At 40.1% G+C, this 126,470-nt stretch overlaps 5 protein-coding genes and 1 non-coding gene across 8 annotated transcripts; 1 reads left to right on the forward strand and 5 right to left on the reverse strand.

The window, feature by feature from the left end:
• Positions 1–1,396: 1,396 nt before the first annotated feature.
• On the reverse strand, positions 1,397–19,191 carry tgfbr1b (transforming growth factor, beta receptor 1 b). The gene is made up of 9 exons (XM_061265632.1): positions 19,090–19,191; positions 10,877–11,128; positions 10,221–10,487; positions 9,433–9,663; positions 8,546–8,713; positions 7,387–7,543; positions 6,593–6,717; positions 6,252–6,382; positions 1,397–6,103 (listed from the first exon to the last, which is right to left on the reverse strand). Exons 1-9 carry the CDS (start codon positions 19,151–19,153, stop codon positions 5,978–5,980), a joined length of 1,521 nt encoding a protein of 506 aa, XP_061121616.1. The 5' UTR covers positions 19,154–19,191; the 3' UTR covers positions 1,397–5,977.
• Positions 19,192–26,497: 7,306 nt separating this feature from the next.
• Positions 26,498–28,360, reverse strand: LOC133143785 (cytochrome c oxidase subunit 7A-related protein, mitochondrial-like). The gene is made up of 3 exons (XM_061265943.1): positions 27,556–28,360; positions 27,355–27,489; positions 26,498–27,038 (listed from the first exon to the last, which is right to left on the reverse strand). The coding sequence occupies exons 1-3, from the start codon at positions 27,622–27,624 to the stop codon at positions 26,898–26,900; spliced, it is 345 nt and encodes a 114-aa protein (XP_061121927.1). The 5' UTR covers positions 27,625–28,360; the 3' UTR covers positions 26,498–26,897.
• LOC133144053 (U5 spliceosomal RNA) lies at positions 28,079–28,192 on the reverse strand. The gene has a single exon (XR_009710536.1). It is a non-coding gene; the product is annotated as a U5 spliceosomal RNA (small nuclear RNA).
• Positions 28,361–29,334: 974 nt separating the features above from the next.
• Positions 29,335–33,383, reverse strand: LOC133143782 (potassium voltage-gated channel subfamily G member 3-like). The gene is made up of 3 exons (XM_061265940.1): positions 33,195–33,383; positions 31,926–32,550; positions 29,335–31,841 (listed from the first exon to the last, which is right to left on the reverse strand). The coding sequence occupies exons 2-3, from the start codon at positions 32,498–32,500 to the stop codon at positions 31,214–31,216; spliced, it is 1,203 nt and encodes a 400-aa protein (XP_061121924.1). The 5' UTR covers positions 32,501–32,550; positions 33,195–33,383; the 3' UTR covers positions 29,335–31,213.
• A 2,395-nt stretch (positions 33,384–35,778) lies between these two features.
• ubr2 (ubiquitin protein ligase E3 component n-recognin 2) lies at positions 35,779–46,953 on the forward strand. Of its 2 annotated transcripts, none has more exons than XM_061265719.1 (45): positions 35,779–35,897; positions 36,578–36,861; positions 37,006–37,084; positions 37,226–37,336; positions 37,429–37,559; positions 37,660–37,798; positions 37,986–38,048; positions 38,131–38,251; positions 38,327–38,434; positions 38,546–38,733; positions 38,856–39,019; positions 39,111–39,210; positions 39,276–39,404; positions 39,481–39,664; positions 39,764–39,843; positions 39,971–40,081; positions 40,195–40,260; positions 40,343–40,459; positions 40,544–40,607; positions 40,682–40,806; positions 40,887–40,939; positions 41,028–41,130; positions 41,205–41,253; positions 41,353–41,507; positions 41,672–41,774; positions 41,848–41,957; positions 42,051–42,134; positions 42,209–42,390; positions 42,591–42,802; positions 42,880–42,973; positions 43,080–43,241; positions 43,349–43,437; positions 43,506–43,566; positions 43,646–43,794; positions 43,874–43,929; positions 44,044–44,140; positions 44,226–44,293; positions 44,492–44,630; positions 44,709–44,799; positions 44,857–44,984; positions 45,092–45,200; positions 45,332–45,463; positions 45,536–45,706; positions 45,770–45,871; positions 45,984–46,953. In XM_061265719.1, exons 1-45 carry the CDS (start codon positions 35,811–35,813, stop codon positions 46,123–46,125), a joined length of 5,292 nt encoding a protein of 1,763 aa, XP_061121703.1. In that variant the 5' UTR covers positions 35,779–35,810; the 3' UTR covers positions 46,126–46,953. The 2 variants fall into 2 exon arrangements, with proteins under 2 accessions (XP_061121703.1, XP_061121704.1); XM_061265720.1 differs by having other exon boundaries at positions 39,764–39,825.
• Positions 46,954–47,328: 375 nt separating this feature from the next.
• Positions 47,329–63,512, reverse strand: LOC133143654 (E3 ubiquitin-protein ligase HECW1). Of its 2 annotated transcripts, XM_061265722.1 has the most exons (30): positions 63,359–63,489; positions 61,088–61,177; positions 60,054–60,363; positions 59,778–59,885; positions 59,483–59,577; positions 57,795–57,870; positions 57,509–57,678; positions 56,682–56,824; positions 56,504–56,604; positions 55,235–56,103; positions 54,531–55,101; positions 53,751–53,849; positions 53,334–53,487; positions 53,073–53,182; positions 52,890–52,996; positions 52,627–52,812; positions 52,424–52,558; positions 52,233–52,347; positions 52,052–52,148; positions 51,884–51,967; positions 51,690–51,796; positions 51,394–51,508; positions 51,204–51,317; positions 50,977–51,129; positions 50,796–50,894; positions 50,591–50,720; positions 50,363–50,509; positions 50,191–50,305; positions 49,912–50,110; positions 47,329–49,835 (listed from the first exon to the last, which is right to left on the reverse strand). In XM_061265722.1, exons 2-30 carry the CDS (start codon positions 61,112–61,114, stop codon positions 49,724–49,726), a joined length of 4,848 nt encoding a protein of 1,615 aa, XP_061121706.1. In that variant the 5' UTR covers positions 61,115–61,177; positions 63,359–63,489; the 3' UTR covers positions 47,329–49,723. The 2 variants fall into 2 exon arrangements, with proteins under 2 accessions (XP_061121706.1, XP_061121705.1); XM_061265721.1 differs by lacking the exon at positions 61,088–61,177 and having other exon boundaries at positions 63,359–63,512.
• Between the last annotated feature and the right edge of the window lie 62,958 nt (positions 63,513–126,470).

Here is a 126,470-nt window from a genome sequence, read left to right on the forward strand (position 1 = left end):
ATGTAATTAATTTAGATCCATTTTACTTAAAATATGAATAATGATAATTTTAAAAAAGCCATACTGTCACAATATGCAGTTCAACGCCTAAGATCGGTGATTCACCACTAGAGGGAGCCTCCATACCACAAATAATTCTTTAATGTTTGTGCAATTTCAACCCCATGTATTTGACTGAACTAACTCAAGAATGCCCTTTGTGGAATTTGCTTTTAACATCCCTACCTACAAAGCTGGAGGTAAACAGCTGAATAACTATTTCCTCATTTTTTAACCGATTGTGTTTTATTATAGTGTCCAGTCAATTTGGGTTATCACCATTTTACTAGTTTACTACTTCCAAAAGTAACTCAGCAGTCTGGTAACACCCTTAAGTGAAAATGTCCAAAGTGTTAATATTTAGTAAACTTACCATGATTATTTTTTTCCCTCTCCAATGTGACTAAACTCATCAAATTGCAAGACCACTTTTTTTTTTTTTGCACAAATCTTGCATTTCATTCTCATTTGTGAATAATAACATGCCGTGGGAATTCCGAGTCGATAACGAATGAGGGAAATGGATGCAGTGGATCATTCAAGAAGCTCTTTGCACATTGCAGGGCCTGCATACTGCTGCATTACCCCGCAAGGGAGGCCGTGAAGTTACACCGCCTTCTAATGTATAAGATCCTCCACCATGCTGAAAATTATTCAGTGTCTTCTTGTGCTGCAACGGGTGGACAGATTTCCCCTGGGGAAAGTCAAAAGGAACCAAGTTTTTTTTTTTAACATCTGCAGTCCCGATGAATAATGGCGTCCCCCCCACCCCCACGGTTGCTAGGCCTAACATTTTGAATTCTGCCCTGTGTTTGTGGGTAATGATGATAATGCACTGCATGCTAACTATGCTTCTGGGAGCTGGGAGACAGGGAGGGGCACTGTTTGGTCCTGACGTAAAGAATTGCTTGTCAAGGCTGCAGAGACCATGCCGGTGATGGATGGCGGCGTATGGATGTTGGCCCCGATGCCGCTCTGCTCCGCTGAGGGCCGTACGGAGGAAGTGGAGCACATAAATGCATAACTATAAGCGTGATAATAAAGCTTCAAAAGGGGACACGGGATGGGAAACTGACTTTTTAAGTGATCGTACAGTGAACCATCGACTAGACACACTCGCTCAAAATCCGTGCGCTATAGGCAGACCATATCGCTATAGGCAGACCATATCAAAACTTTTTAAAAAAGTTTTGCACCAATCAGATGTTTTAACTACATTTAAATGGATTAAAATACAGTTTTAAAGCATTGCTTAGCGAAAATGTGTTTAAATGTTTGGCTGTATAAACGCATTTTCAAAAAATTTGTAAAAATTGTACATATGCTATACAGTGGTGACAAAAGAAACCATCAAAGATGTAGTGAAACATTCTTTATTCACACCATTTTCTATTCCAGCTATGTTAAAAGTTAACATGTTTCAGTCCTCTAGTTCCTATGGTCTCTCATTCACCTGTACACACTATATAAAAAAGTCAAGATATTATGTTTAGAAATCCAAGAGGGGTCACGTGGCGACACCAACACCACTTTTTTTTTTTTAATCCCCCTCTTGTTTAGTTTTAAGACAAAGAGCATATTGAACAAGGCATTTGTAGCAGAGCTCAGAATGGGGCTTGACATCTGTAAAGCACTTTTTGACTGTACAGCAGACGTACAACAACACTACCAAAACAGAGCATGAATGGCAACGTTCCATCAATGTTTGGACTCACAAAATACAATACGATGCCGCGTGATGAAAAAAAACGTACCACAGAAGAAAGAAAACAAAATTTCTCTTTAATTTCTTCAACATTTCATAGAAATAAAACAAATGGGAGTAAACAAATAGACTATATGTACAGTGAGGTAAAACACATTGCTCTTTAAAATGGAGGTATTTTCTCTTAGAATTTTTTTATTTTTTATTAAAAGGTTGATTATGATTATGATGATGTTTAGCTTCCGGATGACTTCTGCACACTGGCGGAGCTAGAGTGTTTCTCCTCTGAGAGGGGGGGCAAGTATATGTCAGGGGGTCCACAAAACATTATTTTAAAACATTTATTTTTATTTAACATATTTTTTACCCCCTCAAATTTTTTTTTAGTATTTTGTGAAAATGTTGAAAAATGAAAGTCGATGATCTGTCGTGGCACCTGGGAGGGGCAGTGCCCCCGCGCCCCCCTCTAGCTCCACCTGTGTTTCTAAAAAAGCGAATGGACACTCGTGTGCAGTCTTGGCATTTAAAAACGTCATGAATAAAAATAAAGCTTTCTGCTACTTTGCCACAACAACTTAACTGCAGCCTTTCCAATCACTTTCTGACCCAAGCCTTCTCAGAGTCATATTGAAATCCCTGTTGGTGAGCGGTGGGCTACAACTTGCTCATTTCCTGAACCGCTTTCTGATGCTCTGGCGGTTTTTTGCATAAAAAAAGAGAGGACGACCAGTGTCGCGGATATTTGCATGCTCACCAACTGCCGCCTCGACCTTTGGGTCGTGACGCAGGTTGAGCTCCGACTGGTCGTACATGCTCGGATGCTGGCTCGATACATTCACAGCTGTTTATGGTCTGAGGTGGTAGCGCTGCTGGCATAGTTTTCGGTGTCCCTCTTTTTAGAGCAGGAAAATAGATCTTTTTTCAAGAAAAGGCATACAGTACACCTGACAGGCTTGGGAGACACAAAGTGGCTCAGAGATTGCAGCTCACATCTGCTAGATAAAATTGCAAACGCAATTTGCAGCCATTTTAAGAGACCTGAATTGGTTTGAATTCAAAGAAGCATATAGAAGTGCTGTAAAAAGTCACTTCTAATATATCGTAAAAAATTGCAGTAGGGACTGACTAATATTGATCATATTTTACAGTGAAAAATCAACCAGCTTTTGCGGCTTACATAGGCCGATTAATCGGCCAAAAGTGAAGTTTTGAAATGTACAATCCCTGTTTGTGCCTGCGTATCCGTTTCAAATGTTAACTCGGAATGAAATAGAAATGCGCCGTTTCAGTCAAGTGAAACCTGAGCTGAGCTGCAAACTGCAGTGAAGTGGTGGCCTTTTGTAGCGACGACGTTTCGAGCGCATGGAATGCATGACAAGACAGAAAAACAACAAAGAATCGAGCTCGTACAGATTTGCTGGGTGAAGACCAAAAAGATCACGTCAAATGTGTTCTGTACACTTAAGTCACCTTTGAAAAGAAAAGAAAGAAAAAGTACAAGGCTGCTGGTGACATTTAAGACAAGATGACAGTTATCCGAGTTGACACATACCAGAGGTGCTGCAGTTTTTTTTTTTTTTTATAATCCCAGAGAAATGACATTGCTAACGGAACACACAAACCACCCTAAATGATGCTCTCATCCCACCATCACCGCCAATCCTCCAGAGCCTAGACACAGATCGGTCCATCATTCCAGTCAGTAACCTTATTCAATTTGATAGCACAAATAAAAGCCACTTGAGCGTGAGACTACTTTCAGTCCCGTTCCTTCTTAATCAACCAGGCCAGGTATGAAGTGCACAAGTGAGAAGACAGCACCAAAAAAAGCCTTGCCGATCTCCAAACCAAGTAACAATATGAAATCACCAAGCCTGAGGAAAAACAACCAATCACAGACTGTTTGATTACCTTGAATTTATGTCGGGAAAAAATGAATTTCAACTAAGAATGACAACCTTGATGGAACGGAATAACTCGATTTGAACCTATGTGAGGATATTTACATCCAACGGCAGCGCGGGACAAATAGGCAACATGTCGATACGTCACAAAGCTATTAGAATAAACGTTGGAAACAAACACGGAGGGCGAGGGAGGTCAAAGTGAACATGAGGGATTTCTATTGGCTATGTAAAAAGCTGCATTGAAATCAATCTTTTGGTCTCTGTATTACAATGGCTTTTGACATAAAGAGCAAATGCAAACAATGTACATTAGAGGAATCTTGGCAGCAAAACAAATACGACTCCAAAGAGTGACACCGGTTGCTACATGTGATTTTGGCTGTACAGTAGACTGAGATCCCCTTGCAAAATTACATTGGGCTTATTTTAATCGGAGATGGCGGCGTTGGGGAGCCAATTTTTTCAAGCACGTCACGTTTTTAAGATATTTGGAGGGCAGAGTCCGAATCAATGGGAAAAAAACCCTACATGGACCTAATTAAATTTCCAATTCTTAGTTGTGCTAGTTAAAAGGATGATTTGATGTGACTAGTGAACAACATATTGATCAATTCTAGTTTTTTTTACTTGACCTCTTGCATATGTACATAAAGGATCCTGTCGTTGGTCCCTAAAGTCTCACAAGGATAATTCTTCTTTTCATCGATGTTGTAACGTACCCCGAAAATATATTTACATTTCCAACCTATGGCTTGTCCTACTATGAAACGTAAATGTTGTTGCACAATATTTTCCAAGAAGACCTTTTACATGAAATCCAACAGATTATATTCAGAGTTTGTTTTTTTTTTAAAGTTTTTCTTACGCTGTTTGCCTCCAGAACATGCGGCCACCGGGCATAGAGTTGTTTGCTGAGGTGTTTGTGTGTTCAGAGTCGTGAAATGGCACCAGAGGGTCGAGGCTGGGTGGTGTTGTGCGTTGTGACGTATCATTTCCTTCAGAACTTTTCGGGTGTGCATAGTTCGAGCTACTGTATGCTCGGCCTCCTCTCTCTCTCACACACACACACATATACACAAACAGCAGCTGCATACACAACAAAAACAAATGCTTTGCACAGCAGCTGGCATGAGTTGTATTTTTTTTTTCTTTTTTTTAAGCACTGGCACTTTCCGGTAACAGCTGGACTGGAAGGCATGGCGGCAACTGATTGTTGTTGTTGTTTGTGATTTTAGCAGAGTATATAGAAAATATACGTTTATCTTCTACTGTTAATTGCATATGGTGCAGCATGTTTGCCAAAACTGAATGAGGTCATCATGTCCAGTATTCAAAAGGGGAGGAAAAAGAAGATGCCCTGCCACTCAAAAAGAAAAGGAAAAAAAAAATCAATAAATTAAACTGACCTTTCCATCTCGTTGATAATACAGGAGGAGATGGGGAAATAACATATCAACAAGAAAATGAAAACCAGGTGCAACTTTTGCACCAAATTCTAATACTTAATTCTGGTCCGTGCTTCAGTCCTCAGTATACTCGCATCCAACATCTACGATGAGTAAAAATCCCGATTGAAGCAACTTTCCAAATAGTCCTGGCAGACAACAACTTCCCTTTGCTGCTCCCAGTACAACAAAACTGCATTTTCATATGAATGTAGAGTTCACAAGCATCGCTTTGCTTGAACTAGGCCGATTAGAAATGATTACCCCGTGCTGTGTCGTATTTCTCACTGCAGTCAAACTAATGACGGTTGACCCAGTACTAGAATTCATTAGTGTTGCGGGAGCACTTTGCATCACATCACGACATTCTTTAAAGAAAGTTTTTGTTTGTAAATCGTCTTTGTGGACCGTGACGGATCATATTAGAGGCAAGTATTGAATGAACGCGGGTAGCTTACAGTGAAAAATGAAAGGCTAATATACAAATGAGGCGATCAATATGTAAGGCAGCTCAGTGGTCTCTCGGGTGGTACCAGCTGACCGTCTGGATGTCTTCCCGTTGCCCTAATGGCTCTTGAAAAGTTTTCCTTTAATGAGTCAAAGGAGCATGGAGGAAAATGGGCCAAGGCTTCCTTTAATGCAGACAGACGTCCCTCGTCAGTTTATCCATCCGTCAGTGGATTCAGGTCTTGGGTTTTAAATGGCCGAACTCACGTTTAGGTGAGTTCAGGGTGAGAAACAGACACCACTAATGATGTCTGAGCTTTCCTTCCAATCCGGAGGGGAGGAAAACTGAATGAATGGCAATGTCGAAACGATGTAATGCGAATGATATGGCTGCCAGTCAGAAATGTGTTTTGCGTGTTTTGGTAGTGTGCGGTCTACATCTTAATTCCTTCTTGTTGGCTTAGCTGGGATAGGGTCTTCTTGATCCGTAGCGCCGTGAGCCGGGCGGCGCCGTTGGCGTACCAGCACTCTCTCATGATCTTGGCCATGACGCGCAACGCCTGCGGAGAGATCAGACGACAAAGTTGAAGTTTGTTGCATCAGCTACGGCCATTTTTTTTTATTATTATTTAAGATGGGTGCAAACATTTGAGTTGAGTTTAACATAAAATAAAAATAAACAAATATTAGGGGGGGGGGGGTTTATACCTCGCAACTTTGCCAGCGGTTGGGAATGTTAGGGCGAAGCTTCTGCTCACAAACCACCTTCCTCATCTCCTCTACCGATGGATCTGACTGAACCAGGTCATAGTACGGGAGCTGGTAGTCCTCATGGATTCCTGAAAAAAAACGATATTTAAAAACAGGTCAAATCCCATGTTGTTTCTTCTTGTGTTTTGCCTGCTATGCTTTTTCGCCCCGTCCCTAATAACGGAGGTGTCAAAAATGACAAATCACCGTATTCTTATGTTCCGTTCAGCCGTCATTCATGCGGCCAATTTGTCAATCTTCCAGTTAGTATAAGAGTAACCCGCACACCGCAATCTCACCTCCCATGGAGCAGCGACTGGCAATCTCCCAGAAGACCAATCCCATGGCGTAGATGTCAGCTCGCTTGAAAGATTCAAAGTGTTTCATGTTTATGGAGTCATCCAGTACTTCTGGTGCCATGTACCTGGAAAGAAAAGAAACACGGGCGTGCGTGTTATGAATGTCATGTCCAATCTATTATTTGAAAACGGCATTGTTGTTGGGACTTAATGAAATGATTCGGGACTTATCCAGACAGAGCAATAAAACTGTTAAGTCTGCAAAATGCCCCGAAAAAAGACAAGTCGACATCTCGACTTGCCAGCCTGGCTGCGCAACTCAAACTACTGCAGAGTCTAAATTGAATTTCCCCTTAAGGGATTGCAATCAGTATAATAAATTATGAATACAATTAAACAGATTGTTTGTTGGGCTTTTCAAATAAACAGCGTTAGAACAAGCTTTATTAGTTCCCAAGAGGAACTTGCTTCTTTTTAATCACAGTGTATGAAGATGGAATGCACGTGTGCAAATTGGATGATAAAGTAAATATTATCCTATTATGCAAAAAAAAACAAACAAAAAAAAAAAACTATAGAGCATCACAGCTGCCTAATTCTGCTGAAATTATTTATCTAGATTGGGAGGACTGTCAACAGTCATGGATGGTTGACATGTGGCAATATTGATTAGGACAAAATGACAAAAGTTGTCTCTTCAAGTTTGATTTGAGCTAGTATTAAAAGTTCCGACGATTCCCAAATTGACATTCGTGTCGTGTATCAGCGCATCTTAAGTGATTGCCCCTACTTACCTTTTGGTTCCCACTCTGTGATTTGGAGCAATGTCAATCGTGTCAGTGGCCGAGTCGTGGCGGACCGCTAGACCTAAATCTGCAATGCAGCCGGTTCCGTTCTTCTTCACCAGAATGTTCTTTGATTTCAGGTCTCGGTGAGCAATCGCTGGTTTACCTGGGGGGGGGGGGGGGGGGGGGGGCGGAAATTGTAGAGCCGACACGTAGCGTTTACTCGCTGATACCTAATCAATTGATCATTTGGAATGCTAAAGAAAAGTCCAAGTCTATCTTGACAATACCGACAATCAGGCTAATTTTTGACGGGATAAATACAATGTGGTTTGTTGCGGTACTTCCTTTTGACCCTGGAGTTAATTTTCCGCGTGTTTAACATTCCGAATGCCACGCGGACTTCTTAATTTAAGTGCTTTCGACCTTGGAGTGAACAGAAATTGCTCAGACAACCACGACTGGAAAGATCGGCGAGAATGCTTTTCTGTGAGTAAGTGATCTTTCTGGGGGTCGAGCGATGGAGTCCCAGATAGTTTGTAAACGGCCTTAAAAAGCTTCAAAGTGATGAGGGAGCAACAACACAGCAGCCAAATTGCTTGTGTCAGTTCTTCGCTGCGTCCTATTAAACGAGCTGGACGAGCAATCGGAATATGGTCGAATCAAATGATCGGCACATTTTTCATGGACTCCTGCGGGTAAGGGAAATAAGTATATATATTTTATTCACTTTAGCTCATTTAAAGAAATGCTTTGAAGCACTTCACACTTAAACCCTTGCATTGAAAAATATATTTTCGCTTTCACATCGTTTAGATTATTGCACTCGCTCCCCAGATGCTTGACTGGGTGAAACACAAAACAGGTTTATGACAGTTTGGAGAGGCTCTTTTAGTTTGGAGCTTTTAGCCTCTGGCAAGTTCAAGTTTCTCCATTTTGTGCGCGTCGAAGCTCGGGCAGTTTTTCAACATGGGATACGAGTAAAAAACGATGCTATTTTCTGTGACTTTTATTTTCTCTCGCCGGACTTGATGCAAAGCGTGCAAGAGCATTCAACAGCCTTGCGTTATGGAGAAACTTTCATCCAATTCAGCACATCCTATTAATGAACTCGTCATTTCCACGGTCGAGGAAGACGACTTGAATTGGTACTAGCGGCTACGCTCACCTTGTGTGCCAACGATTTCCATATGGAGGTGGGCCAGGCCACTCGCTGTGGACAGAGACAGCTTGATCATGCCTTCCACGGTGACCGTGTAGCGGTTAAGGTAGTCGAACAGAGAGCCGTGCTCATGGTAGTCAGACACCAGCCACAGTTGAGTCCACGTCCCGTTATCTACAGAGAGGAATACATTTATTGAACAAAAACAATAATTGTGTACTGTAGTACACAATAGTAATCCTCAACTCAAATGTGCATGCAGAGGACTGTATACATTTAACTCAGGTCCCGTGTGGCAACCTTGAAGCCATAAAATGTTTTCTCTCGGTCTCAAAAGGCCCATTTAAATGGGCAGTCAGTGGAGGGAATAATAAGCCGCCGTTACTTGGCACTGCACTGCGACAGTCTTGATGAAGACCCGCGTTTCTGCGTTCCCTCTCATCTCGGTTCCAGAATTCCTCCAATCGGAAAATAACGCGCAGGAGAGGACGTGTGTATGTTAGTCCGCGTGTACGCTCGTGTGTTTCCGTCGATGTTAACGTCTGCCGCGTCTTCACTGGGGAGCTTGACGCCTCCACACCGTCTAGCAGCCTGCCCGTTCCCGCCGAGCAACCGCCTGCACGTCTTCACCTTAAGCAAGTTCCCTTTGTACGCTGAAATCTCAAGGCTCACCTGTATTCAAGCAGCCAACGCATCATCAGAAAAAATTATTTTAAGGCTCCTTGAATTCATCGCTAAGCTTTGAGTTGCCCTATCAGACTTTCCACATTGATTTTTTTTTATTCATCTCTGAAATATATTTCTTATACAGCTCTACCGGATGTTGAACTTAATCTTCCACATAGTATAAGCGCCTCCGAATAGGATATAAGAATAATCTTGGACTCACTCACCTTTATTGTCTGCGGCGATGAAGCCCAAAATGTTCTCATGTCTCAGCATGACGGTTTGGTAGATCTCAGCCTCTCGGAACCAAGACCTCTCCTCCCGGGAGGAGAAAATCTTGACAGCCACTTCCTCGCCACGCCATTTACCCCGCCACACCTCCCCAAAACGCCCTTTCCCTATGCTCTCCTGGAGGATGATGGTCCTAGCAATGGTTCTCTGGACAAGAAGTGGCAGGCCTGTCGGGAAAAAAAAAAACGTCTATTTAAAATCTTCAATCAAAATTAAACAGCCGAAAGGTTTATCTAGTTTACACGCTTCAATCAAAAATTTGGCAAACAAGAATTCATTTCAACTCCTCTGGTGATAATAAGAGACGGCAACACACAGTCTGAGAAAAGTAATTTAAAAAAAAAAAAAAAAAAGCCCACAGAGTTACGCCACACCTCACATTTTTACACATTGCGCCAGTCACATGCTCAATTGCACATTGTGCAATATGGTGTAAATAGCTAGAAGGACTGGCACCAAGCGCTCTCTTGGCAGCATACAAGAGGTGCCACACTCTCCACGGAGAGATGACTGGTGCCAGAACCGATGAGTATGTGAGCCTTGCCTACATCGAGAAAAGTGTCAATATTGAAACTATGCTCTTAATGACTTTGTTGTTGATCCTCCGCTCAAGTATGAGTCAATGTATATTATACATATTTCATGTGATTATGAAAGCGGCGGAACGGCATGACTCCAAAGATCCTTTTCAGGTTACATAATGAGTAAATCAGTAGGAGCATACCTGATCCTGAACCCGAGGTGGTCATATCATAGATGAGGTCCTTCAGTGTTGTTCCGACAGAGATGAAGGGGTGGTCCATGGAGGGATCCTCCTCATTGGGCACACGGTGGTGGTGGTGATGGTGGGCCCCTGCCCCCCCAGCGCCCAGCCCCCGCCAGTGGCAGATGTAGAATGCCAAAGCCAGCAGCAAGCAGAATATACACACTGGCCCAGCAATCACTGCAGCCAGAGCCACGGGTCCCAGAGACGGCGTTTTTGCAGTCGGGACTGCGGGAACAAAAGAGGCATTTTGCGTTTGTTTTTTTTCTTTGAATGTTGTTTTTCAGGACTTCAAATGATTTAACCTCAAAGATGTCCTCGAAAAAAATACAACAGCACCGACAGGAATTTCAGATAGTTCAGGAAATTGAATAGCCTTTGATAGCTCACTGCCACATCATGTCTACTTTTCAAACAAACCAAAAAATATCAGGATTTAGGTGGAGCTGATCTGTGAGCAAATATTGTACAATCATCCAAATCATTGCATTTGTTCGTATTTTGTTCACTGTAAACTGTTTCGTTTGACATTCTCCTGATAAAATGGCGTTTTATGCTTAAGCCATTTCTTGTGGGAACCATATGAAAATATTCAAAGAATTAAGTACGGGGCTCACTAGGGAAACCGGTGAGGTCAGGGTCCTTGTTGCAATAATCGGTGGTACAGCAAATGGGATGAAGGACTGTGTCATGCTTGAAGGATGGGGCGCAGATGAAGGGTCGATCCCTCGGGAACAGTTCTTTTTCGGAAACACACTGGCGCAGCTCCGTCGTTAACCGGTTGCCCGTCTTGCGGATATTGACGAAACAGACGCCATCTGTTGTGCAGCTCGAGTTGGCACTGCAGCGCTCACAGTGACACTGGAGGGCTGGAGGGAAAAGAAAGAAGAAGAAGAAACGGCCGCTGAGTTGCAAATGATGTCAAACTATCCAAACGCATTGTCACTTTGTTCCGCGAAATCGATAGTTTGGGAAAAGAAAGTCTCTGCAAAACACTTCAAACTACTACTACTACAGCAACAAAAATAAATAATACAAATGTGAATGTTTATATATATATATATATATATCGTGGCTTCCACCAAGAACAAGTAGTAGTGGGAAGATTGGGAGCCTGCCAATATTTTGACCTACAAAATTTAAGAGCTGTAGTAACATCCTCCTCTTGTCTTACTGCTACTATTCATTCATTCCGTTTTTTAAACATAAACAAAAGTGCTTCATATTTTTTTACAATTAAACATTTTGTACCCAAAACAATCGTTTGAATTACCGGGATTTCAGTTATTACTAAAATAATCGTGATTAATATTATTTTCATAATAAAGCAGCCCTACTTCAGACAAGTAGTTAAAACATTTTTTGAACTTTCCGGCATGGAAACTCCTTGACGGAATGAGACGATACGTCACTTAAATTATACTTGTACCACACTGTTGCTCTTTGGAGTGCACTAAAACTCATTTTCTTTACTCATAGTGTGTGACGGGAATGGCTATGGAATGCTAACTCGTATCTGAGACGGAACTGGAACCCCCAAGATATTAGCACACCATCAAAGGGCACCTCCAGAATGTGGAAGTGGAGAAGATGGAATGGTCTGATGTGAATCCAGACCTCAGTCCAAATGAACACTTGCTTAACGTGGAGCCTTCGGCTTTGCGCTGTTTGCGTGCCTTGCCCATGACTCAACGATTGACATTGGAGCTGCGGAGCAAAACTGCTGACTGGCAAGATGTAATTATCTCCCCGACCGACTGCAGTTCAACCCCATCTTGAGAAGCTTTACGGTAGTCAAAGTTGGGTTTCTACTTTCTGGACCTAGATTTGACACCTCCGCCTACTCCGACCACCAACGATGAAAACACCAAACTGTGTGTAAATCACTTCTCTACCATTATCACAAGGACTCTCAGCTCTTGGGGAAATGAATGATGGTACTCCAAAGTCAATTTTTCAAGCCATGAGAAAGGGAATGACGTGCATTCATAAGCTGCAATGAATAAATCGTCAAATGCTAATGGCCCTTTCCAATGATACTTACAGTGAGATAAATGAGACATTGTTCTCATGATTGTTTCATTCTGACTGTGTTTGAGGTGGCGTCGTTTTAACACTTCCCCTTAGTGGAAAATCAACTGATCCATACTGTTCATGCGAAAGCATTTTTTTAATACTTTTTTTTTTTTTGCTTTTGTCATGCACAGTCCCACCAACCAGTCTCGTACTGCGAGTCCTGAATTCACGTCGGCCTGTCCTCCTTTTTTCATTATCATTAAAATGTCCTTTCCTCTAGGACAAAGTAGACATTAGCTCAATGATAGATCAGTCACAACTGATTAGACAAAAGCAAAACAACACATCAGTTAACGCGAGATCTTCACATAAATAATCAGACAGGCACGTATATAGTCGCTGAGTCAAGGAATGATTTCCTCTACCGGCAGACTTCCTTATCCTGGACTTGTGTTGAGGGTAAAGTCTAGACAGGCAGTTTCAAAGTATTTGCGTGATGTTTTGGGCGGTTTGTTGGAAAAAGACTCAAGACACCAGACAGCTCAATAAAAGCCAGATGACACAGATGTACTGTGACTCAAACTCCGTGTCAAATCGGGAGAGCAACACACCCAGAAAGTCGTCTAGACAACGAAATAACTTCCCCATAATGTCAAGTAAGAATTACCTGTGAATTCTCCCAGTTTATACAAGACTGCGGAAAACAAACATGGCAGCAGTCGTTTGGAACATTCCTTCAATATCTTCTACCAGTAATTTATTTGTACGCAGCTCTCAAATATTATTTTTTCGCAGAGGGACTTGAACGGATCCAAAGTTCAATCCCTTTGAGAAATATGAAACGGCAGACAGACAAGGCCAGTTTCAGTTACGATACAGTTGACTTAATCTAAAACAGGGCTTTGAATGACGCCAGTTGGAGAGGAAGACTAAACAAACAAAACATGGACCGAAAAGCCTGCTCCACTGGCTTCCAAGGCTTCTTCTATTTCGGAGGAATTGTGTTTTAGTTCTTCTTAAAGTCTCTTTGCCGTAAACTCGAGTTAATAAAGCTTTGAATTCACCACCGATTGTTACAGTTCGACACCAGTTGAATGGTAATCTTGTTTATTATTAGCTAAGGAAAATGGCTTCACCGGCCTATGGGAAATATGGCCAACTTTAATATAAATCACAAATATCATAACATCTGCCTTCTGATTTCTTACTACCGTATTTCTTCACTGACCGCTCACTTATTTTATTCAAGGCCATTTTACTACTATTATGTCACGTGAGCAATTGAACCGTGTGAACATTGCGGCAGCCAGGCAACAATGGAACCTAAAGCTATCGTCAGCGGCTGAACCACATTCATCTCGACACCCTCTCGTAGTAAAAGCTAAATGGAGCTTCTCCTGAAATCTCTCCCTTCTGCCGCATGAAGCTTCCATCTCGGCTTTTCTCCGCCTGTCTGAAAGTGCCTCATGCTACATCGCCTTTTGCCAACAATGGACACACTTAAGCAGGCACAAATGATTATCCCGCGGCAGTGGAGGTTCACTAAAAAAAAAAAAGTGGCAGTAGATTGTAGGTGTGAATACTGACAGTTTCTTACTGTATATAGCTCACGATTAGAAGTTGGAAGCCACTACGACAACATACGGTAGGCCATCTGAATAAATCCCTCATTTATAGAAAAATAATTAGGATTAAATGATGTCATGAAAGTCACCTGGCATAAAACCAGAGGTCTTCTCCCTCTCGTTGTTCCTCTCTGGCACAAACCTCACGTAATTAACTCGTGCAGCAGATCGACAAAATATGTCAACATTCGTCGGAAGTTTGGTGTCTCCGTTTTGGCTTTTTTCGAAGGTGACCAATTCACAAGTCGCTAGTTGACATGCAAATTTGTTTGTGTGCATAATCAGACTGTGATACAACGCAAATATTCGCCACTTTAGTTGGAATGTTTTCATTCTAACCAATACAACTCTTGCAAGTGATTTTTTTGGGGGTGCTTGGCTCGTTACAAATATTCTTACTGTGTGACAGCTGAGTCGCTGAGGCGAGATGCATCGAAGAAATAAAAATGCCAAACACCTCTGTTATATAAATTCAGGCAGCTCAGATTTCTCTGCTACGTCCGTCTCTAGAGAAAAAGACTGAAAATTTGACTGAACAGAATTTGTATCGTAAAATACAATTCATCCATGCAAGCTACCAGGAAGGATAAATTGAATATCTATTCATAGCTTAAAAGTAAAATTTTAATGCATTTCTGATGTGACTTGCGCTGTTCTACTGATGGCTTGCTGTTTTTTGTTTGTTTGCATGCCATACAAATCATGTTTCCTCTTGAGTTACTCATTTAGTGAGTCATGGGAATCATTCACAGTGCATTTGGCAAGAAACGTTTCCGGCTCAGGCTTCCAGTGGCGATTTCTGTTTTTCCTGCTTTTTGGTTTTTGAAATCAAACCAATAAAATGCAACATTTCGTTTTCTTTATTTGCTTTATCTTTAGGTACTACGTTTGAACAGAATGTCCAAAGTGTTTATCCTGCTGAACGGAACCATTAAGACTCAGGGGGAAATAAAATGTCTGGCACAAACGCTTGAACATTTATTTTCGACAATGCGGTGTATCTCAATAATTTTGTCCTCGCATCGATAAACCACTTTGACCAACCGTTGTCTCCAGCATCCCCTCAAGGCTCTTGAAATTAAAAGCCAAAGCCTCTTGGTAAATAGAAGGGAGGAAAAAAGTGGTTTCATATTTCACGAATCAATATGAATTTAATTTTACCAACCCTTAACAATATTGTTACGCTCGTGGTTCGAAGGCCAACACGGACACAAAGGCTTTAAGTAACCGAAGCAGTAATCGAATTACCGCCGAATAAATGTGCTCTGTCCAGTCATTGTTTAAGAAGTCACAAGAGTTTTATCTTGAAGCTCACAAGTACCAAACGGTACATGGAAAGGGAAAGACTTAGATTAAATCTTTTTCTCGGCTTTTGCATGTTAAGTAACTCTTGAAATATAGATGCCCTGTCTTTTTTAGTTTCTCGTTTCTTTTGAAGACTTGACAAGGAGAAATGTGTCAGAGGAACTTTGTCCTCTTAAAAGAACTTAAAAGCCCAATTTTGACAGGAGGAGCTTGAAAAGAATTCTAAATGTTCACTGCTTTGGGATCTGCAAGAAGTGACATTTCAAAACACCTTATCCTAAATTTAACACTGCAGCTCACGTACGTTGTGTATTTTAGTAGTTCCTGCCAGCTTGTTGCCCTGCCCCCCATCTCATTCCTGAGCTCATTCACGGGAGTTGACCAGTGTGTGAGCAAGACCTTTCACCTTTGAGAGTCATTTCCATAGGTTAAGGCCCCACAAAGCGTAGCCTCCCCGCCCCCCAGCAACCATTCCACCGTTTCATTACGGCCCGGCCGGTTCTTTTGTCTACACCAGATGTGCTCTTGCAAAATCTGTGCTCTTGGGCAAGAAGAGGAGACCAGCTAGCTATCTGTCCGCTGAATTATTTGTCCTTGCGAGAGCGGCGTGATGTAAACTAAATTGTGTCTCACACTATAACAGGGTCAGAGGACCAGATTGTGTCCTTGATATCCGGTAACTGGAAATCAATTGTAAGTTCTAAACGTGATTTACCTCCCGGTTATTCCTGACGTTACATCATCATTAGGTGAATGCAATGAAGGCCTGAGAGCTTTGAATACCTTATAAGGTAAAAAAAAAAACATTTGCAAGGACGCCTTTTAACATGTGTGGTTTTGCAACTACATCAGTGTTATGTGAGGTTTTTTTGGGGGGGTTAACCCAACAAAGAAATTGAGAATGGGAGGAGAATCAGGCTGTACATCTGTCTGAAGCGCTTCTCTGATGAATACGGAGCAGTTCGATCAAAAGGTTAAAAGGCCAACATCCCGACAGCTGCAGGAACCAGTCAAAAACATTTCCATAACAAATCTTACAATTCCAAATGTTCTTTCCCCGCTCCATCAGATTTGACAATGCTAGACATACACATAAAAAAAAAAATTAAGCTACGTCGAATATCTTATCAAAATTTTGGTAACAACAAAGAGAGTGGCTTAATTTTTTTTTTTTTTCCCCGATACAGTCCTCTGGTCAGTCGAGTCAGACAAAATTGGTTCGAACAAAAGACCCTTCGTGGCCACTGTGCCTCAATTAGCTACAGAGTGAATTATCCACAGACAAAGAAATGTTTCCCTGAAATAGCCAACACCTTAAGAGGAAAAAAAAAACAAGGCAGTTGCTATAGCTATCTGCATGTTTGGACCGAACAGATTTACAAATGGCTCTTTCATGAGCGTCTGCCAATGAGATACATTGACTCATCAGTCTCTGCAACTGTCTTTTACAGACAGCCTTTGTGGTGTCTGTGAGCTTGTCTGCAAGCTGTGGACGATCGGCAAAATGACAAGAAACAACTCGGATTTTGGGGGGGAAAAAAGTGGATTTTTTTTTTCTCGATAAATCAGGAAGACCTCAATTTGCGGTGAATTAAGCAGGGAGTCGGAGGCTGGAGAATCATGGGGGACACCTGAAAAGTCTTTTGGTGACAAACCACTCTTTTAAATATCACGACGATAGCATATTGCTTCAGTAATTCTGTATCCTATCCGACAAAGAGAATGTTCACGCTTTCCAAATAAAACTCGAGAGTCTTCGTTAAAGCAGAGCGAGGTTGTGACTCATTAACGCTTTGCTGCATCTCAAATCCAATGGCACAGCTACAACCTCTCAAATTAGTTGTGGTTCCTTGGGCCACGTGCTTTGCATTTCTCTGCTGCTCGGTGTGTAGTCAACTTTGCAAAGTGTGTGTTGGATCTCCTGTCTCTGCTTTTGTTTACACGCTGGAAGGTGAAACATTCGGATCATTGTCTGGGGGAACACCTGGCCGGTGGCCTGGACATCACTTAAGATCATGTCAATTTCTTGATACAACCACCAAATATTGTGAGAACACACTGGAGAAAACTCAAATTCACAGATTCAGTTCAAATTAGGTTTCCGCCTTAACTACAACTACCCAGATAACCTCCCATAAGGATCTCCAACATCCTCACTGTTGTTTATTATTCCGAAAAGGGGGCGAGGGGAGGATCAGGTGATGTTGAGAAGACAAATGAGCCTGGGGATGGGGAGAAGAGGGTGACAGAAAACAAGGACACAGCCCATTACGTGGGAACGACTCGGATGCCATTCGCAATAGTGACACCACCTAATTTAACCCGCTGCCGGTGTTTGGATGGCTGTTTTTCACGTGTGTAAAACCCCACACAGGTTTTTTTTTTCTTTTGCTAACTTATATTCTCTACATATTATATTCCTGACTAACGCCAAGGCTGCAACCCCCCTTTACGGTGGAGCCGTAGCGTGACAATCCAATCGCAGGACAAAGAATGTGCTTTCCACGTGTCCTAAAGCCAACGTATCAAATCGATAACCTCCCCTAATTCTGAGGCAGCGGGGTGTTATGTGAGGACACCGCTCTGATTTTAGCATGGGGAGGATGCCATCAGCCCCCCATGGATGCTGTGCGTGAAAAGCGTGCACCCTCCACTCATGATCAGGCTCCCATGCTTTCTACACAAAGGGAAGACACACAAAGAAAACGCTTGAGTCAATAGAAAAGCTCACAATGGGATATTCCGAAGATAGAACGCCTTTTTGGGGGGAATGCACAGTAACTAATGCAACGAGCCAACTAGCAATATACTGCAAATGGGTGTGTTAGACGGTGCAACATTTGTGAACGCGGATGAATCGATGATGCGATGCGTTTAAAACTGTTGAATATTTCATTGTAGTTACAACTCGAGCTTATCAGGGTTTTTTTGTTTTTGTTTTTTGCTGCATACTGCACAAGGTTTGCACTGTTCAATTGAAACCGCAGCGCGTTTCTATTCAAAAGCAACACGCGCTGAAATGCAAAATTCCACAGCAGCAAAAAGGGTGGTAGGCGTAATAAGCACGTTACTAAGCAGATCTATATAAACAGGGCGGATTAAGTGAGGTTAATAATGACATGACTACTAGAAATCTTCCACATCATGCAAATGGCACGTCCGTGCAATCAAATCGTTATTACAACAACGTAATGAAGTTTAATAAACAGTCAACGATGCACGGCGGTTAGGGAGCATTCACAGAAGCATCAAACTTCCAACTGTTATAACAAAACTGATCGGTAAACGTAATTGAGGAAACTAGTCAGGAATGTCAACAAGTGTATTCCCATTCCACTAAATGTGAACTCGACAATGTCGCCTCGGACTATAACGGTACATTTCAAGTGGATGAAGGGCGAAGCGATGACATTCTTCCCTGCGGAAATTTGTTCAAATATTTGCCATAAGCACTAACACGTTCCTCCACAACGTAAATGAACAACTAAAGCTTGACAAATAAGCAAACATCCAGCACAGTGATGCAGCCAACTTTGCCTTTGGAGGAACTGGACACAGTCCGGATGTACTTCTGAAACCCCAAAAGTGGCAGCGAGAAAATCTTACAACTTACACCGTGAGCTTTTCTCATCACCCCCCTAACCCCTAGAGTGTTTTTTTCTTTTTTATCACTTCGTTGCTTTTTCCGCCTGGACAATAAACATTCCACAGACAGGCAGCAGCAGGCTAGCCACCGACACTGCGCCATCTTAGTTTGACACAATCCGCTTCTTGGGGTTTCTTAACAAAGAGATTTTCCGTCCAAACTCGCAACAGTGTAACTAAGTAGAAACATATGGAACACAGCAAAAACAACTATTTATGGGATCTTAAGAGTTAGTTACCGTTATTTTCCTGGATCCTTGTTAAAGAAAGCAGGACGAGCAAAATGCACGGTATTGTATCCATCGTGGCTACGGACCAGACTGGCACCCGAGCGCTAACTTCTCCACGCGCTGCGAATGGTGAGTGCTGATTGGTTGATGAAGATGCAGGTCCCGCCTATGAAATCGGAAGACTGCACCTGATTGGTAGATAGACCTGAACACCGCGCCCATTAAAAAAATCACTTTTCAATCATTGTAAACAAATACAATACTGAAAGAATTCAACTGTACTGTAAGATTCTGCATTGTATTGTGATAAATACATTAAATTATAAAACAATATAGTATGTAATTGTCTATATATATTGTTTATAATTGTATGTAATTGTAATATATGAAATGTAACAATACACTGCATAGTCCACAATTAACCGAGACATAGCAGGTATTATGTAACTAATTCCCATGTTGTTTGTTGAGTTATTAAAATGTTGACTTTTAGAACAACAAATATCACGTGCACCTGCAAGTTGTGGTGTCATTTCAGACAATTAAGAAAAAGCATGAACCAAAACTGAAATCTAAAAAAAAAAATGTGCATGCTGTTGACAGAAATAGGTGACATTCACCTCATTTTGAAGACAGTGTCACAGTGGCTTTGAACGAAGGAACATATCGTAAGGACAACGTCAACAAACATGGATAATATTCTTCCTGCTGCTCTCATTTGATTAGATTCCGTCAATGACATGCTGTGACTGCACCCGTGTGCGTCCTGCATATGCTAGTCTTTCAAAAAATGCACACACACACTCTTCATAGCTGATAGAATCCTCAAACAAAGACATCCTTCATATTGTCCTTAAGGTTGTAACCCCTCCTTTTGTTCACTCGCATATACTCCCATCCCATCTGTAGTCTGGAGCTGTCACAGAACAGAACCTCTGCCCCCATCCCCCACATCAGCACCTTCTGTGGACAACGTGACAGAGATTGATGGTGCACCATTATTTGATGTCCAGCTGAACCTTGCACAGCAAACTGCCCATGCACACACACACACACACATGTTCACAAACTAATGGAGGCTTTCTGCATCCATCTAGGCTCAAAATGAGTCAAGACCATCATAAAATAAATGCGAGGTTTGGAATACTGACCAATCCAAGCCAAACTACCTATTTTTGTATTTTTAACAAGCAGCACTGCACTATTGCGTTGCACAACTAGCGAGCTAGCACAGCTTTTAAAATATCCCTGTTTTTTGCACTTAGGCTTGTCTGATTTAAGTGCTCGCTGAGCCTGCAGATATGATTGTATCCTAAAATGTTGGACATTATTGATTGGGCAAGTAGCAAGGTAATGCATATCTCATTCAAACTCTTCCAACGTCCTGCATAAGCACATATTTAAGTGCTAAAATTGAAGTTTCTGTGTTACATTAGGGCCATCCTATTTTTCTTGTTAATGATTATCATGTAGAGCTGGAAAGATATCTTGCAACGGAAAAGTCACTTCTCTGGAGAAGAGAAATCTCTTTCCTGCCACATTTTCACTCCAAAAGGCAACAAGGGCTGTGATGGTAGTCTTCACAGCTTCCCAGAGATAAGAAGAGGCCAGAGCAGTGGGAAAATGCTTGAGGACAGAAACAACTGTTTGGCAAAGCCAGTGGGAGATTTGGCACGTTCACTGGCTTGTCACACGCTCAGTTATGCTGCTCATCCACAAATGTATGTTCCTTACAAATGCAGCATGATTAAACCCGTGGGTTTATGTTTTTGTCCATTTCCCATTGTGGAAAAAAAGATGTTCCATTACTTTTGTGACTTCTCTTTGTTTCACATCTCCTGTCAGGTCTGACCTCTAGGACTAGGAGTTTGATTTTTTTCGTAGAATTGGTTTATAAAGGATGACTTCTTGCTTAGATTAGATTTATGGATCTGTCTAAGTAAAAAGAACAAACTGAGCTAGATGAAAATTGACCTGAAATAACCCCTGCTCTGTTTTGCCGTATTATAAAAGCAATTTCCCTTTGAAAAATTGCTCGGAAAAAAAGAAAATGCCATCAACAAACTTTCGCTTGAACTAAATTCTAAGAACCTTTGAAAATTAGAACGTTTACCTTGAATAAATTCTGTATTTATCAATGCCAATTATATGCCTGCTATGGTGATGTTTGTGTTTGTTGACTTAAATGTTTTTAAAAAGTCGTGTTCGCTTTCTGAATCTCACTATAGCACAAAAGTACTTAGTTCCGCATTTAATGGTGAAAAGAATAAAATATATACAGTCAGCTTTATAAATCTAATTGCCTTGTAGAAACTGTGGAGTGCATATTGAACCTTCTATGAACCAAGCGCAGTTATACACAACGCATAGCTGCGAGCACTCTTTTATGCAAATGAATCACGTTTGAAATTACCCATGATATGTAACCTATATAATTCTCTGACTCCTTTATTCTGTATTCCCTTGCTTGTTAAGAGGAGTGAAAGTGTCAGGTTTAATGGTGTGGAGGATGGTGAGCTCGATTGCATGAACCTTGGACTGAAGAGCTGGAAGATAAACTGAAACTGAAGCCAAACAACAGATAACCTAACCCACAGAGGTCCAAAGAATAAAATTGGGATTGCATTATAGACCACATTTTTTAAGACAGTGGGAGCAAAGGAAATATTATCGGACGTGTTTTGGTATTTTCTTGCATGTGGTCAATTAGGCCCCATCTAACTCTTTGCTCAGGTATCATAAATCTATCCCAGTCTTGCCTCCTTCTCCCCCCAAAAACATATTTTGTGATATATTTTAAATAATTAAACAGCTTTGACCACATTTCTTGCTTTGATTCAATGCACATTGTGCTACTCCTGCACCTTGGCCACCGGAGGGCAGTATAATACATTCATGATCAATTCTTGATAATCCACCACACTCAAAATTCAACCCGCACACACAAACACACGCACACACGTAGTGTGTGGTTGCAAATACATTTGCAGAATGTACTCGATTCAAGGTTCTCCCCCCCCCCCCCCCCCCCGGTATCTGGTGGTGTGACCGGCGCTCGGCATATTATCACTTTTTCAATGCGATTATTTAATTCTGTAACCTTGACATGAAGAGAGCACATCCTTTATATAAACACAGAGATAAAAGTTGATTAAAACCCTCTTTTGATAAAGTCGCAGACAATGCGGCGCTGCACCATACCATGTGTTGTTTGGCCCTCGTTTTTCCAGCCACGTGTTTTTTTTTAGTTTTGAGCCCTCGGAAAATGACTTGACCGTTCATTAATTGATCATTCCTAGCAAACGTCTGTTGAACTGAACGTGAAAAAAGAAAACTCGCCCAGACAGAGCTGAGCAAATGAGAACGAGTACTTTGGGTAACTAACAGTGAGGTTCCATAAAGCAGGCATTTGTCAGAGGGTAAATGTGGAGTGACAGGAAAAATGGCCAATTTTCTAGCCTTGTTGAATTAATTTTCAATGTCAAACCGACATCTCCTTTTGTACAATGTTTTCAGCTAGCTCAATAAAATGTCTCGGCTCAGGTTGTAGAGTGCACTGCACGTCTATCAAATGGAGGATTGTTAAATGGGTGACTGACTGAGGCAATCATGTAAAAGTGCTTTGTGTGCTTCCGGGGCCATGCAGGCACAATCTGACGTATTATTTGAAGAATGCTTGAAACTCAACATAACTTTGTTTCATCGTATATCTTTGCAGTCTATACAAATGCAAATCCTTGTATTCTGTTATACATTTGACGCAACTTCATTGGAATTTATGTTTGTTTTATTAGTATCGTTTTTATTCCCCTCCCCTGACAAGATTGACAAGAGAATCGAATCGATAAGCAATAATCCATGCAGTGATCATCTGCAATTGTTATTTCGTCTCACACTGTGTTGTGTAATAATTTTGTAAAGCAGTGAATCCCGACCCCCCTCATGGTACTGGATCCAAGCATCAGATCCTTTCCTCCACTGATATGGAATTTTCTCATAGCAAATAACATGTTTGAAAGTGAAAGTAGTTCCTTGGCCTAAGAGAAGAAAAAAAAGCAGAACAGAGTCATACGCTGAATTCAGAGATTCATTTTAATAGGAATAGAGGTCAAGGGGATTGAAGAATGAAGCAGACCAATCGCCTCCGGATGTAATTCTCCTCTAAAGCTGAAAGTGCAGCTTCACGCGATGAGACGACAGCGAAGAAAAAAATCAGTCGGCCTTCATCGGAAAATCTATCCTTTTAAATTATGCACGGCTTTCCGATATTGCTGCAATTTTAAAAAGTATATAGTGAAGAAGCACGGTTAGGAAATGCAGATGAGTTCCGCTTTGATTCCGACCTAGTCTTTCTTTAGGCTACATGTCAGTATGTACTATACACTTGGATTTGCCTCATTAAACTTTAAATGAGTGTAATGAAAGTACATTTTTCTGTTAAAGTACCGGAATCATCGGAACAAATGGTTGCGGGTTTTCATTTCCATCTGTGCAAGATAGCAGCTGTGCCTCTTGACAAATCATCTCTATGCTTATTCATTTTTAAAAGTACTTTTCCTGCAGAGTCTTATTAGAGAAGTAGACTTGTTAGATTTACATCTGCTGCCATTATACTGTAAATACAAGTGATACTTATGAGTGAATGAATTGAGACCCCAAAAAAACGACAGCGCAGTGCTGTTATCTGCAAACGACGTATTTCAATCTTGTCTTCTTTTGTTCAACCTTCACACTCACCAAAAGGCCGTACTTAAAAGTTAGTTACTTACTTGACTTATATATATTTTTCAATTTTGTCAACCCATGTGCTGATCTTAAAGCATCTTTTCAAAATCTCCTTCAAATAGACTCTTGTAGTGGAATAAATTAAAACCTCTGATCACCACTTCAGATAAACATTAAAAATAACATTCACGCCTACTAGCAATTTAAAGCCTGTAATGATCCCACTAAGCACGTTTTGGCCTGTGGGAGGGAAGTGCCAAAAGGAAGCAAAAGCTAAGACTAATGAGGTTGCCTTTTTTTGGGATCTTTATTACAGTAGGGTGGGCTCGCTCCATTTCTGGTTGGGACCGAAGTTGTTTTGATGTTCACAGCGGCATGCAAAGAGTTGGTGGTGGTGGGGGGGGTCGATTGTGCCCCAGGCATTCACCTGACATCCAGGTCAAATGAAAAAAAAAAACAACAACAATCGTTCAGATATGCAAAAGCAGTGCTGCAAAAGAATAAATAAATTTAAAAAAATTGACGGCAATCCTATGGGCAATAGTTTTTTTTTTAGACTCATAAATTTTATTTGGCTTAAGCATCTTTTATGAAAATTATTAATGATCCTCAGAGGGAGTTTCTTGATTTGCTCAATTTTATTGCCTTCAACAAGCCAGATCAAGCACTTACACTTATTTATGTTTCAAGCGTTGGCAAGTGTGCCAATTTGTTTGGCTTCATAAGATCTGAATGATTGATAGGATTTTTTTGAGTTGGAGACAGTTTTTTTTGGGGGAGATTCCATCTCAATAAGAAGCTCCATTTGAATACCCGATAGCAGCTGGAAGTATGAATGCTTTAATTCTTCCATACGACTTATTTTTGATGCACTCGTTAAGGCAATTAAGTTCCGGGTGGATTTTTATCCCGGCCAAGAACGCTCTCGTAATATTTGTCTACGATAAATGATGAATTACAGATTGAAAAATATGTTAATTTGTCAAATTTTAGGATTAAAGAACGACTTTGTGGGTATTTTTATTTCAGTCAAATGGATGTGACCTATGTATTAAAACAAAGCATGTGTTAATTTCTCAATGAATATTTGAGTGTGTTATCATATAAAGCGCAGTTCGGACTCGATACTTATCTGAGAACATGATCATATATAAATATATTTATATAAATATAAATACATGCCATCCCTGATTGTTAAATATGTTCAGAATTAGCTAGCTCTGCCCAATCAACTAGAAAAATAATGTTATTTCTTCCCTTCTGGAAAAGAAAATAATAGTGCTCATGGGTGGCTGTAAATTGTAATTACCAAGACCGATGTTTTGGTCGGCATGTATTTTTCCCCCCTTTTTCTTTTTACATCTTTTGTTTTCTTCTGTTCCCCAGTTTGCCGTAGCAAATTAAAACCTAGGAAGCAATTATTAATAACACCATTTTCAATTTCATACCCCTCACCGTATACTATACATGCTTCATTACACCAGTGGGGCTACGTGAGCATTCTCTCGTAGGGAATTGAGAATATATTTTATTGACTAGCAGTAGTTGGTAGGTTTACATACATTCTTTTCTTTACAACACTTTAGCTTGACATGACATTATTGCATGTCTAGATAATTGCTATTTTCCGCTGCACAAGGTGTTACCATGACTGAAAAACGGAATTATACCATTTATTTCGAGAAGACATTAGGGAGTGACTACACCATCCAAAATAAGCCCAAGGTGAATAATAAAATTACTTAAATATTGTGATGGAGTGAACCAAGCTGAACTTCTTAGCCATAAAAGTACTGGTAGGATTGTTTATTTGTCACAAATTATTTTTGATGATCACAAGAGATGGTTTAAGAGTGGATGTTTTTTGTTGTTGTTGTTTTTTATACACCTTTTCCAGCAAGTGCCAGTCCAGTTAAAATGATTTCTTTGGCGGTACTTTATTGCCATCTAGTGTAAATAAATGAGTATTGGACAAATTGTATTGCATTTTACACTAAGGTACATTTACTAAAATTATATTTAAATCCTGTTTAAGTCTGCTGCATTTCTACTACATTTCCATAGCACTTATTCTGTACAGGACTTAGGACAGTCCCCCACAGTGTTGACTCAATTTTACTTAGGAGGGGAAATTATTACTTTTTGACACATTTTTATTTTAATGTAGTTCAAAAAACACATTTCAATCTTTTTAGTGTGAAAAAAAAAGTACTTAAAATTCAATTTTCCAGCATCCTGCCGCATCTCCCTAACATTAGCAGTGGATGCTCTGTTGCCATGGTGACTGCTTCATTGTCATGTGTCCTGTGTAGAACTCAAGGTGAATGTACATAAATGTTCCTCTCCCTTGAATGATAGCTGATCATTAAGACCGATGGCTAAATGGAGATCATTTTGTTTATACTAAACCAATTATGAGATTTTGTGTCATAAGTCTGAAGCCTGGATTCTCCTTGTACGTGTCAATTGACATTGATGGACCGAGTAATTAAATGGACTGACTAATAAGTGGAGCTGTTTATTGACTTGAAGTTTCATACATCACGTTTAGTATTAACATTTTTGTCATCAGTTAAAACAAGGTACGGTGGGCTCCAACATTGTTTTCACTACCATGGCAACTGGGAGAAGGAAATAAATGGATACAATTTAACAAAAATAATCATTTTATTAAGAATATCAATGACCATGTGATTTTGAATGAAAGTATGGTGGCCCTAAAGGCCCAAAATGTACTGGATTGGTGGACCTATAGGGAATGCTATAAATCCACTATACCTCAAACAAGTGAGAGAACAGCAAATCCTAAATAATCCATCAGTATGAACTTGTTGAGAAACATTAATAAGGAGGTTCCAATTTCATAAAGAGAGGATCAATTGGGCTCAGTAAAAGCAGGGGTAGATTTGATTTCTGTTCGATTCGTTGACAATATAAATCCAAATGCTCTTTTTCTATATCCAATAAATAATGATGACAGCGACACTTGAACAAAATAAAACTTCATCTTTGAATATAATGATTTTATTATGCCGCCACACATCTTGAATGTTAATCCCAAAGTGTCCTTGAAAGCATCAATTAATGCGGAATCACTTGTTCCCAGGCTGAGCAGCAAAGTAGAGCGTTACAAGACAGTAAAGCGCCCCTCCAATGGTGAATCCCATGGTGGTCCTGTAGAGCAGCTTGTCTATCAGACCCCCCTTGAGGTAGACCGGGACCCCATCAGACCGCTGAAATAAAAATATATTTATAAAGGTGAGGTCACTAGTGTCATTGGGGAGAAAAATACACCCGTTTATCGTGGGGCAGCATTAATCCCACTTGACTATTCTGCATTGGTGAGTTCTTAAATCAAAGTACTCGGTCTGTAAAAAGGTGCATCAAGACGAAACCATAGCAACATGCTCGATTCAAGAGCTCAAGGCCGATGTTGAAGAACAAACACTGTGAGGAAATAGGAAATAGCACCTTTTAAAATGATTTGGCAGGTTAACAATAAACGTGCCGGCGTAGAGAACAGAAAGCAATCAAGGTCATCAGAATTACCTGGAAGCGTCTCTGCAAGTCAGGGACTTTGTTGGCTCCCAAATATTTCACTTGGCTTCCTGTTTCAGACTCCAACTTGATAGGAGACGCAAAGATCATTGGAGAACGAACAGGAGGGACAGCTGGACGCAGACCCTAAATAAAACATTAAAAGCACCAAACTTAAAAGTCATGTTAAATATACTTTCGTATGACTCTTACTTGCGGGGTGTATGCGTTGGCAGTTGCTCCAGTCAGCCGTTGTGTCACGGCATTAAATTTATAGTACATAGTTCACAGGGGTCAGCTGCAATTCACCTTGAACTGGCTGCAGAATGACTAACTGCAAAGCATAGAACTGAGGAAGTGAGAGTAGACATAAGCCTTCAAAGCAAAAAAGACAAGATGATGAACAAAAGATCATAAAGCAGGCCCTGCTGTTAAGGGGTGAGAGGCAAACGCCATCTTGAATGTGTTAAAAGTTGCACTAGTATGGCAGAAAAACATTCAAACTAACCTAATTAATTCTATAATTTTTCGGTTATAATTCCAAGTGCGTTCGTTAAAATGTGGCAATGTTAATCTGCTCTGTGCTTGCATTACTTTTAGTGTACTAATCACATGCAGATCACCAAGTCTAGCGTTAAATCCCGTGACTTGCTCTACAATTTTTAGCATAATGGAAGTTTGCAGCCTCATAATGATTTCAATGCATGTGTATTATTTTGTTTTTCACAGAAGAGGAAGCCCCGCTTTCGCAGGGCATCAAAAAATTAGTTAAGACTCTTGTTGTTCCTCCCCACGGAAATCTTTAGTAAAAGGCGAAAGATTTATGCGATCTGAAGAGAAACAAGAGTGTACTGAAGTTTGAAGCGTGTTACACAGCCAGGTCATTGTTACCAATACAATTGAAACTAACGGTGTCAAAGTAACGCACATCTAAAACTCATGCAAAGCATCACAATCGAAGTATGAACTTTCATACTACATAAATATACCATACGTATAATATAATAGTGCCGACAAACAACTACAAATGTTTAAAATAAGGTTTTTACAGCGCAAAGGCTTCTGGGAGATTGTCGCATTTCCTGGTTGGCTAGTGACGTACTGTTACCTTCGCTTCCTGTTACACGCTACTTCAAATCATTAAAAAAACTGCAAAATTGTGACATTTTGGGATTCGTATAGATTTGGAGTGTTAGAAGATCCTTGAACACGCAGTCCAGTGATAAAAGCACGTACTCAAGCAGAAATGCATTTCTGTTATTTCCTGTTATATGTTTGAGCCTATTTGCCATTGTTTGCATTCAAGACGAGAAGGTTCACTAATTTAATCATTGCATAGAGAATCAGACAAAAAGCAAACGATTTGTAATGGCTAACATGCTTTTTGGTGCATTTTAGTAATACACTGTGCTGTCTTTCTTCCTCCTTGTTGCAACACGTTGACAGCCGGCAGATTAACAGACACAGGAGGGGGAGGGGGGTGACATAATGAAGCTGTGAAGAATGAATGTGAGTGAGTTTTCAAGTTTTTTCACATAAAATATCAAATGTAAATGAAATGCAAAGAACAGAAAAGCAAATGTAGGTCATGTTGTTATATCCCCTTCAGGCCAAACATGCACCAGTCTGCAAAGATATTGAAATAAAACTATGACTAAAATATCCCCAGATTACTCGTAACAGACATTTGTGACTCATATGTGAAAAGAAGCTTTGTCAATGTGATCCTTCGCACCTTTGCTGTCTGTTGTCATGCCTAAGGAATAGTTTGCACCTTGTGACAGTGTTGCTATGATAACTTCACAGCCTCTAATGATTTACATAAAAGATCACATTCTCAGTTGCTTTCATTCATCATCTTCAGCATGAAATTAACTCACAAGCAATATTTTAGCTGGACAAATTCAAACTTCAGATAAAGACAGACAGACAATAAACAAACAGCTGTTGTTTAATTTCATACTTGATGGGTGGGTTGGTACAACAGTCCCATTTGCATACAAAGAATTTAAAAGTCATTTTGAAGAACAAGCTGCTCCAAGATGTCCATGTCACACTTGTCCCAATAGTAATAATAATAATAATGCTGATAATTCTCCTCCTAGAATGAATATAAAATATTGGATCTAATAGTTCCACCAGCAATCTGTTCAGCTTTAGTCAACGTCCTATAGATGTCTCAGACAAAATATTTTCCTGTGATCACCATCCCAGTTTCAAAGAAAGCCCCCTTTCAGAAAACAGTCTCAGTTATTTTCCCTGATGGCTATTTGGGAAGCGGACCATCTGGCGAGTCGGATTACAATCGGTGTGTCTACTGATGAAGTTTACTTTCCCAGAAAGAGGCACTGCTTGTTTCTTTGGACTTAAATAATTACTGTAATAATAACATTAATAATAAACGAATCAGAGGACTGGGCACACTGTGAGGACAAATATGAAATCTGATTGGATCAAGAAAGTCATGTTGCTTATTTAATTTATAGAAATTACATCAACCAGCACTAATGATTCTGAAGGCCTTGGGCAGATTAGATTAACAAGACAACACGTAAAAGGTGAACACAAAATGTATTCTTGCTGAAAACTGTCTTGAATCCAATATATCAAGAAATTTATCAAATTACGAGAACTTTTATTGAAACTTAAACTGCGTAGCTGGAATTTGATTTAAACCCCGCGATCCTTTTTTTTTTTTTGAAGGATGAGTGAGATACGACATTCACACTCTAGCAGCTCGAGGAGCCTGACATCTCCACCGCTTCAATTTCCTCTCTCTGGGTCTCCTGTCTCCATGGCAACTGTCTATACTACCCAAACTGTCCACCATATTCAGTTGCAGACTCATCTGCTTAACTCCTGATGCTCCAGAGACTTCTGTGTTGAATCGCCGCTGACTCAATCTAAAATGCAGCAATTTCATAATTCCCTCCAAATGTATTTATGGGGCCGGAATAAGAAACAGCACAAGAAACAGCACAAGAAACAGTGAGTGAAGTTTTTGTACGTTATTCGGAGAGATTATGAAACGAGTCGGAATCGGATTCAGTGAGGAGCAAACGAGGTGAGCATATTTTGGTACCTGAGCGAGTGAGCAAGATGTTCTTCTCCTCTGTTGTGTCGCCTTTTTTTTAAATTTGTGCAGAGTGATGCAAGGCAGTTCAAAGACTGTGGCAGATTTATGATTTGTTATACAACAGCAATGTGCTGCAATGTGAATTGCCAAAGTCTTACTAGTCAAATGTTTCTCTACTAGTTGCATTTTTAGCCTTTTAGTACAAACTTAAGAGGCATACCAAGGACATTGAATAAGTGAGGCTAAACTACTGACTACTTAGGCTACCAAGAGTAGCATCATTAAATTCCATAAAGAGGTCTTTAAACTCCACGTATAACAAATTAGCAATGCTCCTTTCTTTGCTAATTGCTGTAAAAACATTTTGACACAAGGTTTTTAAAATGCGGAAAAGATGACCTCCTAAAAATGACTGTATATAGCTGGAACTACAATCTAATAAAATATCATAAACAAAAACTAGAAACAGTACAACTGCTTGCACTTGCAATAGCATATTTTGAGTACTGTCCATCTGCATGCATAGCTTTACAATTTGATGCCTGAAATAGTAAAGAGCAACAATTACATTCATTTGATGACGCCCATTTTTCGGAACTTTGATAACCGTTACGTAACGTTTTTTGCCTCTGAAGTTGCAGTTCAAAACAAATGTTCGCCGGCCCTTATTGTAATCCTACCACATTTATTAACCTGTGAGGGACTGAAAATGATCACAGACATGGCAGTTGACGAAAATGTCCATAGTCTTTGACTTCTAAAATCCTCTGGATATTCCTCGCTCTATCGTGTCTTTCAATCAATAAAATCAGTCGATGAACTGCGGATGCAGCGTGCCGAACGGATCTTCAGTTCATGGTAGCACTGCACAAAACTATGGTAAATAAAAGTGATGGGCAGGGCTAGAAGGACTATTCCACTCACCACGCAGAACCCGCCCAGTACGCGACCGGCCATAGTCACCGGGTACATGTCCCCGTAGCCGACTGTAGTCATGGAGATAATGACCCACCAGCTGGCAGCAGGGATGCTAGTATAGTCCTGGTTACCTCCTTCTAAAAGCTGAGCCAGCGCACTGAAGATGGCCATGGCGACAAAAATGAACACCAGAAGCATAACCATTTCACGATAGCATCGTCTCAGCGTCAGGCCGAGAGTTTGTAGGCCCAGGAAGTGACGAGCCAGCTTGATCACCCAGAAGATTCTCATGATGCGCAACACCCGTAGTGTCACGCCGGCTCGCTGAAGCTGAGAATTCTCTCCCGTCAGGACCGTGGCGGTAATGGAAATATAATACGGAGTGATGGCCAGCAGGTCAATGATGTTCAGAGGACGACGCACAAACTCGCATTTGTCTCGAGACACGATGAAGCGGACGATGCACTCGGCGGTGAACCAACCAATGCACACCGCCTCGATGATCCTGGGAATGATCAATCAGAGACAAAGAATAAAAATGTTGAAATCAAATATTCAAATTGCAAATTGTCAGTGCCCATCTCACTACCTGTGTTCATCCAGTGTCTCCGCGTTCTTCCACTCTGGTAAGGTGCTGGCACACATCATCACCATAGAAATAAGAACAAACAGCACAGACACAGAGGCCAGGATTTGCGCCGCCACTGAGGATGTGGGTTCCTCAAATGTCCGCCTCATCCTCTCCAACCAATGATCGGACGGTTCCTCTGGGCCTTGCGGTTCCTCTTCAGGGAAAAAGTGCACAAAGCAGTCAGAGAGACGTTCATCCAGCCGCCGCTGGCAGCAAAGTTGCAGGTCAGCACTCTCCAGGCCCCAGTAGAGCATCTCATTATAGAAGGATAGTTCACACATGTGTGGGACAAAACGTAACTTGCCATGCTGCAGATACAGCATGATGAAGCTGAAGGCCTCGGAGTGGCGGTCGAAAAAAAACTCGTTTCTGTCACGGTCGTAGTCATCGCACAGCTCTAGCAACTCGCTCTCTGACACGCAGCGATACAGACGGCTGAGTCTGCTCAGTGGGAGGTGCTTCATCAGTTCCACCGTGAAGGGAAATCGGCGACCGGCAACGTTCAGGGTGCAAAAGCTACTTCCAAACTTCATCTTCTGTCAGTCCAAACTCTGGTCCGATGTTGTCCTATGTTCTTATAAAACTATAAAAACAGGAATGATTTAGTTGCGCTGGGACTGTTCTCCATCATTGCTTGATCAGCATTCTTATTTTTTTGCTTAAATAAAAAGAAAAACTTGCATGAGTCACCAAAAGCAAGTATAATACATTGCATGTTTTTTTTTTTTTAGTTAGCTATTATTTAAACTATAATTATTCTTAACCCACTTAGGAATAAACGAGTAAAGTAAGAGATGGGGCAGTATATTTTACCAATGAGGTGTGATCATCTCTGAATATTCCAAAAAAAAAAAAAAAGCTTCCCAGAGGAGTTAGCAATAGCAGATGTCTCATATAATTATGCAAACTAGATGACACAGAATCAACAGTGGTTGGAGCCAAGTCGTGCACTCTATTTTGCCTCCATTGCGTTAGGGGGAAAAAAATAAATCTCTTCCTCACAATCACGCACTTGTTATTCTATTATTGCCTTTATAAAAGTAAAAAATAAAACGGAAATACAACCATAATACTGGTACTGTTACTGCATCAACTTCAAGTTCCAATAAAAATGAGGTCAGTCCTAATAAACGGAACTGAATGACAATCAATGAGATCTCATACAATGTTCCAAACGCATACGATCACATTTTTCATGATGATCATCATTCCGTCTTTCAAGCTTACCTCCAAACATCTTCCCAAAAGTGCATCAGGGATTTTGTTTTGTTTGTCTTACTCCTCCAGCATCCAACTTCTGTTGAATCTATCAGACTGAATCCCTGCAAGCTTCTCCTATCGCCTCCTCCCACTCCTCGTGTGAGTGTCCTATGATTTCGAAGGGGGTGGGAAAAAAAAGGTCGATCTGAGCAGATGAATTGCTGCTCAGTGACTGATGTGAAGAAGACACTTGCCCTCCTACACGTCCCTCATCCACTTCCTTGTCCTTCTTGGGCTTCTCCTGTTCCTCTTCAATCCTGCCTCTCCTGAGCTTCCCTACTCATATTTCACTCTCTCCACCCTCCTCCTTCATCAGACCTCACAATCCATCGAATTCACGATTGATGGAATCGATGTCATTATTTCATGATATTACATCAAATCATAGCAAAGATGAATCATTGACTTAATTCATTAATAAGGAGAGCAGTTGATTCTAGTGAAGTAGCGCCCTCTTGTGGATATTTCTCGTTTTTTACACTTTGATTTGACAACATGCATGTTTGTGGGTTACATATTACTGTCTGGCTTTGTTTTTGCAAATCATACAGTACATTTAAGCATCTTGGCCACTCCCCCAGAATTTCAAAGCTTCTGTCCTCCTCCTTGTGCTTTGTGATTTTACATCTTTAATCTTTTGTGGCTTTATTTCCCAATTGCTGCATGACCCTTCAGTGTCAGGTTCCATGCACTGAAGTGCAAAGCTGAGACACTCAGACATTGGAAGAAATCCAATAAGAGACCATTAAGAGCCATTTTCATCCTGAGAATTTACAGCAATCATTAACATGGAGAAAAATTCCTCAGGAAACACAAAGAAAAGGAGCTTTGGAAACAATTATAAAAAGCAATTTTCACATTTCTCGAGAGGGAGCTACTCAAACAGGGTGAGTTTATATCTTAGTGCGGTAAGGTGTCATTATTTTAATTTCTGCCATTAATCCTATTTGAACAAAATTCAATTTTCAGTTACTTGTTAAATGAAGTCAAATGAAAATGAACAATTATTCAAAATGTATCGTCGGGTAGTTATTCTTTTTTTGATTCAACCCAAATAAATTTCAGATATTCTATTAGGCTTTTCATTACTTTTTAGCTTTTATCTTGGATGTACTTATGGAATGGAAAGAATCATTTTCTTGGTTTGTATTAAGTGTTTCATCTCATGTGTTATGTAAAGCGCTTTGTTGCTTTGTTTTGCTGTTGCCAAAGCACAAAACTAGGAGCGCTAGCTAACACTAACATGCTATTTTGGACTGTTCATATGGTGTGTTGACACTCATTTAACAAGTTAGAATGTCATTTGCTAATTCTAAATACAGCCAGAACAACACAAAGTTCTGAAATAATTTCTCCTGGTCCCATGTTGGTCTCTCAATGTTCTCCAAAGTATTAACAGTTTTATATATTCCCCCCCCACCAGCCATATCATCAATTGCACCCTGGAATGAACGCAGGGGGAAGTTACCGCCACCCCTCGGAGAATGGCCTCCTCCTTTGCCAGTACTCAAACGGCGAGCTGGCTGCAGAAAATGCAGCCCTAAGAGAGCAGCTGGTGCTGCAGCACCACCGACATGATCATGAAAGGCAGCGGCTCCTGAGGGCCCTGAAGAAGCCTCACGAGTCCAACCCGGAAAACCTCATTGCCGTCGTAAATGAACAATGGCAACAGTGGTGGGCGATCCGAGAGCAAGAAACCGCTACCCAAGTTCAAACCCAGTTGGTGGGCATGCAATTGTACATGGATGAAATGGCCGCTCATTTTTACGCCGAGTTCGAAAGTATGCACGAGCACAATGTGGATACCGTTTGCTATTTTCAAAGCGAGATGCAGTACATGCATTGGCATATGGAGCAGGCCCTATCGGAAAAGGATGACATCATTAAACACCTGAAAAAAGTCAATTCCTCCCTCATGGCACAGAATAAAGATCTGTCCTCCTATCTTAGCAAATTCAAAGCGGAGAACCCGGAGACACGAGATACTCGAAAAGCTCTGGAGGATCAGTTGCAAGCAGAGCAGGAGGTGAAGATGAGCCCCACCATTGAGGAGCTCCTTGAACAAGTGGAAAAGTTGGATCTTTAAGACCCTCACAGTGCAGAAAGAGATTGAAATACACCAGTTTGGCTAATGATGTGGTTAACAGTTAGAGTGGGACTGGCTGACCCCCCCAAAAATTGAAACTTGAATGTGTGAGAGTGCTGATTTTCTTTTATAGCAAGATGTTCGACAACCACTAAAGTATTGTTTCCAGCTGTCACAACTGTGTTTGTAGTGTGTCAAAAATAAATGCACTCATGTCAAGTTTGAAAATAAAAACACACAACCCAGCAGATCCTGTGTTTATTCATTGCCATGCAGAAAAAGGGGTACCACCCAGTCAGGATAACTAACATAATTAAAATATTTTTAATTTCTAAAATAATATTTAAAATATATTAATTTCTATCAGTTATTTTCTGGTCAGAATTAATTTCTAAATTTATTTTCTACTTTATTCGACGACATGGCTCCGCCCCACGCCTACGAAATATTTCCGCTTCCGGGTTCTTCGTCTTCGCCACAGAACCGTGGGAGGAAAGATGGCTGAGGCAGAGCCCGACAGAAGAGCCCTAATGTCCGATCTATGCTCGGAATTCTTGAATTTCTCAGCTAAAGACACCGCGTCGGTAAGCGTCTATAGCAGCTGTCAGCTGTCCTGACTGTCAGCCTTTCCCCTGTTGCGTCACTCTCAATCGATTGACCCGCCTAATGTGTTGTTTGCGGGATTAATTTGCCGATCACTAGGTTACCGATTGCTAATGCTAATTGTAGCTTCTCGCTGTATACAACAACATCTGGATGTCAGGTGAAGCCTGTCAAAACAACACGTCAGTGTGTCAACCTAAACGTATAACAGAAACACAAACTGTCCATAGATCACTTGCGTCTAAACCGTTTCAAACAACACCATTGTACGTATTTTAACTACTTTAACCACAGTGACTGTTTTTTTTAATCGTCTTAATTGACACTATGTGTCTCTTGATGGAAAAGCCTTTCCAGGTCAAATCCCTGCTAATATTTTTTTTTTTGATGAGTCAGTGTAAATTGAGTGGATGTATGCCAATAATATAGTAGAAAGGAAGATCACCTACATTGCTGCTTCCCAACTTTTTATCTATTTAGTGGTTAGTCAAAAAAGAAACTAAAAGTTCTTGTTGTTTTCCTTTCATACTCATTGCAGGTGAGTAGTGTGACATTGGTATTAAGACAGCATATATGCTTTGCAATACGATATAATTTCCAAATTTTATGTTGTTTGGACACTAAATTAGCACTTTCTAAAATCTTTTTGTTATTTTTTCAGCGGTGGTTGGCAGAAGGAAATCTACAGGTGGAAATCTATCGCCACTTGGCAGAAAATGTACCCAGAATCCTTTGCTTGGGCCCCAGTGGCTGCAGTAGTCGTGAGGAGCAGAGAGAGGAGCAGAGGGAAGAACTGGCATGTCAGCTGCTTCTCTTGGCTCCCTTGGAGTGGCTGCTTCTGGGTGAGGATCCAGCTGTAGGCCTTCCTCAACTGCAGGAAAACAATCAGCCATCACCACTGTGCGGGCACGTCTTCAAGGTTGGAGAGCCCACCTATTCCTGCAGGTAAAATCCAGACAGTTACGCTTTGAGGCAACAAACATGCACACGCCACCGACGAGTTCCGAATGTGCAAGACTTCTTGACGTGCTGCACTTTTGCACAAAGGTGACAATTCTGTTAACAATTTTGTGTGTGTGTTTACTTCAGGGACTGTGCAGCCGACCCCACCTGTGTTTTGTGCATGCAGTGTTTCTTGGGCAGCGTTCATAAAGATCACCGATACAGAGTGAGTATACAAGTCTGTGAGTCTGTCTTCCTGTCATCGGAGCACCAGTTAATGTCAATATAGGTCAGGGACCTTTCTTTGGATAACCGACAGCAGCTTGTCATCTGGAGGTGACACACCCGATTGTATGTGTGTATTCAGATGACCACGTCCGGCGGCGGGGGCTTCTGTGACTGCGGGGACACTGAAGCCTGGAAGAAGGGTCCTTACTGCCAGAAACACACACCGACCACCAACAAAGACTCAGAGGAGGTGTGTCTAAGCTACCGTACCAACCCCCCCCACACACACTACGGAAGCTTTACATGAAATTATTTAAATTGACACGAGACCAATACCCACAGGACCCTTCAGCTCAACTTCCGGCGAACATGGTCGTCCGCAGTTACAACATTTTTTCCGTCATCCTCAAATATGCTGTGGACATGCTTACTTGGACACAAGAAGATCAACTTCCCGCAGGACTCGAACCACCGTATGTCATTTACACAAGCGCCCCCCCTGTAAACTGTTTTGAAATCCAATCCTACAAAGTGCAGTGTCATTTTTACCCTTTGTTTTTTTTTTTTGTCCAGTGAAAGAGGAGACAACTACTACTGCATGCTATTCAATGACGAAGTCCACACCTACGAACAAGTGATCTACACCCTGCAGAAGGCTGTCAACTGCAGCCAGAAAGAAGCCGTCAGCTTTGCCACCACTGTGGACAGAGATGTCAGTATTGCTTTCCTTTCGCTTGCCTCGAACTTCCTGTTTTCCGGTAACGCACTCTCGCAACTGAAATTAACTTTTAAAAATAGGTTAGCATGACAGAGTAACTTAAATAATTGTGTGTACTGGTTATTCATGGAGATAAAAAGATCAGCCAATTGGTGGTAAATTGGACTTTGTTCTTTTACAGGGCAGGAAGTCCGTTCGATATGGGGACTTTCAGTTTTGTGAACAAGCCAAGACTGTTATAGTGGTGGGTTTTTTATCCATTTGGCTTCTTATTTCTCCCCTGCAAATAGACCTCCAACTGCTTACGCTTGATTATTTGTCCACAGAGGAACACCAGCCGCCAGTCGAAGCCTCTCAGAGTTGAGGTGATGCACTCATCTGTCGTTGCCCATCAGTGTTTTGCTCTGAAAGCTCTGAGCTGGTTGGGACAAATTATTCAATACTCGGGTACGTTTTCATTTGTACTGCGTCTTTACATTTGTTGGAAGTAAGCATATTTATTGCTTTGTGTCCTTCTTTCAGATGGCTTGAGGAGGATATTGTGTCAGGTGGGACTTGAGGACGGTCCAGAAGGAGAAAACTCGTCACTCGTTGACCGCTTAATGCTCAACGACTCCAAGATGTGGAAAGGTGTTATTTTTATTTTCCACAACGATATTGAACCATTTCTCATTTGCTCCAGTCATTGATTCTCTCCCACGTACAATTTTGTTAACTGTTGTTTTTCCACCCACTGTGAAGGAGCAAGGAACATCTACCACCAGCTGTTGATGAACAGCCTCCTCATGGATTTAAAGTACAAGAAGGTCTTTGCTATCCAGTTTGCCAAGAACTACAGACGCCTCCAGACAGATTTCATGGAAGATGACCACGAGAGGGTGGTGTCAGTGACCTCACTGTCTGTACAGCTCTTCACCGTGCCAACAATGGTGAGTTCTCCTTTTTTGCCGCCACACGCCCTATTGCCTCATCAGGTCAAGTATGTTCTCATATGTCAAGAAAAGGTCAAAGGGTGAAAAGTTGCGTCATGTATCCCTGTGATTTATTTCAGGCTCGGATGTTGATGGTGAAGGAGAACCTGATGACGACCATCATCAGGACGTTTGTCGATCATCTCCGTCACAGAGATCTGCAGGGACGCTTTCAATTTGACCGCTACACCGCCCAGCAGGCCTTCAAGTTTGGACGAGTCCAGAGCCTCATTGGAGACCTCAAGTAGCCAACTCAATATAATATATGCCATTGACTGTATGTGATAAAAATGGATGACTGGATGATTTTCTGTCAAAATTTTGCGTGTCTCCAGGTATGTCTTAATCAGTCGACCCTCCGAATGGAGCGACGAGCTCAGAGAGAAGTTTCTCGAAGGTTTGGACGCTTTTCTGGAGCTCCTTAAGTGTATGCAGGTAGGCACAAGTATGCAGACACATGCACAGAATACAGAACCTTATAAATAATCTCCGTCTTTCAGGGCATGGACCCGGTGGTTCGGCAAGTTGGCCAACACATCGAGATGGAACCTGAGTGGGAGGCGGCATTCACCCTACAGATGAAATTAACGCACATCATATCCATGATCCAGGAGTGGTGCTCCACCGATGTGAGACATTTGAATATTTTTGGTCTTGTCATCGCAATGTGAAAATATTCCGTATTGATCTTTCTTTCCTTATCAGGAGCGTGTGCTGATCGAAGCCTACAGGAAGTGTTTGAGTGCAGTCAGCCAGTGCCACAGTGGCCTTCCAGATGGTGAACAGCCAATAAGCTTGAGTCTGGCTGCTCACTGCGTGGAGACATTTATGTACCAGGTGTCTCAAGACAAAGTCTCCATCCACCTGCCTGTCTGCAGACTACTTGCAGGTAAATAAATGCACACGTGATGTTTTTTTTTATTTTTTTTAACAGAATATTTTGTCCTTCAATATAAGATTGTGGTTCTGATGCACTATTCTTCCCTAGGTCTCCATGTTCTGCTCAGCAGAACGGATGTTGCAGCTCGCCTACCTGAACAACTCCCATTGGTTGGTAACAATTTTTGTGTGCGTTACCATTGCATATGTGAGCATTTTTTGATATAGAGAGACCAGAACTTCCTTTTTTTTTTTCTTTTTTTTTTTCTTTTTTTTTTAAATTTGATCTCACTGTTGGTTGTCTTCTTACCTGCAGGGGGAACTCAGCCCTCCACTTCTGATTGAACTCCCACTCCGATGCCTGGTGCTCTGTGCTCAAGTACTCGCTGGGATGTGGAGAAGGAACGGCTTCTCTCTAATAAACCAGGTCAGCTGAAATTTTGTCTTCGGTATTGGTTTGACTGTCTATGCGTTGATGTGAATCTGGTGGCGAGAAAATGCAACATGTAGAATGTAATGTCTATTTTTTGTTTGTTTCAGATTTATTATTACCACAATGTTAAGTGCAGAGTGGAGATGTTCGACAAAGATATTATAATGCTTCAGGTACGAACCAAATCTAATGATTCCACTGACAGATGCAGAATTTGTTTTTTTGCAGTTTCTTAGTCGCTGTCTCTTTTCACAGGTCGGTGCCTCAATGATGGATCCAAACCACTTCCTGATGATCGTTCTTAGCCGTTTTGAACTTTTCCACATTTTTAGGTTCGCAGACTGCCGAAAGAGATACAAACCGACCAATAAGGTTAGTTTTAGATTCGGACGCTCTATTTTGCTTGTTTTTGCCTTGCTTATTCACCCCCCCCCTTTTTTTCTTTTTTTTACCCAGGATTTGGTCCAGCAGAACAATACCTTGATCGAAGAGATGCTACACTTAATCATCACCGTGATTGGTACGTTTTTCTTTAATGTTTGTAACTCAGAAGAGCAATTGAAAATTCGGTCTCATGTGATTTGTGTTGGTCAGGTGAACGTTACGTGGCAGGCGTGGGCCAGGTGGAGCCATTTGACGAGGTTCGAAGAGAGATCATCCACCAGTTGTCAATCAAACCTATGGCTCATAGTGAGCTGGTGAAGGCTCTTCCAGAGAATGTAAGACACTCGCAAGCTCAAGTTGTCATGGCACCGCCATCCATATTGGATCTTTATGAAGTTTGCTGCTTGTTCCTCAGGGAAACAAGGAGACTGGTCTAGAGCGCGTCATTGACAGCGTCGCTTCGTTCAAGTTAGTGTCTTCATTTGATTTCATTTTCAGGAGGAGGGATGGAGGATTAAAATAGGCTGCAGTGTTTCAAAATCATCTCGATTTACAGGAAGCCAGGTGTGACAGGGCGCGGTCTTTATGAACTGCGGCCCGAGTGGAACAAGCACTTCAACCTTTACTTCTACCACTACAGCAGAGCCGACCAGTCCAAGGTAAACAAATACCTACCGTTATTGTCGATTTTAATTTTTGTGGGTGTGTATAATATTACATATTATGTGTGCAGGCAGAAGAGGCTCAGAGGAAGCAGAGGAGACAGAGTGGAGAGGACCCAGGTGAAAACTAGCAGGGAATAAACTTGTTTTGGTGTCTCACAGATGGACCAAATCGAATTGGCAAACCAAAGTACTAATATGTATTTATGTTCCACACAGCCCTTGTCCCACCAGTCCCTCCATCGCTTTGCCCCCTCTTCGCTAGCCTGGTGAACCTTCTGCAGTGTGACGTGCTGGTGGCTGTGGAGGGGGCTGTGCTGCAGTGGGCGATGGAGGCACGAGGAGGAGGCTGGACAGAGTCCATGCTGCAGAGGGTGAGACACCCATCGACTGTGGTAGCAGGATCGTTGGGGTTGTCAAATCGAGAAGATACATTTAAGAAGAAAACAGGGAACGTATCGTATGGGTTTCATACAGGGATCGTCAAGAAACATCTCAACCTGAGGAACTAAAGATGTTGTGTGTGGCCCCTTTATAGGTGCTCCATTTGGTAGGCATGGCTCTGCTGGAAGAACAGCAACAGCTGGAAAATAGCAACGGCGAGGATGACGTCACCTTCTTATATACCGCCAAAATCACACGTCAGTGCCGATAACCATAGCAACATATTGATTTCTTATTGGCGTGTACGAAATATAATGTGTTTATTTTCAGGTCCAGGCGATGCTCCTAGTAATTCAGGAAGTGTTCTTGCTTTATTGGAGAGTCTACAGAATGCTCCTCATCTAGAGGTCCATAAAGACATGATCACCTGGATTCTAAAGGTACAATAATTGAGCTTGATCATCAATACGTTACACCCCGGACCTGCCTTGCTATCGTTTTCTTTGACACACTTGTTTCAAATTTGTGTACAGATGGTGGCGAACATCAAAACCATTAGAGAGCGTTCCTCCTCAGCCTCCACTGTTACCATCAGCCAAGGACATGGACCGGAAGAGGTCAACCTCAAACTGCTTTGACAGTTTAAAATACGCTTGATAATTGATGGCCGTGTTTGCTGTCTTCCCTGCAGACGATACGGGACAAAGACAAGGCAGAGCGGAAGAGGAAAGCTGAGATGGCTCGGCTACGGAGGGAAAAAATCATGGCTCAGATGTCGGAGATGCAGAAACACTTCATCAATGAGAACAAAGAACTTTTCCAGCAAAGTCTAGAAGAGCTCGAGGCGTCCACGTCTGCCGGTGCAGACCACAGGTACTCTAATGAAGCTTCAAATGTGCTTCATAAAGCAGCTATTGTATTTTTTGAGTATTCTAGACCCATTTAATAAACCAACAGTGTCATCTAAAAGAGTCAAAAAAATACATCATGAAGCAAATTTGACACTTAATTTTGCCATCACTAGATGGTGCTGTTGGCTAAATCTAAATTCCATCACCTCTCCCTTTTTGCAGTCCCTCCACTTTGGAGCCATTCTGCGTCTCTCAGGTCTGCGTTGGCCCCACTAGGGTGGCAAGAGGAGCCGAGCGGCGTCAGCTTGTCACCTGCATCTTGTGTCAGGAGGAGCAGGAGGTCAAATGTCACGGCCGAGCCATGGTGCTGGCCGCTTTTGTCCAGCGCTCCACCGTTTTGGCCAAGAAACGCTACTGCGCTTTGCCCAATGCAGGTGCAATTACCTGCCGTTTTTTTATTTAGACATAAGCATAATCAATTAGTATTTATTAATTGTTTTTTCTTTTCTAGAACAACATGACCCTTTGTTCAGTCATCCTGACCTTTCAATGGGTATTCACACTACCAGCTGTGGACACATCATGCATGCCACCTGCTGGCAGAGGTGAGAGCCTGGAGGAGATGGACTCGGTCCTTTTGCAACAATTGAACATCGACTCCAGGTTCAATTGTGGGAAAGATTCTCCTTGACAGTCCTTTTTTGCGTTCAGGTACTTCGAAGCGGTGCAGTTGAAAGAGCAGAGACGGCAGCAGCGTCTGCGAGGGCACACCAGCTATGACGTGGAGAACGGAGAGTTCCTTTGTCCTCTGTGCGAGTGCCTTAGCAACACCGTCATCCCTCTGCTGCCACATACACAAACACCTGACCGAAGGTGTGTGTAGGCACCATGCGTGATAATTGTGTAGTGTATTTTCACAGTCTGATTAATGATAGTGAGGATTTAGAAGATCGATCATATTCTTCCATTTGTCTTTGAAGTGTCAATCACCCCAATCTGACCGTTTGGCTAAAGACCACCAAAGAGGAGATTGCCGCTCTTCACCATGCCCATCAAAACCCTTCAAGAGGTCAGTCCTACGTCATGTGCAGTCGATTGGTCCGCGCATTTACGTCTGGTGTTTTTTTTTTTTCTCAGACGCAGAAGAAGAAGTGGCACCTCCAGTACCCGAAGGATTCAGAATTGATTTCACCCCACTGTGAGTTAGCGTCAAAATCGAAGAATTTAGTTCCGTTATTGAATTGGCAGCTGCTAATGTCATTCCTTCTCTCCGTCAGAAACCCCTTCTCCAGCAGCATCATCGAGATGATAACCACGTTTAGTATGTCAACCTACAAGGTGGGACTAAAAGCCAACCCGAACGAGCAGGACCACAGAGTCCCTGTGTTGAGTTGGTCCACTTGCGCCTACACCATCCAAGCGATTGGTACACACGCACACACTCACTAAATCAGTTCCACGTTCTGCGCTCACCAACGTCATCCCAACTATGCTTCTGCTTCCAGAGCGTCTCCTGATGGATGAAGAGAAGCCTTTATTTGGAAGTTTACCCTGCAGACAGGTAATGGTATCTTGTCTTTTATATTGCGCTCTCCTGACAGTGCCAAGTGGGAATTAATAAATTCCTTTTAGACCATGTTTTGAGAGTCATTGACGTCGTCGCGTACTGTTACAGGACGACTGCTTAAGCTCCATCACCAGGTTCAGTTGGGCTTGCTGGACATCGGCGTCATTGCATGCAGTCCACAAACACTTCATCAGACTGTTTGCAGGTAGACATTTTTAACGTCACTGGCAGAAATCAAAGGTGACGACAAAAGAGCCATCGTTTTGAATGTCTACTTGTCTCTTTTGTAGCTCTCATTCCAGACCCTCAGGTTGAAAACACTCCATGCATCCTGGATATTGACATGTTCCACCTTTTGGTGAGTTAGTCCACTTTAATATTCCAGAGCATCTTGAAATATGTTTTTCTGTAGTCTCAAAAGAATCTGACGTTTAAAAAGAAAAAAAAACAAATTGCAGATACTTTTTCAGCTTAGTCATCTCTCACTTAATAGCAAGGCCCTCTGAAAGTATTGATTGTTTGGTTACTTCCTGATCCAAATCAATATCCTTTACAGGTTTACAGCGTTTTGTCCTACACGTCCGTTCACAGTCTGGACCAGTCGGGACGACATGCCATGGACTCTGCTCATGTCCACCTCCTTCACCTAATCACTGTCGCTCACCTGGTTCAGGTTCTGCTCACTTCCAACACGGGTACTCGCAAAAACAACACGTTTTTTTAATCCCGTTTTATTTTTACATATCCATATTTACCTGGTGGTCTGTTTGCAGAGGAGTTGTGTATGGAGCAGGACGGCACGGGGTCAGAGGAGGAGGAGCTCACCTGTCAGCTATATAACACACTCAAGAAACACCTGGGCAGGTGAGGTCAAGTCACAACTGAAATTTGCCAGCTCTAAATGTCGCTCTGCGTCTCTAGTCTTTTACCCGACGTAGCTCCCTGGCAGCTGTGGCGTTGTGTGAAAGCTGGCGTCTCACCGTTCCTGCGATGCGCCGCTCTCTTCTTTCACCACCTCAACTCTACGGCGCCACCGACTGACCTTCTGGGTAATTACACGATAAGACTTCATAACGTGTGTGTGGCGGCGAATCAGAGCGGAACTTTTAACACAAACAAGCAGCAACATCATATGTACTGTGTGTGTGTGTTGTAGGTACAGGACTTGGCCAATGGGAGGCGCTGTGTAGCTACCTCAGTCTGCCCTCCAACCTGCTGCAGCTCTACCAGAGCCAACAAACTCTGCTCGAGCCACTTATACACAGGTAGATATTTTTTGGAATAAAACAACTTCAGCCCCCACAATTGTTTTTTTTTTTTTTTTACCCCCCCTAAACCTGCAAACGAAGTCGCACACACAATATTGATTTTAATCCGTGTGTTTGTGTGCGCGCAGTTGGTGTTGCCAGGCATCGGTCAGACAGACGTTGCAAGGGGGCGGCGTTATCAGCTTCCCGCGAGAGTCGAATCGACTGATCGACCTGCCCGAAGATTACAGCGTCCTGATTAACCAGGCGTCGAGCTTTACGTGAGTACACAGGGTGTCCATATTCATTGATGCGAATATCGAAGTAACATCCTCTTGTGCGTTGTGGTTCAGGTGCCCTCGGTCAGGGGGAGACAAGTCACGCGCTCCCACTCTGTGTCTGGTGTGCGGCGCCATGCTGTGCTCGCAGAGTTATTGCTGTCAAACCGAAGTGGACGGTGAGGATGTCGGCGCCTGCACTGCTCACACCTTCACCTGTGGGGCAGGCCTCGGGCTCTTCCTCAGGTAATGAGTCTTGACCTTTTGGCCTAAATTGAGCAAGTGAACAACAGCTCTTTGTCTTTTCAGGGTTCGAGAGAGTCAGGTCTTGTTTGTGGCAGGTAAAACAAAGGGATGCTTCTATCCGCCGCCGTACCTGGACGACTACGGCGAGACAGATCAGGGCCTCAAGTAAGCTTTAATAGTTCTTTTGGAAAGCACTGAGCTAAAAAAAAAAAATCCCTAACTTTTATAACACTGTCCAATTTAATTTCCTTACGATTTCTGTGCCGATTTATTACAGGCGGGGAAACCCACTCCATCTCTGCATCGAGCGTTACAGGAAGATTGAGCGTCTGTGGCGTCAGCACGGCATTGCCGAGGTCATAGGTCACGCTCAAGAGGCCAATCAGACGCTGGTGGCCATCGACTGGCAACACCTGTGATGTTGAGTCGAAACCAGGTGATTGGATAGCAGAATTTTTTTTTTTTTTTTTTTTTTTATAATAATATCCACCCGCTTTGTGGCCAGTCAGCTTTCTGCTGCTCAGCATTCACTTAAAATCAGGTTTAAGGGATTTTCTTTTGTCCCCACCTATCAACGAGGCAAAAAAGTGTCAGCAAAAAAAAAAAATATCTCACACATCGACCTGTGATGGTTTTTGGTCTGTATTTGATTGGCTCTCAGATTGATCAATGTTGATGACGTCTGACTTTAAAAGCCTTTCAATCTCAGACTGAAAATGTGAACAAACTAGTAGCAGCACATTCATGTTTTGTTTTTTTCAGACTGAGTTGAGAGAAGCGCTATGAGACACTTTTACAACATATCAAGTCACATATCAGATTTTTTTTATCATCTGATGCTCATGATGCACTTTTTATGAGGTTTTTTTTTTGGTGTGCTTGCTTGCTTGCTGAGAGAATTGTGTGGTGTGACCTCTTAACAGTGCTGAATGCTTCATTTTTTTTTTTTTTCAAGGCTTTGATTTTTGAGATTTTCCATTAGAGTTTTTTTTTTTAAAGAGAAAAACAGAGTTTGATTTATTTTTCTCTCATTTATTGTCACATAGCAAATTTGAGATGGAATGTGACAATATTTATTTTTGGGGGCTAATTTCTTTGCATCTGCACACAGCATGCTGTCTGCCTCGTCGGCGAGGCTTCATTATTGAAATATGACTTGTCAATATGTGAATTCTTGTATAAATTAGTATATTATGTACAAAATTGTATAAGAATAGCTAACAATAAAAAAACTTGAAAGCAGACAAGGTTGTAGGTACTATTGTGAGTTCATGAGATTTTATGTGTATTTAACACACAATTTAAAATGACTTAAATGCTAGTGCAGAATGATGTCTTAACACTGTTTGTCCACTAAGTGGCGCTGTGACTTCATTTACCAAAGACAACTACAGCCAGGACTGCATTCCAGGAGGTAAGTGAAATTAAGTCACTCAATTTGTTTTAGTTTAACTTTGTCATGTGCGTTTTTAAAGTTGTAGAATAACCCACCTCCGATATACAGCAAGTACAAGACCAGAGGTAGGCCTATTTCTAAACTCAGGACCTAGTTTTAAATTTTAATGAGGTATAGTTTCATGACAACTCAATTCCAGCCGTAAAATAAATACATTTTCCCATCTTTTTATTTTAGACAACAGTGGCAAACACTGCCTTCACTTCATACAACATCGTCAATGTCAGCAAATGAACATCGATTCATCCAGTGGAATAGTGGTACTTGTATTGGAGGGACTGCCTGAGCATTTATTTCAATAAATAATAAAACTGTACTTTTCAACATTATCTACATAAGTGAATAACCAACACAAAAAATGTACACACAAAATGCATGCCTCTGTCTTCAGCCCCCCCCACAAAAATGTGTAACTTTGACAAATATGATCCATTCTCAAAAGCTTATTTTCATAAATATTTCTGTAATAACTGAGAGTAACAAAATTCTATAACCATCTTTATTACCGGGATATATTTCTTACCCCTATTTAATATCATTGTGGGCAAAATATCTCAATTGCTTGTAACATGCCGGACACTAATAAATAATAGTCTTGCACATTTGTGATGTGAAAAAAATGATTGACAGTTTAGCCAGACAACATGATTAAAAAACAAAAATATAATAAATAAGTGAGCTACATCAATAATAGAAAAGCCATAAATATCAAAATGCAAAGGCTTCAAAATGAAGGCAGGCTCTCGTCGTCAATGAACAAACAACATTCGAGGAAAGCTTCAAGTGAACCCCTTGAATTAGAATACAATACCGTAGAAATAACAGTAGAAAAAAATTGGTAGCAAAAACATGGTATCTGCAACATAATCGTCTTTGCCCTCTGGAGTTTTGTTATTTAGGCCTCGGCAATAATCATCTGCTTGCTAATATTTGATTAGAATCGAAATGGAGATCTAACAAGCTATTGTTGAACAATTTATGGACCTACACTACTTTATGAATTTAATGGATGCTTTTTTTCTTGGACTAAAATGGCCAAATTTCTTCATAGGACAATGAACTAGAAGAATTGTCACTCTTGCACATACACAGAGAAGAGAAAGTCCTCATCAGTCCAGAGACGCCACCTACGGAATGTATTGTTGCTGCACCGCAATCGTTGTGGAAGACTTAAAGATTAGTTCAAGGTAAGCACTTTGCGTCATGGTCACCTTGAGCAAGAAGGAATTTGAAGCGCCTTTGCAATCTTTGTGTTTGTGGACTATTCATTGTCAGTAACAGAAAGATGAAGTAGAAACTGGGAGAAAAAAAAAAGAGCTTAAATGTTCAAAATGGAACACTGATGGTAATTCGGGAATATTTCCATTGAGTTCAGACAGAACAATCTGGTGAAGTTATCCAGGGTGAATTGCTGACCTCAGCAAATCTCGTGAGAACCGTCTTGCTTATCTTTGGTGTTTGTGCAACGGCGATGTCTTATTTCCTTTTCGGGGCGCGTCTCAGTCCTGGGCGTAGGCAAGTTGATGACAATAGAAAGAAATCAATGTCGAACTATTTTCATTATTTTCTTTGGGAACAGACCGCCTACTGTAAAATGCTTTTTAGAATTATTCGTCAGTTGACATTGCATAATATGTGGGGAGGAAATGGCTTTCTTAAATGCTTTGTATATTTCTGGCTTATTTTTCCAGTGGTTCGGACCCACAAAAAGTAACTTTTTTTTTTTTTCCTTCCCCAAATACACGTATTTCCTTTTTTTGGGTCAATTCAAGTCATTCTAATTCTAATGCTCAATTCTCTGAATAAAGAATCTTCCCTGCTGCTTTTACTGTTAAATTAATATATTTTTATATTTGATTGAAAACTTGCATCGCTCACTCCAATTCTTGGCTTTTAAATCATTTTACCAAGCAGGCTTTACTATGTTAACTACGACATGTGATTGTTTCTTTGGCGTCCATTTCATTTGTATTTGTAACATCCAATAAACTACCTGAGCATTAATTTCTTACTTTAAATCCACACCTCATTTATGAAACAGCCTGTATATAAACAGACACAATATATTATTATTCATTGCAATTCTGAATAGCATTTCACTTTTTCATTCAATTATTAACATTTCAGCATGATTGTTGCGTCTTAAAAGATCATTTGTGCCGATTTACATATTTTGAAGTCACCCAACTAAGGATTCATAAAGGAAGAGAAGAAAAAAGTGGCAAGATGTTAACTGTTAAGTTGTCATCAGTGGTTTTATATATAAGCTATATTTGTTGCTATTAGCATCTGGCTACGTGCATGCTGGCTGCATGTTTTATGATTGATACCGTTGTACATCCTCTTAACACTAATGTACTGGTGTGATGCTCCAACGGCCCCTTCCTGTCACAAAGACCCTCAAAAGTCAGACTAATACACTGTACCATAACATTCATTTGACAATATCCACGTGAGCCACATCTTTGCTCAGTCTGCACAATCACAGAATCCACAATGCGTCCGTCGCGCGACGCTTTCCCGCTCGGCGTTCCGAGAGCGACCTTTGCCCTTCGTACGTCTCACTCCAGACCGAACGTGCTGGTTTCCTCCACGGCCGTCAGCAGTTTATCGTACAGCATAGTGTACGAGGGATACGGAGGCAGGTCGAGACGGTTAAAACACGTATGGGCCCTGGAAGAACGTCAACGGAATCATCAAAGGAATTAAAAACATGGCTTACGACAGATATGACCGATTTTTTATTTACCTGGGTAGAGAGGTCACTTTGCCCCACTTCTCGATGCAGAAGCGTCGGAGGCCGTTGGATCCGCGCAAAGCAGCGAAGCCTTCATACGGCACGCTGGACGTCCCGGTTACAAATTGGAGTAGACGGAGACGCTGCTCATTGTTGAAACGCTCCACGGCGGCCCAAAACCACCTCATCACTATGTGCCCATCGTGGTAGCCTAGTGAGTAGAACAGTTATGGAATATTGAAGCAAACGTTGGGCTATTAAGAAATGATCTGAAACTAAATGCACTCTTACCTCCTCTATACTCTGTATTGCTCCGCCAATCCCCGAGATCAATCTCAACAGTCCCGGCAATAACCAGCTCCAGTTCTCGGGCGTCGAACACTGACACCAGCCTGGAGTCGACCACCTGTGATAGGAAGCAGTTGTCTGTCTATTCTTTTTGATAACGTAAAGCTCAACCAACCTCGTAGAAGCCTCTGACTAGCGCTTCCGTCTGTTGCACCACTCCTCTTTCCACCCTCCACTTGGTCATTCGCTCAATGTAATCCTTTTTGTTCTTCTCAGTCACTTGCAGGTTGGAGCCTCCGGACTTCAACTCCCGTTCCGTTACCTAGTAACAAAAAAAAAAAAAGTTACAATGAACCTGATGCATCGAAGACTACGGTTTGTACCTATTTTTGTGCACACTCACTTGGCCAAAGACCTCCTCGTTAACAGTGAATGTGAGGTCCAATATATCTGTGATGTCATTGTCTTTCATCCACTGTAGAGACTGATGGAACTCCTCATCAAGATACTCCAAATCAGAAAGATCTGTCGGACTGGAAGGACAAAGGTTCACCGCAATGACGTACGTTCCAGCACGGAAAGAAGCTGAAACGCTTTATAATGCTCACAGCCTGAGTAGCGCCTTGTAGAAAGGTCTGGTGAAGAAAGCATCAAGAAGGTATTGATGAATCAAAGCCAGACCTAGAATGCGCCCACTGAAGCGGAACCTGGACACTCACAAGGTACATTTGTAACAGTAAGTCATGTGACCTATTGGAATGAAAATTGGATTGTGAAATGACAACTTACCATTCCAGATGGTTCTCCACAAACGCCGACATGGGGCTGATTTGAACAGTGTATGTGTCATTGGCTGAGTATTCAAAAAGACCATAATATGGATTAAACAACTCCTGAGACAAAAGGAAGAAAAACTCTCTGGAGGGTCCGCTGTAATCCAACCTAGACGATGGAGGGAGGAAACCGATTAGCGCTCCGATTTCCCGGCTAGAAGAACATTGTGATGGGATCCTCACCCCTCCTCTCCCAGGAAGGTAACGTAAAGTTTGTTCCTCTGTAGCTCTTTGCGGGAATATGCCATCACCTGGTTGAAGGTGCCTTCCAGCAAATGTTCTCGCCTTATCAGTAGTCTGCAAGAACGAGAAGATCATGACAATCACCACCCTAAATGAGGATGACTCCAATTTGTGTTGAGCTCAGTCTCACTTAATCTTGCCCGGTCCCTGCCCGTAGCCCTTTGCTTCTAATTTTCTGTAGAAGTTTCTGAGCTTGGCTTCAAAGTCTCTCCGGTAAGGCGCCGGAGCCCTGGCTCTCTGTAAACCTACACAAACGCATCAAAAGATGACAAAACCAACTAGAGTGATTTTTTTTTTTTCTTTTCCGAAGGCTAGATTGAGGGCACTAAAACAATTGGACATATTATTCATTTAATCGATATAGTAATCAATTCTAAAAGCAATTGTTACTATTGCACACAAAACATGATCCATGAATCGACCTACCGGGAGAGTTCTGCGGCGAGTTGCCGGGCGAACAGCGCGGGGAGAAACTAAAGCCAGGATGGATTGGGTGAGGCGGAATATACGACATAATCTCCTCTTCAAACAAACTGCAGGATAAAAAAAATGCATCTCTCCTTCTGTTTTCAAGATATCAGAGTAAAAATATTGGTTTATAGTGCAGTGGAATTGTTTACCTTAACAGGATAACCAGGTCTGCATCACATGATAGCTTTTCGACACCCTGGGTACCTTCGGACCGAAGGTAATGGATCTTTTCCCTATTAAAAAAAAAAAAGACACTGGAATTTTCGACACCAAAGACTAAAATAATTATAGTAGTGAAGACCAAACCACAAACATACCTGAGCGCATAGTTTCTGTTCAGGTTGGGTTGCCGCTCCTGCAACATGTCAAATATGTTCGGCTGACGAAGGAAAGCCACGATCTTGTCATTGTACGCTAAAGAGAAGGGAAAAGATGGTGAACAGATCGAAAAGGCCTTCCATCGATGTGCTTAGTTAGTTAATAGTTAACGGGGCTTACATGCGGCGGTGGACTGTTGCGGGTCAACGTGATGTTGGCTTCGTATGGCGGCGACTAGGCTGTTTGCAGGCCTGGACATAAATGAAGCTCCACGATTCCTAGACACATCAGAAGCCTACCAAAAAAAAAGTTAACTTTTCCAGAGGTTTGTTAAATAACGTTCAATCTTAATATTAACATTGTCAATTTACCTCTCCGGCGCTGTAGCTGCGTAACCTCTGCAAATGTTGCCGGTGGGCAAGGTGGCCCGGTAGTCGGCCGTTCTGAAGAGGGATTCGAGGGTCGATGAAGGTTGTGGCTCGACTGTTGTGATCCACAAAGAAAGACTGCGAGGCAGATGGGAATAAACTCAAACGGTGTCATCCGAAAATCTCCAAGTTGAAGGTCTTCTTACCTTGCCCTGGGGGTCAGTCTTGATCTCCCAACCCCGTGGCAACTCCAGTTGAGTGTCTGCAAATTTGTTGAGGAAGACCACCAGGTCCCGGTTATGTTGGTAGCGCTCAAAGTTTTTGGCGTCACGCCGCACCTTCAGGATCATGTGTTTCACGCAGCTGCTGCTGGTGAACATCCGATAGGCTGACTGGGAAAGAGGGAGAAGGAAAAAAGAGTGACGTGGAATCGGAATTTTGACTTGGAGAATGTCGTGTGGGCACTCACGTAGTTACTATGCAGCATCGTGAAGAATTCCGGATGTGTGATGAACTTGACAGCGGGTGACTGGAGAAGTTGGCTGATCTTCTGGTGATTGACAGGTGATGCTGGACCTTGTGGACGCAAAGATAAATCGTAGCGTTGTCCAACCGGCGATTAGAAAATGTGAGCAGGGGATGAGAAGCTCACCTGTCGCGGTCGGAGGAGCATCCGAGTCGGTCTCAACACTGGGACTTCTCTCTAACCTCTGACTGCCACCCTCCTCTTCAGTGGCCATGGTTCTCTGGATGTTCTGATACCTAGCAAAATAGTCATCGTAGTTGCTCGAAATGCGACTATGTCCAAATGAACCGATGAATGACCTATTAATCGAGTAATGGTTTCGAGCCGTTGTTTAACGAAAGATGATCTGCATCTTTTGAATTCAGGCTCACACTCCTTGGATCTGACCTCCTGTTGAGCTGCTCCATCTGTTGACTGGATCCAGATCGGGGAATCCCGTGACTACACTTGCCGCCGTGACTTGGTCTCTGCCAGGTGGTGGTGCGGTTGACGTGGTCAACGTAGAAAACTCTGCCGTGGCTGTCTATGCGTGCTTCCCAGTCTGGGCCACGGTAAACAAAACCATTAGCTTGAGATGATATTGACAACCGATTCTCTGTCGTAGTTCTTTGAAAGTATCAAATGTAACGTCTACGCTAATTTCCCTTAGCTCGTCTTTGGATTGGCCCTGAGCAAGCATGGGGGAGCGTGGTAGGAAGTGGACGAGGGAGCGATGGCGACAAACACAAAAGGGGAATGACATCACTTGGAACACAATAAGGCATGTTGGCGTGTGACTCCATAGTAAGACGTGTTGCTGCTTACTTGGAGGTAAGGTTTGGTCAGTGGCGGCAGGAAAATGGTTTAAGTCAAGGCTGGGAAGAAGGACTGGAGGGTGGCCAACGGGAGGTGAGAAGCCTGAGCCTACGGGAGACAGTTGGGAATACGTGAGGGCGGGGGCACAAGCTACGTTGGTTGGAGCAAGCTTCATCTCTTTGCCAATCACCAAATAGCCAACGTAAACATAACATAAAAAAAAATGATGCTTAACAAAGGCCCGCATTTAACCTCCATCTCCACCATTGCGACATTTTTCCCTTGTGTGCTTTGAGGGTTGGGTAACATTGCAGTAAAGTAGGCACTCTTGGGTTGTCATGGCAACGAGATCACGAGAGCACATTTCCGAAGATGATTACACAGTGGGAGAGGATAACGCGACGCGTGTCAATCCGCCGGGGGTGTCTGTGGTATCGGTGATGCTCCAAATTGGCAAAACTTGTTCAGAAATTCTGTTGACACATTTCATATTTTGAGGATTTTTTTTTTTTTTTTTCTCGCAACATGAAACAAGTACACGATGGTTGTTGGAAAAATTATTTGGAAGGGAGATGGAATGATAGGGGTTAAAATGATTCGAAGATAGACATGGAGCAAATGTAGACATAGCTAGTGCACCCCCCCCCCCACCCCCCTAAAATATGCTTGGAGAGATAATTGACTTTGGAATATTTCCAATTTTTGAATTTTGCAGACCCCCTGACGTGGCCTTGCCCCCCCCCCCCCTCGTATTCCACCAAACATTCCAAAACATCTTCCATCACTTACTACTGCTGTTGGTGTCCCGTGACTCAGCCCCAGCTGATTCTCCACGTTCCTCTCCCCTGGCCTCTTTCCATCTTCCGCTCCTCTCCCCACCGGCCCCGCCCACTCCCTGGCCCTCGGGACAGTTGTTTACGTCCGGTCCCGACTCAAAGGTGCTCTCCTCCTCTTCGTCCTGCGAGGAGAAGACTGTGCTGCCGGAGAGCCGGTTGCTGTCCACAGAGGAGAGGCGGGTGGGGCTGCAGATGCGGCCCCTGCCCTCGTGGCCCGAGTTGCTGTAGCACGACGTGCTGTAGCAAGACGTGCTGTAGCAGGATGTGCTGTAGCAGGAGGTGTCACACAACTCGCATTCATTTCCCCCCCGGGTCCGATGGCTGCTCCCTGTATTTGCTTTCCCAACTGTGCTACCGGAATCCCCCTCCTCGCTTTCTAAGTAGGAGAGAGAGATCCTTCTGACTGCTGCGGGGACTCCACCTCCTCCGTCACCTTCCAGGAGCTGGTTTAGTTCCGACAGACGTTCAATGGAAAGGCTGCGTGGGATGGAGCGACAGCAACACGGACCGGGGCACTCTTCCACCTGAAGACATTTTACATCATTCAAAGTGTGTCATCATGAGCTTTTTAAGGTAAACATATAAAAAAAATGATTAAATGGAAAACTGGAGACTCAGCTCCTCTCAAGTTGTGTCTATTCTTCAGACAAGTCCTACCTGAGAGGGTGACTGGGTTATCTCATCTTCATCTTCCTGTGTGTCTTTGGTGTTTTTAAGTGTTGGTGACGTGTTGTCCTGAATTGTGCTGGTGTTCTCTCCTTCTTCCGTATCTTCCTCGTCCTGGCTCGGAGCTCGATGCTGTGCCGAGGGGAGACTGTGGAGGAGATGGTGGATGCGGATGTAGTGCGATCGAGGCGTCTCCGGCTCGCCGCACGCCGAGGCGATCACGTTCTCCAGCTCCGACACCGGCAGAGAGCAAGGGCGGGTTTTACGCCGGAGAGGACCTTGGGAATTGTAGTTCGAGAAGATGCAGGGACAGGGACCGTTGCTGCTTTCTCCTCCCGGTGATACTTCAGTTGTTTCCGTGAGTAAATCTTGCGATGCGTCGTTGCCGTCTGTAGTCGCTGCGTCGTTATTTGGACTTACTGCTCCGGTATTTTCAGTTGGTACATCTGGTTGAGCTTTCTCGTCATCTTCTACTGCTACCCCCTCCTCAGCATTATCTTCTCTCTGTGCTTCCTCTTCCTCCTGAGGTGCATCTTCCGATTCGCCCTCCACAAGCGTCCTCGCAGCGTCGTCGGCCGATTGGCCGTCTTCGCTCTGCACCTGCGGCTCGGTCGTGGCCGGTTCCTCTCTCACTGTGCTCTCGTCCTCCATAGCGCCTTCTTCCACCTCTCCCGACACGTCGAGGTCCTCGCTGGGTTGGGCTGTCGAGGCTAAGGGCGTTGGGGTCTCGGGAGGGGCGTCCATAGGGAGCTCGGCCGTATCGTGTCCTACGCTTAACGTGTCATCATCGGCGGCATGGTTGGCGTCGGCGCCGACTTCAGGGCAGGCTGATTCGATGACCAGCGAAACGTCCTCATCATCTGGGAGGAGAGAAGTTCGAAAGGGAATATTATGCTTCGGGGCCTCTGACTCACATCAGCGAGTACATTTCTGTAAATATTTTATCCATTTTTTTTTTTTTGCAAGACAACGTTGAAGAAATGTCTCCAATGTAAAGTAGTCAGTGTGATGTTTTTGTCTCTCGACTCGCTTTGTTTAGTGTCGCAGGAAACGAGCAAACCAAAGACAACAGATAGATGTTGGCAATCACGAGAGCTGAGAAAACACTTGGTGAGTGTTGTCGCCATCTTGAACTTTCACGGTGTGGTCTCGCTCACTGTCAGTCCACAGCACAGCGTGTATTTTCCTCATCCAGTCCGTGAGAAACACATCGACGAAATGTCAAAAAAAATACTTGTTGGCTGACAGGACATAAAGTACCTGGATGAATCGAGGTGGCGAGCTCAAATCGGAATTGTAAGTGTCCACACACGTGATCGGTTGGTAGCCTGCGACCCAGAGAGTAACTGACAACCCGGTCTCTGTTGACCAAAAAGAGCAGGTTAAAAAAAATACAAATAAATAAATATTAATATTTTTTTCTAAGAGTTTTACATACCCGATGGCATGTTTTTCCAGCAGCCTCTGAACAGGGACGGACAGCTTCCCCAGGAAGCGCTTGATGATTGGCCGACTTTTAGCAAACTTGTCCTTGACTTCAATCTCCAGAACATCAGTGGGTAGCGACAAAAAGTTAAATCTCTGCAGGAACGGCAAAAACAAAGAAAAAGCGCATCGTGGCATTTCCATCGCTCAGCGTTATTGGATTTGAGGGCTACTTGATATGTTTGCGCTCATCTCGTCGAGCGTCATATTAGTTTAGCTCGTCTCGTGCTTTGCTTCACTTCTTGCGTGGCTTGCTAGATGGATGACTGGAAAATCATATTGAAAGAGCTCAATGGTTAAAAAAAGAGGAATTACTAGATGACATCAAATGGCATTGCCTTGCTGAAAAAGGGAAATAATCCTGTCAAGACACATTGTGCTGGGAGAGCCACAGTGATATCGGAGGAAAATAGAAAGAGGTGAATAATTTAAAAGTATGAACCAGGGAAGGAGCAGACGGCTGCATGTGTGAGAAGGCTGAGGGACTAACTCAATAAATGAGGATGGGAGGAAGAGGATGTGCACTCAGTGCTCATCTGTGTGGAGCAAGAGTAGTGCGGATGCTAGGAATAAGTGAGGAGTTGATTTTATTCCCCCCCCCCCCTTGCTCTTTTACACAATTCTGACTTTTCATTCACTCACGATTGAAACGCTTGAACAAAAAATAAAAACCTGAAATGCTCCAACTTAAACATTCACACGTACAAGCTTGATGCTTCTCAAGGACTGAGGCCTGAAATAAAAAATGAAGTCAGGCATTTTGATGACGAATATTTATACCTCTGCACTCCATTGAGGGTTGATTGTGTTGCAGACAACGCCGGAGCGTTTTTCCTGACCGTGGTGCGGCAACGAAGGGAAGATGCTATGCTTTCCGGGCTGAATGGACAGTTTGAGGTACGGGTCGGGGTTAAAGAACATTCCCTTCTTCAAACCAACAGCTTGGAGGTCTGCAGTGTGAGGTCAGTGGAGCGTAAGAGAGAGCAAGAATACAAAAAAATGTTTGCGGAGAAATTCTCAGGATCATGTGGATGCCAGTGTTACGAGGCAGACGTTCATTACCTACCTGACAGTGAAAAGTTAATGAGTCTCCTGTTTCCTCGTCCTTGGTTGACCTCAGGACTTACCACTGGCTTTAAAACCTATGGAAGCAAAAAAAAAAAAAAAATCACGTTGTCATATCATTAACAATATAATTCTCACCATATTGAAGTAACAGAACTGTAGGAGTTAGAAGGGACGACGTTAAGAATTTATGTGGCAGTGAGTCAGACTTGTTCAATTTTTTATACCCAAAGCTGAAATGCTGTATGCATTTTGAAGGCTTATGCAACTATCTGAAAGCAAAAAAAACAAACAAAAAAACAATCCACAGAGACAGCAGTGAAAACAAAAGGATTACAAAAAGACAGATGTTTGGCGCAATCCAGTCTAATGAGATGCTAATCTTTTTTGGCTACTAGAGCCCGAAAGAAAAGCGCCAGCGCAGATGTCCTCTATTTATTTCACTCCAGTTTGAATATCAATGTCTCGCTTCTGGATCCCCCCCCCCCCATTTCTTGAATGCATCTTGATGCTTTTAGGACAGAGAAGCCGAGCTAGGCGCGTTATGTCAAGTAGGCGTAAATATTAAGTTTTACCCAAGCTATCCAGCAGAGCCTCATCCTTTTTGCGCCGCTCCTTTCACGATGACTGGGAGGTAACAGTCCCAGTTGAAGACACATGCAGTCCATCACATCCTTCACTTTGACCAAATTCAATGCCATCCACCTCTCTCTCCAGTCCACTGGACTGTCCTCTGTTATCTTGACTCCACCCTCCTTTGCGCCTTCCTATCTGCGGTTATTTTTATTCCTTTGTGCTGAAGAAGTCAGTGGAGATCAAGTTCTCATTTCATCAGCATTTCCAAAGTGCCCCAGGCAGCAGATTGAAAAGGCACACATGGAAATACAATCCCTTCTCTCACTACAGGCTCTGACTGATTAACACTAGATGTACTTTTGTCACATCATTTAAAAATGTTCCTCTGACCTCTATGACACATTTGGCAACTTTTGGCTCAGCACGTGATCCTGTCAGAAATTGTCCATGAATCTAACGCAATCGTTCCGAATCAAAAGTCATCGCGATGCGGCCCACGCGAGACCCGCAGTGACAGAAAGACTTCAAAAACTGAAGTGAGTAGGTCTGATCGTACGAAGTATGCTTGATGCAGATGGATTTAGTGAGGCTCCAAGTCAGATTCAACCAGAGGATAAAAAGAGTTCAGTGTATAAAATCGATGCAACATTTGGAGAACGATTTTGGAGCTCACAGCCCAAAAAAAAAAAAAGACAGCAGAACACTCGTAGAATAAGAATTTCTTAAGTGATGTGTCTGTCAACTCCATTTTAACAGCTAATTCTTTTCATGTGCAAGTGAGGCGCATCAGCAAAGACAGACTCGGGAAGCTTCCAAAGGTTAAACACATTCCCTCGGGTCTCAGCGCCACACACACGGAGCAAGCAATGCGATTAGCTGTTGAAGCGACAAGGACGTGATCTTTCACTGGCAAGTACTTCCAGCTGTGCCCAAGAAGTTTTTTTGGGGGGGAAAAAGCTGGAGGCACAACTGTCACAAGTTAAACCCAGAATGTTTTTTCCCCATCTGCTTCTTTCGTTATCAGTTGTGTGCACAGATGATTAAAAAATGCAAGCGTAGCGTAAATCTGGAAATGCAGAATTTAATCAAGCTCTGATTTAAAGTCGTACTCACAGGCACCGGTGCCTTTTTGATGGTTAGGCTGGGTGTGGTTGCCCTCAGTGCTCCAGTGACGCCATGGTAGTACTTGAAGCAGACCAGTGTCTCAGCTGTAATTCAAATTGCATTTGTAATGAATCACTTTTGAAGATATAAAGCAGTGAAAATACATTTCAGCAAAGTGGAACATCTCAAATATCCTTGACTGAATAGACTTTAACGTTAATGTTATCTAAAATCTATATCTAAAAATATCAGATAACCTTTTCGTTTTTCTTGAGGGAAGAAAATTGTTGATAAAGCAACTTACTTTCACTGAAGTGAGAGCTGCAGTCAACTTTCCAAACAATTTGTCCTTTATGCGATCCATTGATGCCTCGGTTCTTATAATCCAGAAAGTTCTCAGATAAAGGCTCATCTAGTGAAAAAGAGAGATGAAAGATTTGAATCAACCTCTTGACATTTTATTCCGTTATCGCCTTTAGATGTTCTTGTTACGAAACAAACCTTTGCTGGCTTTAAGGCAAAACACAAATGTCACTAAATAATGAACGCCGGCAACCGGAACATTCTCACACTCACTTACCCACGAGATACATTCCGATCCAGTCGCCAGCATCCACCTCCTCCTTGATGTCCCATGCGATCACTAAGTCTTCCGACTGGCCTACGGTGTAGTGAGAAGCGCTTACGGTGAGGGTGGAGCGAGTGTCCGGGGAGACCAGATCCGTGTCGCTAGTTGACCGTGGCAACCCTAACACGAAGGCTTCCTGGTTCAGAGCGTTGACAGCGTAGGAGTCAGGCCCGTAGCTGTGACGATCCTTACAGCGTTGGCGGTTGCTGCGGGTCGGTGAGGCCATAGCCGCCAGGCCAAAAAGGCGATTCTGGTACAGGTTCTGCAAACGCACAGCAAGAGGAGAATATTACTTTATAATAGTGATTCCTGTTTTATAGAATTATGCTAAAATTGAAATGCTATACATTGGATTTGATCAACCATCAATTAACGTAATTTCTGGACTATAAGCTGCACCCAAATATAAACCGCACCAGCTAAAATTGGGAAAGAAAATCCAGTTTTGTTCATATATAAAAATCGTACCGGACTATAAGTGTTTCATTTCCATAAGAGAATATGCACAAATCATACGATATCATAAAAATCATGAAAAATCCATCGATAAGCCGCACCGGGTTCAAAGCTTGTGCAAAAAGTAGCGTCTTATAGTCCGGAAAATACGGCAATTCTGTGAAACGACCCATGCAATCGTTGTCTTTCTTCAACTCTGTGGCTACATTGTAGTTGTAATAAAGGAAGACAATTTTCCATCCTAGGATCTCATATCATGGAATGCTCCAGTTAGAAAGGAGCCTAAGGGCATGGCTCAGCCAGCCTTGACGGGTCAGTGGAAATGCTGAAGCGCTTTGAGCATGCAGTTGGTGGAAGAGAGGCAAGGTTATCAGCACACAAAGCAGAAATCCTTGCTTTTGCTGTTGTGCAATGGAGAAAAAGGCAGCATGAATATATTTTATTTGGTGGAGTACTATATGATGGTAAGCAGGCAAATGAAGGCGGTATAGGTGGCAGGAGGGGGGGGGGCTGGCTGGGTGCACACTGACCTTGATACTACAGAGCTGCATCAGCATAATGACCAGTCAACCCAAAGCAGACCAAAACCTGAGGGAAGCGTGAGGAGGAGAGGGGATGCTCTGTTACAAACCACAAAACACAGAGAAGCAGAGGCAGCGAATGAAGCAGGTGTACATCCCAAAAAGTTTTGGTGAGACGAGGGAAAACCGTCACATCGTATTTGACTTGATGAAAAGAGGGCTGACGTGTATTCGCCATTTATCTTTCTCCAAGTCACGAGCCTCCATCAAAAGCAAAGCCGCAGACGGTGCCGCCCACTTTGTTTTGGAAGGAGATGGACTTCAACGTCAAGAGCCACTTGCCATTACTCTGATTTATGGCGCCGACTGCCTACAACCTTGGATAATGACTGTAACGTTTCGAGCTGAGGGTACTAATTGCATTGAGCCAAGTCGAGACGATTCACACGATTCAAAATGGGCTGCTGCTGCTGCTGCTTTATGTTGATATTTTCTGGAGGCAAGTATGTTCTTATAAGCATAGAGCTGAACGATACTTACTCACTTAGCAAATTGTAGCACGTACGGGTCACGGTAAATAAAAGACTTCCTAATCCGTTCGGGTTCAAATCCCCTGAGTCCTCATTAGTTTTTCAGTTTCACATTACGCGGGGTGGCACAGCTAGTTACACTCGTGCAAATGTTGCAGTCTCTGGGGAAATATTCAATTGTTCTTTCTTGTTGGGAAAATTCCCAAGATAAACTCGTATAAATGCCTCGGAGATGACATCATCGCAGACTTCGGTATAGGAGACAGGAAAGCATGCAGGAAATGAAATTATCTCCTACAGGAGCTCAATAATTACTCATTGTTTACAGTAAAGGTCGTCAGCCAATCATTGCAATCCATATGGACTGGAGATACTCCATTTCACGCTTTACGACCCATTTTGAAACAATGGTAACACCGTTAGTAATATGATCCACAAATTCAATTAAGAATTTGTCATATTGTCACATATTATTTAAATACAGCACTCCGGTGACTCTTTAACCTCGACTACTATAAGTTAAGCGTGTATGAAAGGCTCGACTAATGGAGGAAGGTTAGCCATCCTTCAGTGGTATTGTGTCCCATTTGTTGTGCTTCTCAGCACACAGCGGGGAAATAAAAAAGTCCCTTTCTCGGTTGAAAGCTGACTTTTGTCAAGACATAAAAGCTCGTAGCCTCCAGTCAGAAATGAAACCTCAAGAGATAGCTGGATACATTTCTGAAATAACTGTTGTTGCATATAAAGTGCAATCTGCCGCAGCATCTTTCTTTCTGCCGTAAATGGGCTTTTTCTCACAGTGCTCTGTCTTTTCACTTTTTCGAGAAGCCTATGAGGAGGAATTAACGAGAAAATTCAGCATGATTATTCAAGTTTGATCATCCGGAAGTAAAGGGATGTTATATGACAGTCTTCCTTTGCAAAAAAAAGAAAAAAAATAGAATTACTGAAAGACTGAGGTGTTATTTCTGCGGGACAGATGATCACTTGCTATGACACCAATTATGATTTTTTTTTTTTTTATACAAGAGCATTAAAGAGTGTTTTCGGGTCATGTGTTTCTCTAATATTTAAGAGGATTTTGAAAATGGGGAATCCCCAAACAAAGGAGGGGGAAATCCATATTTTACAGTACTAGTACAGTATTACAAAAAACTACAGTTTGCCTATGAACAAATCTTTCAAATCCACCCTAACCCTACAATATAAATGTATTGATAAGTGCATTTTACAACAGATACAATAAATTGAATTGCTTGACTCAACAGAAATGACATCAAGTTAATTGTAGAAGTCCTCTTTTCTCATGTTCATGTAAAAAAAAAATAATTCGAATAGAATGTTACAACACATACAAACACACACACACATATATATATATATATATATATATATATATATATATATATATATATATATATATATATATATATATATATATATATATATATATATATATATATATATATATATATATATATATATATATATATATATATATATATATATATAAAATTGATGTTAAGCCCTCGCTGGGCTGAAAACTGATATTAATTTCATTAAAACCGATATTAATGAAATTCTTCTGAACACATTCGAGCTCCTCGTGCAATGTTTTGAATGTCATTCGGCATGTCGTTGTAGAGGATGCAATGAAAGATGCGAGCTAACGGGCGCTGTTGTGGGCCGCTGCTGTTTCAGGGCTGCATCATCTAACGTTGCACTGCAACAATGGGGACGATCGACCTACCTGGGATAAAATAACCTGAGAGTGGATCATTCTCCAGATGTAAAAAACGGAACTGGTACACGCCGACTACTTTCCATCGAGCTCCATTTGAATGAGAACAGGTAAAAACAGAGATGCGGAACAAGGATGGAGGGCTGATGACAAACACGAGAGGCTGGAGTCACATCCTTTCCTCTTTCTCTGGACCAAAGTCAAGCTAGATTAAGTAAGGAGTCCGTTTCCGGTTATAGAAATGACTTCAACGTCACAAATAAAGAATTCTACTTAATATTTTTAAAGATTCCTAAAGAAAATAGAAAACTATAAAACATTTTAGTGCGTTATAAATACATATTTAATAAAAGGAACAAACACATCGAGAGCGATTGGACCTTGAGAGACCAATGAGCTTTTGTTTTGAAAGATTTTCGAGGACTGTGGATGTGCATTGGTGTCACTTGATACATAGGGGAACGCGAGTGAGGTGCCTCACAGCCAATCAGGAAACGCCCCTTCCCGACGCTTCCTCTCGTAATCATCTCTCCAAATATACTACGACAGAAACTACAACGACATACTACTACTGCTACAATAATAATAATAATAATAATAATAATAATAATAATAATAATAATAATAATAATAATGAGAAGATTAAGATTTATTGTTGTATTATACACAATACATTATTTCCTCTTCGTTTTCCAAATATTCAATAGAAGTATGTTTTCAATAAAATATCAGCGCTTTTTATTATTATAGTGGCAGCTGGTGTTAGGTCCGTGTCATTTTTGGTCATTGTTTTGGTCAATTACGTTTGGAAGCAGATATTACAAATTGGGAAAAAAATACAGCATTCTTGCGATTGATATGAAATCAATTCTTCCCTGCATGGTGAAGTCATCGGTTGGTGCAAAGACAGATGGGACGTTGCTGCCATCTTGTGGTCAGTTGGTGAGATGGCATCATGCCAACCTCATTTAATCCCAAACAAATTTCTATTTTTGTTGTGGAAATACAAATTAAAAATCAAACTGTTGTTAGACTTTGACCTAAAATTAAATAGCCAGTTTTTGTATTTTTAATATATGCTGCCAAACGAAATATCCAATGACCAAAAGATATAACACAAAATATGCAGTTTCATGATAAACATCATCCTCCAATGCATCAATAACAGTTTCAATTAATGCCTTGCTGTAATGACTTTTTTTTTCGTTTTCTTGAGGATGTTAGTCACAGCCATCATTCAAGAGGACTACCGAGAGTCTATCGTGGCACCTTCTGGATAGGTGCCACTTTTGTTCCTTCATTAATTACATTATCATCTGACAAGCAAACTACTGTACATTGTTTTCAGTACGACAGCTGCACAATATTTATATTTTATTTGAAATATCACCCGTCTTGTTTCAGTTATTACATTGTCAAGGGAATTGCAATGCAATAAAACTTGATAGTGGGTTTGCAATTTTTCTGTGGGTGGAACTTTGATTGAAGGGGAAAAGAGAAATTGCTTCTGTGAATGTAAATGAGTATCCCCGACATTTACATCTTACAAGGTTGGCTGCACTTGTGGTCCCCTGATAACCACCTGTCTCGCTGTCATTCCACTCTGTCAAATGATCTTCTATTCCCTTTCAATGCTCTCATCTCCACTCACTCTTTTTTGCCATCCCACACGTCACCTGTCTCCTCCTGACCCCCATCTCCTTGTCCTTCTACTTCTTACGACTACAAGGGACAAAATGAATGAGTTGCACAACGACTGCAGCATCCATTCATTTGTGTTTTGGTATACAGCAGATCTCAAGGCTCAGAACCAAAGTGAGTTACAAGAAGTTCCCCTTTCAAGATACCAGTGTGCCTGCCGAGTTTGCAAAGCAGACTACTAAAGTAGAGCCCTCATTCATACATACATTTTGAATTTGCAGTCCCACTTAGGCGAGTCTCTCACTGTATTCAAGTAGGCATTTCTAGCCGTGTGTTTTCTCAGAATCGTCTGAATGTTTTAGAATCGTAAATTTTAAATGGCTAAATCCCTTCAGAGTCTAGAACCCGCACTATTTCTGATATCTCTTTCTGCTGCTTTTGTATCACAAAGCCTCCTTAAAAATATGAAGAAGAATACACCCCATGCACAGTAACAAACAATTTGGAACCATAAAATAAAGTATAAACACACATTTCAGCAATCTAGTGGGCAGGTGTATGATGAGACATTGTCACAAATTGTGTCATATGTCAGTTAGTCCAAATTGCTGAAATGGCTCATTTCCTGTTCAAATACAAAAGCAAAACGTTTTGTTTTGCTGGTGGGACATAAAACTGCCGCCACAGGTTGAGGCAGATATCACTCTGCCGCACTGAAGGGGGCGTACATGAGGGAACAGGTAATTAATGCTGCACCATTTGTTTGCTGTCAAGGTGGACGAGACAACGCCTGTCACAAACAAATCACAGATCTCCAAGTTGCACAAAGTAGCTCCGAGTAAAGAGACTTTTTGGGGATTTGATGTGATGATAGACGAGGCCCTGCAGTAGCTTCATATGTCTTGAGAGTGTTGGAGAAATACAAATGTGAAAAGTTTGACTGTGGGTGCAGTCCCAAATGAAATCAAAGGTGCATCAATAAGGAGGACCTCTACAACAAAGTGACGAAGCTTTTTTATGACGAAGGATAAGCGCATGGACTTGATCTACAATGAAAGGTAAGACCACAAAGTGTGTGTTTGTACACACACACGCGTGCGTAGAATGCTGATGAGAACTAACCAGCAGCAGGGCCTGGCTGCATCAGTTTATTTTTTCTGTGTTTTCTCCAAATTCTAACAGCAGCCCTATTATATATTAAGTCAACCCTCCCTGTAGCCAGTTGAATAAAAAAAACATTTTGGTTTATATATTTATAAATCTGAATCAGTGCCTCATAATAACTCAATAGTGTTGCAGTGGGGAGACAAGCAGTGTTGCATCCCATGCCACCTGTAGGGGTCAGTGTTGTCATTTTGTCTTCACGCCTGTCATTGCATTTAGCCCCGCCCCTCTCCTCCCCAGTGATGAAGCATTGAGAAGCCTTGCTGTGTGCTCTCTGTAGCATCATGTCGTTCTATCTATCTGCTTTTGTCATACCAGTGCGGAATCGTGTATTTACATAAGGGGGATGGATGCGTGTGCGTGTCTTTGCAGGCCAACAGCAGCAGGGCACACAATCTGCAGCAAATGCGTATTGTAACTCTTGCAATCCTCATTCATCTGCTGCTCATTCCTCTATATTGATCTGGCAGTTTTTCCCAATATATTTAGGTAGGCAATAGGATCAAACAAGGCTTTCTACTTCTGAAACATTTTTGCTCTTATGTGTTTTTTGCCCTGTGGGCTCTATGCTGGTTGTTTGTTCCACTTTGGATTTCTTTCTTTTTAATGCTAAGTCAAACTTCCAAAAGGTTTTTTTTTTATATATATTGTAATTTTCAACTTAACGTCAGTTCTTTCAAAATATCAATGTTTTATTTTTCATTGCTGGACAAGCTGTCAAGAAAGATGGGTGGATGTTATGTACTGGATTGAATCCTACTATCTCTTGATCTAACACTTGAAAATTATATATATATATTTTTGGGCGAGAGGGGTGGTTCTTCCAGATTACATCATTTATCGATTTTTGGACAAGGGAGCAATGTGTAATATGTAATATTCATGATTCCACAAAAACGAACAAAATGGATGACGCAATTTTGAAGTAAAGCTATCCTCTGTTGACCATGGAGAAGACTTTAGTTTTATTTGACGAAAGAGAAGCTCCCTCCTGTTGCTGCAGTGTGCCGCTAATTTATCATTGCGTATTTTTCACAACCGGCCTATTCTGCAAAGAAACTGTCATTTGTAAACTTTACGCAATAAAACACTGCAAACAGTTTTACAAGCCGATAGCTTGCACATCAAATCAAATCAAACGACGCTTTCAATGGCTCACTGACAATACTTGACGCTGATGGCAGTTGATTGAACCCTTTGTCCCTTACAGCCCCTGCCACTATTACTAGAACAAATGAAGCTTAATAAAAGTTCAGCTACTAAGACCATCTCCTTGTGAATGCCCTCCAAGTCACAGCCCAGTTTTTCCACTCTCTCTGCCACGGTCCATTCGTTTAGTCACATGCATTCCAATCACACTCTAACGTGCTGCCCTTTCAAGCCAATTACTTTTACGCTGTCACATTTATGTGTTAGCTCTCACTTTGCTGCTGTTAAACCATCATGACAGTGTTGTGAAAACAGTGACCCTCCTCCGCCCACACAGCAATTCCGCAGTCGTTACGACCTACGGATTGGTTGTGCCCTTATGTAAACAATGCTGCACTAAGTTCCACTGGATGAAGTCCCACTTGCAGTTTCAGCTTGGTCAAGGTGTAAAGTGTTATAAAACCCGAATGAGAATTAAATCAAATGGGCATAATAAAGTGATGAGATGTTGAGTATTCTCCTGATTGACTTGTGGAATCACGTCTTAAAGAAATTGAGGCACTACTTTGCGATTTGTTACTTAATGGTTGTAATATGTGTGCCAGAGCGTGTTGAATAATTTGCTTATATGCGTTGCTGCTCCATGTACCGTATTTTCCGGACTATAAGGCGTACCGGACTATAAGTCGCACCTTCAATGAATGGCCCATTTTAAAACTAAGACGCACCGGACTATAAGGCGCACTGTCGGCTTTTGAGAAAATTTTAGGTTTTTAGGTGCGCCTTATAGTCTGGAAAATACGGTAGTTCATTAAAATGACCCAATTTTTTTTTTAGCCCCTCTGTGGTGTTATATGTATGATGCTAGCAGACTTTCATTCGAATATCGGTTAGTTGGACAATGCTTAATTCTCTAATGTGAACTTTTACAGTGAAGTATTTTTCCTTCCTTGAAGGAAAGGGGGAAAAATAATTTGGTAAATTTTTATATGGTCTCACCATATTACGTTTTTGTACCTGCGGGTAGGTTTGGAACATATCCACTGTGATAAATGGGGTTTACTGTACATATATCAGCTATAGGAAGTTGAGTTTCTACGGCATAATGGGATTTCTCTGCTCAGTGCAACACTGGCAGCTGTGTAGAACACTGAGAAATATGTCAGGGTAACTTAAAAAACAACAACTTCAGGTGCAGTTGGGATAAGGAGTAACACAATGTCCAAAAAATCAAACATTTCTAATGGATTGAAATGATCATAGGTCATGATAAAGTTTCATTTTAAGAAGTGGCCACAGGCAAATTACATTCTATATTTAAATCTGAAATTAATGATATTTTTCCAGATTAAATTGTGTTTATTAAATATGTAAGCACATTCAACAAAAACAAACAGACAAACAGTCAATTCAATCGTGCATTTATACATTTTATTTCCTCGGTACTTATTCTTATTGAAATACTTTTTCGTTTGTCTCTTGAATGAAAGCAGAAATAAACTTGCTACAATTGATGAAATATGTTTGGCACGTTAAAGCTCAACAGAAAAGACGACATTTAAAAACCACTAATTTGACCTGTTCTTTGCCTTTGATGCTATGCAATATACAAAAAATTCCCCTTAAAAGCCATTTCAGCTCAATTTATAAAACCAGACCACATCGCCACCATTTTTCAGATATCATTTCTTACATCAAAAGGGAGGACTAGGGAATCAGAAAACTAATATTCACGTCCAGGTGCAACTCCACACTCACAACAACACATGAAATGTGAAAATAAGATAGTTGCTCTTTTCATGCCCGGGCTGGAACGTCTCAGGAAAGGTGGAAAGGATGTCGAAAATGACATGACACTTGGGGCCATAAGTCTGCTGGGTCATTGAGTCATTTGCAGCGAGCGAGAATTTTACAAGCTACACTACCTTAAAAATAAACCTTCCGAAAAGCCGGGAGCTGAAAAAACGATTATAGAAAAATATCAAATCAAATAAAAGTGCAGACAAGGATACATTTCTTTCATTTTAATGGCATTCTTAAAACTCTTACCGAGATTCCAACGCAAAATACTTCTCCGTATATGAGACACTTCTAATAAACAAAATTCGGAGCAGATCCCGAAGCACTTGGCCTGCTGTATTTTTAACAAGCCCGCATGTCGGTAAGAGGACATAATCCTCTGTGAGGAGGGCACAGGGCTCTACTTCCTGGCGATCTCGTCTACTATTTTTGATCCCTGCGAAGTGAAACTTCGTTTTAAAGCTGGAAAAAGTCTTGCACTCTGATCTCTTGCCAAACATTCAAGAATTCTATTCTGCTGCACAGTTACATCATGTTTACACAACTGATCATGTGATTGAAATGAACAGACGAGTTAAATTTATTAATTTTTTTAAGAGCGACTAGAAACTTCCGAAACCAAGCATTCTTTTTTTTGCCCTGCAAACCAGCCAGCCTCACGTGTGCATTTCAAATTCTCCTTCATCCGTACATCAAATGAGCGGAAAGCCATCCAGTCACACTTGCAGAATCTCGACGTGATGTATAATTGAACAGTGAAAAGGTACGACTGGTTAAGAACATTCATGAGGAATCATATCACAGGAAAATCAAAAGAAATTTTGTACGTATTGTTTTCAAATACATTTTCCCACACGAGCATTTTAACTTTTGAAAATGTTTGGCCGACCCTCATAATGCTAAATGTGATTATGATTGATTTTTAATTGAAAATAAAGCCGCTGTAGCAGCTGGTATATTAAAACAACATCATTTGTGGAGGTTACGTCCCCTCACATTTTACAGTATATATGCTTCTCTCCGAGAGTTTTCATAATCTTATATAAGCTTTGTCTTCTCATCAAATTATCTGAATTATTTTTATATCAAATTTAAAAAACATGTTCCCGCATTCATTCCCAACTTACGTGTAGTGGTAAAGTAAAAAATGGCAAGGGGCGCAGATAAATAAAGTTACAAAGATAATAATTCTTGTGATTAGTTCAAAATTAGCATCTTCCTGTTTGATTATTGTAAGTCAAGCACTTTCTTCTCAAGATAAAGATCAGACCATAAAGCAACATCTCTTCACGGTCAATATAAGCAAGCATATCAAAGATGGCATGCTAATACTGCTGTGAACCCCCGTTGCACTCGTCTAAATTTGTTAGGTTGCTTTAGGCTAATATCACATATGAATACTAATTTGAGACCCTCATCTAGTACCCTTGACATTATCCCCACAAGACTGCTCAGAGAGATAATGGGGGCCGCACACTCCAATGGGCGCTCTATTATTAATCGCGCTCATTTCTGGACGTCCACCAGACCATTAGTACATGTGTTCAACTGCTGCTTGAGCAACCTAGCCAAAAAAAAAAATAAAAAAATTGATTTTTGTGTGAACTACTTTTTGCATATAGAAGTTTGGGTTCAATATATTGCCGTCTGAGTCAATGGCATGGGTGTGATGTCACCGATATGACAATTTTAATTTGATAAAACGACTCAACAAGCGAGACTTTTGGCAGACATGAATCGGGCGCTGTTATCAGACATGACACGTGTGTTATCGCACAACACAAGAGGCTCGGGAATGATTCATCATTCACCGCGCACTCAACCCCTGCGTGTAGTTGCACTCATTGGAAATTAATTTGCCTCGGCTTTGCCATCATAACCGTCAAAGGCACGTCTAACGGGGCTACTGACATAATCATAGCACTTGCAAAGGACACGTCATATCCACTCTCACAGCCTGTCAGAATTATACCAATGGGTGAACCACTATTATCTTGCAAGGAACTGATGTTAAACAAGGAGAATATATGTTCCATTTATTTGATTTAATGTACGTGGCAATGACGTATAAACTTTAATAGCAGAAAACTTCAAACGCGGATGATTTTGACAAGTCGAACAATGGTTGTGCTATAAAGAAGGAACAAAAGATCCAAAATCTCTTTTTAATGTCATGCTTGAACTACTTCAATACATTTCAGTGCATATTGGTACAGAGGGGCGGAATATATTCAATGTTTTCCCGAAAGTAAAAGAAAATCCGGAACAGCTGTTTGAAAATTTAAAATCAATTTATTGCCAAAGCTAATATTGTTTGCAGTACAGTATTTGGTAGGATGGAGTCATCAACGTGTTCAAGGAAACAAAACATTCCCAGTTTGCGAAAATAAACACAACTTTAAAAATAGTTTGGCATCTTGTTGTGTATTCCCACTCGGCTTGACTTCATTGTCTTCCGTCACAATTTGTCATCATTGTTTGATGAATACAGATTAGATGATGAATGGACTTGGAATAAAAAAGGCTTTGAATGTTCAAGATGAACAGACATGCTTCATTAAAAGAAAGTGCAGGCAAACTCCATGGAGAGCTCCCAAATCGGGATTGCTCATTTAATCAGCAAAGCATAACGAAAGCTTCTGAGAGGAAGCAGTTGATTGAGTTGAAGTTAAACTTAATCAAAGAGATTGTATTGATCAGATACTGCACAGTATAACCAACCAGATTAACCCCTGATTTTTTTTTTTTAATCAAGTTCATCGTTGCATTAGAATAAAAGCTAGAATTTTATCGCACGTCACACTATAAATGTCAACTTGCCACATCCAGTGAGCAAATTGAAGTCTGAGATGCACAAATTTGCACATTAAAATCAAAATAATCACACTTGTGTTGAAATCATGTGGAAGGAAACCCCCCAAATTGGAATGAAGACATCTCTTGTGTTGTTTGCAGCTCGGGATCATGTGTCGACTTAAGAATTCTGTCCCTAGTGTTTGGATATTTGCCCATGGCCCAATTTATCAGTCCCTGGTTGTTTTTAAGCCACTGAAACCTATCTTGAGATGAAATGCCGGCCTATTGCTTCTAATTCTGAAACCTCGACTGGGTGTTTTCCATCTATTGACCATAACAGATCAATGTGACAAAACGTTAAATGATGCCTTCGCTCCCTTTGACCTTGAAGACTTTTTACTCATGAAAATTCACTTGAGTTTTTAGAGAAATGGAAGGGCACTTAAGATGGTTGCGAGGATCCCCCGAGGACGGCCCCAGGCAAGGAATGGAGGGCATGTTAAACCACAATCAGTCAGGGTTCCATTTGTAGTTTTTTATTTTTTATTTTTTGGAAAAATGCTTTTTTTTAATCTCTTCCTTGTGTCAGACAAAACTTGAATCAATTGGGAGGAGGAAACAGGTTTTAACTGAAAATTTGCCTCATCGTTTTTCTAATTAAATCACTTTATGCACTTGTGTAACAATCTCCAAAAACTGCTGCAGTCAATCTTAACCACCAAATTATCAAGACGGCTATAAATTGCCATGAAAACGTTATAAAAGAAATGTATGGGAGCAAATGCGACCGCTAAAAAAAAAAAAATCCATAAACGCGACTGCTGGTGAGGAGCACAAAAGTTTCTGTTCAATACAGTCATCCGGTTATTGAGGTGAAGAGAAGCTCCGACTATTATTTGCGCTTTCTTTGTATGGAGAAATGTGATGTCCCTGAGTCTCACTGGGTTTTGTTTCAGTGTATACACACGGACAAGCTATCCATGACACAATTACAATATGTCAATTCTCGAGTCAGACATCAGGTTCACTTTTGCAATATGGTTTAATAACACAATTCTGATGCATTCAGGTAATGCTTACGAATGATTAACTTGTATAACTGATCATTTGTACTGTGCTGGGAGCAAATAATAAAAGGCTATGGTAAAAAAAAAAATGTTGAATGGAAATGAAGCTTCGAATTTGCTTCATGAAATAAAACAGGCAAAAGATACAACTGGTTCATGAAGCAAATTTGAAGCTTCGTTTTCCCATCATTTGGTCCAAAGCTATAATTCACTAAATTAGTTTGATCATTATTATGAATCCATTACAAATATAACTTTGCTCTTCTAGCTGTCTTCTTTGTATAGTCACAATTAAATCAATTCAAGGCTTCACAAATACATTCAAAACTCCATCTCCTGCATTTACTCCGATCAAATCGAATGTCTCTCGAGTCTAACCTGCCTACAGGGAATAGAAGCGATAAAGTTTGAAGCTGCTCCCAACACCCTCTATTGAAATAAGTGCTATTAGGCTGACATCAGTTTAAAGAAGGACACGTAAGTGGCCCTTTGAGATCGAGCTGCTGTTTGGACACACTATCAGCAAATTAGATGAGGAGCTGTTGATGTGGAAAAAAAAAAAAAAAGACAAACATAGTCATTTACAGGTGTGGAGGAGTGCTTAAAGAACGGATGGATTTTACGTGAGGAAAGTTGGGCAAGGTCAAACGTGGAGTAACTATGGAATTGTATTTAGCGTGGAGATAGAAATATCTTGCTGATCGAAACTTTGAGAGTAGCTCAACGTGTATTTTAGCTCTCCACCAAAACCTCATTCTTAACACTCCTTCCATGATATCATAACCCTGAAAAAGCTGCTCAACCTGTGGGCTTTAGCACTTTGCTCCCCATAAAGCTGTCACAAAGCTGTGGGATGTCTTCTCCCCTCATCATTTCTTGAGTAGCTTTCTCCGCACTCCTTTTTCCCTGGGTGTAAATCTTTTATATTGACTCGGCTCACTAACTTTTGGCCCCCGTCTACCGTTCTTGGAGAGGCTGAGGTCTGTCTGTAGTTGTTGTTGACAGCGCTTTTCTCCAAAAGCGATAGTTCAGGACTTTTTTATATTGCTTTCTACTTTGCACAACAGCTCAAGAAAGAGCATCTTTGATGCTTGGCCATTTGTTCTGAACTGTTAAGTGTAAAAAGTATATTTTAGGGGATTTGTGAGAAGTAAGCAAAACTTGCGTCGTAGCCTAAGGCTTTGCCCATGGCTTGAATAGGAGGAGGGTGCTTTAACCTCACGAGTCTCTATAACATCCTCGCCGTATTCACGATGATGAGAAAAATAATTCGGGCTGAAAAGTATCCTTCCCATTTTGCAACACAGTCTCTGTAAACATGTTCAGGATAATTCAAAACAGGGTGTTGGTGACTTGTCATCCCATGACCCGCCCGTCCTATGGAATGTTTATGGTAGACTCCCATTTTGAGGGTCTTCTTGAGAGGTTCAAGCGACCCAACAAAGCCACACTCGCTGGAGTTATGCTCCAATTTAGTTGTTTTAAGAGGAAAATTTTAATCCAGAAAGTATACATTTATAAATTTTTGAAGCGGGTTAATTTTACTGTGTGCATTTTCAGCCAATTGTGCATAGAGCTTGTTAGGGAGATTAGGTGCCAGCTTCATGGAAGTGAGAAGTACAAGAAATGGATGATAAGTGAGTGTTGCCACATTGCTGAGTTTGAAATGTGTGTATACAAACGTCTTTTAAAGACTCGTCTAGGTCAGGTCACATGTTTCACTTGCAAGCCGTTTCATTGCATTCATTAAAATGTATAATCTCATTTTAGTTTTTTCTCCAATTTCCTCTTTTTAATTTATAATGCATCCTCCTCAATGTGCCAGTGTCGGGCTTTATTTGGCCACCTTGAAGATACCGCTCAATAAAATCGCAATGATTAAGGAGTTGAGTCGACTAATTTGTCCTTTGCCTGTTTGGTTTAATTGCTATGCAAGATCAGAGAAACTTGGAAGAACTTTGTTTGTTTGACCCGCATTTGCTCTAAAATCAATAAACTCCACCTGGAAGTCATTATCACCCAGCATGCATGCAAAAATGATCCCCGACAAACACTCTCACTTTGGAGTTGATGCACTGAAAAATTAATTAAGTCATCTCGCGTCATTTCTCAAATGAGTTGGACTCACAGTCACTAGGTGGCGCTCTGCACCAATGGGACAATATTAAAGACGGGTTTCCCTGTCACTGCAAAGTATGCATTTTCTGTAGCATACATGCGTTCTATATTCCCAATTGCATTAATCAACATATCAATTTGGTAAAGGCTATGTCAGGGTTATCTTAAATGCAATTAAGCTGTCATGAATAATGCTTCTTCATAGGTGCACGTCAATTTAATGATCCACACATAAGAGAAAAAAAAAATCGGATATTTAGAGTAGACAATATAGGACAACACTTAGCTAATGTGTCAAGGTTAAAGAGAAACCGTTTAAATATTAGGATTTAATTTGCCTCTGTCTGCTTCCTCAGGATATTATTTTCTATAGCCTTGCTGTAAATTTAACTCCCGGTATTAATCATAAATCCAATTCCAAGGATACAATCAATAATTTGGCTAATTCCCTGTTTCTCCCAGGCCATCTAATTAAAATCTAATTATTGTTATTTAGTGCAAAATCTGATTTCAACTGGGATCCAGACTTTTTGAAAGATGCCAAAATAGCTCCCATGTAAGTGTTTGCAGTAATACGACACAATTTGTTTATTAAGCGTGTTATAAAATGTTTGCAATTTTGGCCTGAGTGGATAATTTGAAGCTCACATTTGCTGAGTGAGTTAGCATCACTCTCCAGCATTATGCGGGCCTTTTACTCACACTAGATTTAGCCACTAGAAGTGCTCTCCACATCATCAACGCAGTCCGTAAAGCTGCCATATGCGTCTATGTGCACTTTTCAGACCAGTTAATGTTTTGAGAGAGTCTGCAATTACAAGAGTCTTATGGCTCCTCTGCGTTTAATAAGCAACACCAAGTGCCTCGGTTAACAATTCTATAGTTTGAAATACCCTCCATGTACTGTAGATAATCAAGATAAAGACACACAGCTTCAAAATTGTCAAATAAAACTTTATCACTTGTGTCATTAGCTTTGACTCTATGAACAACTGCTCGATTAGATCCATGTAAAAAGTCGGCAAGCTTTCCAAGAACGTAAAACAATGGTGAGAATGGAAATAATATTTTGATTATTTACTAATAAAAAATTGGATGAAAATCTCCAAAGCATTAAAAAAAAGTATTAATTCACTCATTCACTGCCTCATTAACTTCTTTCTGCTATTGAAGGATGGATTGGTATAATTTTATTTAAAATGTTTTGATTATTTACTAATAAGAATTTGGAATAAAATCTCCAAAGCATTAAAAAAAAGAGATTGATTCACTCATTTATTGCCTCATTAACTTATTTTTGTTATTGAACAATGGATTGGTATAATTTAATTTAAAATGTTTTGATTATTTACTAATAAAAATTTGGAATAAAATCTCCAAAGCATTAAAAAAGAAAGATTAATTCACTCATTCACTGCCTCATTAACTTATTTCTGATATCGAAGGATGGATTGGTATAATCTAACCAAGTCGTTTAGCATCAATAGCCACTGGGAAACTTGAAAATCTGTATATGTCGTCATGGCAACCGCCGCATCTGGGAATTTAACCCCACACCTGTCAAGTATTCGCGTACAAGCCGACGGCAGAGTCCAGCGCGTTAGGAATCTATCAACGTTCACACGTGTGACACCCTTAGGACTTGAGTCTGGCTTTTGTGTTCACTGGCATGACGTGGCGAGCGGGTAAGAAGTCACTCCAACGTTTCAATTGCCTTTGTACAGCTGATGCCCGAGGAAGCTTTGTCAGAGAACACCAGTAGCGTTTTATATGACTAAAATGGTTTAGGATGGAGCAGAAAAAAATAATAATTCACTCTGAAATGTGGTTTCATTCTCCATCTCTTTCAATGTCTATACAAGAACACTATTGTAAACATTGGCTCGAAAAATAATCATGCAATCAAAAAATAAATACTTTCTAGCGTTTGATGGGATGATTGTGATGGGATTAATCAAACATACCAGTTTGCACGCTGTCCAGCCATGATTGGCGTTATTGTGTCTGCATGTGTTCAAAGTGCCGTAATGAAAGCACCCCGTTGCGCAACACCTCGTTGGTCATTGTCTCGGCTATGGGTACATCTGCTTGATGGTGATCAGAGGAAGAACAGCAACGTTGCCTCGGGAATTTGCACAGCGCAGCTGTTGCAATAATCACTTGGCAACATCTCCCAGCAGTCCAATATGGCGGCTTTCTCTGAAACTGAGCGCACAACAATGAGTTCTGAAAAACCCTTGCACCTTTCCAATAAGCAACAGTATTTGAGGTATGAGTGGATACAGATTGAATTGAACAAGGGGATTGATCGAAACAGTTAATAATGCTTATAGATGCTACGAGATGGTGGAAAAAGCAGGTGAAAAAAATGTTGATTAATCGACACCAAATTGATGATCAAATAGCCTCGTTTTCCATAACTGAATAATCGTTTAAAGCCATTTTTTAAACCAAAGATTGTCCTAAACTCCTGATTTTAGTCTCATAAAAGTAATCATCTGATTTCTCTCGTCCTTGGTGAAAGCACCTATTTATCTTTTGTGTTGAATCATAATAAGACATTTGCAAACATCCGCTTTTACGTTGGAAAGCAATTTCCACCAATTTTAATTCAGTAAGGACCGGTTCTCGTGAAAATGTCTTTTTAGTCCTCTTCCATTGCTGCTGGGAGATATTCCCTTCTTGATTGGAAGTAAAAAAAAAAAAATCAAAAAATGTCAAATTGAGTCAGTGGTAATTCCCACTCGAAATGAAACACCTGCCTCGGAATTACTTTATTCATCTGCACTCTGAACTTTCAAATGGCAACATTATCATTCAACTTCACATCCTAAGAAAATAAATTTAGATTCACGAGCAATGTAAATATGTAGACGCACACAAAAATATTGCATCAAGTAATTTATGGAAAACTGTGATTTCAATTTTGAATGGGAATTTTATCTCATCACGAGAGCTCATCCATCAATGTTGGAAGTGAGGTTTTTACGGCTCAACTGGGATAATGTGGGTTAAACGGTCTTGGATGACTGCTGATGGATGGATGTTGATGATCTAATATGGTTTTCAGGCAGTACTCGAGTAAATTGGCAATGCATTGTTGAGGTTGCACATTTAATAAAACTGACTTGTTTGCTTTGTTCACAAGCTTGTGTATGAATGGATTATAAAAAGAGGATTACAGCACAACTAATATTCCATATATTGTTTTGTTGCCAATGATGATTGGTTGTTAAACATTCACAGACCTTGAATTAGGATCACGTAGCTATTGGGGCTTAATTAATTGAGTTAAAGGGGACTGTTAGGTTCTTGGCAGAGGCACCGATTGTGTTGTTCAATTTTTGCTCCCTAGGAAATTTGGACGGCAGAAGCAAGCCAAAAAAAAAAAGACAGTCAAGGATGAAGAGGCTGCAAAACAGAGAAGAGGCAATGAGAGTGAGTTAGGAGGGGTGACAATTGGAGAATGGAGCTTTCTTCGGGTTATATTTGGGGTCTTTTTGACAGCTGGATTCCCTTTGCTCCCAATTCTTTCAGACCTTATGTATCAGTCTTGGCTAGAAAGTGTAAGAAAGAAAGTCAAACTGATGAAGAGCATAACCTCAGACACTCTCTGTTTAGGCTGTGCTCCCTCCAAAAGAGACGGAGGATCTGCAAAAGGAATACTTGCACTCCAAGTCTTGTTTTATTCCTCAACTTTTCATTGTGATGCTCAAAATCTTCTTCTTCTTCAAAAAAAAACGTCAGTTCATATCACAGAAGAATCAGAGACCTATATATATATATATATATATATATATATATATATATATATATATATATATATATATATATATAGTTCAAAAGTTTGGGGTCACAAAATTGTTTGGGTGACCCCAAACTTTTGAACGGTAGTGTATATATTTATTTAGATAATTATTTATAGATTATATATATAATCTTCTGTGTAGAAAATCTTATAATATATATGTATACTTATATATAATCTTATACAAATATAAAATACAATTTATAATATTTAATTCATATTTTATTATAATAATATTTACACTACCGTTCAAAAGTTTGGGGTCACCCAAACAATTTTGTGACCCCAAACTTTTGAACGGTAGTATATATATTATACACACACACACACACAATATACTGTATATTTTTATATTCAATCATTTCTTCACACAGAATTCAAGTACTGTGTATACAACGTAATTCCAGGGGTCCGCATGACATTTTCATTTTCTATTCAGGAGATAGAGCCCGATGAGTACATCATGAGGTTGTCTAAGTTCAGTTCAATAGAATCAACTGAAACATGGATGTCTCTTCTCCTGTCGAAACATTTGTAAGTGAGGACTTGGATAATATTTGTTCAATCACAGATAACAAATTTCAAATGAATTTTTCTTCCAAAGGGTATTGGATAGCTCAACTTGAAGGGAAAAAAAAGAAAAATTCATCGGTGAGGTTTTTCAATATGGCAAAAAGGGGAGAAAATGAGTCATCCTGCTTATGCAATGGTTCATTAATTTGTTGCATGAAATTAAAAGACCCAATCAAGTGTGGCATATCATAAGACTAGTCGCTCGGAAGGCCAGCAGACACCATGTGGCAATCTATCATTATTCATGACAGAGGAGTTACCTATTGTGAGATAAAGTTTTGTGTGTTTGGCAGGTGATGCATCAGGGTGGGTAAGCAACGCTCTGAGGCATATATAAATCAATGATAATGCTTTTGGCTGCCATCTTGGCCTTTTCAGATATTCTGCACTGCTCAACAAGAGTGGCATATAGCAAAGAGAGCAGACTTGTGTTTATCACTCCCTGTTCATCCTTTGCACTGTCTGCCACATTCAGCATGGGATTTAGCCTCATTTCACCGAGTTGATTTACTCACTTCAGTGCCAGCAGAACTTGTTGAATTATGGAAATGGGAAAAAAAAGGCTTGCCGCAACTAACAGCTTTGTGAGCTAGGAGTGTTTGCGCAGAAATGAGCACCTTTACATCTGCGGGTGTTAACAGGAATTTGATTGTTGTCGCAAACAAAAGAGACAAACAGAAGGCAATTATTTTTTATCTGCACTCTGAGGTGTGACAGATTCAACCCCAGAGTTCCTTTAATTACATATTATGTACGCTTTTTGATTACAGATGACATCGAGGATGAGCAGATACGGTAAATGGATGGATGGATGCAATTTTTGAATATTTTCCAATTGAACTTCTCTGGTCTAATATAGCAACATCACAAGTGGTCAGATATTCCATCAATTTATCACCGGCACTTAGCTCTGGAAGGACACTTTAAAAATATCGCCGGTACGAACAAGACAGCTGACACTGCACACCCCTCTTAAATTTGTCAGTTGGAAAGATGCAATAAAATCCAGACAGGAGTCTTTCTGTCGAGTGACTGCTACGGTATCACTTTTATCTAAAAATCAATGGACGGTCATCATAGCGCTAGCTCCTGTCAAATGAACCGGCTTAACCCAGATAGACGATCCTAATTAGTATTCGCATGCTTATGTAATATAACAAATAATTTTTCTGTTTTTACAAAACTAAATTAACAACCAAAATAAGTTTTGATCGTCACCTTCATTGAATATATTTATGATGAAGTCCCACTCGTGAGAGCATCTGACAGTTCTTTATGGATTTGAAAATTAGCACAAAATCCTGGAATTTTTCTGACACACCTGCTGTAAATAAACAGGAACCCTATATTGACTTTTGGCTCAATCTCCCTTGAAATGATCATCACTTTCTGTCTGGGAGATCCGCAAGGCTCTCTTTTCACACATTTTAAATGTAAGTTAAATTTGATATTTTCTCATGCAGCAAGATGGTTTCAGGAGGTGTTCTGAATTTAAAGCATCTCTTTGGAATAGAGCCTTCTATGACCTCTGGGCTCCCATCGATCAAGAAATGATCCTCATGGAGTACAAGATTAAAAGGTTGATATATAGTTTTGTAGAATATTTTCTTCTTCATGGGAGGGAGAAACCCGGAAGGCTTCAAGTGTGGATACTTAGAATAACAAACTGTTCAAAGGGTTTTCCTAAGATGCAGACTTTTTCTTCGGGATTAGTGTTTCCAATTTGTATCAATGACTGTAGAGTGGCTAAATAAATCAATTCATTTTTCATGAGTCCCTCTTAAAATAAATTCTAGCTAATAGGATAATCCATGAATCTCAGCAAGTTTAACATCTGCCACATTGTAGACAGGGAGCGGTCTGCTGAACTGACGTGATGAATTTACTGTCAGTAGAAGCAGATAAGTGTGTCTTTTAGTATTCGTGTGGCTTTCAAGGCAAAGTCATTTATTTTGGATGATAAATCAACTTAAACTTTGAAATAGAATACATCACGGATCCTATTTCGCTCCTTATATGGCGGACTGAGTCGGCACGCATCGGCACACTAATTGACAACTGTAATTAGGGAGATGGATAATTGATCTACTTTTTTTATTTAAATAAATCGTCTCATTATTTTTGGTTTAATATTCCCCGACGCAAGCATAGTGTACACGGACATTTTGTTTGTCTCCGCTGTGATCCTGTTTGACACCTATTTGTATTTGTATGCTTTTCATCTCTATGTATACGACATATTTACATATATAGTGTATATCAGATAAGTAACACCTGTGGAGTGCAAGCCACAATCGGTCATCACAATAAACTTTACATGCACATTACAATTCCCTGCCAGGTTCTTTGTGACAATGATGGGAAATCTAGCAGACTCCAACTCCTCAGCCATACAAATGATGTGAGGTGCAACAGTTGATTTAAGTTGTGTGTGGGTGTCCGTGACATGTATTAAGACAATAAAAAAAAAAAACGGCATTGGATGAAAATTGCAATCTGTCATCGGAATGGGGTTACAATCAGTCATTTATCGCATGGTTGATAAAAGCAAAATAGTTACAAAATCCTTTCCCAGGGCTTTCTTCCACGTGACGCATTATCCTCCATGTTGTATCCAAACATGTTGGAGCTCTCAAATGGAGGAGATTGAGGGCTTTGTGCCATGATCATCCTTGAACTACAGAGGTGGGAATCCTTTTATTTGATAGGAAAACCAAATCCTTGCACAAGCCCTTGACATAAAAAGAAACACATGAATGAAGAGCAGTAGGAGGTTGAAAAACAGAGGGAGAGGTTGGTGCTGATAAAGAAAGGCACGGATTATTTCTCTTCATGGTGGCCTTTTGCTTGTTTGTCAAATCTCTGACTAAACAAACAAAAAAAAAGATTGGTGTTGAATATTGATGGATTTTGGAAATTGATGATTGAAGCTTACATTTTTCATTCAACTAAAATATTTTTCTTCTACACCATCCATTTATTTCCAGCTTCACAGTGCCAAGTATCACTGTAAGCAGCCGATGTCGGATTTATATATTGACATAGACTTTGACAAATTATAATGGCCGCGTTCCAAAGCCAAGCTGCATGTAGGCCTCTGGGAACAGATCTGGCAGCTCGTGTTAACATACGTGTATGTCCCAGATGGAATAAAAATATGCCACTCCGCGTGCAATATCCTTGCAATTCACACTGATTAAATAACAGCAAGATCTGTGTCATGTGTGAGGGGACTGAGAGCTGGGGACACGTCCATCCGTTGAGACATTTGAGCTTAAAGTCATACCGACAACAAATGCCGTGCAGGCTGGAGAAGGGAAAGTTAAAACAAACGTGTATATTGATATTCTGATTAAAAGTAATGAAGGTGGTGAATCAGAAAGTCATTCTGAAATTAAATAAATATGTAAAGCCAATTTCTATACTGGTACATTTTATTTTTTAGTATGACTGTATTTTGAGTTGTCCCAAAGTCACCCCTTTTTGATATTTTGGCTGTGGGTTGAGAGTTGTTGTCCTGCAGAAAGATTAACAAGCGTAGCCCAGATCTGAGGTCAAAACTGCATGTTGGAGTAGGTTTACATGCAGGACCTCCTTTTTAGTAACTGCGTGTGAGTTTTTTCTTTTTTTTCCCTGGGGAACCTGCAAATATATTTATAACCAAGTCTTTGAAAGATTACACCTCCAAGATTCCTAACTACCCTCCTTAATCATAAACTACATCTAATTAAATCAACTGCCCGTAAAAAAAAGTCCAAAAGTTCCCTCCTTCCTTAGAGAACAGCAAACCATCAATAAAATATGGAAGGTGTTAGATTGACTCTGTGGGGAGGTAGTCACGGGTTAAAGAATTAATTAGCTTCCACTGTCCCGATGTCTTTCTCTCCCTGAGCTATGCTCTTCTCTGATCATTAAAGATTTGACACCCTTATCTTCTCCTTTGGCCGCTCTCATTATCATCGGTGCTTGGCCAGAGCAATTAGATGATGATTTGTCCAAAGATACTCCAAGGATATTATAAGGAAGTCACAAGCTTAAAGCCATCAGGCTCTCTTGTAGCACTCCGGCACCATCCGAGTGATCTCGTGATATGGGAATCTCTGTCATTGATTGAAGCTGTGTCTTTTGAAGCACCCTTCTAATCTCCAGCAAGACTCGATCTCGGCTTCTATGATATCAACTTCAAATAAAATAGCAAATCATCTTTTGTAACCCCGAAAAATAACGACGCTCCCTATTTGTTGACGTCTTAGAGGATATTCTGAATTCTGCAGGTAATTAATAAAAAGTCAACAATCTAACTTGAGTTTTACAAACAACCAGGAACGTGCGGCGGAATCCCAAATGTTGCTCTCTTTAAGAACAATTCAATATTTATGTAAGCCCGTCAACATCGTTTTTTTTCCCAGGAGTAAAGTAGCTGTCGTATCACCACGGTGCAGATTATCGACTTGGCATTTGTGACTTAATTATTTGAAGCTGTCTGCCTTATCTCCTCTAGCCCAACTCCTTCCTCGCCCACTTGCGTCTTTCACCTCCTACATAGATCAACCTTGTCAAACCCCCCTGGTCTCTTACACATATCACTTTTGACTGGCGAATCAATAAATGAATTACTTTTATGAAACCGCACGAGAAGTGATGAGGGCTCGGTGGCTGCCTCAAGCCAACCGCTTAACATTTTAATCTTCGCAGTGTCTCGTATGGATCAGCAAGTTAAGGAAAATCGGACACCGTAATGTGTTTTTTTTTTTTTTATTAGAAGCCATGTCAGCTGAGTCATTAACATTTGTCTGAAATTGTACAAATAGACAGAAAAAAATACTTACTTTAATTGGATAGGAAAGGAATAGCAAGAGTTGAGAAGCAACATTTAAGTTATGAAAAGCAAATCAGGCAATTAAAGCTTAGCAGAGCATGAACGCGGAAAAAAAAATCAACACTCTTCGGTCCGATGACTGAACTGAGCCGGAAGAAAAAGTGGTGCTTTATTCTTATTCAAATGGAAGCATTTGATGCTTCATTTGATAAGAATGCATAAGCCATGTCTGAAGGTTCTGACAACATTAGCAATGTTGAGTCAATGTACATTTAGAGGCACTTTGAATGATTTGCTAGCAAGCATATAAAAGGCTCCTCAAGGCATAAGACTGGTTGTATATTTGATTTAATTCACTCTGTCCCTACTGGCTAGTTTGATTTTATGACTGATGCAGCCTGCAGTGGTATGTTGCAACGTACATCTGTGTAGCGTGGCGCTCGACAAATTAATCATTGATCGGTGGACACAATTAGGACAAACAATACTATAACAACCCGCTTATGGAACTCGAGGTAACAAAAGCGTGACGAAACTTTAATTTAATTTATTGACGATTGTATGCGCAAATCATGACATTGACAATCCAGGGTTGAATAAGAGCTTTCATCATATTGTCTCTTATAAAGTGCAATTTGAATGTGGTTTTAAGTGAAAGGATATTTTTGAAGGGCGGTGTCAAGGCGATAAAAAAAAAAAAACATCCCTGCAGTTTTTATATATTTATGCTTTTGGCAGATTTAAACATCAACTTTGAGTTGGCACTTAGGTCAAGGAGGAAAAAAAAAAATCTGAAAATATACAATGGCCTAAAAGTTTAATTCCAAATAGCCTTGTAACTCCAAACATACCCCAAACAGAATTATTTGCTGTCAAGTAACCTGAAGACTCAATTAGGAAATAAAAGTCACACAAGCAAGATGAGCATTTCTCATCCGGCGAGCCACCATGAGGACAAAATTTAATCACGGCAAAGCAGCTTGATGACAGCATGACTCAACCGATTCTTTTAGAGAATTGCCATTCCAAATAGCGAGTGGAATTCTCGAGATCAGCTTGTGTTCTGTCATTTTGATTGTTCTGGACAACGGGAGCTGGCTCTCTAAATGAAGACAGAGCCTGCAGTTTGGAAATTCTCTTTGCACTCAGCTATATCCTGTGTCATGGTGTGCAGCTCTCACACATTCACATCCATGAAACGCTGACTTCTGAGCTCATCAATTAGAATTCCCTGGTTTATGACAATAGTATATATATTTATTTTAATTAAAGAAAAAAAGCTTATTATACTTGATGTAGACAGACAAGGAAATACATATTTTTTTCCTGAACCAAACAAAAACAAATTTTAAAAAATCTGATTTTTGTTCCATTTTTTAACTTTAAACCACCTTAAGATTTCCCTGACAATAATCCTTATAATTTACAGGAATGAGAAAAAAAAAAGGTGTATAATTTGCATCAATTTCAGTGTGTCGAAGTGAGTCTTCCTGTTTCTTCTTCCCTTGTTTCTTCCCAACTGTATAAGAGTTCAAGAGTTCAAGAGTTCAAGAGTTTTTTTATTCGCCATGTTTGAGCGTGCCAAACAAGGAATTTGACTTCGGTAGAAACACACCCTCTGTTCAACATTTAGGTGACTAACAACATTCAGGACATGTGAATAATGCAAAAACAGTGTAGACAAATTCAAGAAGGTGTGAGGAGCAGGATGTTATTGCACAGTAATGTCTCTGAGACTATGAGTGGTGTGAGTTCATCAGAGCAACAGCCTGGGGGAAGAAGCTGTCTCTGTGTCTGCTGGTTTTGGCGTACCGAGCTCTATAACGCCGTCCGGAGGGGAGTAGTTCAAACAGACTGCAACCCGGGTGAGAAGGGTCTGTAGAGATGTTCCTTGCCCGATTCCTGGTCCTGGACAGGTACAAGTCTTGGATAGATGGGAGGTTGATTCCAATGATCTTTTCTGCAGTTCTGATTGTCCGTTGTAGTCTGTGCTTGTCTTGTTTGGAGGCCGATCCAAACCAGATATCTCCAATATCACAAACATTATGCTAAATCAGCTGCTAATGTTTCATGCTGACAGTTGAATCTTAAACCAATATAACTCCAATAAGCATTTTCCAAACTGACAGCTTATGAGAGTGAACGCTGAGGGTAGCAATGTAATATTTAAATGTGGGCGCGATATATGAGACATATGGGCATTTAGAGACCTCGGAAGAAATAAACCAAAGATTGGATTTAATAACTTTCTGTTGTGACGGAAAATGCTTCCTGAAACTGAACTCTAGTCAGTTGTCTTTTCACAATTTAATCACCAGCTTTAAATTTGCGGTAATGTACATTAACAAATTGATTCCCAGCAGACGAGAATGTATTTTTATGTCTATCAATGGATAAAAAATGCCCTCTAGATATCAGCCTTGTTTTAAACAATTAGTGCTGCATATTAAATTTAAATGATTTTTTTAAAATTAATTTGGAATCACTCGTCCACTCTTCATAACAACCTGAATTTGTAATATCAAAGGGCACTCCAGTGAGTTGGACCTGCCAGGAGCCTATTTGACTCCATCCAAGCAAAGAGAGGCATCACATAACTGGGCGAGGGCAAAAGGATTTGTTAGGATTTATTGCCACGAGAGTCTAGCCGTGGTCCAATTGCCAGCATTGCTCCCAAGACTTTGGCTGATGAACTACACCATCTCCTCCAGAGAGTTCAGATTGCCTATTGTGAGTAATTACGGCATGGTCCTGAACAAAATACCTGTAAATCTTTATGGCTTATTTTGTGGAGCAGAAAATGAAGGCTTTAAATACACATGTAAGGAAGACATTTTGTAAATTCAAACAACGTCAACATGGAGAAATTTCTGATCACGTAAATGCTTGGATTTTTTTAAGCATACAAATAAATAACCTCTGAACACATAAATGAATGTCAAACAAGTCAAGGGCTGTGATGCCAATTTGAGAAGGTGAAGTGGCTAATTTAAAATAGTGAAGGGGGAGACCCTTAAAGAATGACATTGTCCATTTCGTGAGCAGACTTAACAATTCTTAAAAGCAGATGTGTGTGCATTTGTGTGTGTGTGTCTGCAGCCACCTGTTTTTCTTTTTAATTTTCATAATTATTTGAATTAATTGGCCAGGTAACCTTTTCTAAGGGGCATAGCACTAGAATAACATAACAAAATATTCATATTCACTTCCTTCATAACTTTGTCTTGCAGATCTTTCTAAAATACAATATTTCTTTCTGTTTTTTTCCCCCCTTCAATAGTCAAATGGCTCCCGCTGAGTTTCGTGTGCAAACGACCTACACAAAGGGAAAAAAAAAAGATAAATGTGGCTCACCTTCAGTCAGAGTGATTTGAGTGTTCTCTTAAAACTGCGTAGCTTTAAAACATTTATCTTTTGGCTTCTGGATATGCTTGCCGTGCTAGCTTTTGCATTTGCCTTATTGAGTGTGCATTGACATATTTTATCTTGCTGCAAGAGAGCATTCCCTCTTCTATATACTGGGGCCATAGCCCATATTTGACAGTGCCATAAAAGGCTCCCATGCTTTAGGAAGAAAAAAAAAAAGAAGTATAAAAACTACTTATGACTACCAGTATGGTAGGAATCCTTGTCTCTTTGTGTGTGTGATGGGGCCATTACAGTCCATGCATTTCTATAACTCTTCATCAGAAGTATGGAAGGCCACGCAGTTCAATGTGAATGGGGTGGGGAGAAAAAAAAACAATTGTATTTTATTTTTCACATCAGGAGGGGACTATTAGAAGCACGATCTTGTATTTGCAGGAGGCGGTGAATGTGAATGGTTGTTTATTTGTTCCCTGTGCTGAGCTAGTGACCATTCCAAGGTCTTCAGGAGAGAAAAAATAAAAAGTTGTTTGAATTCCTTGAGAAAGGCAGCTCTCTCATGCTTAGAAATAAAACCTGAAATGTCTATTTTATATATATTTTTTTCTTGTCCCGTATTCTTATTTTAAGGTCAACTTTAAATAAATAAATACATTTTTTTATTTTGGGGAATTTTTAAATGACTAAATAAAATCAAATAAAAATCCTAACCTACATTCCATAATTCCCATTGTGACTATTTTAGACTATAAAAGCGGTGTGCCTAACCTAAGCTATCAGCCACACAATATCTGCTTCTTATGTTAAGGGTCTCTTTTGAAAGGATTTTGGTGTTTTCGTAAATGCATTTGAACTCGCTCGGCAACACTTGTCTAACCCAATTTAAATGGCGTGTGAAGAGGAGGAATCAGGGGACATCGAAATGCAGCGGATGACAACATGTTTGCCCCCGCATCTCTCGACAATGTGACTTCTCTCACTTGGCTTTCACACCATGGACCCTCTCCTCTCTTCATGTTCGCTCTTGTCTCTTCTAAACATTCACATTTTCCCTTAGTTTCATCGCCCTCAGCCTCTCTCTCTCTCCCTCGACTGCCTTTTTTTTTTTTTTTTTCTTCCTCCGGTTGTTACATTAGCATAATGCAGCCTTTGCCTGCCAGTGAAGGGGAGCATATCCAGCCCACACTACCCTTACTGAACCAGCCGCAACTGTCAAGGCGCCACGGTGACAGCGACAACCTTCCTCACACACACACATATACGGGAGAGATGTTGACAGGATTATAATTAATGGATTCCACAACCCACAGTGAACTCACAACAAGTTAACTTTGGTACAGCTGTATTTGTAGACAAATCCCACACAGCCTCGTTTTGTGCGTGGAAAGATCCAGTATAGCAAAGTGGTTCATTTGCATTCGCTCTAAGAGTGTGTAAGCTCGTGTCATATTTCCAAGTAAGGCTGGAAGGTGAAGACACAATGAACCTGTCAGATTGATATTAAACATATATCAGTCATCTACAGATATGGAGGAAGTCATACACCTGAACACAACGCTCAAGATTATAAATATGCAGGACTGTCTCTGAAAATTAGAATATTGTGATAAAGTTCTTTATTTTCTGTAATGCAATTGAAAAAACAAATTAAATTAATAAAAAGCTTGCAATATTTCAACTGATTTGTAATGAATCCAGAATGTTTTTTTTAATTGCATTACAGAAAATAAAAAAACTTTATTCTAATTTTCCGAGACAGTCCTGTAAAACAGAAACATTTATCGTGTAGAATTTAAATGTGACGACATCGAAATAAAAAATTAGACCACATCGATGCATGCATAAAAGATTATATATGCTTTATCTTCCTCTACCGGCACCCTGTACATACTCCTTTACATATAATTTAAAAGTAAAATTCATTCATCATGTGGTTGATATGTTAGTAAAAGCTCATTTAAGTTTCCCCACCTATAAAATGGTTTGCTCTGATTAGCTTGTCGACCTCTGACAAAATTGTCAGGAGAAACTGTCAGGAAAATTTACTTCAATGTATGACACGTGACCTCAATATTGTCCCTGCAGATCAAGTGGTCCCGTTAGCTGTTATTATGAAATCACTCAGGGAGTCTGAGACTTTTGATGGAACCAAGTTGGTACCTTACCACAGATTTTTCTTTCTTTAAATAATAAAAACGATAATGTGCCGACTCAACTCCTAAATCGTCACTGGGATCTTGAGTCAATTAGAAATATTGTTTGGGAGAAGAGGTGGGTGTTGCAATCAGCAGTGGACTTGAACGGTGCGGTTAGCAGTGGCGTGAAAGGTTGAGGAAGCAGAGACATCACTGGTAGTTCTCGGGGGACTTCATTTAGGCTCGAGCTCGACAAGCCGGTGTATAGCTGTAGTCAGATACATGCCTAACAATTCTACCACAAAGGAAAGCAAGACAACACTAATCAAACATTTGCTAAATCCAACATTAAGTTACTCCACAAAGAAAATAGATTGAATTTGTAATAGTTCTTGCAACTATTTTGCAGTCCCAGTTTAAATGGAAATTTGGGCCTCTTCAAAATCGTTCTTCAGAATGACTCACTGTCGTCCATATTCTTCAAACGGCGAGGCTAGCACAAGAAATAGAGTGCTCACTTCAAGTTGAGTAGACCGGGAGAGTTCAAAATCAAACTTAAAAAAAGAATCTTCATTAGAACGTCACCTATGAAAAATCCTCCCACCGACAAGTGATTGTCCCTTTGAACTTGGGATTCATAAAAGCAGTCAAGACTTTTCACTGTATCGGTTTGAAGATTGAACTGAGATCCCTTTGTCGCACCTCGATGATAAATGACCTCTCCTTCAAGAAGATGAGCAAACAGAAGATTGTTTAACACGACAGTCTGGAATTATAACACGCAAACGAGCAATGTTGCCAAAGTTGCCATTATTTTATAAGTATAGTAATTTAATTTGCCCACCTATCACCTTCATGTTTTACCAGTACGGTGAAATGTCCTTCCAGAGAGGACAAGGCATGTACCCTTAAATTAGTTATGAAGGATCTGGAATAAATGGTCAAACTTTGTCAGACAAGCGTAATTACTTCACGTAACCTTCCACGGTCATGCTTGAATTCACGCTTGACATTCAAGCCAACCGCGGTGTTTTACGCGTCATGTTCGATTTAATTAAGTGCATAGACAAAAACGTTTTTGTCAAACCTGATGTTATGCGGTAAAATAAGTATATAAATAAATATTCAGCCAGGATGTTTTCATTGCGCGGCAAAGTAAAAAAAAAAAAAAAAAAAAAAAAAAAAAAGCATATCTTGGCAATGCAGCTTTCATTCACGCTTTAATCGACTTTATTATTTATTTGATGGGCACACAGTAATCACTGTGAATGATTCCTACATCCCCAGGAGCCCAACGGAAGCTTGAGGCGGTAGCCACGCTGCATTTGCGAATGAGGGTATTTGTTTTGACATCAATTTCAATCATTATAAGAATTATTATAGTCCTATTTCACGTCGTATCTCCTTTGACTTGCCATATGTATTTGAAGTTGGCCATTATCAAAATTAAATCGATTAATCGGCAACAAATCAATTACTACTTCTTATTTAGTTTGACACTTTACCATCAAGACAATTTCAAGTCTTTTCTATCAGTTCTAACTTTGGTCAGAGGTAGTCAGAGGAGTCCAATAATTAGGCAGGAGAGAAATAATAATAATAATAATAATAATACATTTAATTTAGAAGCGCCTTCCAGGTCTTTCAAGGTCACTTTACAAGAGTTAAAAACACATTAAAACAATAGCATACAGTATAGAAATGAGGATTGCAGAGGACATTGACCTGTTTGACTCATTTAAAAACACACAGAAACATACAAAAACCCTTTTGTATTAAATACAAATACATTACTTTTGATAATTTCCCATTTTCTTTATGGGAGAACTATTTACACTCAAATATCACCTGATTGAAACATTTATTTGCCATTTTCTTTTTAACTCGATGTGGGATTTGATACCACATTCCGTAAATGAGTCACATTCTCGGAATTGATGTTTTTCTATGCTGACGTCTCACTCCCCTTGATTTGCTCTGTTGGTTTAGAGATTGTGTGGCTGGAAAAATAAATAGTGTAATGACAAATGTTGTCACTGCGAGATGTTTGGTTTTGGGTAACACTGTCAAGAATGTGACAACTAAAATGAAGTGAAATATAAATAAAAAATATAAAATATAAGCATATGCTCAATGTATCCTGTAGAGACTTCAGCTGAATATTTTTTTCTATCAACAACCTACAGGTGTTTGAATTCCTGAGCAGAGGTGTCAAGTAACAAAGTAGAATGACCTTACTTCCATATTTATTGTTATTTTTTTTGTTTTTACCATCAGCAGCTGCTACAAAATCTTCACAGCATAAAAATTCTAAAAGACACAATTCTGATTTAGTATGCAGCTCCTCCAAGGAGTTTTGAAAAATGCCACACCGGTTTTGGTTATTTGCGTTTATTATTTACATGTATTATTTACCTACTCTTCTGGAATATATTTTGATATTTGATTCATATTTTTTGCCTCACAGTCTCTTGTCAAGTTCTGCCCATGCTTGCGGCTACATCCCGTATTATAAAAGCACGCGTGCTCGGGAAATGGAAGAGTACAAAATTTCTCATAGATGTGAAAATGTGCCCTGTAATAGATGTGAGCTGGGGTCATCTCCAGTTCTAATAGGGACAAGCTTTATGGAAAGGGAATGGTTACATAAATGACATTATAAATATGAAATATTCGGAAAATAAACAGGGAGGATTTAAAATGGATTTCTACTAGTCACCTTTTTTTCCTGTAATTCGACACACTGTAGTTGTCTTTCGTCTTGATCAGAAAACAGTGTGTGGTTTTTAGGCAAAACTCCCAGCGAATCAAAATCCAGCCAAAATCGATGTTCCGACTAACCAAAACGTAACAGGTGCAGAGCACGTCTTCGCTCAACGCGCACATGGCGCCACATGGGAACCATCAAAATCAGAAAGGAGGCTGAACTGAACAAAACAAAACAAACCTCAGCAACATGAGGGACTGGCTCGGTTTGAAACAGTGGACCAACGAGAACGTCTGCATTATTTAAATGCTGGGATTGTTTACTGGAGTTTATGCAGATTTGAATCTGGTTGCAATGCTTTGTGAAATAAAAGTTTATGGAAGGGGTCACCAATTTTGCGCCCACAGACATCATCTCCATTTCTAAATCTAGCTGGGACATTGTGATTTCCCCAGAAGGCTGTGAAAGTGATTCATTTGACATTTATTGTCTATTGTGTTGTGCTATTTATTTTCAGCAGTTCACGCTAATTGTGTATTTATAAGAGTAATTTTTTTTTTTTAATACTATTAGTCACAGCATTTTGATCTGGTATCATCCTCCTCAATCCGTTCCAGCTCACAGTCTCAAAATGATTCACTCGTTTGTCCGTTGAGGTTTAGTAAAACATTAGGCAGCTCATGGGCCCTCTTTTTAGAACTCTCTTTAAAATCCAGATAGCTCATCTTGGAGAACATTCTAGCCTGTTGCCATGACGATTTATCTCCTCTTAGTGTTGTTTACAGCTGAAAGGACAGCTAATCTGTAAAAATAAGAATTCACAATTCAGAGGAGGTCACTGATTCAGAAGTGGTTTATTTGCCGGACTTTTGTTGGGTTTCTACTGTTTTCCCGTCTCTTAAATGTGATTGAATGGCGATCAGATGGGATCTCCTGAATAGCATAAATAATGGAAAAAAAAATGGATCAAGAATAGTGGAGAGATGAATACATCTTTTTATTTGGACTTCCGTATATAGTAGCATGATTGATGATTTTGACAAGCCCTATTTAATTGTAATCAAAAGAATTTGCTATGCTTGTATTGAAATGATGTATTTGAAAAAGAAAATGGTCAATTTATATTTGACAAACCTCCGATAGTTTTTACATCCACCACACAGTACTGGCAAGAGAATGAGTGGTGCGCATTGTTTCCCCCCCTCACACGCACAGTTTAGAATTGAGGTCAGGGTTCAATCTTGGTTTCATTACCTGAGAATGTAGTTCTGGGAGTATCATTTTAAAGTGCTGTTTTCAAACTCTTTTCCAACTTTATGAGTTAAACGACTGTGTCAAGAAATGCACAGAATGGACTGACTAATGGGAAGGACAAATTGGCCACTCAAAATGAATCAAGAAGATCTGTGGGGATCGCTGGACTCTGAATGCCAATGCTATAAACACACAATAATAGTTGGGAGCTGACCCCCCCCCGTAAAATCTGGATCAAATGAAGCTAGCTGTAAACCTAAAATAGAACTACCAGTATTGAGTTGACACGTCTGAATTAATATATGTTGTCCAATTAATTTCATCAATATTCTGATTCTAGGAAACCGTTTCAGTCAGTTAATTGCTTTGTACTCAGAAGTCAGTGTTAATACTCGGTACTTTGTTGAATATAATCATCCCAGAATTGCTCCACTCTTCAAGTCAAATCTTTTAACGACTTTATAATGGACTTAAATGGCAAAACCATTTCTGGTTGCACGAAGAAGACATTTCACCTCGCCTTTAATAAAAAGTGTTTTTATGAGGTAAGTTCTGATAAACGTGTATGTTTTTAAAATAAAATAAAAAGGTTTTATTGAGTTTTTTTTTGGACAAACACATTTTTTTAAAATCTCAAACTTTCTGTCCATTAGAGATAATTGAAATCATAACCATTTGAAAATGTCACAAAGATACATCGTACTTTTCCTGGCTGTGCCAGTTTTTTTTTTTTCCACTACAATTTTTTACTCAATCTGTGCTATGTCATCATGATAATCTAACGCCAAGCCCAATCATTTAGAGGTAAATATAATCAGTGCTTGGACTTTCTCGAAATACATTTCCATTTGTTTTTCCCCATTTCTGTTTTGGTGTATTAGTTCATAATTGTGTGTGGTTTTTTTTTTTTCTTCCTCTTTCCGTCTCCTTGACTTTTTACCCACACGTCGCTGTGTTGGATAACACTGTTTGTGTTGCGCAAGCTCGACATCATTGCCAAGTAAATACACTTCGTCACGTTTCCAGTTGTGCCTCATGCAGTAACGAACGTCCTCCAATCTCCTCAGTTAAGGATGAACTCAAACGAAGCGAAGAATTGTAATTGCTCTTGAAAACACGACAGTTCTTCCCATCTTCTATTATTGTAATGAATGATGCAGGGAAAAGTAGTGAGAATGGATGATACCTTTGGACAAGCAGGAAAATAAGGTTTAAAAGTGAATGGTTTAAGAGGACAGCGTTTCACTGATGGACAGGGTGGCTAAATGAAATCGCGCTCGCCTAAATAAGGGCGAAGATGGAGCGTTGAGCTAACTGACAGGCGGCTCAGGGATGTCTGTAACCCAAAGCACATTACAGAGCCATCAGGCTGAGTGACACCTTACCCAGCCCTGCTGTATAACAGCCATGATGAATGGCAACTCCTTGTTCTCCCTCTTGAAATGACAACCGTAGAATATCAAATGCCAATTAAAGGGGAGACAGGCATGGCTGGAGGAGTGGCATCTAATTCGGCTTAATATGATAGGTAGAAAGGTGGGGGAGACTCCGGTGGAAAGGGTCACTTTGTGTTCACTCTGTCAATAAAATCAAAAAAGAAGCTGAAGTACACATGAAGTTAAAGAACAAAAGATGTTTTGAACGTAGTGGTAGAAGAATTTTTGTTTGAAGATAGCATTTAATTATTTTTTAGTACTGCTCTGTATTTTTTTTCAAGATAGTGTGACATGAACAAAGTGACCTTTACACTGATGGACTCATAGATTGAATTGTGCTCTATTCTAGTCTGTCATTGAAGCGAATTTAAGCCGTGCTGCTATTATATGTGACCTTTGTGGCCACTCACATATATGTGACCCTTACAGCCGGATACAGACTCACTCTGGTAGACTAAAAATTACAGTTTCAATTTCTGATTCTAATAAGCGTAGCTGGTACATCCATTCTTCCAGTCACTGGCCCACACTTGATTTTCCTTTGCACGGTTGTCGAAAGTTGAAACCTCAACAGATCATTTGTGAGAGATGGCATATGTACGGATAGAAGAATAGTTACCAACAGGCAATTTAAAGTTAGACATTAAAATGGATTTTTTTTTTTTAAGTTTCAAAAAAATATTATTTTCTCTGTTTGTGATGATCATTTTATTCAAGTGAAAGATTAGCAGACTATAAGATACTAAGTTTTCCAACAAAGAATTGCAACTGTAAATATTGCATGACATGAACTTTTTTGGCAGCTGTCAAAGTCTGCACAACAAATTACTGCCATTTGTCCTTGAATCACGCTTTGGAAAGTTAGCTGTGCCCACCTAATCTACGGAAGCAAACAGTCTGTTGCTTATCATGTGAGGCACCATTCCTTACTCGGCAGACAGAACGGGGCGTCTATGACCTCTGAGAAAAGTCCCATCACAAACTCTTGCTATCTTCGATAGCTTTTTAAGATTGATACGTTCATCCATTTAAGAAAAGAGATTTGCTAGGAATTTAATTCCATCAGGTTTGATGTGTGTGGGCGAGCGTGAAAAACAATGGCTGCCAAGTGATTGTTTATTCAAACCTGAGCAGAAGTCATATACTTATAGATTATATCTCTGAAAAATTAATAGAGTACTGGTAACAGTCGAACATGTCCATAGCAAGGATTTTTGGTCTTCCAGCTTTGCAGTTTGGAAGTAAATCACTTCAAAAATAACTTTCTTTGCTATCTAGCTATCAAAGAAACACTTGGATCAAATATTCATGTCAGGAGAGGACCAGGAGAGCAAAAACTAACATTATTTAATTTTTATTAGCCGAGAAACCAGAACGCATGACAGATTTCTAAAACAAATGAAGCTCCATGAATTTATTTTGAAGGACTTCAACTTATCACACGCTCCCTTCCTTTTATGGAGATCGGCAGATCTACCCGTCTCATTGAATGATTCCGATGTAATCGATAAATCCGCGGAGGATACAAATGAACACATCAGCAACAATCTCTCTGGATTTCCATATCGGCTCTGATCTAAAAGCCCATCTCTAAAACGTGGTCGTTCCTCTCCTCCAGCTGCTCTGCCGAACTATAAAACAAACACCTCTTCCATTTTCTGACTGCGCCTTGCCACCGTTAAGTGAATTACGATGCCAAACGTAGACAGATAAGAGTCGAGGGTTATGGAAAGCGAACCTCAGCGTGTCATACGTGAGCTTAAGACAATGCATCCTCTCAGCCCTAAGTGGAAAATTGATGGATGATGGAAGGAAAACATTAGAGGAGATAGACAAAAAGAGAGAGTGGACAAAGACCGGGAGAGTGATGCATGACCCCCAATTTCTCAAGGCTTTGTAATAAAAGCCTGCTGCGTGGTGTTCTCCATCTCTGTCACATTAAAAGTAAATAAGACTAATAGCATGATGCTAAAAACTCCACGGGGCTAGATTGCCCGAAAAGGGAACAGAGTGTGCAGGCTGTGTGCCTTCTGCTCTCAACTTCTATTCTTGTTTCAAGTCAAACAGCTCCAGTGGTATTAGGGCTCCAAAGGCTTGAATTATTCCAACATCATCTCCAGCGTACGCTCAGCTGTCTAGGATCTGTAGGCCATTTCTTTTAACTGCAAGCAGCTGCCTCAGCTTAGTTTGAAGATGGATGAAAGCTTGCAAATTATGTTGAGCCTAATTTATCACCAACTATCAGCACTTTTAATCATGCATGAACCTAGGCACAAGAAAATCATTACAAAATTACTTTTTTTTTTTTAAAAGGAGCATAGTTAAAGCCTTTTTGCCATTCAACTAACTGTTTAAATAAACATAGAGAATTGTGCTTCGGTAATCACAGAATGGGCATCATGGGTTAAAACGTGCAAACTGCCAGTGTGTGCATTTCTTCGCCCTAGGCATAAATTGCAAATGAGTCAAAAGGAAGTTCCTGGAATTTTTTAGGTAGGCCATAAAAATAAAAAATAAATCCTCTCGCATAGACCTACAATAAATGTTTGCAATAATCAAGTCAAGTCAAGTTTATTTGTATAGCCCCAAATCACAAGCAGTCTCAAAGGGCTTCACATAGACAGAAATTGACAATTATTCTCAAAGCATCCCCTGATCTTAAGCTCCCAAAAGGGCAAGGTAAAACTTAAAAACCCCTAGCAGGGGAAAATGAGAAACCTTGAGAAGGGACCACAGATGGAAGGATCCCCCTTTCAGGATCACCAGGTTGAAATGGATGCAGAGAGGGCACAAATGATACAACATGAAAATCAATTAAATAAAAAGTGGATGTCCATGTCACAACAGAGGGCTGCCGAAGGAGCCCTCAATTGTCCTGGCAGTGCTCTTCGAGGAGGTTGAGCTGCAGTTCCCCTTTCCTGAATTGGCCCACGAGAATCCAGATAGCCGCTGATAATAATAATAATAATTACTTTAATCCTAGAATAGATCTAGTACAGGTACTTGAAATCTGGCATCAGGGGCAACCCCGGAGCTCAGAAGATCCAATTCACTCTCACATATTCAAAATGAGTAACTTACTCTGACAGGGTTCTGGTAATACATTTTACATGGAAAATGCTGTATTTTCAATAAAATATCACATTTTGACCATGACTAAAATATCCCTACAGACTGGTTGAACAGTCTTTTACAGGTGCTCAGGAGTTTTTTGTTTGGCTCTTGGATCCCAGCAAAACCTGATCAAAGCGTACACTGAGATATTTCATGTGTAAGTTGTGCGCTTGTACAAAAAAAAATATAAAACAAGATCATTTATGAAACTGGCCACATGATCTTTTACTGGAGATTATTCAGACCAGGATTCTTGTTTGTTTTTGAGTCACACAATTCTTGTGAACTATCTGGTAAACAACATGGAGCATTAAAAATGAATTATTCTATGGGGGGAAAAAATACACAGATAGAAAAGAAAAATACAGCAAATATTTTTTCAAATTGGGATGAGGCAAGATGTATTTGGTTAGTGCTCAACTGCAGTATACTGTTTGTTGAGAGGGGGGGTGAGAAATAGAATCTCTCCATTGCAACTGCTCTCATCAGCCGTACATGCGTTATTTAACAAACAGATGACAACAGCAGCCGCAAACATTGCGTATTTTATTCATAACATATATTTAATATTTACTGTAGACAGTGCTTTTGTCAACGCTGGTCTCTTTCAAGTGATTATTGCTAAATGAAATGAAATCAGAGGTAGTGTGCAAGTGTGAAGCTTGTGGTTCTTTTTCATTATTCTCCTTCTGTCGTGAGTCGGGTTAAACACATTGAATTTGCCAGGTCTACAAAACAGAACCTTAACACAATGATTATGGTTGGACTGCAACGACATCGGCAATTTACCTGATTTGAACTCGAGTCGAGGTGCTGATCTTTTTCCTACTAAAACAAAGCACTGAATAATTGAATTTTCACCACTCCAAACGTCAAGTTAGGTTATCAGGGAATTGGAGCATCAACAAAACAATGCCAATGGTGTTAACGAGAACATTTGGGGTCGGGAATAATTACTAATATGTCGTTTTAATGTGCAAGATTTTTTTTTTTTTTTAAATTTTTATAAAAATGGCAAGTACATTAATTGGCATATTTCATATCCTCAATATCTGGTTTAATGAAGGGACACTGAGACATTTCACAAATCAAATGATTATGAGTCTATTTTGAATGATGGTGAATAAAAAAGCATCCATTTTTAGAAATGGAAAATGTATTGTCAAGTACAGAGCACCGACACTCACTTAACAATTTTAACCTAACCAAGAAACATTAAAAGAAAAACATTGATAATTCCGCTATCTTTCAGGGAAAGATAAATCATGAAACTGAAGTGCTCTTTTCGGAGAAATACAGTTCAGCCCATTGGAAAGTTAAATTATAAGTGTGTTTTAGTTAAAATAAAGAGAAATGTGGCTTTAGAGGAGAAAGTCGTGTTTTTTTCAGGGTTTCTTCGATTTCCTCACTTTAGATCAAAGTCACGGACCAAGCTGGATAAAAAACAAAACACTTAGTGTTGACTCAGCCCTGATGGGTTCAGTGCATCAGATGATGGTTAAGAAAAAAAGCTGCAGACAGTGTGCTGTGCGCCGAGATATCAAAATGCCTCCAGCTGATTTTTCCGTGTCCGATAAGAGTCCGTTTCATGCCAAACGCAGGGTTGAGGGGGAAAAAACAATATCAGATCAAGTTGTGTTCATAATCAGACAGGCTTGTCTTTTGCAAGTTAATTTAATGAGGAATAAAAAATAATAATCTTAGTCAAGTTTAGGTGCTAGCAAGGAATATTAAGAGTTGCCAAAGAGACGAGATTTCATCAGCTTGAATAAAAACAAAAAAAAACTTATGTGTTAATCAATTTCTTTAAGATTTAAAAAGATAAATACCATTTGGTAAATTACCTTACAATTTAATCTCAAATGAAAATAATTGAGGTTTTATCCAAAGTATTATCTATGGTTTCCCTAAGGCTCAGTACAAATAAGAAGCGAGGCTGTTCCCCCGAGGACCTCTGTACCATATGAAAGACAAACAGAGTGTGCGCCGCAGAAATTGAAAGAGAATGGTGAGGTGGAAGATTAGATAGTCTGAGGGAATAAACAGAGCATCTGGTGAATACATCTCAAGCGACACACTCGTATAACCTTTTTTTTTTAGTTGAATTACCTTTGCCTTTGGGACTCAAGTTATACACTGACAAGCCAAAGATGAGTTGCAACACTTTTGACATGAAGCATATTTTATTTCAAAGTTGAGGATTGGTGGACTTCTTTTTTTTTTTGGAAGGTTATGCAATAGAATCAAAACTCCAAATAAGTGAAAGCAAAATGTAACCAACATGAGATCTTCCATTGAACTAACGGTTTTAAATTGTGCTCAGGATGCAAACTGTCAGGTCCTGGTCACTCAGTCAGCAGTCAGGTGGGAGGCTTCTCTTGTCAGTACTGATTGAAAATAATCCTGCCGGGCAGCTCGGTAAATTTAAACAAGGCCCATGCAATGGGGATTAAAAGAGAAAATGGTGCCTGAAGAAACCAGTTGCAGCTTGGGGAGCTCTCCCCTCAATTATCTCCGATAAGTGCAATGTGACAGGTGGGAAGCAATTCTTTCGAGATCTCCAAGTTGGCTTTGAGGATGAGGCATATCAGTATCAAAGGTAGCGGATAGGTGCCAGATGATCAAGGCAACAGGAGTAGGATTATTAGATGGTGTCTGAAACATCTGGATTATCACCAACTAAATGACATACCTGGAACAGTTGCGAGCTTTTCAGTGGATCTCCATCCAAGCATGAATACTGAAAAGTGTTGACTTTTCCAAATTGACTTGTACAGGTGTTGCATTCAAATAGAGCAGGTTCAGTTTATACCTCCCACGCCGATTTGGCAGGCTGAAATTGATTCTCCTGGTATGTGACTGTATAATCATGTTCAGAACCTCCTTCACCTTTCATGTATTTTTTTTTTCTTACCCATCTTGACAAACTTGCCAGAAATGGAATTTGTTTTGGGTGAAAATCAAAACAAGCATCCAAGTCCTGTATTGTTCCCAGCAGTCTTTATCTAAAGATCAATTAGGATTCCAACAAAGCCAGTTGCTTATTAGCATAAACTTTCCCCGAGCCTTCCACCGTCTCTACATTTTCAAAAGAAGGCTTACTCAGCAGATCATGCACAACACTCAGCGTTCCCGGCAACAAAGAAAGTGCTCAAGCGAGCAAACATGAATTTCCATTGATCACTCGCGACAGGAACCTTTTCAAAGAGCGCTGAGATCTGTGTGTCTCTGAAAAACATCAACCGGACGGATATCGATTAGGGAGAATTATGTGCGGGTCATCTAGAATACATCACACGAGGTGGAATTACGGACAGAGAAATTAGTAAAGAATCAAACCCTGAATCTTTTAACTGTGAGGCGAACGTGCTGCCAAATACTCCACTGTGTCATTTTTAACTTTAAAAACTTATTAGCTTTTTTCCCCCCTGTCTAGATCTTTGATAAGCACCCAACTGTTTATCTGCCAAAATGAATTACTGTGGTCTGATGTTTTTATGTGCTGTCAGGTCCAATGATATCTGGAGCCTATTAATACTTAATCTATGAGAAAAGCGTGAATATGAATGGGAAGTAAATATTGCAGTGAGGGTGGAGTCGACGTGAGGTCAGTTAAACAATGCAGGAAACAATCATATTGATGAAGTATTTTATAGCCAGTTTCATCGTAATGTTGAGTGCAGAAGTGCCAATTTTCAGGGTCAAACTTCAAAATCCTTACCGTATTTTCCGCACTATAAGGCGCACCTAAAAACCGCCTTATATATGGGCCAATATTGAGCCACTACAGCAAGCGTGTCCCAAGTCCGGCCCGCGGGCCAAATGTACACTACCGTTCAAAAGTTTGGGGTCACAAAATTGTTTGGGTGACCCCAAACTTTTGAACGGTAGTATATATTTATTTAGATAATTATTTATAGATTATATATATAATCTTCTGTGTAAAAAAATCTTATAATATATATGTATACTTATATTCATAGATTATATATAATCTTATACAAATATAAGATATCATTTATAATATTTAATTCATAATATTTTATTATAATAATATTTACACTACCGTTCAAAAGTTTGTATATCCTATATATGGACAAAGTTTTAAAATGGGCCATTTATCAATCCGGTGCGGCTTATAGTGCGGAAAATACGGTACGGTAACTTATTATAGAGGTGAGTTAAATTGAGGGCGTGCATGGGCAATGACGCAACCTTAAAATCAAAATAAGTTGTAAGCGGGGGAATATGCCATTGAGGCGAGATCACACACTTTTCTCCAATCGTTTACAGTTTGACATCTTGTTTCATGCTTCAGTGATGTTGAAATGGCCAGCTGTAACCAGCCTCTCAGATTCCTTTACAGAACTTGAGTGTTAGTCCTTTGAGTGCTTTTCTAAATACGTGGCGTTAGCACCTTTCCTACGCCCGACAGTCCCGGAGGCTGCATTGCAATCTTTTCAGAACTAATTCCAGAGTGGAAGCAGGCCCCTTTGTAGCGGACATTAACAAGGGTCTCTACATGAGTATCCAGGGAGCATTTCTTTTCTCAGTTCCCATTCGATATATGCAAATCGATTGTATAGGACGCTTTTGAAAATAAGAAGCTCCTTTTGGAAAAGCATACAAAAAGATGGGTGTGCTTCTGCTCAGGATAACCGTGGGGACTGGTAAAGAGGAAAAAAACGTTTTATGTTCTTGGGGAAGGATCATAAACGGGAGGAAGGAAAAAAAAAGTCGCATTTTAATCAAGGGTTGGGAACATGCAGTCATTTGTATGTATCCTTTTTAGAATGACAGCACTAAATCAACATCATCAGATATGATTCAGACAGAAGTTTTACTCGTTTCCAAAGGAAAAAAAAAGAAGACGAAACTAAATGAGACTCATTAGCCCATGAGAGCCAGTTGAAATAATAGCTTATTTTGCTTATAAAAGGAGAACAATAGCAGTTGATTTTATGTGAACTTAATTAAAAAAATAATATCTACATGTGTTGCCCTGCTTTTTGTGTTCAAATATTCATTGCTAAAATGCTTTTAACACCGCGACCATCAATGCTTTAGTCTCGGGCCCTTCGAATTGAAATCCATTTATTTCCTTTTAGTTCCCCGCTTCCAATTAATTGTTTTCATTTCCCAATTATTCCCTCTTAATCAATTTTCACTCTCACTGTTATTTCTATCAGTCTTGCTCGCAAGCTCCTTTGCATATTTTTCACGCGCCTCTTTGAGAAATTCTGCTGAGAGAACATCTGGCTCCCTCTGGGAAGTCCTACGGAGTGACATGACATCTCCAAGACATGAACACGACTGAAAGCCAGATGTCAACAATGCAGGGGCTTAGTACAGGTGGAGTTTGTGGGTGGTCTAATATATTGACTGACTGCAATATCATAAATATGCATTATGTATAGGCCCACTGTAGTAAAATAAACTCTTGAGCGTTTTGAACGAGTGTTTATGGATAGAAATATTTACTTGATGTGTTACCTGCTTGGGATAATCAGCTCAAGGTGCAGCAAAAGATATCCCACCCACTTCAACACCTCCAGAGGATCAGTTCAGCTCATTTTCACGCCGCTGTTTAAATAGGTTATTTATTTCTTGTGTCTTTTCTAAATGCGTTTTGCTTATAAATAGGGTTTAGTGACATGCAATGGATCAGGAAAATCTTGTAAGTACAGGTTTATTTCGTTTTTATTTTAAAAATATGATTTACGTACGAGGTTCAAATGATTTGAAAACATTGCGTAGGAAAATATAGTCAGTAACCGTTCAATGCTTGACAAAGCAAACTGAAAAAAAATCAGGGATGGATAGATAGACAAATAAATGTATAAATAAAAAAATAAATAAAACAAAATAAATGAATAAATAAAATAAATAAATCACATACTGTATACATAAACACATAATAAATATGAAATGAAATATTTGATGTCGGATATTTGTTTTTTTTAACAGCTCTCCCAAATTCAGGTGGTTATCCGTGACCAACAGTATCCGACATTTTCATTTAGAGGATGGCATTCAATTCCAAACTGTGTAGATATGGAACTGCCACCGGCTACAGAATCTCATCTGGAAATTTCTCTGCATTGATCGGAGATGTGGATGACATCCTACTCCATCAAACCGCCTTTACCAAAAGCTGTTACTCTATCAGTACAGCAATCAGCCCTCGTGATCTTTACATGCTAACTCTGCAAGGTAGATTGCCACACCCCGGGGGTACTGCAAGTTCAAAACAACAGTCAGTAGCAACACCAAAGAAGTGACATGGAGCATTATTTCAAATGGGTTGTGTTAGTAGAAAACAAATGTATTCACGGTTTATGTTAAAAGCTCCACAGACCTGATTTGAACCTGAATATTCAACACACCAGTGAAAACATTCTTAACTTCCTCCAATTAAATTTAAAAGTTGAAATCCAATCAAGTGGCAACAAATGCTCCAATCATCTGCGCTGTGTACATGCCATATTGTTCTATTTAACCTTACCTAACCTGTGTCACCTAGCAACAGTCTGCTTGAACAAAATGTGTTCTTGGATCTGTTGCCTAGCGCTGAGTGTGTTCAGAAATTTGTGTGCAAAACTGTCACTTGGCAATCAATACAAATCATTTCATTGCATCTGTAGAAATGTTTTGATGAATAGAAAAGAAAAGCCCCCGTGGGGAATGACGTTGGTATGTAATTATAGGTGAACATTCGAAATGCTAAAAACAAAGGTTATGACTAATGCAACTGTTTTGATGACTCACATTTGTTTGACTAATACTGTCTTGGGCTGCTGTTGACTTTCCTGTTGTATTTTTGACTGCTCTCGTATTTTTTGCTGCCGCAGTCAACTACACAGACTTCTATTAACTCCGTCCGCATCATCCAAAGCATAAATTGTGAAAGTGAAAGACTTGAACTTTGACAAGTTGTCTACTTCAACCTTTCAAATATGCCTTTTTCAATGCACTTTGCCTTTTTGGCCTTTCCTGCGAATTTGACAGCCTCTGAGATATCAGCTGAGGCGTAACAACAGGTCGGGGTGTGACGGTGGGGGTATAAAATAAAAGAGGAAAGCTCGGACCAAGGTGTGGAGTGTAACACCCAAGACTTATGGTATTATTGTTTTGAAAGAATTTGTCGCTATCTGACAAGTATTGAAAACATTATCAAACCAGACAGCGGCGTTGATAACGTCACACATTGAATTATCGGTTTGTAGGAAGCTGATTTGATTTTTGAATTTGAATTCAATTCAATTTCAAGGAGTGTAACAAATGGATATAAATTCTTTTTTAGACCTTCATTTTAGAGATCTTTTAGTCAACTGGGGCATCAAAAGGCAAAACACATCTTCTATAACACAAATGAGCCAGTCCGGAACATGGGGAAAAATAATTTTTTAAAAAAAGTGAAACATTCCTGTCGAGTACAAATCGTACAAGTGACATTAGTGACTTTGATGTGATTCGTCACAAGGTCGTACTTGCTGCAACACATCCACTTTCACTCACCACTCGTTGTTATTATTCCATACTTGGGCAATGTTGGCACAATATGTTCTTAGCAGACAGTTTGTGTCAAAACATGAATTTTAACATCAGGGATTGGTGTCTGCCTCATAATCAAAGGGTCGCGACGTCTCTCTACAGCTGTCACTTTGTGCTAGCGTTACAGCCTGCACCCTCGAAAACATCCATCATCAAAAAGGCAGACATACCAATTTCTGCTGTGACAGTAGCCTCAACAGAGCTGACTCTACTGTAGCTTACGGGTATGTTGAGCTTTCTCTTCCAATATTTAGGCAGGAAAGTCTCCTTTTAAAAGCATCACTACCATTCCAGTAGACTCGAGAACATCCAATTGCTCCATGGAGAGGAGCATACGAAAATGTTTGCTCCTGATAAATCAACCTTGTTTGTAAAGCAATAGGAAATACACAATACATGTGGAATTATTGTTTTTATTGTTATAGTTTTCCCAATGGTGCCCTATCCATGCTTTGTGCATCACTGAATGACTGAGAGACAATACAAGCAAAATCTCTTTTTTACTACCAAGCAGTATATTGTTCTCTTGTTATTCAAACATTCACTATTGTCTTAAAAATCACAAACCGCATTTTCGATCTGACAGCCAGTTTACGGCGTGTGGCAGTCATATTCTAAAATCTTATTTACATAACAATTTTCCTACTCCCCCGCTGTCACACTTGACTATTTTTCCCCCCTCTGTCTCATTGCAGTACACAACTTTCCACCACAGCGCCCCCTATTGGCTCCATCTATCACTCTGATGTTGCTGTTATCCAATGCAAAAACAGCACAAATAATCCTTGACTCCATCTGCCCCTTGGCATTCATGCCAAGCCTGCATATCAAAACAAACTTAACAGTTCACAACCAAGCCTACACTGACCACCTCGGTTATAGAATAATCTTCTCAAGACAGCCAATTACCGCACATCTCGTATATGGTGACTCCCATAACCCCAAAAGCCTTTTAGCCATTACAAACAAAGTTGTTTAATAACAACTCCACACCCTTCATTTCTATTCTTCCAAACAAAAATCAACAAATCTAGAAATTGTATGTAAAGGGAGGGCAAGTCCAAAGATAATAATTATATTTAAAGCCTGCAGAGATATTCTCTTTTTTTCCCCCACATGTCTGTTTGTCATGCTTGGATAGCAAAATAAACAAATGCATCGTTCATTTTTGGAATGTTTTATTTTAATAACCAGTGGCAAGCATTATTTCGAAATCTACGGGAGCTACAAGTGAACTAACAACAGCAGAGACAACCAAAACATGATTTTTTTTTTTTGGAAACTCCATTTTATTTACAAAATTGCTGACTTTGAGTTGTACTTGCTGCAGTGTGGTTTTATGGGTCCTTGTGGGATTGGGCTAGTAAACAGGAGATGAGACAGTAAATTCTTACACTGTGAAAGCGTCAAGTACGTGACTCGCTTAGGGTTGTTGGGTTGGAATGCTGCTGGATATACAAAACCAGATAGATGTCTCAGTGGCTCGATAGCAGGATTGTGAGACATCTTTATTTAGTTCTTTATATTGCTGGTTTTGGACTCTCCTGAAAACAAAATGGACAGAATAAGACATAGATAAATCAGATTACTACCTTCTCTAGTACCTGAGTGTATTGAGTCTGATTTTGTGTGCATGTGTGTGTTTATTTATAATATTAGCTATTTTATTTTATCAGAACAATTGTATGTCTTCACAACTGTTCTGATTGTATAAAAAAAAACCAAGTATGTAACGAGTTTTAAAGTTTGCTGATGCACTTGTTTCTGCAAAGTTTAAAGTTTTTTTTCCAAAATATGTAAATTTTGCAACCCGCGCGGTTTCGGTGGAGCTGTTTCCGTCTTTATCGTTATGCAAGAAATATAGGCCACCACCATATGTTCAGTCAAATTGTTTTTTCTCAACAGAGCTGTTTCAGAATTTAAATCTGGATTTAATTAATGCAAAAAGTAATACATTGTTAAATGAGTGTTGTCAATGTATTTCTAATTTGTATAGTTAGAACCAAGGATGCTTAAAAAAAAAAAGTGTCTTTACCATTATTATTCAAATCATATAAAAGTAACCTGTATACATAAATAAAGGATTTTAAGAGAATATTTCCTTACTTGGTGCATGTGGTGCTTATATTCAAAGACAACTTTAGGCACTGCTTGACCGCTTTAACCTTGCACGCTATTTATCCCTCGACGCCGATTCATAGAATTCCATATGCACCCATCCACACTGTATCATTAGTCAGCATTACGAAAGCTTTTTGTATCCTGCCGACACATTTCTTTGCCTTGCTCTCTAGGAATAAACTGGTTGAGATAGTGTCAAAATAAAAGTCACAGTGCGCGCGTGTTTTATAGATGGCAAGACTGCATCTCGAGTCAGTACAGTAGATCCATCATTGTAAGCAGTAAAACAAAAGATATACCGCACACGCACGATGAATAGATAGGCAGTCTACATTCTCACGATAATTTCTCCACAGTACCGTTAACCTTTTCAAAGTATTTGAATAAGAAAATTGTTCTGCGTTAACCACCAAAATATCGTATGATTAGCAATAATTTGTCTTTTTAGTGTCAAAACGTTTTGCCATTACAGTGCTCAAATCTTTTTTTTTTTTTTTAATTTAAATATCATTGGAACAACTCTAATCCAACTGCATTGTGACAAATTGACTTTAAAAATAGGATCCATTCACTAAAACGCAAAAAAGGCAGAAATGTCAATTACATTTATCCGAACACGTCAACTCACATACATGAGACACCTTATCCCACATGAAGAAGAGGATGATGACGACATGACATTTAAACTGTGTCCTACATAATATTAAACTGCAGCACCGTGTGTGTGTGTGTATGCTCCCTGTGATTCCATCAATCAGTCTAATTACTCATCAATCCAGTTAATTCTTCATTATCATTAACCTTGACAATCTCCCCCCCCCCCCCCAAGAACATTGGCATCTGCCAGTTCTTTCCAAAACCATTTGCGTATTACACATCCACCAATTGCATCATTGAACCTTTAAGTAAACACAAATGCAAACGTACTCATTCTAACTCCAGTCTGCTTCTCATTAGAAGTGTAGTACGTCTTGAACAACGACAAAAGTAGGTGATGCTCACATTTAGCTCGGTTAATGAACCCATGCTGCTGAGTCCCTGTTAATGGATTATCCATTATGATTAGGCTATGATAGCCTCTGTGCCCCGTCAAAGCCTGACATTTGTCATTTTACATGGCGTAGCAAACCTTCCTGATTACTACATATGAACCAATCAATCATGATGAAATTCTTTTTTCATTTTTAATTGCAAAAAGACTGATGAACATGACACATTTTTGGCAACAGGATTACAGAAATTAATTATATTAGCACTCAGTCAGGATCCAGGCCAAACAATACTGAATATATTTTATCAATCCGCATACCGTATTTTCCGCACTATAAGGCGCACCTAAAAACCTCCAATTTTCTCAAAAGCCTTATATATGGACCAATATTGAGCCACTACAGCAGGCGTGTCCAAAGTCCGGCCCGCGGGCCAAAGGTATATATCTCATGTACGGACAAAGTTTTAAAACGGGCCATTCATTGAAGGTGCGCCTTATAATCCGGTGCGCCTTATATATGGACAAAGTTTTAAAATGGGCCATTCATTGAAGGTGCGCCTTATAATCCGGTGTGCCTTATAGTGCGGAAAATACGGTAATGTATAGCACCTCAGACACGTGGAATATCAAATGGAGAAATCTGAGAATCCACCAGACCAAGACTTGAATGGAAGCATTTGAGGATAACATGCGACATAAGAACAGATTCAACACTGGTACAAAACTAACTTGAAACAGAAAATAAAAGTGAGCCAAACTACATCGGCGGAATCAATAACACACTTGGAAACTATTATTTTCCATTGATCACCGGCAGTTGGGAGAAGCACAATCGGATAAACGCAGCTGGATTAAATAAAGCTATCCACACTCAATGTTCCAAAAGGTTACAAGCAAACATGGTGCAGCCCATGATTCACAAATTTTATTGGCAGCTTGACGGGAGGCTTTATTTAAATTCCTGCACCTTTTCTGTTTTTGCAGGTTTTTTCTTCTCCCGCCCCCACCTGTGCTTAGCCATCTGTACAAAAACTCCTGTGTGTTAAACCTTATTGGAGCTGCAAATTAGAAGAAATTACAGTAATCGTTCCCATTTTAACCCATAATATCAGAAATTAGAGAATAGACTAGAATTGACCCAGTTTAGGACCAATAAGCCGTGAAATTACCACCGAAATTGCGCAAGCACGGCTATTTGATTAATTGCTGGAATTCTGCAGGTGCAAAAGTAGCTGCTTTTTCTCACGACTGGTAGAGAAATCCATTTGTAAGACCTAGGTGCCAATGTTATTTCAAACAGACATTTTCTTGCTTGTGTCTGATATCGCTGAGACTATATTTACATTATAGCAGGATGTAATTGAAAACTTTAAATTGTCCGCAGGTGAGAATGGCTGTGATTGGTTTAGGATGTACCCTGTCTTATCCAAAGTCTGCTGGAACAGTGAGGATAAGCGGCACAGATAATGGATAGTCAGGGTAATGGTGAGTTTTATAATTAATTGTTTATTTTCATCTGTTTCTATGCCCCACATGAAAAAAATGTTTTTCTAAAAAATGGTTTGTTTAAAAAAAAAAAGAAAACCTGCTGTATGATAGATTCAAATTCCATGGTACCTGCAAGCCTCTCATTTGGGTGAAAAAAAAAATATATATATATATATCAGCAGCTTTGCATCCTACAGTACATGCTTTACATGGATATCACAGTGAGTGTGTCACATGTACTGCCTAGTTTTCATCCATCTGAAACAGCATTGTCACTGATAACTTTCCTGCAATTTGTCAAGGTTATCTCCTGGCAAGTTGTAAATGCTCAATAAATGCAAAGACACGACAGTGCTATATCTAGAAGCATACCAAGTGCATATGAATTAATCATGATGTATTTCTTTACCCTGATTGAATTAAAGTTAGAAAGAAAAAAAAAAAAATACAACAGGTGAGGAATCCGCAAAGCTCTCCAATGCACCAGATCGGTCATGTCAACTTGAAATTGGAAATAGCCACTCATTGCTTTGGAGCCTATCCTCGCCTTGTGTTTGACCTTGTAATTTCTGTCATTCAGTGGATTGCAACAATCTCGTACATCAAACAAAATGGACAAGGCACTTCAACCAAAAAGTGGAAACTTTAACCACAACCCAGCTTTCACAAATCACATAGCTTCCCCCGTAAATCGGTTCAATGGATCCGAGCAACACTTTTGATGACTGTAATAATAAAAGTTATGGACAACAAAGCAATTCAAAACATGACAATAACACAAACGAATGAATGAATAAATACATTTTAGATAAATATATGTACATTTCAAATAAATACATTTTAAATAAATAAATAAATAAATAAATAAATAAATGAATAAATGAATGAATGAATGAATGAATGAATGAATGAATGAATGAATGAATGAATGAATGAATGAATGAATAAATAAATGAATAAATAAATAAATACGTGAAAGGGCTTTCAGCCTGGCTCTTGAGTCTTCCAAACAAACCTGCACTTGCACAGGAAGGAAGCCACTTGTCACTTGACATTTTCTTTCTTGAAGTGTCCATACAGACAGGAAGCCTGTCACTTCTAAACAACATCGCCGGCTTGCCCCAAAATGTGCCAAGCAAGAGTAAATCCAATCAAAAGTGCCGATTTATAATATACATAGAAGCACTCGTTATTTTTTTTTTACCTCAGTTAGATATGGATTATATCCCATCATATGGATTCTTTGTTATACACTACAGTTTGAACGGCAGCCCCTGTCTTTGTAATTAATACAACTGAATTCATTACAGCCTATTAAATGCCACTTTAGCACGGCAGAATATCCAAAGTTTATGAGATTTCACTGCAACTCCACTACAGATGCATCACGGGTTGCCAAGAGCTGGAATTCCACTTTGTCACCACCGCTGGCTATTCAAACCAGCGTTGGCCCCGCCCGCCGCTCCTTGCAAAATCACCTCATAGCTGCATCTTAACAGCTTTTTAAGGAGCTTCATCCGGTAGCATAATGGTAAAATATGCTGCTGCAGTAAAAGGTAAAAATGAAACCAATAACATCCATTAAAAGTGGACCGAAAACATCTTTGGCTGGCACAGACAGGGATGAATAAAAATGCTTTTTATTTTTTTTAGTCTTTATCCAACACTCCTTTTATGTGCGGCTGAGCATAGGAAAAAACTAAAATTACTTAATCAGAACCTGAAGTTCTTAATAATGGTTCTAATCTAATTTTTGACACCATGACAAAGAATAAATCCAAATTTCAAATAAATGATGAATAATAGGCTTTATTTCCGTTAATTGTTTTTTCCACCTAAGTATAGAGAAAACACCTAACCTTTCACAGAAATCACAAGAGTATTATTCGTAACAATGAATGCAATAATGATTCAATTAAGATGTGGACTTACTTCAGGGACTAGCTTTCAACCAATTTAATTGCAAAGGGTCATAAACAAGTTGTTTAGGGATTGATGTGCACACTGCAGCACTAGACAGGCATGAAATCATAATGCTGACATTCATTTTAATGGAATTCAATCAAGACTTAGTTTGGCACGTCTTTTGGATTAAATGCTATATGTTATTTTGTGTTGATCAATCTTTACAATTTTATCAGAGAAAACAAGTCGTAGGGACGTTTTTATCCTGCATTGCCAAATATTTGTGTGAACCTTACAAGTAAGCACCTTTGGGACACAGAAACTCCAATGCAAGTCTCCCCCGAGGAACCAAAACAGCCCTTGTATGCTGTTGATGACATAAATAGCGATTGTACCTCAAGCATGCGGCTCTGTTGACCGCTTTCGTAGCGAGACTGAGCAGCTCTGGGATTGGAGGTGATAAGAAAGGAGACAGGAATATAACCGAGGTAAAAAAATCAAAAAAGCTAGCAAAATAAAATTAAAAAAAGACCATGAGAAGCTAACAGAAAAGCAAGATTTTAATTAATGACATTCTTGATCTACCCAACTGAACATTCTTACCACCCCGTGGGAATTTCGATCACACGGTGTTTCGTGCATTGTGTTTGTCATCAGAGGAATGGAGAGCCATTGAAAAAAAACAACTATTATACAACCCACATCTCTGCAGTAACCTTTCACCTCTTATGATGGTGCAAATAATTGATATCTGGAACAAACACTGCAGCGAGTCATCTTTGAAATGTGTTTCTGTTCACCACCCACCATGTCTAGCAGTAGATACCGCCTATTATTATTATGATCTAATTTCTTATATTTGTACAAAATCACATCTAAAGCACAAAATAGTTTCAGGAAGGCTGTTGATAATCCAGTCGGTTGTTTTCTTCTATTCACAAGGTCAGAGTTGATGTAAAAACATCCTATTCCTCGGGTACGGTAATCAAGCAACGATAATGATGCATCTCTAAGTCCGACATGATAAATTAGAAGATTACACATATACAAAGAGATCAGTGACAATTCCCAGCGTCCTGGCAAACAGGAAACAAGAAATTAAGAAGGGGTGACTCTCCTCATCTGCAACGGATATTGCACACAAGCATATGTCCTCTCTCCACCGCTTAAATTTGCAGATGACACGCCAGCCATCTGTCTCATCCAAACTGGCAGCATTTTTGCACATCATTTACAGACAGGATACCTGCATTAAGATGTGGGATTAAAAAAAAAACAATCAATATTCTTACACAGATGCCGTAGTCTCGGACAATAACGCTAGTTGCGATTCGGAAAGTGAAATTCTTGTGTTAAGTAGTAAAAGGTAAATGAAGCTTCATGAACCAGTTGTAACTTTTTGACTCTGTTCTTTTTTGCCGATTTTCAAATCCCTTCATTTAAACCCCAAAAAATGAAATAACCAATTCATGAAGCTTCACTTTCGAATCTGATTTTATGTGACACAACTCCAATAATAATAATGATAGAAATATTGTATACAGCAACTAACTGGATTTAATTCAGCGCAGGGTAAACAGTATCACGGTGTGTGCTCTTGTCCAAAATGTCTTTTTTCTGTTTTGTCTTCTTAAAAAAAAGAAAAATGGAAATCCGTCTTCAACCAACTGCGTCATCCTCTTGCAAGATAAGCGAATCTAGCATTCTGACACCCGTCATGACTAACCCGGTGGTAAGAACCTGAAATAATGGTGAATAATGACAGCGAGCAGCACCCCTTAATGAGGTGCGAGTCTCTCCATATGGGACTCAAATTTGCACTAACCAAGATGTGATTCATAAAGTGCTCTTCGCATGAAACAAATTGATATTAAAGTAGACAGCATCCTCATAGCGCTGCACGTATAGGACAGCTTCCATCAAACATTGTCAGATGTCGTTTGGCTCTTGATGATTCACCCTCGAGGCTGCTATACAGCCACAAGATGCTTTTATTCTCATACGGGTCAGCTGAAATGTTGTTGGACTGAAATGTTAGAACCAGAGAGAATCTCCTTAGTAGGAGTGGAACAAAATATTCATTGGGATAAATTGTCAGACAGTGAGATTTTTTTTTTCCAGGATGATGCTTTGATTTTTTCCAATGGGAGTCTCAATTAAAAAAAACAACACATAATGATAATAAAAATACTACTAATGAAAATATAATAATAATGATAACAAAAGTGATAATCCACACTCCGATAATTAAATCCACATCCACCCATCTAATGTGGACGACAATACATATGCATGAGCGTTCTTTGCTCGTCAACAATGGATGGGTGGGCACACACGAACGGGGCTAAATGGACAATGAGATAAACACGGCGAGCTGACATGTCTCTATCGCCATGCGTCATCTTAAATGAGGAGATAGCTGCGTGTTCCCTTTGTATCTCTCACGGAACACTGGCAACAATACCGTTTTTTTCCGTGTATAGTGCGCCCCCATGTATAGTACGCACCCCTAAAAATGGCATGCTGATGCTGGAAAAAAGCTTGTACCCATGTATAATACGCACCCAATTTTTATGAATTTTTTTAAAAAAAAAAAATTTTTTTTTTTTTTTTTTAAGTCCCAATGACAGTCACACACGCAGGGAGGCAATGGGTCCCATTTTTGTAGTCTTTGGTATGGTCTTAACTAGGCTGGATGTAATTTTTTTTGTTGGCGTTGATTTCTCCGACTGCCCGTAAACGCACCACCGCGCTCCGTGCGCATGGAGCGTGTTTGAAGTGAACAGCAGAGAAGAAAGGAACAAGGCAAAGTGTTGTGAAATAAAATATTACCTGTAATACGGATTTAGGTAGAGAACTGAACTCTCGCTCTTTATATAGCTGACGTGTCTTGCTCATCCGTTCTGCGCATCTGTAATGGCGGCCTCCGTATGATATCCGGTTTGCGTGTGTGCGAGAGCGAGATAGAGCGAGAGAGAGCGCGCGAGAGAACGCTCAACCGTAGCGCGCCGCCGACCGCCCAACTGCACCGGGCTGGTCGATTATTGTGACAGAGCCGTCGCTGAAATTTAGAAGATATTTTTAAAGTCCTGATGTGCTTTCTAAAATTTAAGTGGACCTCAGTGCGCACTGCGCAGGGAGCTTAATTTGGTGCAGCGCGCCGGGCGCTCACTGTCGCATTGCTTAAAGAGCGCCTTTGTGTTTTAGGATGAACAGCAGAGACGAAAGGAACAAGGCAAAGTGTTGTGAAATAAAATATTACCTGTAATACGCATTTTGTTATTTGCTGATTGAAACTGCTAATTAAACTGTGAATTGAAACTAATAGGAAGAAAACAACTCTCGCTCTTTATATAGCTGACGTGTCTTGCGCATCCGTTCTGTGCATTTTATTTCACAACACTTTGCCTTTCTTCTCTGCTGTTCACTTCAAACACGCTCCATGCGACCGCAATGCTCTCGTATCAGACAAGGCTTGCTCGATCACCTGCTCGTTTGCTGTCTCACAATGTACCCTACACAAATCCGAAACATTTCTTGCGGCTCCGAGTCACGACGAGGGGCAAGTTTTGGTTTCCAAGGGTGTTTTTATTCCTCTTCAACGTCTCTCCCTTACAGAGCCGCCTCTTTCCCGTGCGCGGTGGTGCGTTTACGGGCAGTCGGAGAAATCAACGCCAACAAAAAAAATTACATCCAGCCTAGTTAAGACCATACCAAAGACTATAAAAATGGGACCCATTGCCTCCCTGCGTGTGTGACGATCATTGGGACTTAAAAAAAAAAAAAAAAAAAAAAATTAAAAAAAAAAATTTTTTTTTTTTTTTTTTTTGTACCCATGTATAATGCGCACCCCGGATTTTAGGACAATAAATTAGTAAAATTTTGCGCACTATACACGGAAAAAAACGGTAATCAATCTGACATGCCATCTGCTTCTGCCTCATAACCATCTGTATTTGCAATCACACCCATGATAATTTGTTCACTTTTTCTCTTTATTCCCGTCTTTGCTCCCACGCAACCAAAATCATCTCCTCTAAAAATGTCTCCTCCTTCAATCTCTCAATATTGTGTTCCTGCTATCGACTGTGGCACTAATTGATGTAATTGTACAAAGAGAATGCAAAGGAGATGACACAAACAAATATAATTGCGTGTGCAATGGTGACACGCTGCAAAAATTGCTCTAATAAAACTGATAAACACAACTAATACCATTAATAAGAACCACCTGGAAAACAAAAAGAATCCAGAAAATGCATCTCTTTTTATCCCCTTTTGAATCTGTTCCCTATTTTGGCTGCTATGGGTGTTTTCTGAAGAAATAAGAGCACAGCTCTTTTAACATCTGGTGCCAATTTGCAATATTGATACACCACTTGTCACTTTCTTTTTGTTTTCCTGTGTGCAAAATGTGGATATTCATCCAATTAAATCGGTTCAGCGGAAAGTTTAGAATAGATGCTACATCAGTTCCTTCAGTCGGGAGCTCTGGGATTTTATCTCACTCCAAAAGAAATTAATGGTAATCAAGTCTACGGCACAAACAAGCCCGCAGACGGAGCAGTGCATAAGCGTAGAGCTCCTTCATCTGTGCAAAAGCATCTCACGTGACTCGTCTGGAAGACTAATTCACCGAGGCTGTGCTTCACTGTGTCCTCAGGGTGTCCTCAGAATTCATATTGAACACGAACTCACTCATTGAGTGCAAAATAGAGACACACATGGTTTGTTGTAAGTGGACGATGCCGTTTAGGTTTACGCACAGATGGTTGCCAGCTAACCAATCATATTCTACTCAAAATAAATTAGGGATACAGGTAGCTCTGGCAAAGCGAGGCACTCCCCCAAACCCTGAAATATGCGCGGACCCCCAGGTGACAAACCACTTAATTGACTTTTGGGTATTTTCCCATTTCTGTGTGTCTTTACATTTCTTAAATTAGTTTATGGTATGACAATATATGTTAATAGTATATACTGTATGGAATTTTATTTATTTCATAAAAATTAAAATATAAAAAAATGATTCAATTAAACAGACATTTTAAATATACTTAATGTGTCTGGACTTGAGGAATACTAATAAAATACAAGATTCAAGTATTTGTGTGCAGTGTTTTCCTCCCAATGCTTTCTTTAGTACCCATCAGTCATTATTAGACACCGGCAGGATCTCGTGACCCAAATAGGAAAGTCTTTGGTCCGTGCCAGACCGCACTTATCTACACGTGATTGCGCTCATTTGTCTAATGACCAATCACTACTTAGTATGAATTCAGCCTAGCACGTCTGAGTGTGTGTGTGTGTGTGTTAGCGGCACAAGAAACTGTCTAAAAAAAAAAAAAATCAAACTTTCTATGCTACTCATACCTTCTTAAGATTCTGTACTCATTAGTGCAGGATGACTTGATGAGCAACTTGTGAATAATTCATGTTGTGTACGGAGCAGTGTTGACGGGTGTTGAACATAAAAGGAAGTGAAACAACATCGTTCAGTCATTGCCATTAGGGGACTTTCTTGTGCGCTGGATGTTTAAATTGAGGCCCTCTTGATGGCAACAAATCCTGCCTTTTGAGCCTCATTGAACTTTAGCAATCAGTATTAGTAATAGCTTTGAATGTGAGAACGTAATGACTTTGCAAATAGGTGTCAAAGTGCAACACGGGCTTCGATTCCACTTGACTACAACGTAGATTCGTAAAACTGACAGGAAAGGTGAGGTTCCATGAATGCAACTACTTGGTTTGGATTTTTCACAAAGGCAGATACACATTTTTTTTTATCTGTTTTAATTGTCGCATACGGATGGGTCAAGTTTAGTAGAAATCATTTCACCATTAAGTGTCAGGACTGTAAACCTGAAAATGATCAATTGCATTCAACTGATGACAAAATTTAGTTTTTTATGAGAGCTTGAATGAAGGACTGGTCGGTGGCACGCAGAAAATATTTTTTGTAAAGAAGTCTCGAGTCAAAGATTCCTTGAGTACTCTTGAAAAGCAGAAAATAATTTTAATGGGGAAAAGGACTGAGTACAGATGAACGTACAAATAAAAGCAAAAGACCCATTTTGCTGCTGTGAATTATTTCTATTCACAGACATCAAAACTGAATGTGCTTGCAAAGATAGATGAAAAGAGTATAGTTTTGCTATTTTTTTTTTCTCCACCACCTAACTACTTCCAACTAGGACACAGACACTGTGTGCTCTTGAAATTGTTCGATTTAAATTCCATCTCAAATTGTACGAATCGATTGACTGCAAGTGACGTGCTAAAGTAACGATTACGCAATCTGACTCACAATTTTATTAATCTTTCCAAAACGTACCTACAGGGGATAAATGCACTGCTTGTATACAAAGTTTTTGCAGTGTTTCATTTTTTTTACTGTGGACTTTTATTTTTTTTAGTCCATCTACACTAAAAAGCGAAGTTCAGGTCTCAGTTGACTACTCTGTTCACCCTCAGGCCATGATTGACCTTTACTTGTGCTTTTTGCTGTAACGACAGTGCAAAACTGGCTTTTTGCTTGAACAGGTCAATAAAGTCTGCTTGGGTGCATAGATTGGTTTTACAAGACAGTATGAAAACAAATTGACATTCTTCGCTTTGCAATCAGTTTCTTTCTATTCATACTTTAAAAAAATAACTTTCTCTCACGGCAGCTGTTTTTCTCAAACATGCAGTGACACTGTCCAAGGTCCTGAAATGAAGTCACACAATTTTCTAATTGCTTTACTGTTTATATTATTTCTTTTTTCCAGTAGACGAACAAAAAATATATGGAAACGCTTTGAATCATTTAAATTGAAATGATCTGCAGTTTAAGGGTGTTGTACTAAGAGCGCTAATGAATAAATCCGGGAAAAAAGAACCACAAAGTTCCAATTACATAACATCACTTAAGTTCAAATATAGAAGGTTATTCATTACCCATTGATGGAAAACTTTAACTTGAACCACTGTGGTTCACGCAGAGGTTTAATTACGTAACACCACCACTCAAGTTCGAATCAGGGTGACTGTGCCTCCCAATCGCACTCGTCCAGACTACATTCTGCTAAGCCGGGTATTGAAGGACACTAGACTCGTGGTTGAAGTATGAAACTCTGGTCTTCTTTGGGTCACAAGTGCAAACCGCCGTCAGAGAGGCATATTATACCTTTTTAAACTTTTTTTTTTTTTGTCAGCCTCAAGTGTTACCTTTCCTATAACTGACAAAAATTGACTTCAAGGAGACTAGAAGTAGAAATTAAAAACTGGAAGTATAGAAAATTAGCAATCATTTCACGTAATTTTTAGTTATCTTAATATTCTTCTTAATTATTTTTGATTATTTTTATAACCCTATTTTATTGCCATAATCAATGCACAGTGATGCATATCCAATCTAACAATATCATGTCACTGACATCAGAACTCAAGCCCCAGACCGACATACTAAGGAAAGAAAAAACACAAATTAATGTCAGTTTGACATCAGTGAACATCTGATGCATTTTCGCAGCTTTCGTGCCTATTAGTGCTATAATAAGAAAAGGCCTAAGGGCTGATGCTCCACATCCAGATCCATCACCTCACAAGAGGTGACCTGTGTTATCCAGGTATCAGTCTCTAACAATCCTGCCTGCTTCAAAGGAGCTGCAACTATTGGAAGCGTGTGTTGCCGTGAATCCTCACAGATATCATGAATATTGTATTAAAACTCGTGAATTGGATGAGATTCTATGGAACAAGAGGAGACTGTTTGCTTTGATGAAAAGGAACGTGTGCCGGACTCCCGCTTTTTACAGCAATTACAGTCATCGTGATGGCAAGTTGTATTTTAATCAATTGCTTTTATTTATTGATAAGAAACTGGTCCATGTTACAAAGAAGCTTGGGCAACAACCTGTTGAAAAAATATTAATGACCTCATCATTTTAAATCAACTCGTTACATTCTACTCATCCAAATAAAAGCGATATAGTGCAACATGCATTTTTTACAAAAAAAATTAGACTACAAAGAAGCACAATTCAGATTCAAAGTTTGTCTTCTTTTGGAAAATGAACCCTCTCATTCAATAGCTATACATTTTTAAAATGGTGTTTTGGATGTGTTGACATTGATTTTATAGTTCCATTCAAATGTCAGATCTCCCTGTCAACATAGTTCATTGACAACCTTTTAGAACTTTTGGAGGTACTGCACCTTGTTTACTGACAAAAGAGACAAACGCCCGAAAAATAGAGGGAAAGACTCAATAACAGGTACGGCATAGAAAAGGGAAAAGGCAATTCCATGCCACTCTCCCCATTGAAGCTGCTCTTGTCAGATCCACAAATGACAAAATGATGTCTACAGATGGGCATGAAACCTCTACTTTGGTGTGCTGTACCATTTAAGTGCAGTCTTTGATACTCTAGCTAACAGTGTACTCAACTTTTCCTGACCACTCTAATCTTGTTGTCATTGTTTTTCACGTCACACTTACAATTAAAATTCCCATCTTATTTATTTGCCTTACCAATCCTGCAGTTCTACCACCGCTGTAAAAACACGAACCCCATTTTTAATTGTTGCAGATGTTACAAAGATTTGAAATAGGTCAGCTGATAATGTTGAGGGCCACCATGCATGCAAATGCACCAGACAGCTCCAGGATCATTTGCCCGCTGGTTATTACCACATCTGCATTCAAGACAGTCTCAATGAGATGTGACTCCAAGAATCAGAGGAAGCTCTCTTAAATGCTTCATTGGGTTCTTCCCTCTTCCTATCCTGTGTTTCCGATTAAAAAGACTTAAATAATTCTATATATTTGATTAAAAATGCTGTTGTATTAAAAAAAAAAACATAATGGATGTTCCAGTTATACTTATCCAACAAATTTTGGTTATTCCCATATGGATGGTTTATTGATTGAACTAAAAGGGACTGCTAGACCTTGGCATGAGATGTTAGCTCTGCTGAGTGCCATTGTAGTCAGACTTATTTAATGTCTTTTCCTGAAAAAGGCATGTTGGCACTTTTCCTAGACTGCTTTTATTGTATAGTATTCAAACCATTACTGTCAATGTTGATCTAGGAAGTTTTAATCTTATATCTATAAGAAGCATCCAAGACGTAAAATGAAAGGTCCAAAAGTGTTCAGTCATCTTCATACAACTGCATGGAAAGTTCTTGTTTTCTTTTTGCTCTAGTATTTGTTAAATTGAGTGTATTGGCCATTTTAATAATATATATAATATTGGGAGATATTTCATCATACAGCAAGATAACTGTCAAGATGTGGAATATTTGCTCAATGTTCAAAAATATTTTTTTTAATATTTAAGTGAGTGAAGTTCTCAAACAGCAATTTGAGGGTTGTCAGTTGTTCATAGGGTTGCTTTCACACTTGAACGTAGTTTGCCTGCTTTAAATCCTTTGCTCAGCGTCTCAAAAAAATAAGAAAAGCTTGAGGGAAAAAAAAAAAAAAAATCTACAGTTAAAATGATAACTTTGAAACAATTATGGTTTGACCTTGCAGAAGATGGGTTCCTTTTTACATCATGTTCTGCAGAACAATAAAAATAATCTCAATGGCACCACGTTATCTTCGACCTCATTGTACCAACACAAAAAATTAATCTCAAGCGCAAATACAAATCTGTTGAAAAGATCTTAAACCTTCTGGCGCATCAGTGAGCAGAATGCTGTCTGACCTCAGTGTAACAATAAAATGCACTTCTTAAATGAAAGGGTCATTTCTCTTAAAGATCTTAAAAGCTGACACATCCATCATTTATGGAGCGTAAATGAAATACGGAAACATCAGTTGGGTGTGATGTTAAGCCAGAAACGTTGGCCGGCGCAGGACCTTAGTGATAATGTTGCTAAATCCATCCATTTTAACCTTCTGACCTCTGCTTTGATTCCCCTCATCAAGCATCCTGCCACCCTACTGTTAGCCACGTTTTGTGCCTGTCCTACCATGGCACTCCTACAATAATTCTTCAGTCTGCCAAGTTGTGAAAGGATGAACTATTAATTTAGGTGAAGTGCCACTGTGTCTGTACCTGCTGTTCAGCTCAGCCAAGCAAGCTGGACCGTGCCCTGAATAAAAAATAGATAGGCTGCCTGTCATCTTTCACCTGTCTGGCATATGCACACCTCTGGGCTTTCATCGCACGCAGTCAACTTCCAAAAGTATCCGCTGTGGCTGGTCAGACAAATTACAATATTACAGCATAACTATCAGCGGGACATTTACTGCGGCGACGAGGAAATCTGGAGTCATGAGTCAATGCCTAGAGTGAAGGAGTACGGGGAAGATAGAGATGGAGGAAGAGGAGAATGAGTCGAAACGATGGCAGGGGGGACAGCTCAGGCAGTTGAGCCTTAAAAAATATCACGTCTCAGACGATAGGTTATATTTTGTTTATATGGGAATAATTAGGATTTTCTTTCCTACTTTTTTTGGAGCCTTTTAAAATATCACGTCTAAGATGATAGGTTATATTTTGTTTATATAGGAATAATTAGGATTTTCTTTCATATTTTTTGGGTGGAAATTTTGTGTCACGAATCGAATCAGTAATTAGTATCGGTATCGATGACGACTCAAGAATTGGCCACTGAAAATCTTTGAGCAAATAGGTTTGTTCAGATAAAGACATATTGAAGGGGGCGACGTAAAATGATGTGGCGGGCCGTATCTGGCTCCCGGGTCTTGTGTTTGACACCTATGATCTAGAATCTAGATTCTAGACTGATGAAGTTCTGACGAGTTGGCGGAGGGCCCGAATTTTCCAACAAGGCCATAATGCTCCTTGTTGATCCAGCCTTTGCCCTACCCCTGCTGGATCATGAAGGACTCATAGTGGGAAGCTTACAGACGACAGCTTTGTTTAAATTTCACAGACGGCTAAGCCAGGATGACAAGTGAGTGCGCAGGATGGTGGCGCTGCCTAATGATCCGGCTGGATGTGGACATCATGAATGCACTGAAAGGAATTACAGTCTGTTTCACGCTCTCCCGTCAGAGATTTAGGGAGATGTTTTTGGGAACTTCATAGTTAAGAGGATGATATTGCATAGAATGAAGATGCAGGACTGCTGGGAAATGTTGTCTCAAGTGTTGCCAACTTAACTACCGTATTTTGTCCTTATATAAGGCGCACCGGACCATAAGGCGCACCATTGATGCATCATGTCAGATTTTTAATCCAAATCAAATCATTCTCCATTTTCGCTTTTTTATTTCAACTTCAGACGCAACAAATTACTTTATAATCACAAAATAATGATCCATAGTCTTTTTGATTCATGATTCATAGTCTTCAGCGCGCCACTTATGATTGATTTCATGACACAATGCTTCGGGCCAGTTTAAATTTAGGAATTTGGTCCATATATAAGGCGCACTGGATTATAAGGCGCACTGTCGGCTTTTGAGAAAATTTTAGGTTTTTAGGTGCGCCTTATAGTCCGGAAAATACGGTAATTATTTGCTATAATTAGAGACTTTTAAAACACCTCCCAAATTGATTTATTGTTCTCAATGCAACTCGTCACGCCAGCAGTGTTCCTTATACAATTTTTTTGTATGGTGGAGATGTTTGGAAGTCCCAATGAAGACTTACCGGTGTTCAAAATGTCCCTTCTTGCCATTCGCCCACTTTCTTTAAAAAATTTTTTATTAACCTTTTGCCATTGTTTTGCTGTTTGTTCCTCTTCTTTGGTTCAGTTCTGTCTCCTCAGAAACCTTGTTTGGATGCTGTAGGATTTCCAGGATAGATTGCTAGCGAGCCATTCAATACTCTGAACTTCAAACGGAGCACAACACACACACAACCGCGCACTCTTCTGACTAAAGTAGTCGTACACTAATGAGAGCAGACAGTTCTTAGCTTTCTAAACCCAAACTAAAGCAGTAAAGTTCAAGACGCGCCTGGTGCAGTGAGACCTTCATCAATCGAAGGAAGACCTGCTCTTCCAAGCTTCCTCTGCGAAATGCACCCCAGGTCGCTGCTCCCGACAGCTGCTCTCTTGTTTGAACATCAATTTCATTTTCAGTGCCCTTTTACGTCTGCCTCACTAAATCTTTCAGTAATTATGACACATAGAAAGTGCTCTAAGGGGAAATGCCGCTAATGAAATTTGGTCTTTAGGGTCTCTTTTGTACAGTTAGGTGTCAATGCAGTGGAATTGCTTCAGGCTAATAGCGAGGGTTGCTTCTCTAATTGTGTGCTGGATGTGATAAACATCCAAAGCTATTCATCTTGGAAAAAAAGGAATTTGAATTCTATTGTGCTCTTTGAGGGAATGAAAACGGGACTGCTTGTCTGCACAGGGACGTTCATTTTGCTAGTTGGAATTGATTAACTACTTAACTATTTGGTGTCACTGTGCAATGTAAATCAGGGAGCCTCAACCTGTAACATGCTGTGGACTGGTATCAGGCAACTGATTAAAAAAAAAAAATCAGGACGTGGAACAGTAGAATACATTGAGGTGACAAATATCAACATTTAATGATCTCAACAAAATGTCCATTTACAACATCCAAAGCTGTTTTTTTTTGGAATAGCTGCAGCAAAATAGCAAATAGTACAATTCATTCCTTGACCTAATTCTGAGTTAGTGTCTACAATCTAACCAAATAGATCATCATCTCAGATTGCCTTTAATGATTTACTCACTTCATTACTTTGAATAGGAATAAACTGCATTTAAACACAGCAAGTAAGAGATGATGGCTTGTTCTTACTGCTCCTGTCACTTGTACTGCCCTCTTTTTACCAGACGCATGGCAGGCACCTGAGGCTGCATTCTTTTTTCTTTTTTTTTTTCTTTGTTAGGCTGATAGGTCGCTGTTACGTACAACTGATTCATCGGTCGAGTAGCCCCTTCCCCACTGCCAACCCTCTGAGCAAACTTGTTTACGTCAAGAAAAATAGGACAGACTTCACATAAATAGCCCAGAGTCAAAAATCACACCACATCCCTTACACACAGAGAGGTCCAGCGAGAAGAGAAAAAAACACACACAACAATTTAAAAAATATATTTGTATTCTGAAATGAAAATGCATCGTTTTACTATATTGAAATAGATTTTTTTTAAGCATCTGAGGTTGCCTTAAATGACAACATGCATATGTTGCTTAGAAAGACAAGATGGTGCACTTAGTGTATTTAATTTTGTTTTTCCTCCAAGGACATAATTGCTAAGGATCTGCCTGCAACTGTGTAAACACAGCGTAAACCTTTTTGACAGTCGTGGCCAATCTTTTGACAATGGTAGGTGTTCTGGTTGTTGCAGATACTGCAAAGTCTTCAGTCCTGTCCATCTTCTATTTTGGTGTGCTGCAAAGATGATCGAAATATAGTGAACCTACCACTACCCCATCACTGACTAATGAATTGCAATGAATCACTTCAGAAACTCAACTTGTAATTAGCACCCTGAATCCTAAATTTAATACAAGGCAATTGAGTCTTACCTGAATAATTTAACTTTGCATTAAATTGAACGTGTTAAATGTAGTACTTGGACTTTATTAAAGACCGTATCTAATTAAAAGAAGACTTTGTAATGTGACCCAACTAATAACATTTGAATCAAATAAAGCAGTTGATGCTAACATTAATATGCTGCGTCTAACTTGTGCTGGCCGGAAGCACACCAACGATGAGCGGTTGGTGAATAGCATCCATTTCGAGCCATTTAAATCGAAATTTATTTTCCAATTTGCACACGGACTTGTATTTGAGTCAGAATTAAGTCCATAAATGAACTAAGTTAACCACTACCCAAGGCATTCATAAGGTTACTGTATTATATTTCTTTTTGGTCACAATTTAAGAGTTTAATAGAATTTTAATAACATGTCCATGGCATGAAATTTTCAAAATACCCCAGGGTTCAAGATTTTTTTTACATTTTTACAGCCATGTTAAAAGCAGCTCATTTTAGGCCAGCTTTCATTCAAGCCCACATACCACTGGGCCAATGGAAATCCCAATTTTTGACAGATTGAAAACCAGCAGACTGTATCTCACTGGCACCTTCCTGTCAGCATTTGGCGGATTCTATTTTGGCATGATTCGTGATTCATCTTTGCCTCTACTTCAGGAAAAC

The sequence above is a fragment of the Syngnathus typhle genome, linkage group LG19 (genome assembly GCF_033458585.1).
Source record: "Syngnathus typhle isolate RoL2023-S1 ecotype Sweden linkage group LG19, RoL_Styp_1.0, whole genome shotgun sequence".
In the NCBI taxonomy this organism is placed as follows: domain Eukaryota; kingdom Metazoa; phylum Chordata; class Actinopteri; order Syngnathiformes; family Syngnathidae; genus Syngnathus; species Syngnathus typhle.

What these genes read in the sequence shown, in the direction of transcription:
- ubr2 (XM_061265719.1), top strand. Translation starts at nt 35,811, where the DNA reads ATGGCTGAGGCAGAGCCCGACAGAAGAGCCCTAATGTCCGATCTATGC. An exon ending in CCACCACTGTGGACAGAGAT is followed by an intron (nt 37,799 to 37,985) that starts GTCAGTATTGCT and finishes GTTCTTTTACAG; the next exon opens with GGCAGGAAGTCCGTTCGATA. An exon ending in CATGCCACCTGCTGGCAGAG is followed by an intron (nt 42,974 to 43,079) that starts GTGAGAGCCTGG and finishes TTTTGCGTTCAG; the next exon opens with GTACTTCGAAGCGGTGCAGT.
- LOC133143654 (XM_061265721.1), bottom strand. Translation starts at nt 63,388, where the DNA reads ATGATCCACTCTCAGGTTATTTTATCCCAG. An exon ending in TGACCAAACCTTACCTCCAA is followed by an intron (nt 53,488 to 53,750) that starts GTAAGCAGCAAC and finishes ACCGTGGCCCAG; the next exon opens with ACTGGGAAGCACGCATAGAC. An exon ending in TGCTCCTCCGACCGCGACAG is followed by an intron (nt 52,997 to 53,072) that starts GTGAGCTTCTCA and finishes TGCGTCCACAAG; the next exon opens with GTCCAGCATCACCTGTCAAT.
- LOC133143782 (XM_061265940.1), bottom strand. Translation starts at nt 32,500, where the DNA reads ATGAAGTTTGGAAGTAGCTTTTGCACCCTGAACGTTGCCGGTCGCCGA. An exon ending in GAGACACTGGATGAACACAG is followed by an intron (nt 31,842 to 31,925) that starts GTAGTGAGATGG and finishes GATCATTCCCAG; the next exon opens with GATCATCGAGGCGGTGTGCA.
- tgfbr1b (XM_061265632.1), bottom strand. Translation starts at nt 19,153, where the DNA reads ATGGATACAATACCGTGCATTTTGCTCGTCCTGCTTTCTTTAACAAGG. An exon ending in CACCTCGGGTTCAGGATCAG is followed by an intron (nt 9,664 to 10,220) that starts GTATGCTCCTAC and finishes TTTTCCCGACAG; the next exon opens with GCCTGCCACTTCTTGTCCAG. An exon ending in ACCGCTGGCAAAGTTGCGAG is followed by an intron (nt 6,104 to 6,251) that starts GTATAAACCCCC and finishes ATCTCTCCGCAG; the next exon opens with GCGTTGCGCGTCATGGCCAA.
- LOC133143785 (XM_061265943.1), bottom strand. Translation starts at nt 27,624, where the DNA reads ATGTACTATAAATTTAATGCCGTGACACAACGGCTGACTGGAGCAACT. An exon ending in CCAACGCATACACCCCGCAA is followed by an intron (nt 27,490 to 27,555) that starts GTAAGAGTCATA and finishes TGTTTTATTTAG; the next exon opens with GGTCTGCGTCCAGCTGTCCC. An exon ending in ACTTGCAGAGACGCTTCCAG is followed by an intron (nt 27,039 to 27,354) that starts GTAATTCTGATG and finishes TTTTTATTTCAG; the next exon opens with CGGTCTGATGGGGTCCCGGT.